Source organism: Dasypus novemcinctus, chromosome 18 (genome assembly GCF_030445035.2).
Source record: "Dasypus novemcinctus isolate mDasNov1 chromosome 18, mDasNov1.1.hap2, whole genome shotgun sequence".
NCBI classification, from domain to species: Eukaryota; Metazoa; Chordata; class Mammalia; order Cingulata; family Dasypodidae; genus Dasypus; species Dasypus novemcinctus.
The window spans coordinates 60270769-60414947 of NC_080690.1; the positions used below are offsets into that span (position 1 = coordinate 60270769).

General features: G+C 39.1%; 2 protein-coding genes across 8 annotated transcripts; both read left to right on the forward strand.

Annotated features, from left to right (window-relative positions):
* Positions 1-15068: 15068 nt before the first annotated feature.
* On the forward strand, positions 15069-24791 carry PSMC4 (proteasome 26S subunit, ATPase 4). The gene is made up of 11 exons (XM_004474023.3): positions 15069-15177; positions 16017-16115; positions 16237-16423; positions 17958-18104; positions 18187-18296; positions 18384-18477; positions 23422-23589; positions 23671-23747; positions 23897-24065; positions 24291-24346; positions 24538-24791. Exons 1-11 carry the CDS (start codon positions 15142-15144, stop codon positions 24649-24651), a joined length of 1257 nt encoding a protein of 418 aa, XP_004474080.1. The 5' UTR covers positions 15069-15141; the 3' UTR covers positions 24652-24791.
* Positions 24792-33627: 8836 nt separating this feature from the next.
* Positions 33628-100545, forward strand: LOC101415380 (zinc finger protein 546). 7 transcript variants are annotated; one of them, XM_023583348.3, is made up of 8 exons: positions 33628-34082; positions 34426-34504; positions 35593-35676; positions 46984-47069; positions 48417-48543; positions 49616-49711; positions 84739-86667; positions 98597-100545. In XM_023583348.3, the coding sequence occupies exons 1-8, from the start codon at positions 33993-33995 to the stop codon at positions 98626-98628; spliced, it is 2523 nt and encodes an 840-aa protein (XP_023439116.2). In that variant the 5' UTR covers positions 33628-33992; the 3' UTR covers positions 98629-100545. The 7 variants fall into 7 exon arrangements, with proteins under 7 accessions (XP_023439116.2, XP_058136227.1, XP_058136229.1 ...); XM_071209259.1 differs by having other exon boundaries at positions 34035-34119; XM_058280244.2 differs by lacking the exon at positions 98597-100545 and having other exon boundaries at positions 84739-91142.
* The last annotated feature ends 43634 nt before the right edge of the window (positions 100546-144179 follow it).

A 144179-nucleotide genomic window follows, 5' to 3' on the forward strand; every position in this document is an offset into this window, starting at 1 on the left:
TAACTCTAAATGCTTACATTAAAAAAGAAGAAAGACTTAAAATCAGAAATATAATAGTAAAGAAAAAGAATAGCAAGCTAAACCCAAATCAAGCAGAAGGAAGGAAATAACAAAGATTAGAGTGGAGATAAATGAAATAGAAAGCAAACAAAAGCAATAGAGAATCAACAAAACTAAACTTGGTTCTTTGAAAATATCAACAAAATCAACAAACCTTTAGCTAGACTGATAAAGAAAAAAAGAGAGAGGATACACATAATGAAAATCAGAAATGGAAAGGGGGACATTACAACCAACCCTTTGGAAAAAAAAGGACTATAAGTGTATACTATGGACAACTATATGCCAATAATTTAGATAATCTAAATGAATGGTCAAATTCTTAGAAACTCACAAACTAGCTAAAGTATCTCAAGAAGGAATAGAATATCTCAACAAACCAATTACTAGTAAAAAGATTGAATCAGTAATAATAATAATTTTAAAAATCTCCCAACAAGGAAAAACCCAGGACCAGATGTTTTCATGGGGAATTCTATCAAACATTTCAAGAAGAGTTAACTACAATTCTGCTCAAACTTTTCAAAAAAAATTGAAGAGGAGGGTATACTCCCTAACTTATTGTATGAGGCCAACATCACCCTCATACCAAAGCCTGGATAAATACACCACAAGGAAAAAAAATTACATACCAATATCTCTTATGAATAGAGATGCAAAAATCCTTAACAAAACTGAATCCAATAGCATATTAAAAGAATTAGGGAAGTGGATGTGGCTCAAGCAATTAAGCATCTGTCCCTCGTTCAGTTCCTGGTGCCTCCTAAAGAAGGCAGTGAGCTGGCATGATGGGCAGGCACGGCAAGCTGACACAACCAGATGATGCAACAAGAGATACAGGAAGAAAAACATGAGGGATACAACAAAGGAGGGAGCGGACATTCCCACTACCTCCTAGAGGATCAGTTAGCGCAATGGGCAGACGTGGGGAGCTGTCGTGACAAAATGATGCAAGAAGAGACAAGAGGAAAAACAAAACGAGTGACAACAAAGCGGGAAACGGAGGTGACTTAAGTGATTAGGTGCCTCCCTCCCACAGTGGAGGTCTCGGGTTTGGTTCCTGGTGCCCCCTAAAGAAACAAAGACTGAGCGGACATAGTAAATGCAAACAAGGACGGGCTGAGAAGAAATAAACAAAACAAACCTTTAAACAAACAAACAAAAAAGAATTAGACACCATGATCAAATGCGGTTTATCCTTGGCATGCAAGGTTGGTTCACATAAGAAAATAAATTAATGTAATACATCACATTAACAGAATGAAAGGGAAAAAACACTTGATTGTCTCACTGGACACAGAAAAGGCATTTGACAAAATACAACACCCTTTTCTGATTAAAAACACTTAAAACACTAGGAATAGAAAGAAACTTCTTCAACATGATAAAGGGCATTCATGAAAAGCCCATGGCTAAATCCTACGTAATGGTAAAAGACGTTCCCTGTAAAGTCAGGAACAAGACAGGATGCCCACAATCACCACTGTTATTCTACGTTGTAGTGTAAGTTCTTGCCGGAGCAATTAGGCAAGAAAAAAAAGTCATCCAAATTGGAAAGGAAGAAGTAAAACTTTACCAATTTTGCAGATGACATAGTTCTATATACAGAAAATCCTGAAAAAATCCACAACACAGTTCCTAGAGCTAATGAATAAATTCAGCAAAGTGGCCAGGTACAAGATCAACACCCCAAAATCAGTAGTGTTTCTATACACAAGAAAAGAACAATCAGAAAGAAACCAAGAAAAAAAATTCCATTCACAATGACAATGAAAAAAATCAAATATCTAGGCATAAATCTAACTAAGGATATAAAGGCATTGTACACAGAAAACTACAGAACATTGCTAAGAAAACTCAAAGAAAACCTAAACAAGTGAAAGGATATTCTGTGTTCATAGATTGGAAGACTAAATATTGTTGATGTCAATACTATCCAAAGCAATTTATAGATTTAGTGCAATCCCAGTCAATATTTCAACCAACCTGCAGAAATGGAAAAGCCAATCATCAAATTTATATGGAAGGGTAAGGGACCCCGAATAGCTAAAGTCATCTTGAAAATGAAGAATGAAGCTGGAAGATTCACAGTTCCTGATCTTAAAATTAAAACTTACTACAAATCCACAGTAACCAAACAGGATGGTACTGGCACAAGGACAGGCATATAGACCAATGGAATAGAATTGAGAGCTCAAAAATCAACCCTCACATTTATGGCTCACTGATTTCTGACAAGGTGGCAAAGACCACTCAATTGGGAAAGAATATTCTCTTCAACAAAGGTGCTGGGAAAACTGGATCTCCATTTGCAAAAAAGGAGGACCCCTACCTCATACCATATACAAAAATCAATTCAAAATGGATCAAAGACCTGAACATAAGTGCTAAAATTATCAAATTCCTGGAAGAAAATGTAGGGAAGCATCTTCAGGACCTTGTGTTAGGCAATAGTTTCTTAGACTTTACACCCAAAGCACAAACAACAAAAGGAAAAATAAATAGGACCTCATCCAAATAAAAAACTTTTGTTCCTTCAGGGATTTTATCATGAAAGTAAAACAACAACCTACACAATAGGAGAAAATATTTGGAAACCACATATCCATTAAAGGATTAATATCCAGTATATATATAAAGAAATCCTTCAACTTAACCACAAAAGGACAAACAACCCAACTGAAGATAGAATAGACATCTCTCTAAAAAAGATATGCAAATAGCCAGAAAGCCCTGAAAAGATGTTCAACATCATTAGCCATCAGGGAAATGCACAGGAAAACTACAACGTGATACCATTTCACACCCATTAGAATGACTGTTACTTTTAAAAATGAAAATAAGAAGTGTTGGAGAGGATGCAGAGAAATAGGAACACGCATTCACTGCAAAATGGCGCAGCCACTGTGGAAGGCAGTTTGGCAGTTCTTCGGAAAGCTAATAGAGAACTACATATTACATGGCAATTCCACTACTGAGTATATACCCAAAAGAATTAAAAGCAGGGGCTTGAGCAAGTATTTGCACACTTATGTTCATAGTGGCAATATTCATAATCGCCAAAAGACAGAAGCAACCCAAATGTCCATCAACCAATGCATGGATAAATAAAATGTGGTATACACATACAATGGAATATTATTCAGCCATAAAAAGGAATGAAGTCCTGGTACATGTGACAACAGGGATGAACCTTGAAGACATCATGTTGAGTGAAGTAAGCCAGACACAAAAGGACGAAAACTGTATGATCTCACCGATTTGAAACAATTAGAATATGCAAACTCACAGAGTCAGAATCTAGAAAATAGGTTACCTAGGGATGGGGTGGGGATAGGGAATGGGAAGTTGAGGCTTAACATGTACATAGTTCTGCAAATGAATGTAGCTCAGTGGTTTGAGCATCTGCTTTCCATGAACAAGGTCCTGGGTTCAATCCCCAGTACTTCCTTAAAAAAATCCCAAAACATACAGGGTTCCTCTTTGGAATGATGGAAATGTTTTGGTAACGGATGGTGGTGATGGTAGCACAACATAGTGGAAGGAGTTAACTGCATTGAAATATATATGCCTGAATATGATTAAAAGGGGAAATGTTAGATTGTTTATATGGTAACAGAATGAAAAATTTTTTTAAAAAAATCCATGGAACTACACTACATAAACAGTGACCCCTAAGTTAAAACATAGACTTTAATTAATAGTACAAATATAAAATTGTGCTATCATATTGTAACAAATATTCCAGACCCATACAAGGTGTTGGTGGTGGGGTGGTAAATGGGCATCCTGTATTTTATGCATGATTGTTCTATAAACCCACAGCTTCTTTAATAAGAATAAAAGAATGTCCCCTGTCATTTCAGAATTATTTTGAAAGCCTGTCCCATGCAATTTATTTGCTAAATCTGGCACCTCTCCCCAGACCCATTATTTCTTTAGGGCTTTGCAAAATGAGGATTTCTAATTTATCATTCTTTCTACACTTATTAGCTAAAATACTACCATACAGAAACATTCCCTCATTCATTCCTTGGTTACCCTGAGTTACAGTTCACCCAGGAAATGCAACTTAAATTCCTCCATTTTAAACATATTTGAAGTATTTTGATTAATTGCAGTTTCGTCTTAAAGTATCAGGAGCTTCTTCAATTTATGGTATGACATGATGTTTCAGGCCCTTTTTGTATATTTCCTGCCCAGATCAAGAATCAGCTATTTCTCAAAGGACTCTGATTCCTATTATTACAAATTATTAGAGCCTGCAGTTTGGATACTAGGGGAGGAATTATTTATTTACTTTTTTTAAGGTTTGTAAAGCATTTGCATGGTTCTGAAGACAAAATTATAAAATAAAGTATATTTGCAGAGGTTTCATTCCCATTCCCCTGCCCTTTGCACATTGTTTCCAACCTTCCCAATAAGTAGCCAGTTTTATGGGGTTTTTTATTAATCTTTCCATCGTTTCCATCATTTTTTAAAAAAAATATATACACGCACATACATACACATATATATTTACATTTCTCTTTCTTTTTACTCAAACCTAGCATATAATACACACTGCCCTTCACTTTGCCTTTTTTTTTTTATCACTTTATCATGGAGATCACTCCATAACAATATATAGAGATCTTCTCCATTCCTTTTTAGAGCTACACAGAACTCCAGTATATACTTTAGTCTATTCATTCAGCCCACTACTGATGGATATTTTAGTTGTTTCAATATTTTCTATTTTAATAAGTGCTATCACAGATAGCCTTGTACACACATTATTTTGTATTTCTGCCAGTGTATCTTTGTGATAGAATTTTAGAAATGAGAGTTCTGGGTCAAAGGGCATCTGCTGTTGTTTAGAAGTGAGATTGCTGGGTGAAAGGGCATATGAAATTTTGCAATAAATTGCCAAATTCTCCTCCATGGACTTGTATAATTTTCATTCCCACCAGCAATAGAAGGAGTGCCAAGTTTCCCACAACCTTGAAGACAAAGTATGCTTCCAACGTGATAGGTGAGAAATGGTACTTTAATGTAAATTTATTTTGCATTTCTAGTATTATAAATGATGTTAGTTGTCTGCTCATTTGTTTAAGGGTTCTTGTTTTCTGTGAATTATCTCTTTTGCCTTTTTTACTTTGCTTACTGTTTTTGGTAATGTGAGTAAATTTTTAAAAAATTGTATGTAGTCAAATTTATTAATCTTTTTCCTTTATTGCTTCTATATTTTGAATCATAGTCAGCAATATTTTGACCACTCCCAAGTTATAAAGGAATTCATCCATGTTTTCTTTTAGTACTTGGTTTCATTTGAAAAAATTTAGATCTCTGATCAGTTTAAAATTTATCCTAGTGTATGGTGAGAGGAATGGATCTACTTTTATCTTTTTCTATATACCTAGTCACTTATCCCAATATTACTTATTTTAAAAATCCTTTCCTCCAATAGTTTGAGGTGCAACCTTTATAGTATACCAAATGCCTATTTGGGAATTAGATGTGGCTCAAGCAGTAGGGCACCCACCTCCCACATGGGAGGTCTCGAGTGTGGTTCCTGGTGCCTCCTAAAGAAAACAAACAAAGAGCAGACAAGGAGCAAAAACAATGAGCAAATAATGAGCAAAACAACCACAAACAGATGATGGAGCCAACTCAGGGGAGCCAAGGTGATTTAGTGGTTGAGTGACAGCCTCCCACATACAAGGTCCTGGGTTCAATCCCTGATTAAAAAAAAAAATACCTATATGTACTTGGGTCTATTTCTAGATTTTTTTTAATCCTGTCATGTTGCTCATGTGATTCACTGTTTTAATTATAGAGGTTTATAATCAGTTTTCCCAGCTATTCTTGCTAGTTTATTCTTTTTTTCCTCTTTTTATTATCTTTTTTAAAAAAGATACATAGAGTACACAAAATGGTACATTACAAAATATAATAGGTTCCCATATACCCCACTCCCCACACCCCCTGCTCCTCCCACATCAACAACTTCTTTCATTAGTGTGGTACCTTCATTGCATTTGATGAGTACATTTTGGAGCATTGCTATACAGCATGGATTATAGTTTATGTTGTAGTTTGCACTTCTCCCAGTCCATTCAGTGGGTTATGGCAGGACATATAATGTCCTACATCTGTCCCTGCAATATCATTCAGGACAATGCCAAGTCTCGAAAATGCCCCAATATCACACCTCTTTTCCCTACCTTCAGCAACTCCCATGGTCACTGTCTCCACATCAATGATATAATTTCTTCCATTGCTAGAGTCACAGTAATTCTGTAGTAGAATACTAGTAGGTCCACTCTAATCTGTATTTTATTCCTCCATCCTGAGGACCCTGGGATGGTGATGTCCACTCCACCTCTAAATCAAGAGGGAGCTTAGATCCCACATGACTGATGGATGAAATTCTCCTGCTTGCAGCTGTAGACTCTCTCAGGTCCCTGGTGTGGTGTTTGACCATCCTCACCTCCCTGTTAGCTGACCTGGGTAAGTCCAATGAATGAGAGAGTAGGTGTTGCAACTCTGCTGAGGTTCAGAGCCCAGTTGGCACGTAGGCAGTCCAGAGATTCAAGTCTCCTGAGCACACACCAACCCTAGCACCAACCACAGGTTCAGTAAAAGTGACAGAAGAGGCATGCATAGAGAAGTCACATCTGAGTCCAACTCCATTACACTCAGGAGCACAAATTCCAAAGTAGGCTCCATTGGCAAGGCACTGAACTCCAGAGCCATCTGTCATGACCGTAGGGCCTGGGTGTCTCTGTAGCCCTCAGGAGCACCACTACCTGGGGTTGTATCTACTTTTACTGTCTCTGCTGAGATGTATATAAGCGCGACCCCTCCAAGGACCTCCTGACTCATTTTGAAGTCTCTTAGCCATAAACTTATTTGTCTTTACCATTTCCCCCTTTTATTCAAGGTCTTTTTCTAATTGTATCACCAGCTGGTGCTTGGTAGTAATCCCTTGGTGCCAGGGAGGCTCTTCCCTGGGAGTCATGTACCATGCTGGGGGGAAGGTAATGCATTTACATGCTGACTTTGGCTTAGAGAGTGGCCACATTTGAGTGACAGGGAGGCTCTCAGGAGGTAGATCTTAGGCACACTGCAGCTCTAGGCCTAGTTGAAATTGGTTACCAAATATTTTCTTCCATTGGGTAAGCTGTCTTTTCACTCTCTTGATAAACTCCTTTGAGGTGCAAAAGGCTTTATTTTGAGGTGTCCCTTTATCTATTTTTTCTTTTGCTGCTCATGCTTTGGGTGTGAAGTTCATGAAGTGATTTCCTATTACAAGATCCTGCAGATGCTTCCCTACATTGTCTTCCAAAGTCTTTATGGTCTTGGCTCTTATATTTAGATCTTTGATCCATCTTGAGTTGATTTTTGTATTCGGTGTAAAAAAGAAAGTTTTATAAGTAACTTTTCTAGTTTTAGGTAAAAACCTAATGGCATTCTTATTAGAATTGCATTACATTTATAAATTTAACTTTGAGAGAATTGGCATTGTTATTATGTGAGACTTTTATCCAAAAACGTTACCCTTTCATTCATGCACATCTACTTTTGTGTCTCTTAGGAGTATTTCATAGTTTTCCTCCTACTGATTTTGCACATTTCTTTTAAGCTTATGCCTACACATTTTATTATTATTTTTATTCTTGTAAGTAGTGCCTGTCCTTCCATGATTTCTTCTAACTGGATACTGTTATTTATATAAAGGCTTGCTTTCTGTGCTACTTAGCTGATTATCTTATTTGAAGTTGTTTTTCCGTCAAAAAATAATCATATCATCAGCAAATAGAGATAGAGTCCAATTCATATGCCTCTAATTGGTGTTTGCTAATACCTCTGACATAAAGTTAACAGAGCATCCTTATCAGGAAACTGGCCCCTCCCCCTGCATCAGGAGATTGGCTCCACCAACTCCATTTCCCCAATCTCTTCCACGTCAGCATGTAAACATGGGTCTCTTTAAAAACAAAACCAACAAACAAAAAAGCCCTAACACTCAACCTCCTCTAACTGCGGCGCTCTCGCTCCCCTTTCCATGAGAACCAAGCTTCCTGAAGGAGCTCACTCACTGCCCTGTACGTTCTGCAATGTTCTTTTTACGCACTTCAACCCCCTGCAGTCTAGCTTTCACCCCACCAATTCACTGAGTTCACGTCAGCCACAAGGCTGCCAATAACCTGCTTCAGATGAAAGCCAGAGGATATCTTCCTGTTCTTGTGTGATCTCTCATAAACCTCTACTTTTTAGATTATTTTAAAGGGAGCTTTAGAGTACATAAAAGTTACTTCGAAAATACAGGGGTTTCCCATATACCCCACCCCCTCCCTCTCTCACATTTCCCCCTGGCCTCTTTTTTGCCTTGCTCCCTTCCTTTGGTTTCCTGACAGCACATCCGTATGTGCACATACATGTACACACATACACACACACACATGCACCTGGTCTCCCTCCAACCCCCCTGGCTGCAACTTTTTCAAGCTGCCTTTCCCTCTGTCATTTCTCACTCTCAGGCCGCTGTCACTGCTGCCTCTTCTTACACACTACACTCTTCCTAAGCCATTTCAAACCCTTTCCTGGCTCCATATCCCACTGTAAGGTGAGCATGCCATACGCTGGCCCTAAATGACCTCCTGCTCGTTACTTTCCTCGCGGTGATCGGAGCCCCCACAGAAGTCCCCGGCACCCACTGTTGACCGGCGCACAATGGCTGTGATGGAGGCAGCCAGCCCGCTGGCGCGAGGCCAAGGTAAACCACAGTGATAAGGACCTGGAACGGTAATTCCTGACAACCCGGAAACAAGTTCAGAGGGAAAAGCCACCTGATATTGTACCTGATAAGGATCTGGGCAGAGACGGTCTCTTTGGAAATGTGAGAAACAGGCACAGTTCTCCTCTGAGCTGCAGATGGTGGTGTGTCGAACTGCCTACTTGTCACCTACCGCGTGTCTCAAAAGCACGTTAAGTCCTGCATGTCCCAAACCACATCATTCCCCCCACGCTAGCCCCCCCCCACACACCACACCGAGGTTCCTTTCACATTCTGAATCTCAGAGACTCATCCCACAACTGGCATCTGTTCTCCAAGCCAGAAACCTAGGAGTAATCCTCGGCACCTCCTTCTCCCTGGTCTATTTTATTTTTTAAGTGCATGTACAGTCCAGGCCATGTGTCTGGATCGGTGTAACTCCCACCACACTCAGATTCAGAACCTCCATGCCTTCCTTTTGTAGACACATCCTCCGCCACCCCTTGGCAACCCCTGCTCTATTACGGACACTGACGTACAGGTACTCTCCTTACAGCACCTAGCAGGGGTGCAGCTTATACACGTGCACTGCTTTGGTGATGGCCTTACTCTCCCCTGCCAGAATACAAGCCCCGTGACAGCACAGACCTTGCATTTTGGCTTCCTTTTTGTATCCCCAGAGCCTAGTGCATTTCCAAGCAGAGAGTGACCCATAAATATCTGTGAGAAAAGAAAGAATGAAGCTATTGATCGCAATCAGAGAAAAAACGAAATCAATTTGTTAATTGCAGAGGACATGATTAGTATAATATCAAAGTTAAGAAACATGGAGACAGAGATGCACTAAAGAATATTCCAGAAAGGTAGCTAAAATCAGTGAGGAGAAAAGCTATACAGGATGACAGGAGTGTAGCATTGATGAAAAAGGGATGATGAGACTCACTGAAGAAAGTAACATGAAAACTGCTTTCCCCTCCTACTTACCAATTAAAGACATCTGGACACATTCATATATATTAAAGCAAAGAACAATTTCACACAGATAACCTTATTTTGAACACTGGTAACAACTCACAGATCCTTTACTTGGTGAACAGATACACTATAGTATATTCATACAATGGAGTAATATTCAATGCATTTATTTTGTTTTAGAAAATACAGTGTTTTTTCTAGAAATATGCTACATAGGCTGACATTTAATGGGATTATTGATAAATATTCAATATTTTTCTGTTTTAATGTCTTAACATTGTAAATTTCAATAGCTATAACCCACACAAACAAAAGCTCTTTGGGGGTCCTTGATAATTTTTAAGCATGCAAAATGTTCCTGAGACCAAAGAGTTAGAATTACTGATTTATTATACTATTATTATAGAGTTATTTGTTTAATGTTATACAAGAGGCACCTATTTCCCTGTCTAGCACATACAATGTGTGCCTTGGATCATGTTTGTAAAATACAGAACATATTTTATACAATAGGTCCCTGTCAAAAAGCTTAAAACATAGTAACATAGATAAACATTTGACATAGAATAGTAAAGAATATGGGCTTTGGGGTTGCATTCTAATCCTAATTTTTGCCACTTTGGCAAGTTACATTTAAAGCTCAATTTCCTTACCTCTAAAGACTAGTACTATTATCACACCTAAAAAAAGAGTTTTGTCTTAATATCATCAAATAGGCAATCAATTTCTCCATTTGTCTCAGAACTGTTTTAAAATATTCTATGCATTTTTAAAAAAGAGTTAAATACCAGTTAATAAATGCAAATGGAGTGATGGAATTAGAAAAACCACCTTTTGGCAAATATCTTTGTAAGAACTGATTCAGGCAAGAAACATCAATGAATGTTAAATCTAGTGGGTGAAAACTCTGATGAGAAATAAGATATTCTTATAGTTCCAAAGTGACTCTCCACAATATATTTCTTAATTACCAAAGGAAAAAGTAACTTTACAGTGGTGAAACCTGGCAGGATACCACTTTAACCAAATGATCAAAGATAACATCATCAATAATGGGACAAACAGACCTCATTTTTCTCCTGGTAGGATGCACTGATGTCACTTCTATGGCATTCTTGCCAAAAATACAGAACCTGAATCTAACCACAAGGAAACATTATTTAAACACCCAAATCGAATGGCATTTTACAAAATAATTGATCTGGATTTATCAAAGAGGTCAAAGCCAAGAAACGAGAAAAAACCCACAAAACTTTGAGAAACTGTTCCAGATTGAGACATGGCATTTAAAAATGCAACCTATGGTCCTGGATTGGCTACTGAACCAGGAAAAAGGAAAAAAAGAAAAAAAGTTTTCCTTTAGCCATAAATGACATCATCAGAACAACTGGTAAAATTTGAATAAAATGTGTAGATTATATTATAGTTTTTTATCAGTTTTAATTTCCTGATTTTAACTATACTGTGGTTATATAAGAAAAAGTCCGTGTTTTTTCGTTTTTGTTTTTTTTAGGAAATACATTACTTCCCAACATATGCAGGGGTAAAGGGGCATTATGTCTGTAAACTGCTCTTGAACAGTTCAGAAATAAATAAAAAATAATATGTATATAGGTATGTAACATGTATGTGTATACACACATTTATCAACATACACAGAAAGAGAATGATAAATAAAATTTTTTAAAATGTTAACATTCTGTAACTGTGAAGTTTCCAAATAAAAAGGTTTTTCCCTTGAAGGATTTATTATATTTTATTGCTTTGTCATCTATTTTTTTCTTCTACAACTTACATATTTTGTGAGCATGATGCCTATCATTGCATATTCTATACCTCTTAAAAAAATGGTATTGTACTCTAGAAACAGATGGACACCTCCAAGTTTAACCAATCTGTTATGGTTAAGCATTTAAATTTGATTATCCTTGGGTTTAACCCATACTCATCCTTTACCTCCTATTCCTACTGCCTTCCAAATGGTTCAGACCCCTCCCTGCACCTCCACCCTGGGACTAAATAAAGCTCAGCATTCCTGGGAACTCTAATAGCCATACTGGGGACAGGGTGAGTCTAGAGCAGGGGTCATAAACTGGTCATCTGTTCAGTGGCATAAAGTCCACAGGTATGTTTCATTTGGCTCACTTGGCGTTTTTTTGTTTGTTTGTTTGCATTTATTACCAACATTTTAAAATGGAAATTTGGATTTGTTGAGTCAACTCTCCGTTGTGTGTGGCACCACTCCTGGGCAAGCTGCACTTTTTTTGCTCTGGGTGGCTCTCCTTACGGGGCGCACTCCTTGCACGTGAGGCTCCCCTATGCGGGGGACACCCCTGTGTGGCAGGGCACTCCTTGTGCACATTAGCACTGCGCATGGGCCAGCTCCACATGGGTCAAGGAGGCTGGGGGTTTGAACTGCAGACCTCCCACGTGGTAGGCGGCCGCCCTAACCACTGGGCCAAGTCTGCTTCCCTCTGGCTTTTCTTGAAACATTTGACATGGCAACACGGGGCCCACATTCCGGCATGGCTTTCCTGGCTGGGGCTGAGTGTCAGCTGCCCCCTCTGATGACGACGATGCCCTCCACCAGCCCAGCTGTGTGTTCCTGCCTCCTGGCTCCTGCATGCACTTAGCCTCACTGAGGGCCTGCGGAGGCAGATCTGGAAACACTCTCACTCAGAAGAGCTGCTTGGGACTTTTTAGAAGGTAGTGCTGTTGATAGGAATAAAGCCCTGGGTTTGAACCAGGAGAGATGGATTTTAACTTCTGAGAGGCAACTGGGCCGCTTCTTGTGCATCTGTCAAGCTAAATGGGCAGTTCTTAACTGGGGGTGGGTGGGAGGGTCATACTGATATGATGCAGATAAAAGTGGATCTAGCTTGAAAAAAACTCAGTGATTCAATATCCTCATCCTTCTTCAGAATGACTCTCCTAACATGTTTCAGATCATCAGCAGATCCAAAATAATGATCATGTGACATTAAGAGCCCAGGATCTGGATTTGAATGCCAGCTCAACCTTTTACTTGCTGTGTGATCTTGGGCAAGTGACTTCACCTCTCTGCATCTGGTTCCTCATGTAGGACCTGAGAAAGTAGGGAGTAAGACAACAGTTTCCACTTCAAAGGGCTCTGGAGATTAAATCAGAAGAGATGTATAAAATGCTTAAGATTCCCTGTGTAAATATTGGTTACTTTTATTCTCCACACCCTAAGGTGGTGGTGAGGATCAAATGAAGTAAGTGCTTAGTAAAGAATGGGAAACATACTGTTTGCAAAATGGTTATTTATTTTGTGACTATTACCCACAAAAACTCAAAAGGAATACATTGATTTGTCATTGCCAAAGGGAGTAGAGAGAATTTGGTGATGACTGGACAGGGTTTGGTGAAATAAAAGCAAAGTTCTCAGAAAGGTTTGAGTTTGGAGCCTGGATACTGGCAGGACAGAGAATGAAGGCAAGAAGATGGTGGATTCTATTTAAAGGGGCAGTCTGGAATGTCTTTTGGGTGTTAAGAGGAGACCGTGAAGACAGAATTGAGTTCCATGCAAAAGAAAAAGAAAGGATTTATCATTTTCCTTTTTTGTGAAAATAAAAATACCAAGTCCTTCAACAAGGGAGCAGGAGCCAGGTTTGATTCATCTCTGGGTCCCCCAACATAGGGCTGCCACTGAGCAAGAGCCACTAATTCTCTTTGTGCCTTAGTGGAAGTTACTTCCCCTGCCTGAGCCTCATTTTCCTCAACTGTACTATCCTGAAAAGCAAACCTATCTCCAAGGTTATTGAAAGAATTCAGAAATCATGGCTTGGAAACTGCCTGGACAAAAATGCCCAGGGTCTGGTGTGACAACCCACAACCCATCCACCAAAATGGAAAAAAGTGAAAAAAGACAATTCTGAGTGTTAGTGAGGATGTGGGACACCTGGAACTCTCATGCACAACTGATGGGAGTGTACATTAGTACAACCACTTCAGAAAACTGTTGGGCAGTGTCTGTCAAAGCTAAACACATACTTGTCCTATGGTGAGCAATTCCACTCGAGTCTATTCTCAAAAGAAGTGAACACAGATGTTTACCAAAAGAAAGGCACTAGAATTTTCAGAGCACCACTATGCCACCCACTGGTACTATCCAGTTTGAGGTATATTCACACTATGGAAAATCTTACAGAAATAAAAATGAAAGGATTATTGCTACACGCAGGAATGAATCTCAGGAACATAATGTTAAACAAAAGAAGCCAAACTCACAGCACACACTGTATGGGTTGATATATAGAGACTCAAAAACAGAGGAAAAGTAATTCATACTTATCAGAAGTCAAGTAAGTGGTAACTTTGGGGGAGGGGGCGGTTGGCAAAAGGCAGAAAGGGAGCATGAGCGGGGCTTCCGGGGGCTGCTGAGGTTTTGGTTTCTTGTTCTGGCTGCTGATTATATGCGTATGTTCACTTTGTGTAAATTCGTCGAGTTGTACAGAAACGATGCATTTGTCTGTATTTAGACGTCAATGAAGAGTACTTAAAAGTGTAGCTGAAGTGATGGGCAGCAACGTATCGCTGGGGCCAGAGCACAGGCTTTGGGGTCAGTCACATCTGGGCTCCAATCCGTGTTTTACCCTTCAGCTCCCTACGACCGTGGTTTATGACTCTGAACCTGTTTGCTTGTCTGTAAAATAGTTCATAAATACCGGTTGCAATTCAGTGAAATGATGCATGGAAGGCTTCATTTAAGTGCAGGGCACGGCACAAGCCTGCCGAGTCTCCCGTGTGACACTCACACCTCCTGGGGCACTCCTGTCCCGCTCCCGCTTTCTTCAGCCCTGCCGCGTGGATTCTGCTTGGCTCGCTGCTAAAGGTGACGCGGGATCAGGGGTGTTCACCCCGGGACCGAGCGGGGGCACAATCCTCCGGCGCATCCCACGTGCGGACGTTCTAAAAGATTCCCTCTCCGGACCCCGGCCTGAAGCATCTCCTGCCCCGCTCCTAAAAGAGACCGAAGAAGCCACAAGCCACCAGACTTCCCCTGCCACAACTGACAATTTCTCCAGTAAAAGAGCAAGGGGGCAGCGCCGCCTACGGGCGAGAAAGCCAGCGTTACCCGCTGCTGCGCGGGAGGGTGACACCGCAGCGACCGCGCGCGGGCCACGGAGAGTGCAGCGGTGTCTGCCCGGGCGGAGCCCAGGAGGAGGTCTTTCCTCGCCTCCGCGCTACCCCGCCCACGCAACCAGCGCGCACCACTGTCGTGAACTACATTTCCCAGAACCCACCAGGCAGAGACTTCCGGTGGCGTCAGCGGAAACGGTGACTAGATCTGGCCGGGCCACACGGAGAGCGGTTTGGTCACTATGGAGGAGATAGGCATCCTGGTGGAAAAGGCTCAGGTCCGGTGGGGACTTTTAGGCTAGGCCTGATTCTCGGGGAGAGGGCGACGCCAGGTCTGAGTGGCGAGTTGCGTGACTTCGAGGGTCCCAGCCCGGGTCTGGATGATTTCAGAGGCCTCAGCGGAGAGCTTTGCGCGGTTGGAGATCTCTCTGGGGGGCCCAGGGAGAGCGATCGGGCTCAGAAAGTGGGGTTGGAGGAACCCCTGACATTAGGGGTTCTCTGGGGACTAAATGATTTCGAGGCCTGAATGGGAGCGCTTAGTGACATCCAGGGGCAAGGCGGGACTGTGGGTGGGTGAGATGTGTGGAGCTGGGCTGTGGGGCCGAATGATGTATGGGACATAGTTGGGAACAAAGTAATGTCTGTGCCTTGGCCTAGTGGTGTTTGAGGTCTCCCTGGGGGCTGGACGACATCAAGAGCTTGATGCGAATTAGGGTTCTCTGACATGAGGGATGATTTGGGGGAAACTGGGTAATGCTTGGATTGTTTGACGGTTTGGTGACATTAACAGCCTACATGTTAGAAACCTGTTGGGGGGACTAGGTGGCATTGGGGTCTGGTTATGCGTTGGGTGACAGTGGGAATAGGTTATGAGTGGCATTCAATATCAAAGGATCTGTTTGGGGAGGCACTTGATGTCAGGGGTCTCTTTGGGGCTGGGTGACATCAGGAGCCTTTGTAGGGGGCTGAGAGGTTTCAGGGGTCTATTTGGAGGGGCCGAATGATGTCAGGAGCTTGTTAAGGGCTGAGTGACTTCATGATGAAGTGGGGAGAAGGCTTTAGATGTTTTTATGAGGGGACCCTCTTCTTCCAAACTGAGTTTTACTCCTTGGTCTAGGATGAAATCCCAGCACTGTCTGTGTCGCGGCCCCAGACTGGCCTGTCCTTCCTGGGGCCTGAGCCTGAGGATCTTGAAGATCTATACAGCCGCTATAAGGTACATTCATACCCAACCCAGACCTGCAAAGGGCCCAGCATTCCACCCTGTCCTCAGTTTGTACCATTCCCTGGCTCAACAAGGCCTGGAACTGTCCCCACCTTTCCCTTTCTGCTCACAGAAGCTGCAGCAGGAGCTGGAGTTCCTAGAGGTGCAGGAGGAGTACATCAAAGATGAGCAAAAGAACCTGAAGAAGGAATTTCTCCATGCCCAGGAGGAGGTCAAGCGAATCCAGAGCATCCCACTGGTCATCGGGCAGTTTCTGGAGGCTGTGGATCAGAATACAGCTATCGTGGGCTCTACCACAGGTGGGTGGGTGGGTACCACCTCATTTGCCCATTCAACACTGTTCATTCAACACCTGTCTCTTGCCATGTGCTGGGAACAGTGGTAGGGACTTTCAACAGCAAACAAGGGAGGACAATGTAATGGTGTTCTTCAGAGTATTTTGACTGATCCAGAAGTAGAAATATATTTTATATTGTGACTCAGTATAGCTGTGTTTCGGTGCATGTATACATATGTACATGTAAAGCTAAAACAAAAGTTGCATCAAAGGATATTTAGCATTACTACATGTGTCATATTTTGATGATTTCCATTCTGTTCTAGTCTGTTTCATTTTAAACAAAAGTCTTGTAGTGACCCTCTAAATTGATTTCAAGACTGCTACTGGCTTAGGACCTGCAATTTGAAAACACTGGTGGAGGGCTAAGAGATTGGGCTATAGAATGAGACAGACATGGCAACTTATTGGTTGTGGGTTTTGGGTCTCACTTTCTTCGTGAGGTGATGATTACACTGGCCTCCTAGGGTTGTCCAAAGGATTAAATGAAATTGTGCATGTGAAGCACTTTAGCATGGGCCTGAGACTTGGTAAGAACTCAGTATGTGGTAGCTGCTGTTATTAAGATAGATTCAGGGCCTGCCCTCATAATGGTCTTTGGGTCTGCTATCTTTCTTTTCCTGCCACTGTCCTCTGGACTAAGCCATGTTATTGTAAAGGTTTTGGGAGAAGATATATGACTGTGCCTGGAATTGGACTGATGTGCTGTGGGGAAATGCAGGGAAGGAGATACCATGTATTTAACCTGTGGGACTTAGGGGGACAGTGGGGCTATCCTTGAGATGGCAACATGTTAAGACATGTTAAGACAGTCTGGGACATTCAGAAAGAGATGTCCAGAAGGCTAGTCTGAAAGTCAGGAGAGAGATTGAGGCCAGATAGAGATGTGTTCCCGTCAGTATAAATGTAGAAGATGGATTAGAGGTGAGACTGGAGGCTAGAGACCAGGGAGGAGTCTGGTGCAGGGACCCCAGTAGGAGAGGATGGGGCTAAACCAGAGTAGGTCATGAGGAGAGGAGGGAATGGGATGGAGAGAAATTCAGGAGGCAGGGTGGAAGGTTATAGTGACTGAAGGACTGTGGACGGATCGCGGGAGAGGGCCAGGATGAGAGGCTCACGGCCTTGACTTGGGACTAGGGGATGGTGGGGTCTGTCTGAGACAGATCCAGGAGAAGAGCAGCACAATTTAGGGGAAGATGCTGAGATCACTTTGTGACACAGTGAAAAGTACCCAGGGGACATCCAGAGGAAGCATTCAAGAGGTTGCTGGACACCTGGAGCTGGAGCTCAAGAGTCACATAGACAAGGCAGTCATGAGTGTAAATTTGAGAGAAGGACCAGAGGAGGCAAGACTGGAGGCCAAGAGGGGGCCAGTCAGGGCCTGAGTGAGGTATTGGTGGCATGAAGGATGTGACTGTGAGGTAGAGGGGGTGGGGGTGGTTTTGAGGGTCTGGCACCTCTCATCGCCCCTTTCCTGCCCTGGCTCCTTCCCAAAGGCTCCAACTACTATGTACGCATCCTGAGCACCATTGACCGGGAGCTGCTCAAGCCCAATGCCTCGGTCGCCCTCCACAAGCACAGCAACGCCCTGGTGGATGTGCTGCCTCCCGAGGCTGACAGCAGCATCATGATGCTCACCTCAGGTGAGGGGGTAGCCTGGGCCCAGGGTGGCCCAAGGAGACCTTGCGGGCCAGGCTGGGAGCCCCAGCTCTGCTCTCTCCTTAGACCAGAAGCCAGATGTGATGTATGCGGACATTGGGGGGATGGACATCCAGAAGCAGGAGGTGCGTGAAGCCGTGGAGCTCCCGCTTACACACTTTGAGCTCTACAAGCAGGTGAGGAGCCTGGTGAGGTCCACTGGATCTGAGGTTGGTGAGGGAATTCCCTGGCTTATCCTTCTTGCTCCAACCTCTGGGTTTCAGATTGGCATCGATCCTCCTCGAGGTGTCCTCATGTATGGCCCACCTGGCTGCGGGAAGACCATGTTGGCAAAGGCTGTGGCACATCACACAACAGGTGCACCCCCTCACCCCCACCCCAAGCTCTGACCTCTTGGCTCTTTGACATTACTTCCTGCTCTCATCCTCCTCAGGGAGTGATGTGGCACAGTGATAAAGAACACGGGTCCTGGGCTTAAACTCCAGTTGTGCCACTTACTGACTGTGCAGCCCCGGGGGGACTACTACGCCTTCTGCCTCAGGTCTCTTATTTAATTAAAAAACTCACTTCTTGGGGTGACTGTGAGAAACAAGTGAAAAACACAGTATTTTTCCTATGGTAGGTTGTGACCCACTGGTAATTTTGAATTCAAATTTGTAGGTTGCAACCAGCATTTAAAAGAATGAAATAAGAATGGAATATGTCAGAGTAGATCCTACATAGTAAGAGTTCATATTATGTGAGACCTGTGTGCTTGTGGTTGTTTATAGGTTTATGTCTTACTGTAGGTTCCTGACAAAAATATATGAAAGTCACTGTTATACTTTGTAAAGCCTTCATACAGGGAGGGCTTGACAAAAACACTTAATATCTGTGACCCAGGGAGCAGTAAAAATCAGTGGTTAGCTATGTGTTTTCTGGGCCAGACTGCTTGGATTTAAATTGGCTCCCTTGCCTACTACTTATGTGATCCTGGGTAAGTACCTAGCTTCCCTGTGACTCAGTTTCCTTGACGATAAGATGGAGACAATTATAGTACCTATTTTTATGAATGATCAAGAGGATGAAATCAATGTAAGATATCTAGAACCATGCTTGGCATTTGGTAAGTGGGCAGTGTTAGCCATTGTCATTGTTCATTACCTTAATTCATTGAACTTTTACAGCTTGAGGGGATATATGTTGAAAGGTTTGTTAATTTGTAAAGATGGGAAGTATTTGTGTGTATTGTAATTGCTGTCAGGAAGGAGCCAGTTGGCTAGAAAAGTTGAAGACATAGGTAAGAGGGGATGTAACTGATGTGAAGAGATCCCTGGGGAGGGGGCGGAAATGGCATTTAGAACTCAGTTGGAAGGAAAGGAGGGTAAAGGAAAAGGGCATGTGAAGATACAGGTACTGTCCACAAGGAGGACAGGAAACAGAGTTTTCGCTTGATGGTTTGTCTCTGTGATGGTGACATAAGTGAAGTCATCTCCTAACAGTAATGTAGGGTCAAGAGAGGTGAAGTGCTTAAGCACAGCGGAAAAGGTTCACAATAGCTGCTGTGGACAATGGAAAGAGAGAGACAGGACAATTCCCAGGCAGCATTGAGGTTAGAGAGAGAAATTTGTGATGGTGCCGTTTCATCTTGTTTTCTGTTTGTTCTCCATGGTGTATAGCAGCCCTTGTAGTTTACTTATTGCTTACTTAATACTTAATCATTTCATTACTGAAGCCCCCAATGAGATAGGTGCCTTTATTATCTCTAATTTACATGTAAGAAAACAGGCACAATGGTGACTAAATAACCTTGCCCAGGTCACCAGCAGATTCCATCCCAAGCCCTTAACCACTCTGTTTATTCCTTGGCCCCCGTGAGACCCAGGGGCACGGTTTTGCTTAGTGTTTGAGCCAAAAAACCAATGCAAGGACTCTTTGGAAGTTCTTGGCTTGACCACTTTAAGAAAGAAATAATGAAGCCATAAAACTTTGTGTTATGGCTTCATTATCCAGGCTTCATTATACTAGTCACTTTTTTAAAAAATTTAGTTTTTTAACTTTTTATTTTGAAATAAAAAGAAATGTTTTCTAAATGTAATTTTAGAAGAAATTATTTCAGAGTTCCTTCACCTGGCTTCCCCTAATGGTATACTCTTACATAGTCAAATAGTACAGTGAGAAAAACCTTATTTGAATTTCACCAGTTTTTCCATTAGTGTCTTTTTTTTAGGGGATTGAACCCAGGACCTCCTACATGGGAGGCAGGCACTCAACCACTGAGTTACATCTGCTCCCCAATGAGAGTTGTTTTTTTGTTTGTTTTTTTAAGGAGCTACTGAAGATCAAACTCGGGACCTCATATATGGGACGCAGGCGTTCAACATTTGAGCTACATCTGCTCCCCTACTATCCTTTTTCTGTCCCAGGATCCAACCTAAGACCCCACATTGCCTTTAGTTGTCTTGTTTCCTTAGTTTTCTTCAATCCATGATAATTCTTCCATTTTCCCTCGTTTTTGATGACTGACATTTTTGAAGAGTACTGGTGAAGTATTTTGTAGAATGTCCTTCAGGTTGAGTTTGTCTGCTATTTCCTCTCAGTTAGATTGAGGTTTGTGTTTTTTGTGGGAGTACCACAAAGCGATGTTGTACCTTCTCAGTGTACCAAGTCAGAAGGCCCCTGGTGTCAGTGTATCTTATTTCTGGTGATATTTGCCTTGATGATGTGGTAATGGTGGTGTCTGGGCTTCTCCACAGTAAAGTTACTATTTGTCCCATTGTAATTAATAAATATCTTGGGGGAGATACTTTAAGACTATGCAAATATGCAAATATCCTTTCTCTTCAAACCTTTGCCCACCAAGTCTATCATCCATCTGTATCTTGTTGCCACAGTTGTTACTGTGGTGTTTGTCCAGTCTCCCAGTCCCTTTTAGTAATTAAGTTCTGCTGCAGTATGAAGGGGAACAGTGACATCTTAAACAATAGGAATTGCACTGGGCTTTGTATGGTGAAGACAGTAGGCCTTAAGAACAGAAACTAGGAAGCTGTTACCATTACTCATGTCAACTGATCCACCATGCAAGTGGAGATAGTGGAGCAAGATAGCAAGGCCTGGTCATGTAGGATACCAGAGGGCTGTTGTAAGGACTTGGATTATTTTGAGTAAGAAGGGAGCCACAGGAGATCCTGAGCAGAGGAGGGACATGATTTGCTTTGCATTTTAAAAGGATCACTGGCTCTTGTGGGTAGAGACAGCATTTGGGGCTTGGTAGGAGGCTATTTAATGATCCAGGTAAAAGAAAGATGATGTTGGCATCGATCAGGGTGGTGGGGATGGAAGTGGTCAGAAATAGATTCTGGGTACCTTTTGGAAGTAGAGCCACCAGGGTTTGCTGATGGCTTGGATGTAATAAATGACAAAGAGGAGGATTTCAGGAATACTCCAAGGCTTTTTGTTTCTTGTTTTGTTGTCCTGTCAAATATTTGCCTTCAGTACAAACAGTAAAGCACTAAAGAGAAGGATACTAAAGAACAAGTATGGTGTGGGAGTGGGCAAGCTAGCAGTCAGAGTGGTGTATCTAAATATAAAATCTCAGACCTGGAGCTCTTCAGGTATAGGAGTGGTAAAGTGGGGTAAAGGCATGGATGTCTCAAGTTGAGGTCAGAGGCTAGAATGTTGCCTATTGAAGTCAGCAGGGTCCATAGTGTGCCTGGGCCGGAAGACTTGAATGAGTAATAGGTTCTAGAACTCAAGTGAGGTGGAAGGACCAGACTTGGACGGGAGGAGAAACACCTGGAAATTTCCCAACAGGCTGAAGAGAAAGGGCAGATGAAGGTCGAAAGATTTGGCCAAATAGTGAAAGAGGTTGGGAAAATCTCCTGTTTCCTGTTCTTTCTTTCTGTGTGAATTGGGGTGGGGTGGGGTGGGGTGGGAGGGTGGTTTGTCCTTGGTGGAGGGAGGCAAGGAGAGATGGTATAAAAGAGATTGAGCAGTGGGAAAAGTTGCTGACTTGGGTTGAGTTACCTGGTTTTGGAGGAAGATTAAGGTCATGGCTGAGATGGGGATTAATCCATTTGTTATGGTGGCAATTAGCACAGTTTACTAAGAGCAAGTAACAGCAGCAGGAGACCATTCCATAGCAGATGGGAGGAGTAGCAGAGCCCAGAAGGGGCTGAGAGGACGGGAGGACAGGAAGGTTTGGTAGGACAGGGAACTGCAGTGATTCAGTGAGAGAGACAGACAGAGGTCAGTCAGGGAATTTCAGGGATTGGGATTTCATATGGAAAAGTTTGGACACCTGTAGAGCAGTCAAGTAAATGTGTAGCCAAGGCAAAGTGATGGTGGGGTTTAGAGCAGAAAAAGTCAGAAACCACAGGTTATGATGTTGAAGGTACCCCTGGTGATTCTGGTACTAGGGAGGAGGGAGACCTTGAGCCAGATGTGAAGTCTGGATTTTCAGAAGTGAACAGGGCAGGGCTGCAGCATTGCACAACTAGTTCATGACAAAAGCCATCCCTGTTCTACATACATGGATTGTGTGTCTCCCTTCACTGTGGCAGATGGAAGGAGAGTCCTGGAGGAATGCTCAGTGCAACACAAAGCTGTATCAGATCACCCAGGAACAAATTAAACTTTAAGAAATGGGTTATAAAGGAGGAACCCAGAACAAACCTGTCTCCAAGTCCATCTCAGATTATTATCTATTATGTGAGAAGATGTGCCCCTGGTCCCTGATACTTGCATGATACTAAAAGCTGGATCCATATAGAAAATGGTAATTTGGAGCTCTTGGTGAGGCAGTATGATGCATTAGTACAAGGGTTCTTAACCTTTTTTGTTCCACAGACCCCTTTGCGAGTCAGATGAAAACCATGGACCCCTTACTAAGTCCACACTGTACTGTGTATTATTTAATAAACATATCACACCCACACCAACACATCCCACAAGAATAATGTTTTTTTGAATTTAAATTCAAGTTCATGGACTCCTTAAGAATTTCTGCATTCATAGGTGGACATTGTTTCTGTTTTCTCACTGATTTTTTCAAGTCCTGTAAAGCCAAATTAAAAAAAAAAAAAGTCATATATCCTGATTTTTAAATGTTGGGCCAAAAACAGCACATCTGTGGGCAGGGACGCAAGCAGATGACTGCTCGGCTGGTTCTGGGACATAGCCATGGGTGTGAGAGAATGACCTAACAACCTGGAGCAGTTGCCCAAAGAAAGGTGTATCTGCAGGGAAATAGCAGTTTCTGTTAAAGCAGAATGGGCCCTTTGGAGGCCCATCCACATGTAACCCTTGTCATCCTGCCATCAGCTGCATTTATCCGGGTCGTGGGCTCAGAGTTTGTACAGAAATACTTGGGTGAGGGACCCCGCATGGTCCGGGACGTGTTCCGCCTGGCCAAGGAGAATGCGCCTGCCATCATCTTCATAGACGAGATAGATGCCATCGCCACCAAGAGATTTGATGCCCAGACAGGGGGTGAGTGACATCCTACCAGGGACTGGGGTCTGGGGGGCTCGTATAGGAGGCCCTGGACTGATTGTGTTGAACACTCTCCAGCTGACAGGGAGGTTCAGAGAATCCTGCTGGAGCTGCTGAATCAAATGGATGGATTTGACCAGAATGTCAATGTCAAGGTTCAGTGTTTGGAATGGGCAAAGGGAGGTATGGCGTAGGAATCAGGAATCAGGGAAATGAGGGGGCTGGTACATGAGTTGGCAGTTGTCAGGATGGGAAGGAAGGTATAATGGGGACAGAGGTGTGAGCCAGCCTGCCCCAATGCCAGGTGATCATGGCCACAAACAGAGCAGATACCCTGGATCCTGCCCTGCTCCGGCCGGGACGCCTTGACCGTAAAATCGAATTTCCACTCCCTGACCGCCGTCAGAAGAGATTGATTTTCTCTACTATCACCAGCAAGATGAATCTCTCTGAGGAGGTTGACTTGGAAGATTGTATCCTGCTTAGAAGTGAGGGGAGGGATCAGGGTCTCATGAATGGGGATTAGATCTAGCTTCCTAAAGAGCTTCCTCTCCATGTCTGCTATCACTATGACCCAGACTGCAGGCGGGAGACCAAGGTTCAGGGAGGAGGATGGTGAAAAGACAGCCCAAATATGACTGGCTCCTGGAATTCACTCCTTTTTGTAAGGAATGGTTTCTTTAACTCATGTGCTTCAGATGTGGCCCGGCCAGATAAGATTTCAGGAGCTGATATCAATTCCATCTGTCAGGAGGTAAGTAATGGTTTCTCTCTGGATCCCTAGTGGTGGAGTATGAAGACCCTTCCTCTACTTTGAGACCACTGTGTTGCAATCCTTCCATTCCCTTTTGCCTCTGGGGGTCTTGGGCCCCACCTGAATCTTCCTGCACTATCACTACGGGTGGGAAGTGGAGCGAGTGGATTTTAACTTTCATTCCTCAACAGAGTGGAATGTTGGCTGTCCGTGAGAACCGCTACATTGTTCTGGCCAAGGACTTTGAGAAAGCGTACAAGACGGTCATCAAGAAGGATGAACAGGAGCATGAGTTTTACAAGTGACCCCTCCATCTTCTTTCCCTTACTCTACCCATCACAGAGGTCTGGGACTTCCCTTTACCTCCCCTGGTACCTCTTTCCCAAAATTTGTTTCTCTTTGTTTTATTGAAGATTGCTTTATTCAATAAATGTACAAGATTGAATCTCGTTTAATTTCTTCTTAGAAGTTTAGCTTCTTTGGAGAACTTGGGCTTTGAATAGGATCTTCATGTCCCTCCTGATCTGATAGTTGAATGAGGAGGTACTTGACGTGGGTTATAGCTTGAGAGAGAAGCAAAGAATTAGAATGAAATGACCAGGATTTTGGGGAAAGGGATGGAAAAGGAACTCAAACAGCAGCCCTTGGCCACAAAATAAAGCCCCTCTGCACCTCACCATCCCCATTTCCTACAGGTAAAAGAGCATTTGAATATTCAGTGATTCCTGCCTTCCTCCTCCTCAGAGGGTGTCAGAGACAGCTCCTCAGGTCGCCCAGGACAAGGATGCTGTGGTGATGGGTTTGGATGTCGGATTCTGTGAATGTCTCTAGTTCTCCATATGGGGGTGCTGGAGCACAGATGGGTTAGTTTGCTAATTGAATGTTCTTCCTACAGTCCTCACTGACAAATCAGTGCCCACCAGAATGTGTACTTGTCTGCCTGCTGGCAGGTAATCACTAAGGTGTTCTTGGTGTTGCCTGGCATATTTTTTAAGCAATTTTATTGAGCTATATTCATAAACCATATAGTCCATCCAAAAGTGTATATTCAGTGGGTTTTGGTATAATCGTGGAGTTGTGCATACACCACAATCAATATTAGAGCAAAAACAAAACCCCGTCACCCCTTAGCAGTTACCTCTCAATTCCTCTATCCTTTCCCTGCCATACATAGCTGCTAATCTAATGCCATCTCTATACATTTATTTATATTTATAATTTATATAAATGGAGTCAAACAACATGCAGTACTTTGTGTCTCGTTTGTCTTTTGGTATATTATAATTCTCTTTTTTTTCTTGAAAATTGATGAAAAAATATTAATATATTACTATTCACTATAGTCCATAGTTTGCTTTAGGTGCCTCCTCTTAGTCAAAACTCTATTCATACTATTTCAGTCATTGCTTTTTCTTCTAAAGACACCCTTTCAGAGTTGCTGCTTTAATGAAGACTAATGAAATGATTCCCACCAAGGTCCATATTGACATGATAATTCTTAGATGAAGCTTGTTTCCTAACTTGTTCCTTTCTTCTCCCATTCCTTGGCTTTCTGGAGTAGGAATATTTGAATTGTCTCAGAAGCTGTTGAAAGTTGCAGACTTTAAAAAAAAGTTTTATTTTGAAATACTTTGAAACTTAGGGACAGTTACAAAAATAATACAGACCCCATACAGGGAAAGCCAACATATCCCCCTCCAGATATCTAGATCCACCAATTTTAACCTTTTGCCACATTTGTTTTATCATTTTATTTGTGTAACCTTATCTACCTATATATCAATCCATTTAACATGAAAGTATACATTGTGTACATCATGCTCCTTGAACAGTTAATACTGCCATGTACATTTCCTCAGAACAAGGATTTCACTAATATAATCTCCTTCAGTGCAGTTACCCAGTTCAAAAAATTTAACATTGATATAAAGCTAATAATGTATATTCCATTTTTTTGGTATGTCCCAATGTCCTCCACTTTTAACGTTTTACTTTGAAATACTTCCAAACTTACAGTTACAAAAATAGTACAAACCCCGTACAGACAGGGTACCCTATACCCCATATACTCAGATCCACCAGTTTTAACATTTTGTCACATTTCTCATATCATTCTATCTGTCTAGCTAGCCTTCCATTTTCTGAACACTTGAGTGTAGGTGGTATATACATCATGCTCCTTTAACTTCTAAAACTACCACCAGCATTTCCTAGGAACAAGAATATTCACTTATTTAGCTACCTTAAGTGCAGTTACCAAGTTCTAGAAATTTAAGATTGATATAACCCTTGCAGTCTGTACTCCAGTTTTTTCATATGTTCCAATAATGTCCTTTTCAAGCCTTTTTCTCCTTTGCTAGATCCCACTCAGGATTTAACTGTTTCTTTAGTTGCTCTCTCTTTTTTAAATTGTGGGAACATATATACAACATAAACTCAACCACTCCCAAACATATAATCAATGGGATTAATCACATTCACAATACTGCAGTACCTTTACCACAGTCCATTACTAAAACTTTCCTATCATCCCAAACAGAAACCCTACACCCATTATGCATTAACTTCTCATTCCCTCTGTTCCCAAACCTGATATTTGTACTCTTAATTTTTGTCTCTGGAAGCTTGCATATTCTGATTTTTTTGTGTGTCATTGCCATGGGGCTTAAATAGCCTAAATCTAAAACATTTTTGTTTGCTTTGATATCCTTAACTTCAATAGTATACATAAACTATGTCCCTATACCCTTTTGTCCCCCACCCTTATGTAGTACTTGTCACAAACTGTGTGTTTATATATTATGAGTACAAAATCACTGATTTATCCTTACATTTTATGCATTTGCCATTTAGACCCTGTAGGAGGTAAAAAGTGGAGATACAAACCAAAAATACAATAATACTGGCATGTAGGGAAGCGGACTTGGCCCAGTGGATAGGGTGTCTGCCTACCACCTGGGAGGTCCACGGTTCAAACCCCGGGGTCTCCTTGACCCATGTGGAGCTGGCTCATGTGCAGTGCTGATGTGGGCAAGGAGTGCCCTGCCATGCAGGGGTGTCCCCCGCATAGGGGAGCCCCACGCTCAAGGAGTGCGCCCCGTAAGGAGAGCCACCCAGTGCGAAAGAAAGTGCAGCCTGCCCAGGAATGGCACCGCATACCCGGAGAGCTGACACAGCAAGATGACGCAACAAAAAGAAACAGATACCCGTGCTGCTGACAACAACAGAAGAGGACAAAGAACACACTGCAAAATGGACACAGAGAACAGACAACTTGGGGGGAGGGACGGGGGAATAAATAAATCAATCTTTAAAAAATAATAATACTGGCATTTGTATTTAGTCATGTTGTTAACCTCACTGAAGATCTCTATTTCTTCATGTGGCTTTCATCTATTGTCTCTTGTCTTTTCCTTTCACCCTGCAGAACTCTCTAACATCTCTTTATTACCCTGAAATGTCTCCAGGAAGATAAATGTCTCTAAGCTTTACTGTCCTGGCATGTCTTTTTATATAATATTCTTAACTTGGGTGTAAATGCCTTCATGCAAAGAAAGTGGACCATTGAAAAACAGGAGATTCCAGAGAGAATTGTCTTGCAATATAAGTCACAAGATAGGTGCTGTTTTGTGCAGTCCAGGTTACAGCAAATTCCTAGCCATTAGTATTAATAAAGCTCTCTTGGATTTAATGGGCCCAAAAGTTCCTGTATTTTATTGCCCTTTGAGAGAAAATTTCAAAATTGAAAAAGAGGGAAAATGGGTAGTCCTTGGAATACAAAATGGATAAATAGTGGTGAAACTGGAGGCATCCGTGCATAGCTAGGGCAATAAATTTGTTACCGATCAGGGGAGGTTCATAGGCAAGAAATAACATGGTAGGGAAATGTAGGTTCCCTGATCAAATTGTCTTTCAAAAGGAGTCTGGAACTGGTTCAAAGATCATGTCATTTAATTTCACTGTGGATCTCTGACATAATATCACTTACATGGTATTCCAGTAAAATATCCATAACCTTTATGTAATCATGAGGAAATATCAGACAACCAAATTGAGAGGCAGTCTCTAAAATAACCAAGCTGTATTAATATGTTAATGTCATAAGAAACAAGGAAAGGTTGAGGAACTATTCCACATTATAGGAAGTGGAAGAGACATGGCAATTAAATGTAATCTAAAATCCTGGGCTTCATTCTATACCAGGAGGAAAAATAGTTGCTATAAGGGATATTCATGGAAAAGTGATGACAATGGAATGTGGACTATAGATTAGATAATATTATTGTATCAACATTATATTTCCTAAATTTGGAATAATAAGGAAAAAAATATATAAAAAGATATCCTTGGTTTTAGGAAATACACATTGAAGTATTAAAGGATAAAGGGTCATGAAGGATGCATGGTGTAGGAAAAAAATAATACATAAATATAAATATTCTTTATAAATGATAAATCGAAATGTTAAAACTAGTGAATCTTGGAAAAGGGGATACAGGAGTTCTTTGTATTATATCCTTGCAACTTTTCTGTAAGCTTGAAATCATTTTGAAATAAACAGTTAAAAATACAACTCATGAATTTTAAATAATATGCTTTAGCTGTATTGAATTCTCTGTTATACTAAGAACTGAAGAGACAAATGGCAGAGTAAAGGTTAAAAAGAGCCAAACCCTGTAGAACTTCTTCTAGGTTGGAATTTTGTCCAAATCTCAACTTTATGCCCTTTCTCAAAAAAGACTTCAGGAACTGACTTTGTACAGTCAGGACCTGCTGTCAGATCTTTGTGGAAGGGCCCAGAGATACAATGTTCAATGAGGGCTCTGGGTCTCTGAGCTTGCCCTATATGGTGCCTGATAAGGAGCCTTTCGGGAGTTCTTCCCTACTACCTGCCGCATGCTATCTGAACCATCTGTATCTTTTACCCTTCCTCCACACTGGGGAAGGTTCAAGAGCTCTTCCATTTCAGTGATGCTGATGGGAAAACTCAGGCTGCTGAATCTAGTTCTAGAGTGGGGAAACATTGATTGGGCAGCCTCTTATGCAATCATCTCTTCTGCAGATGGAGATATTCTGTTCCCTGTTCTGTGATAGATGTCTGTTGTTTTTCTCAACATGCATCTGTTCATGCTGCTCAGGTCAGAGCATCTGATGCTTTGATGAAGCTTCCTGTCCCACTCTATCCATGAAATTTTGGTGGAGATCCAGGGAAGGTGTGTTGCCTATGCTAGCAACTCAGATATTTTTAATCCTTCCTGAAATACAGAGTTTCCAGGATGGCCTCGGGAATCAGCAAGAGCCAATGAGACATCATTCTGTACAAATTAGGAAACTGTTGGGAAGAGAAAATTTCTCCCTCTTTTTCTTTCTTTCTATCCTACAAGCTGTAAAGATAAAGGGAACCTCAGGCTTTTGGGAATCACTATGTGACGCTTCAGAATAAAAGCCACAGAAAAACAACAGTAATCAAAACAGCAAAGTGCTGGCACAAGGACAGAAATATAGACCAATGGAACAGAATTGAGAGCTCAGATCTATTCTATGGACAAATCAACCCTCACATTTAGGGCCAAATGATTTTTGACAAGGGGGAAAGAATAGTCTCTTCAACAAATGGTGCTCAGAAAACTGGATTTCCATTTTCAAAAGAACAAAAGAGGACCCCTACCTCACACTTTATACAAAAAAAAAAAACAACACTCAAAATGGATCAAAGAACTAAATATAAGATCCAGGACTACCAAGGTCCTAGAAGAAAATACAGGGAAACATCTTCAGGACCTTGTGGTAGGCAATGGTTTCTTAGGCTTTACACTCAAAGCACAAGTAACAAAGGAAAAAAATAGATAAATGGGACCTCATCAAAATTTAAAACTTGTACTTTGAAGGACTTATCATGAAAGTCAAATGACAACCTACACAATGTGAGTAAATATTTGGAAACTGTATACCCAATAAAGGTTTAATATCCAGAATATATAGACATCCTTCAACTTAATCACAAAAAGACAAAGACCATATTAAAAAATGGGCAAAAGACTTGAACAGACATCTCGCCAAAGAAAACATACAGATGTCCAAAAAGCATATGAAAAGATGCTCACTGTCATTAGCCACCAGGAAAATGCAAATCAAAACCGCACTGAGATACCATTTCACACCATTAGAATGGCTACAATTAAAAAAAAACAAAATTACCACTGTTGGAGAGGATATGGAGAAACAGGAAAACTCATTTATTCCTGGTGGTAATGTAAAATGGTACAGCTGCTCTGAAAGACAATTCTGGGATTCTCAGAAAGCTAAGTATAGAATTACCAGATAAGCCAGCAATCCTACTTCTAGATATATATCCTAACAAACTGAAAGCAAGGACTTCAACAGATAGATCCTTGCACACTGATGTTCATAGTGGCATTATTCACAATTGCCGAAAGATGGGAAGCAACCTAAGTGTCCATCAACTGATGAATGGATAAACAAAATGTGGTATATACATACAATGGAATATTATTCAGCCATAAAAAGGAATGAAGTCCTGATACATGCAACAACATGGATGAACCTTTAAGACGTCATATTGAATGAAATAAGCCAGACACAAAAGGATAAATATTGTATGATCTCACTGATATGAAATAATTAGAATAAGTAAACTCATAGAGTCAGAATCTAGAACATAGGTAACCTGGGGATGGGATGGGGACAGGGAATAGAGAGTTAAGGCTTAAAATGTACAGAGTTCCTATTTGAAATGATGGAACTGTTTTGGTAAAGGATGGTGGTGATAGTAGTGCAACATTGTGAACATAATTAACAACACTGAAATATATATCTGAATGTGCTTAAAAGGGGGCATGTTAGGTTTTCTATAAGTTAATAGAATAAAATTTTTTTAAAAATCCATGAAACTGCACTATACAGTGAACCCTAAGTTAAACCATGGACTACAATTAATAGTTTAATTATAAAAAATGTGCTTTCATCAATTGTAACAATTATACCACACCAATGCAAAGTATTAATAATAGGGTGGTATATGGGAATCCTGTATTTTATTCATGACTATTCTGTAAACCCACAATTTCTCTAATAAAACACACACATACACACATATAAAGCAGAGCCAAAAACCAAGAGATACTGTAGTTGTTTTGGTCCCTGGGATCCAGCCAAACTGAAGGCAGTACTCCTCTCAAACTTTAAAAGCTATTAATTCATAATAGTTTAATTCACAATTTTCTTAAACCAGTTTGATTTTGATTTCTGTCACTTGCAACCAAGAATCCTGATACAGTTCTTCCAACGGTTCTTTCTCAGTGCTCATTCCCAAAATGTTCCTCTTCATCCAGGCAATGCCCCTGCAAACCTGTGTGGCACCTGAAGCCTGCCCAGCACAGCCTCTCTATACCATTTCCTATTGTCTTCCTCCTCATCCTCACATGCCTTCTCCATTTTCTCTTCTCCTTTTCTGAGGCTCTCTCTGGTCAGCCCCTAACTCAGGCTCTAGATCCTTTCCACCTCTAGTCTGCTGCCCTCACTCTAACATTACCCTGCATGTCTTTAACCCCCACTTGGGCTCTACGACCCAACGCTGGGCAGCACTCACAGCCAGGTGCTCTCTTCAGCCTGCCTGGGCTCTGACACCCTGTGCTGGGCAGCCTTCCTGTGTGGACACTCTCCTTACTCTGCTCAGATGCTGACACCCTGTGCTGGTCCATTCCATCACTTTGAGGCTATCATTGTCTCATCTTTGGCTCTGGCATCTTGAACTAAGCAGTCACCTGCATGAACACCATCCTCACCCTATTCACATGACAAGAGCCCGCACTGGGCCCACTTTATGTCCTTCGGACTGAATTGTTCTGAAAGGGAAGGGAAGAGGAAGAGCAAAATGTGTTATAATTTGAAATACAGCAAGTCATTCTCTGATGGACTGTGCGTGGTCTTAAACATGTCCTTGCCTTTGTGAGCCAAGCTTTTCATTTAAGAAATTAGGACTAATAAACTCTGACCTAGAATTCAGGACACTGAATTCCTACACCTGGGCTCTCTATTCTACGGCATACTGCCTTTCCCAGTGTAAAGGTACTTCCTAAGCCTGAACTCTTCAAATTTATCTGCCAAAGTCCCCTTAAGAGCAAAGAAAGTGGAAAGAATTTTTATATTTAAAAAAAATTTATTATAATTTGCATTTTTTGTCTGTGAAAAAAACACATCTGATTCAATATAGAAGGCTAAATTATTTGTCAGATAACCTGCAAATCTTTGCTCCAAATTTTTAAATAAAGTTGATGCTCCATGAAGATGCAACATACTCTATTTCACAGGTAAGAACAGGCCCATGGGTGCACACAGTCATACAGACTCACAATCTCACTGGCACTCATGGGGATCCACATTCAGATATTTCAAATCACATATACCCACCTTCATGCAGCTTTGCTTGTACACAGTGAAGCTGGAAAATGTGCTTATTAAAAATTTCTTTTCTTAAGCAGCTCGGAAAAATTTAAATACCTTCCCCAGACCTAGTTGAACTAGTTTCCTATTAATCTAACCTTAGTAGTTTATTCTTTGTTCTTAGTTCCAAGAAGGACAATAACCAGACCTTCCCAGTTCTACTCCCAGAAAAAGTCAGGAATAAGATAACATCTCAGCAAACCCACAGAATGGTGTCAGGGGAAAGGTACAGCCCAGGAAACCTGTAACTTTCCTGGGATAAAAGGCCGTGAACCAGGGCACGGAACAGGAGTTTTGCATTCAGGAGTTAACAACGAAGGATAAAGAAATTTGCCCACATCCCTGAGGAGACTTTGTCAAAATCCCAGTGTCATCACCCGCATGGCAGGAATGCATTATGCAGTCAACATTTGACCCTCAACCTCTATTCCCCCCTATAAAAACCCTGGTTTGGGGAAGATTCCGCCAGTTCCTTGCTTGTGCACTTGCAATAAATCACCTTCTCACTGAGAGCCTTAGTTCTCCTCTGTAGCGCCCGACTGGGCAGGCCTGTCTATTGGAAATAGCCGGGGTGCTCACCCTAACACCAGTCGCTCAACCATCCCAGCCACACAATGACCCACATCCCCGCACCACCACGCACACACGACTCCAGTCAGTCAGTAAAGCACAGTCACAAACTCCCGCACGGCCACTCACAGTCACAAAATCATACTTCCAGCTACTATGTGTGGTTTCCATGCAGTCGGCTGCCGCTTCAGTCACACAGCGTCTCACACCCAAAGAATTACACACGCGCAGAAATACAACCCACCTACAGCCAGCGGGGCGCAGACCGTTCCACAACCTTCACAGTGACAAGGCCTTGTATTTGAAATACACACGTCGCGCGCCTGCTGTGCACAGGGAACAGCCCAGGCGCCGGCACTACCTCAGGGGAAGAAACAGAGTTTTGCCTGGCAGACCTCGCGCCTGATTCCTCACGAAACCGACTTCTTGTCGCACTCACAGCTGCATCCGGGCGGTCCGGCGCACACAGGCGAGATTCAGATATCCCTGACACCAGGCTGGCGGAGTTGGTGGCTCAGCTTCCCACGCTCTTTCCTGGGACCCTGAGGGAAGCCCGCAGCCCCGCGCGCGCCTGCGCCTCAGCCATTAGCGCGCAGGCGAGAAGGCCTCGGCGATGGACTACATTTCCCAGAAGCCGCAGGGACGGGGTTGGTCTCAAGGCGGAGGGCTCCTTCCGGTGTTTTGGTGGTCGTGTAGACCCGGGGTGAGTTGGTGAAAGCCAGGGGAGAAGTCGGCGCCAGGTGAGACATGAGGGTGGCAGCCAAAGTGAGGAGCCCGGGGCTCAGACAGGGCGTGCCGTGCTCGTAGCCTCAGGCCTGTGCGTGGGTGCGTGAGTTGCAGAGGAGAGGGGTTGTTGGACTGCGTGTGACAGTGTGTGTGACGGAGTGTGTGTATATGTGGGAGAGAGCGCGCGACAGTGCGCCTGACAGGACCGGAGTGTGCTTGTGTGTTGGTGGGTACGACTGTGTGCCTGGAACTGATGCGTGGCTCTCTAGTGTTGTCTGACCCGCCGTTCTTGCTGCTTCCCCTGCTGCCTCCCCTCCCAGCTCTGCGGATCTGCCACAGAGGAATGTCCCCAAGGGCGAAGTGAAACTGAGCCCCAGGTTGGAGGTTCCACGCAAGAAGGTACAGACCTGGGCTTGGGATGGGACTTTCAGAGATGGAAGTATCCCCGAGACAGACTTCTGGGATGATATGGTAGGAGGGTCCCCACTTGGAGGCGCTAAGAGTGCAGCTATATTTTTCAGAACCACAGCATTCCCAGACCTCTGACCCTGGGTATCTGTTGTGAATTCAGAGACAAGTTCCAGCCTCCCTGCCACCTCTGGTTATGTGCATCACCTCCGGACAGATGTGGCCCTGGAGGGGATTTTCTTTGTCTGTACACTGAGAAAGGCCTGGGTTCTCATGATTTCCTTCTTTCCCAGTCCTGCCATTCTCCAAAATAAGGATCATGAGGATTATTATTGTTGCACATCTAGAAGTACAGATCCATGTGCGTTTGTTTATTCTTTGTTCATAAAATGAATTTTTGACTTAGTACATAGGAGCTTTTGCATTTCTTTTCCTGAAATGTCCCATGAGCTATCATAGGCCCGCCTTCCCAGTGAATGATGGGGCTGTGCAAATGGATCCTCCTCCTCACTGGTCCCAGCAGCCCTTTCCTCATTTTTCAAATCATGTATATACACTCACTTTTTATAATAGAGAAATACCTATCCTGGAGTTTAAAGTTAATACTTTGTTTTATTGTAATTAATGTTTAGGTGGAATCACACCATCAATCTCCAAATCCTCAATTAAAAAGTAAGGCAAAGTCAGAGATGGTTTGATTGGTGTCAGTGAGTGACATGGTCATTTGTTCTGTAAGGCTTTTAGAAGAGGGAATGTGCATGGAGTGGGAATCTGAGTTTGGAAATCTTTTTCAACATGGGCAGGGATTTTTCCAGGGAATCCATGAGTTGAGATTTATGTTTATAATGAGTTAGTCTTAAGGAATCAAGTGTATATGAGGTAAAGTATACTCAATGGTAAACAATAATATTAAAATTTTAAATTTCATGTGAATCTCGTTTACTAGTAGTGGGATTTGGAAGACATTTAACAAGGATTATATCCAAAACAATATTTCCATTGATTATTCATTGGAGAAATGGAGGGAGAACCAAACGTTGTTCTGTCTACTCTGCACAATTTTCTTATTCACTCTGCAGATACTGCTTACCTGACCTGTGTTCATTCAGAGAAGACTCTTGATAGTAAAAAAGTCTCATATGAAGAAGAATGTTCAAGAAGTGGTAGGCATTATTTATAATAGTCACACTGATTTCCTTATTGTTCCCACACATGTCAAACCTATTTGTTTCCAACATTTCTAAACATTTTATTTTAAATTGGATGTAGGTTTATTGTTAACTTCTGATTATGGAATCGGAATCTTTTTGCAGAAATTCAATTATTTGGTTATATTGCATAAGGGACTTATAAAGAAGAAAGTTAGAATTATCTGTTGACCCAATATCATTATTAATATTTTGAGGAGGTATACTTTAACAAAAATTTTTCATGCACTTGTGTATGTATATGTGTGTGGGGGTGGTGGTGAAAGGGATTGTTTCTACAGAATAGAATCATACTATTTTGGTCATTCTAAGGAGAGAGAAACTCTCCAACTCCTTAGAAACCTAGACAAAGGTTTCTTATACCTCTACTCATCTAGGGAGAAGAGGGAAGTGCTAATGAATCCCTTCTAGTTTGATAAACCTTCCAGGTAATTAATGTCTTTTTGGACTAAATAGATCAATTAACCATAGTAATCATGGCACAATTTATCAAAATTGCCCTTCAGTGTTACACATTGTTTTGAGAAATTTAAGGTTGCTTTCACAGGACATAGCAATACTCTCTGGTCCAGGTGTCTTTTAAGGGTCCATTATGTAAATAGCATTTTGAAGGACAGATTTATAATAGTAGAGGACAGAATATGATGATAATAGCTATAATAAAGTAATTCTTTACATATAGGATAGGAGAACAAGAATTCTTACTAAAGTTCCTCATTTAATACCTTACTAGAGTCTTTTAGCTAGTTTTCGTTGAAGAATGATATCCCTTCTTTGATAGCTGCAGGAACAAGGTGAAGATTTCTGGTTTTCTTTTGGAGAATCTGTTTTGCTAATGTGATTTAAAAGAATTGCATTTTCAAGGCTTAGCTCTAAAATATTTAAAATACTATTAAAAAGAGTGAGTCTGACCCACACAGCCTGGTCTGGTGGGTACTTGTAGTCACACCCTCACCCCCCAATAGGAAAGAAGGGGGCTGGTCTTTCCACAGCATTTTTGTGCAACAGCATACATTCACCCTGCATGGACTGGACTATTGGATGCCTATGAATCCACTCCCACCCCCAATAGGATAGGAGGGTCTGGTGTTTCCACAGCCTCTTTGGACAATAGTGGGTACTTTCAGCCAACAGAGACTGAACTGTCAGGTGCCTGTGGATCCAACTCCATGCCTTAAGAGGATAGAAGGGGGCTGGTGTTACCTCAGCTTCTCAGGCAATGGCAGTATTCTCGGCCTAAAGGGACTGAACTGTTGAGCACCCATAGAACCACCCTTACCATCCAGTAGGATAGGAGGAGGCTGGTGTTTCCTCAGCCTCTCTGGGCTACGGTGGGTGCTTTCAGCCTATAGGACTGAACTGTTGAGCATTTGCGGTTCTGTTCCCACCCCCTAAAGGGCAGAAGGGACAGTACTCCCTAAGCCTCTCCAGGCAACTTCAGGCATATTTGACCCACAGAGATTAGATTGTCGGGCACTCCAGAGGGTCCATTCCCACTCCCGGCAGGGAGAGGGTCTGGTGATACATCAGTTTACCTTAGCAACTGTGGTCACTTTGGATCCGCACAGCATAGATTGCTGACCAAAACTATAGCTCCATCCCTGCCTAAGGTAGGGGAGGAAGGGGTGTGAAGCTTCATCAGTGTCTCCGGGTGACTATAGACAGTCTTGCGCCCAACTGGGATTATTATACATGGCTGCAGCTCTGTCCCTACCCCTGACAGAGGAGAAAGGTAGGAGAAAGTTCATCACTTCCTGGGGCAGCATGGGCAACTTTAGTCTCCATAGCTTTCAGCACCAACTACATCCTTGGCTCCTACTACACAACCAGCAAGGGAGAAAAGATAAGAAATAAAATGCACCCAGAATAAATACATCTAGCAAGCCAGATGCAGAAACACCAACAAAAAATTACAATCCATACCAAGAAACAGGAAGAGATGGCCCAATTAAAGGAACAAGATAAGCCTGCAGATGACATAAAAGAGCTGAGACAACTAATCTTAGATGTTCAAACAAATCTCCTTAATAAATTCAATGAGATGACTAAAGAGATTAAGTATATTAAGAAGACATTGGATGAGCACAAAGAAGAATGTGAAAGCATACTAAGAAAAATAGCAGACCTTATGGGAATGAAAGGTGCAATAAATGAAATTAAAAATATACTGGAGGCATATAATAGTAGATTTGAGGAAGCAGAAGAAAGGATGGGTGAGCTCAAAGATAAGGCCTCTGAAAGTGAACAAACAAAAGAACAGATGAGAAAAAGAATGGAAAAAAATTGAACAGGGTCTCAGGGAACTAAATGACAGTGAGAGACATGCAAAAATACACGTCATGGGTGTCCCAGAAGGAGAAGAGAAGGGAAAAGGGGTAGAAAGAATATTTGAAGAAATAATGGTGGAAAATTTCCCAACCCTATTGAAGGACATGGATATCCATGTCCAGGAAGCACAACATACTCCCATCCGAATAAATCCAAATAGACCAACTCCAAGACACATACTAATCAGAATGTCAAATGCCAGAAACAAAGAGAATTCTGAGAACAGCAAGAGAAAAGCAATGCATAACTTATAAGGGATACCCAATAAGATTAAGTGCCAATTTCTCACCAGAAACCATGGAGGCAAGAAGGCAGTGGTATGATATATTTAAGATACTGCAGGAGAAAAACTGCCAGCCAAGAATTTTATACCCAGCAAGATTGTCCTTCAAAAATGAGGGTGAGATTAGAATATTTACAGATAAATAGAAACTGAGAGAGTTTATAACAAAAAGACCAGCTTTGCAAGAAATACTAAAGGGAGTGTTACAGCCTGAAAGAAAAGACAGGAGAGAGAGGCCTGGGAGAGAGTCTAGAAATGACAACTGTATCAGTAACAGTAACTAAAAGTGTCAAATATAAAATGGCAGACAAAATGCAAAGGTCAAAATGAATGAAATAAGAACTGCCTTTACAGTAATAGCATTGACTATTAATGGATTACACTCCCCAATCAAAAGACACAGACTGGCAGAATGGATAAGAAAATATAAGCCATCTGTATGTTGTCTGCAAGAGACTCACCTTAGACCCAAGGATACCAATAAGTTAAAAGTGAAAGGTTGGGAAAAGATATTCCATGCAAGCAGTAACAAAAAAAAAAAAAAAGTTGGGGTAGCTATACTTATATCAGGTGATACAGACTTTAAAAGCAAAACTGTTATTAGAGACAAGGAAGGACATTACATATTAATAAAAGGGATGATTCACCAGGAAGAAATAACAATCATAAATATATATGCACCTAACCAGAATTCCCCAAGATACATGAGGCAAACACTCACAAAACTGAAGGGAGAAATAGACATCTGTACAATAATAGTTGGAGACCTCAGTACACCACTATCAGCATTAGATAGACCATCTGGGCAGAAGATCAATAAAGAAACGAGCTTAAATAATATGATAAATGGACTAAACCTAATAGACATATACAGAACACTGCACCCCAAAACAGCAGGATATACATTCTTTTCAAGTGCTCATGGATCTCTCTCCAGGATAGACTGTATGTTGGGACAGAAAGCAGATCTCAATAAATTCAACAAAATTGAAATTATACAAAGCACTTTCTCTGATCATAATGGAGTAAAGCTGGAAATCAACAAGTGGCAAATAAAGGGAAAATTCACATAGATATGGGGATTAAACAACACACTCTTAAATAATCAGTGGGTCAAAGAAGAAATTTCAAGAGAAATCCGTAAATATCTCCAGATGAATGACAATGAGAGTACAACCTATCAGAACCTATGGAATGCTGTGAAGGCAGTATTGAGAGGAAAATTTATAGCCCTCAATGCTTACATTAAAAAAGAAGAAGGAGCTAAAAAACAATGACCTAACTACATAGCCGGAGGAACTCGAAAAGGAACAGCAAGCTAATCCTACAGCAAGTAGATGGAATGAAATAACAAAGATCAGAGCAGAAATAAATGGAATTGAGAACAAAAAAACAAGAGAAAAAATTAACAAAACTAGAAGTTGGTTCTTCAAGAAGATTAACAAAATTGACAAACCTGTAGCTAGCCTGACTGAGAAAAAAAGAGAGAAGATGCAAATAAATGAAAAGGGGAACCTTACTACTGACCCCACAGAAATAAAGGAAATCATAAGAGGATACTATGAACAACTGTATGCTAAAAAACTAGACAATGTAGATGAAATGGAAAAATTCCTAGGAATGTACAAACAACCTACACTGACACTAGAAGAAATAGAAGACCTCAACCAATCACAAGTAAAGAGATTGAAACAGTCATCAAACAGCTCCCCAAAATGAAAAGCCCAGGACCAGATGGTTTCACAGGTGAGTTCTACCAAGCATTCAAAGAAGATTTAATACTAATCTGACTCAAGCTTTTCCAAAAAGTTCAACAAGAAGGAACACAACCAAACACATTCTCTGAAGCCAATATCATCCTAATACCAAAGCCAGATAAAGATATTACAAAAAAAGAAAATTACAGATCATTTCTCTAATAAATACAGATGCAAAAATCCTCAGTAAAATATTTGCTAATCTAAAAGAATTATTCATCATGATCAAGTGGGTTTTATACCAGGCATGCAAGACTGGTTCAACACAAGAAAATCAATCAGCATAATACACCATATTAATAAATCAAAGAAGAAAAATCACGTGATCTTATCGATTGACACAGAAAAGGCATTTGTCAAAATACAGCATGCTTTCTTGATAAAAATACTACAAAAAAAAGGAATTGAAGGACATTTTCTCAACATGATAGAGGCCATATATGAAAAACCCACAGCTAACATTGTACTCAATGGTGAAAAACTAAAAGCTTTCCCGTTGAGATCAGGGACAAGACAAGGATGCCCACTGTCACCACTGTTGTTCAATATAGTGCTAGAGGTTCTAGCTGGAGCAGTCAGGCACAAAAAAGAAATAAAAGGCATCCAAATTGGAAAGGAAGAATTAAAACTTTCACTCTTCGCAGATGATATGATTGTATATTCAGAAAATCCTGAAAAATCTACCACAAAGCTGCTAGAGTTAATAAATGGTTTCAGTAGAATGTCAGGATACAAGATCAGTTTGCAAAAATCAGTGGTGTTTCTATACACTAATAGTGCTCAATCTGAGGAGGAAGTCAAGAAAAAAAATTCCATTTACAATAGCAACTAAAAGAATCAGATATTTAGAATAAACTTAAACAAGGATGCAAAGCACTTATATTCAGAAAACTATACTGCATTGCTAAAACAAATTTAAAAAGACCTAAGTAATTGGAAGAACATTCCATGCTCATGGATTGAAAGACTAAATATCATTAAAATGTCAATTCTACCCCAGTTGATATTCAATGCAATCCCAATAAAAATTCAACCAGCATTTTTAAGGCAAATGGAAAACACAATTATGAAATTTATCTGGAAGGGTAAGAGGCCCTGAATAGCCAGAAACATTTTAAAAAGAAAAAGTGAAGTGGGAGGACTCTTACTTCCAGACTTTAAATCATATTACCTAGCTACAGTGATAAAAACAGCATGGTATTGGCATAAAGATAGACACATAGACCAAGGGAACCAAATTGATGGTTCAGAAACATCTAAGGCCAAGTGCTTTTTGACAAGCCTGTCAAGTCCTCCCAGTTGGGGCAGAACAGTTTCTTCAACAAATGGTGTTGGGAGAACTGGATATCCATAGCCAAAAGAAAGAAAGAAGACCCCTACCTCACACCTTATACAAAAATTAACTCAAAATGGATCAAAGACCTAAATATAAAAGGAAGTACAATAAAGCTCCTAGAAGAAAATGTAGAGAAACATCTTCAAGACCTGGTCGTAGGTGGTGGATTCTTAAACCTTATACCAAAAGCACGAGCAACCAAAGAAAACATGGATAAATGGGACCTCCTTAAATGTAAACATTTCTGCAATTCAAAGGACTTCATTAAGAAGGTGAAAATGCAGCCCAGTCGACAGGAGAAAATATTTCAAAACCACTTATCCAATAAGGGTTTGATTTCCATTCTATATAAAGAGATCATAGAACTCAACAGTAAAAGAGCAAGCAATGCAATTTAAAAATGGACAAAAGATTTAAATAGACATTTCTCCAAAGAGGAAATACAAGTGGCCAAAAAGCACATGAAAAAATATTCCATATCACTAGCTATTAGGGAAATACAAATTAAAACAACAATGAGATCTCATCTAACACCACATAGAATGGCCATTATTAAAAAAACAGACAACAATAAGTGCTGGAGAGGATGTGGAGAAATAGGAACACTCCTTCACTGTTGGTGGGAGTGTAAAATGGTGCAGCCTCTGTGGAAGACAGTTTGGCGATTCCTCAAGAAGCTAAATATAGAACTGACATATGATCCAGCAATTCCTCTACTAGGAATATATCCAGAAGAACTAAAAACTATGACACGAACAGACATCTGCACACCAATGTTCATAGTGGCATTGTTCACAATTGCCAAAAGATGGAAACAACCCAAGTATCCATCCACCAATGAATGGATAAACAAAATGTGGTATATTCATATGATGGAATACTATGCTGCTGTAAGAAGAAATGAAATTGAGACATATGTGATAACATGACTGAATCTTGAAGACATTATACTAAGCGAAGTAAGCCGGAAACAAAAGGACAAATATTGCATTGTCTCATTAATATGAACTAAATACAAATAATAAACACATGGAATTAAAACCTAGAGTATAGGTTATAAGGAGATAAGAAGAGGGTTGAGAAGAACTATAGGTGCTTAATGTATGTAGAAGTTCTAATTAACTTGACTGTACAAGTGTGGAGATGGATAGAGTTGATAGTAACACATTATAGTGAGTAGTAACTGGTTTATAAATGGGATTGTGACTGAAAAAGGTAGTCTGGGGAAGTAAATGTCAATAGAAAGAAAGCCAAAGAATAATCTAGGGACTGAATAACACAGTGAACCCAGAGGCGGTTGAGAATTGTGGTTAAGGGTACAAATGCAAGAGAGTCCTTCTGTGAGTTACAGCAGATGTACATCACTATTGCAGGGTAATGGGAATATGGAGAAATATGGGAAAACTACAAATGGTGTGACCTATAGACTGTGGTTAACAGCAGTACTATTATATTCTTTCATCAGTGCCAAGCTGTACTGATAATGGAGGTGTATGGAAAAAGTGTGCCAAATGTATGCTATAGACCATGATTGGTGATAATAGTCTGATGATATTATCTCATAATCTGTAACAAATGTTCTGGAGTTGTATGGGAAATCTACACATCTGTATGATTGTTTTGCAAGTTTACAATATGTGTAACAAAAATATATCTTTTAAAAATGTATGGGTTGGGGGGAAAATACACCAAATGTAAGGTAAGGAATATAGTTGGTAGTAGTCTTTTGATGATACTCTTGCATAGTTTGTAACAAATGTTTCACACCAATGCAAAGAGTTGGTGGAGGGGTGATGTATGAGATCCCTATGTGATGTTAAATATGTTTATTTTGTAAGTTCACAATCTTTATTAAAAAATTTTTTAAGTGAAAAAAAAAGTGGGCCTGAGACTCAAATTTTGCTATGAGGAAAAAAGAAACAAGAAAATTTTACCTAATAACAATGAAGTACATTTAATATCCTTTATATTAATAATATTCTCTAACTTTTATTAAGAAATTATATGCCATTAAATGGTTTATATGTATTATCTTGGTCTTTATGACAATTCCATAAGTTAGATGCTGTTCTTATCTCTAGTTTACCAGAGAACTAACTGAAAAGTTAGTAGCTGTCAAACTGAGATTCATTTTCTGGAAGTCTGACAACAGAGTCTATGTTCTTAATGATGACATTATAACCCTTCCTGTGATTTTACGTACTTCTTTAATTTGTTTCTCTCAATCAGTAATTCATGATGTCTTTGTCCAACAATAAATGTGGGTTAATACAATTAGTAAATAATGTCTTAGTATTCTGTCATAACTGTCTGTAATTTATTTAGCCTGTTACTTACTATAGCTATTTATGTTTCTAATATTTTGTTATTATAAATTATTATATGCTAAATACTTTATGCATATATCTTAATGTGTTATTAAGTGCTATCTAGCTATTGACTAAGAAAAAATTCCTAAAAATGTAATTTTAGTCAAATATCAGACAAAGGGCTTGCTGTATGCTGGATCTTGTGATAGTAATTTAGAGAATACAAGAACTCAAAATGCATAGTTACTACCCTTAAATTACATGTAATCAAGCAAAGAATATAAAATCAGAATAGACTTGAGTAAGGTCATTAAAGCTGCTGGAGAAATTCAGGTCACTCCTTAGGAGTTCATAGGAGATGTCATTATTTCTCTAGCCATCTCTGTCAGGTTTTGGCTAAATTATTCTGAACTCAGGGGAACTCTGGAGACACATGGATTCTATGATGTATACTATATATGAGCCTTGTCCAATAGAACTTCCTATAATGATGGATATATTCTATATTTACATTCTCCAATATGGCGACTACTAGCCATACGTGGTTATTGCTCTAGTACAACTGAGGAGCTAAAATTTTAAGCTTAATTTGACCTAATTTAATAACTATATGTGACAAGTGACTATTGTATTGGACAGTGGAACTTTATACCTTACAGTTTTTACAGATGTTGGAGTCAGAATGAGACTATTGGAACAAGATGGTTCAGTAGCAGTTTGGGAGATATCACGGCTGAAAAAGCAGTTTCAGAGCAAAATTGTCAGGAGTACATCTGCGTGAAATATGTGAAAGGAGGCCTTCTTGAGACCAGTATCAATATGTTATAAGACATTACAGTACATTAATATACATAGTCATACAGAAAAAAAAATATTAGGAGCTAAAGGAAAAAAGACATTCAATAAAAGTAAAATGGCTTTGTTTATATTAGCATGAACTTTTCTCCAAGTTAAAGAAAAAACTTTTTTTTAAAAAAGCTTCCCTTTATCAAAATTAAATAAATACATATATATGCCTGTGTATTTAAAATTGTTTTTTAAAATTATGGATTATACTTAAGAAAAAAGAATATCAAAACTATATCATGCAGATCAACAGCATTAACATATGGGTATATAGCTTTCCGGGTTTTTTTCTCTGTTTCATTATCTGCCCTTCTGCCTGTCTGTCTTTCATTCATTCATTCTTTATATATGTGGGTATGTATATTTTTTACAAATGTAATGATATTGTAAAGTATGGTTTTTAACCTGATTTTTTTAAAAAAGGATTTATTTATTTATTTATTTATCTCCTCTTCTCCCCACTCCCCACCCCGGTTGTCTGTTCTCTGTGTCTATTTGCTGCATCTTCTTTGTCCACTTCTGTTGTTGTCAGCGGCACGGGAATCTGTGTTTCTTTTTGTTGTGTCATCTTGTTATGTCAGCTCTCCATGTGTGTGGTGCCATTCCTGGGCAGGCTGCACTTCCTTTCGCGCTGGGTGGCTCCTTATGGGGTGCACTCCTTGTGCGTGGGACTCCCCTACACGGGGGACACCCCTGCGTGGCACGGCACTCCTTGTGCGCATCCGCACTGTGCATGGGCCAGCTCCACGTGGGTCAAGGAGGCCCGGGGTTTGAACCACAAACCTCCCATGTGGTAGACGGACGCCCTAACTACTGGGCCAAGTCTGCCTCCTTAACCTGATTTTTATATTGACAGTTTATCCTGAATATTTCCACATCTTTTAAATGTTTTCTATAACTTAGTATGATACTTACTAGCTACTTAAATTTCCATTACATAGATGATCTGTAATTTAGTTATCCAGTCAGCTGTTCCTGGACTCAGAATGCTGAACCCTGTCATCTCTGCAGACATCTTTAAACACATTTATAATCATTTCCTTTGGACAGGGTCCCAAATTATGCTTACATGGCTAAATTCTTTTGCATACTTTTATTTCCCCTGTTTCAAGTTCGTACAAATTATAGCATCTACAGCATTTCCCTTTCTCCATAGCCATGCTCATATGGTCTATCAACAGTCTTTTTAAGATTCTGGGGCTGGCAATTGAACCGGCGCTCAACCATTGAGCCACTTTGGCTCCCCTAAGTTAGTCTTGTCATTTGTTTACTTGTTTTTTTTGGGTTTGTTTGTTTTGTTTTTAAGGAGGCACCGGGAACTGAATGTGGGACCTCCCATATGGGAAATAGGCGCTCAAATGCTTGAGCCACATCCACTCCTTATCATCAGCTTTTTAAAGCTACCAGTCTAAAAACTGGAAAGGATTTCCTTAACAAGTATCTCCTTAATTGTATTGAAATTTAATAACTTTGATGAATGATGTTATTTTTTAGTGAATTACCTATACTTAGGTTTCACTCAAGAAAATCCTGGGCTTCAGAGGCAAAAGCCAGAGTTGAAAGAGCTGGCTTTATATTTAGAGAAATGTATTCAGAACATAGCTCTGCTTCTTATTAACCCTGCATTTGGGCAAGGAACTTCACTGTGAACCTCTATTACCTCATTTGTTGTATGGAGATAACTACATTGCTGGATTAAATGTTAATGTGTTAAAGGACTCATTACAGAGACGATCCTAAAAAATATCTACTTTTGTTGTCACCTCATCACCATGGTCATGAATTCACCTCTCTATCCTTGATTTGATACTTTGGGATGTTCATTGACTTTATGCAGAAAAGCAACATAACAATCCCAATTGAGAAAGAGAGGCTGGTGAGCCCAGATGATTCTGGGGGCTGTAGCTCTGAGTGGGAAAGGGATTCATATGGGTAAGTGCAGTTTTGTTGTGAGAAAGGCTGCTTCCTGTTTTCTCCTTTATGTCTGTAGAGTCCAGGCACTTGTCCTAGTCATGAATGATATTCTGTTTTGGATGGGGTGCCCTCTTATAAGCACTAAAAGGTGGGCATGGAGGGAAGAACATCTACTTAGGACAGGATTCAACAGTTCAGTCTCAACTGCAGATTAGAAATTGGAGTGGGTCAGAGACTCCACTGTTGGAGTGCCTGATGTGGCCTCAGTACAGTAGGCCTGTACTCTGTATCTATATTTATATAGCTGGTTCCTTGTGGCATGGGGAGGATTTAGTTTTATCCAGACTCCCCTTGGCTCCCCATGTTTGTATATGGGGCCTGGTGGGGTTGGAAGTAGAAGTGAAGAAAAAATTGGGATTATATAAATGTAACTTTATTTTGGGAGTTCTGAGACACACCTGGTCTCAAAGCCTCTTGTTCCTCCCCCAGCCCTGGCCTCTCTGGACTCTGCTTTTCCAGTAGAGGAAGCTGAAAGAGGACTGTCAAGTTCTTGCAGTTCTAAAACCATGGCCCATGTAAGTTCATGTTTCTCATCCTTGAATATTATTTTTGAATTCATGTGATCATTTTATTACCCTGAGACTTCCTTCCTAAGAGAACCCTACTGCTGAGCCTGCTCCCCGGATACTCCCATCCTAGTCTAGTACCCTCCCCTCTGCCCCTCTTCTCTTACCTGTGTTCACTAGTCATCACTCACCATCTCCAGGCTTCTCTGAGGAGCATTGATGGAGCAGTAAAAGGTGATGTCCCTCGAGGGAAATATTTGAGCTTCTCTTGTCAGAGTCATGATTCCACAACATAGAGACGATGGTCCTAACAGACTAATGGTGAAGCATTCACCTTCTCCACAGACCTGAGTTTTGCAGGTTGATAAGATGAAATTTAGTGTTGAGTGTTCTACATATGATGAGTTCTTATGCCTTGAAAGGCTTGTACAACTGGATGGAGTGTGATTGGGGCCTGCATATGGGGACATCAGCGATCTAACCAGAGGGTCCCTGAGAGATGCGCAATGGAGGAAAGGTCAATTTTGTGGTTGAGGAGGTTGTGCTGTCTCCAATGGCATGACTGTCATTGTGACTCCTTCTACCTCAGCATCTTCTAGCTCAGAAACAAGGCAAGTGCTTAAGAGGGACGGTGGTGGTAGTAGGTCAGACGATCGTCCAGATTTCTGAGTGGGGGATGAAAAGAGACTCCCAGGATTGGGAATGATCTTAGACATTTTGTCTAGCCTAAATGCCTAAATATAAAAGAAGAATTAGTCTGATAGTCCCACAAGAGGGATGATTAAGCCAGCCAATAAATTAACTGAAGTCTTTGTCATTCATTACAGCAAGGAAAAATGCTTATAATATAATCTTGCATAATGATGAACCTAAGAGTCCATGAAATCACATAATGTCAGTCAATTCCTGTTTTCTGAGAGGGAGATTTTTAAGAGTACTTTCGAGGGGAGAGAATTCCTTAATTTCTCTTTTTTTAATACCTTGAAGGGAAAAGAGGATGATGGAACTCACATTTATTCAGCACTTAAAATGCAGGCACATAATAGGTAGCATGCTTGTTTATGCTATTTCATTTAACTGAGAACCTTTGATTATTTTATTCATTCCCAGACTCTTGGATAATTATGTTATCCTATGACATACAAGACATTTTGTTTGTATCAACAGTATTTTTAAAAAAGCGTATAGGCATTCTACTTCAGAAATACTGATTCCCTTAGTCTTCCCTACACGTCACAGGTTTGAACCCCACATCCTTGCTTGCTCTGTTGCCTTCTTCCTGCAAAGCAGTTTTCCATCTTGCAAATACATTTTTAAATAAAAGTTTTATTTATAGTACATGGTTTGTCATTTCAGGTATCATTGGCATTCAGGGATGTGGCCATAGACCTCTCTCAGGAGGAGTGGGAGTGCCTGGACCCCACTCAGAGGGACTTGTACAGGGATGTTATGTTGGAGAATTATAGCAACCTAGTCTCACTGGGTAAGGACATCTGCCCCAAATAATTTACGGTCTGTTTTCAGGAATATTAGCTTTCTCCACTATTGAATTTCAGAGTTCCGTTTTTTTCTAAAGACTTGGATGAGCACTGGTGGATTTGAAATGGGCACCTGCATTAGGCACCTTCACCTTCCCCGCCCTTCAGTGGCCCTCTTTCCTCCCTCTGACCTTCCCTATAATTGCCTGTAATTCCCAGATTTGAGTTTTGTGACATTTTCAAAGAAACCAGAGTCTATATGATGTGTATGCTTCAAATTTCCTGTAGTTGCTCTGTGTTCCTTTCTGGCCCACCCACAAGGACAACAGCTAATCTCAGGGTTCTCATTTTCTTTGATTATCAATAGACCCTCTTAAAATAAATAAATAAATAAATAAATAAATAAATTTTTTAAAAAAAGAACCTCTTTGGTGTATTGAGTTAACAATATTCATTTAAAACTCAAGCATCCTAGAAGGGGCATATTCTCTTTAACCTGCTTTGTGATTGAATGTTACAGTCCATGAATTCTACATTTTCCATTGAAGTAGTATCTGAAAAAGAACCTGGAAGTGTTTTAGGAAACTTAGTATTCTTCTTTTAGTAAGATAATGACAACTATAATTCTATGTACTAGATATTTTCTTAAGCCTTTTACATATATTCATTTAATCCTCACAAAAGCTCTATGAAATAATAAGATCTGCATTTTACATTTGAGAAAAGTGCAGCACATTGAGGGTAAGTAACTTTTCAAGGTTACATAGCTGGAGGTGGCAGAGAGGATTTGAACCTAGGCCATATGGCTCCAGAGTCTGTTCTCAGCCCTTCTCTATAACCTAAGAGCAGAGCAGACCTTTGCCTTCTCTTACTTGGTCTCTTTAGTCCTAAGATCATGTCAATGTCCTAATATCTTAATGTGAATGTTCTTTAATGACCATTTTCTTCTTTGCTCTGAAAGTTTTATCAAGTAACAGTTTGACTTATAGTTTATTGTAAACATAGCTAAGTCTGAACTTGAACTTATATTATTTTTAAAATTTCCATGTCACGTGGCATTTCTTTTCTCCTGAGCAGGATATTCCATTCCTAAGCCAGATGTGATTACCTTATTGGAGCAAGAAAAAGAACCCTGGATGGTAGTGAGGGAAGGGACAAGAAGTTGGTACGCAGGTAAGTGATAGCAAATCAGTCAGGAGGAAGCCACCATAGGTCTCATACTGAACTCATCACTGAATCAAGGAGCCCCTGAGATGTTTGCAAAACTCCTTTCAAAGGCCCGAGGCCTGTGGAGAAAAGGCTTGAAACCTGGGAAGACATTAAGGTCCTTTTACCATGAGCTACCAGAGGAGTTTCATCTTTACCCCCATTTGCCATGTTCCTTGTTCCTCTTCGCACTTATTTTTCTCTCATTTCAAAGAAGGGCTGTTTTCTTTCTTCCGCACTGTTTACTATCTTACCTATATTCCCAGGGCTTTTTGACATTTGGACCTGTATTCATTTCTCCATTGCCAAAAATTGTATTTTTAAATTTTTTATTGTGGTAACATATATATCATCAAATTTCACATTTGAACCACTTTCAAGTATACAATTCAGTGGTATTAATTACATTCACAGTATTGTACTACTGTCACCACCATCCATTACCAAAACTTTCCAACATCCCAAAGAGAAGCTCTGTACCCATTAAACATTAACTTCCCATTCCCTATTCTCCCACCCCTGGTAACCTACACTCTACTTTTTGTCTGTATGAATTTGCATATTCTAGTTATCATATAAGTGAAATCGTACAATATTTTTTTTGTGTGTCTGACATATTACTCAACGATCTCTTCAGGGTTCATTCAGGTAGTGACATATATCAAGATTTCATTCCTTTCTAAGGCTAAGTAATACTCCACTGTATGTTTTTACCACATTTTGTTTATCCATTCATCTGCTGATGGACATTTGGGTTGCTTCTTCCTTTGACTATTGTGAATCATGCTGCTACTTTCAATTCTTTGGGGTTGTATTAGTCCACCAAATGGGTGCCAATGCAAAGTTCCAGAAAGATTTTGGCTTTTATAAAGGGTATTTGTTTGGAGTAAAAGCTTACAGTCCCAAGGCTAGGGAAAGTCCAACTCAAGGTACCATAAGAGGTGCTTTCTCACCAAAGTCAGCTGCCATGTGTTGAAGCAAGATAGTAGGCAATCTCTTCCACTCTGAACTTCCTCTCTCAGGCTCAGCTGCACTGCTTCCTGATTTCAGCTGCAGGCTGGCATGGGGCTTGTCTTTTAGGGCTTCCTGTATCAGTTTCGGCTGTCCTGCTCTCTTCACAAGGTAATCTGTAATCTCTCAGGCAAAGTGGCTCATCCTGGGGCCTCAGCTGTTTAAGCCTTCTGATTTCTGTCACATAGTGGGATAAAAAATGAAAGAGCTCTCTCTTCCAAGTGTGCCTTTGTGAGTGAGTATTCATTTATATCAGACCCAGCATGGGGATGGGAACTCAACCTGAGTCATGCCTACTGATTTAGTTGAATCAAAAGTTCTAGGTAATCTAACCAAAGATCTCTCAACTGAATGCAGTCAAAGGGCATCACACCCAGAGGAATAGATTAGCTTACAAGCGTAATATTTCTTTTTTGGGGGGATTCATAAAATAATCTCAAGCCACAGGGATATATACTTAGAATTGGTAGAATATTGTAGTTCTCTGTTTAACTCTCTAAGTAACCATCCAACTGTTTTTCATAGTGACTGCACTTTGAATAGCATTGTAATAAAACACCAAAGACCATATTAGTGCCCTAAATATCATGAAATTTGAAAGAGCTAAGAATAAAAAAGTTCTAGTATATAAGTCATTATAAGATATACAAACATATTGACAAGCAATCTCTTCCCAGGAGGAGGGTAGAAAAGACTGCATCATAAATTTAATTTTTGCATATGACTACAGAATGTATTAATATATGTGATATTTTTCTTTTTGTGATATTTTTCTAAGTGTCAAAAGGAATTATCTGGGGAGCAGATGTGGCTCAAACAGTTGAGTGCCTGCTTCCCAAATGGTAGGTCCCAGGTTTGGTTACTGGTGCCTCCTAAAAAAAAAAAGGAATTATCAAGGGGATTAAACAATGTGAATATGGGCAAATTTTTAAACATTTCTTTGTTATATTCTATATTTTAAAAACTATTTCAGTTGCTAGAGCTTATTTTATGGCAAATAAAAACCTAAATACCTGTTCCCCCAAATAAGTTGGGCATATTTGTATGTGTGTGTTTTGGTTCTCTATTTCATTCCACTGATCTATGTGTCTTTCCCTCTGATAATACCATTCAGTCTTGAATACTATAGTAAGTCTTAAATGATACATGACTCATTCCTTCTACTTTATTCTTTTTCAAAATTGTGTTAGCTGTTCTTGTTTCTTTATCTTTTCAAGCAAATTTTAGAATAATCTTATCTATTTCTAGAGTAAATCTTGCTAGGATTTTGATAGGAATTGTATTAAAGATCTTTACAATGGTGTATTAGTCAGCCAAAGGAGTGCTCATGCGAAATACCAGAAATTGGTTGGTTTTTATAAAGGGTATTTTTGGGGGATAGGAGCTTACAGATACCAGGCTATAAAGCATAAGTTACTTCCCTCACCAGTTTATTTATGTGTTGGAGCAAGATGACTGCTGACAGCTTCGAGGGTTCAGGCTTCCTGGGTTCCTCCCTTCCAGAGTCTTGCTTCTCTCTGGATTCAAGCTTCCTTTCTTCCCAGGCTTGCTTCTTCCTGGGCTCAGGGTCCCTCTCTTCCTGGGGCTGGCTTCTCTTTCCTCTGTGAGCTTAATTCCTGGGGTCCAGCTTAAGGCTTCAGCAACAAACTCCAACATCAAAAACCCTCAACTCTGTCTTTGCCATGCCTTTTATCTGTGAGTCCTCACACACCAAGGAGTGGGGACTCCATGCCCTAATGACATGGCCCAATCAAAGCCCTAATCATAACTTAATCATGCCCAGGTACAGACCAGATTATGAACATAATCCAATATCTATTTTTGGAATTCATAACCATGTCAAACTGCTACAAATGGTGAGTCTTCCTATCAATGAACACAATATGTCTATCCATTTATTTAGGTCTTTGATTTCTTTCATCAGTGTTTTTTAGTTTTTAGCATATAAGTCCTTTATATGTGATTGTACATGGTATTATATTATTAATTTCAGTGTCCATGTGTTCATTGCTAATATATAGAAATACAACTGATTTGTGTATATTTATCTTGTATCTTGTGCCTTTGCTAAGCTCATTAATTCTAGGAGATTTTTGTGGATTCCTGGGGAGTTTCCTTGCGGACAATTATTTTATCTGCAAATAGGGGCAATTTGATTTCTTCCTTTCTAATTTGTATTCCTTTTATTTCTTTCCTTGCCTTTTGGATTGCCTAGAACTTCCAACACTATGTTGAATAAGAGTGGTGAGACCAGACATCCTTGCCTTGTTACTGTAATTAGGAGGAAAACATTGTCTTTCACCATGAAATATAATGTTAGTTGCAGGGTTTTTTAGATTTCCTTTATCAAGATGAGGAAGTTCTCATGTTTCCTATTCTTCTGAGAGTTTTAATCATGAATGTGTATTGAGTTTTTTCTACATCAATTGATATGTTCATGTGATTTTTCTTCTTCAGCCAGTTACTATGTTGATTATAGAGATTTATATTTGAATATTGAACTAACCTTGGCATCGTTGGAGTAACCACTTCTTCATGTGTATAATAAAATATATTGCTGAATTCCATTTGCTAATATTTTGTTAAGAATTTTTACATCTAAATTCATGAAGAATATTGGTTTGTAGTTTTCTTTTTTTGTACTTTGATTTTGATATCAGGACAAACTGGCTTCATAAAAGGAGTTGGGAAGTATTTCCTCCTCATCTATTTTGTGGAAGAGATTGTTTTGAATTGGTGTTAATTCTTTAAAAGTTTGGTAGAATTGTCCAGTAAAACTACCTCTGACTCAAGATTTCTTTTTGGGATTTTTTAAAGTTATGAATTAGTTATATGATGTAACTATGATAGTATAGAGCTTTATTAGGTTTCTCCAGAGAAACAACAAACAGCATATTCTATATAAATATTATGAGATTTATTATAGGAATTTTTAAAAAAGATTTATTTATTTATTTATTTCCCCTCTCCCCCTCCCCATTTGTCTGCTCTCTGTGTGTTCCTCTGTGTCCGCTTCTATTCTTGTCAGTGGCCCGGGAATCTGTGTCTCCTTTTGTTGCATCATCTTTTTTTTTTTTTTTTTTTTAAATTAAAATTATTTATTTTTACGAATTACATTAAAAAAACACGAGGTCCCAATCAACCCCACCGCCCCCACCCCCCACTCCCCCCACAGCAACACTCTCTCCCATCATCGTGAGACATCCATTGCACCCAGTAAGTACGTCTCTGAACATCACTGCACCCCGTAGTCAATGGTCCACATCATAGCCCACACTCTCCCCCGTTCCATCCAGTGGGCCCTGGGGGGGTCTACAATGTCCTGTAATTGTCCATGAAGCACTACCCAGGACAACTCCACGTCCCGAAAACGCCTCCACATCTCATCTCTTCCTCCCATTCCCCAAACCCAGCAGCCACCACGGCTACCCTTCCCACACCCATTCCACATTTTCTCTGTGGACATTGGATTGGTTGTGTCCCTTGCACATCTATGTCAAGTGGGGGCTTAGATTCCACATGGATACTGGATGCACTCCTCCTGCTTTCAGTTGTAGACACTCTAGGCTCCATGTTGTGGTGGTTGACCTTCTTCAACTCCATGTTAGCTGAGTGGGGTGAGTCCAATAAATCAAAGTGTAGGAGCTGAAGTCTGTTGAGGCTCTGGGCCTGGGTGTCTTATTATCAGTCCAGAGATTCAAATCCCCTAAATATATCTTAAACCCCAGCAGCTCTCCGTGTGTGTAGCACCTAGGCAGGATGGACTTTTGCGCTGGGTGACTCTCCTTACAGGGAGCACTCCTTGTGCGTGGGGCTCCCCTACGCGGGGGACACCCCTGCATGGGACAGCACTCCTTGCGTGCATCAGCACTGCATGTGGGCCAGTTCCACACGGGCCAAGGAGGTCCTGGCTTTGAACCAAAGAAATCCCATGTGGTAGGTTGATGCTCTATCCATTGAGCCAAGTCCGTTTCCCTTATCATTGCAATTGGCTCATATGACTGGGGACTGGCAAATCCAGATTCTGTAGGCCACCAGTTGGGAACTTTGATGAAGGTTTCAATGAATTTCCCAGGAGGGAATGTGTTCATTGGAATCTTGCCTGGGTGGGCAGTACAGAAGCAATGTCTCAGAGAGCTCCCCCTCAGGGTGGGCTTTTCAGAGCCAAACCTTGCAATTCAAACTTGCTGATCAGAAGCCTTCTCTCTCAGTCACAGGCTCCCTTTTTCTAAGGAGGAAAGAGATTTCCTTTCCCCTCTGTCAGCCTGTCCAGGTCAGTAAGGAAGTTGTTTTGAAAGTTATCTTTTTCTCTCTGCCAGCTCCCTGGTGAAGACAATGGCATAGCCCTGACCTCTGACCATCAAGGAAGTATGGGACCCATGGGACACAGACCAGATTCACCAGTCAAGCTGGATCAACAGTAGGCTTTGTTCCTTCCTCTCCCTGTTTCTGAGGAAATTGACCTCTGCAGCCCTCTCAGTCTGTGGCTGCCAGTCAGGGACCAGAGGACCCAATGCTGTCCCAAGAGTGGGGGTTGGGTGCTAGCAGCTGCAGCAACCCAAGTTACCCATGGATCTTCCCCACAGTGTCTCCTTTTCTTTGCTCCTCTCCTTTTGGGGTGCTGCCCAGCCTTCACCTGGTTTCCTGAGCCCTAGCACTATTGATCTGGACAGTTTCTGCCTGTCCTCTAGTCATTTTTCTGAAAAATAAGTGAGCCCTGTACCTCTCTAATCCTCCATCTTCCCAGAAGTCCCCCAGTTCTATCAATTTTTGCTTTGTATTTTGTAGCTCTGTTGTTTGGTACATACATATTTATGATTGCTATGTCTTCTTGGTGGATGTACCCTTTACCATAGGGGCCCCCTCTGTCTCTGGTAGTTTTCTTTGTTCTGGAGCCTGCTTTTATATATAGTTTTCATAGTTCACTAATTGAGTTCTGTGTTTTATTTATTTATTTTTAAAAAGATTTATTGATTTACTTATCCACCCCCCCTCGTTGTCTACTCTCTGTGTCTGTTCACTGTGTGTTCTTCTGTGTCTGCTTGTCTTCTCTTTAGGTGACACTGGGAACCAACCCTGGGGCCTTCCAGAATGGGAGATAAGTGCTCAGTCTCTTGTGCCACCTCAGCTCGCTGTTCTATTATGTCTCTTATTGTCTCTTTGTATCTCTTTTTTTGCATCATCTTGCTGTGCTAGCTCTTTGCTCAGGTCAGCTTGCCACATGGGCCAGCACACCTGCATGGGCCAGCATTCCTGCACATGCCAGCTCTCTGCTCGGTCCAGCTTGCCACATGAGCCAGCACTCTGCATAGGCTAGCTCTCTGCTTGGGACAGCTTGCTGAATGGGCCAGCTTGCCTTCACCAGGAGGCCCTGGGAATCGAACCCTGGACCTCTCATATGGTAGACGGGAGCCCAATTGCTTGTGCCACATCTGCTTCCCCTGGAGTCTACTTTATCTGATGTTAATATAGCCACTCCATGGGAAGCGGATTTGGCCCAACGGATAGGGCATCCGCCTACCACATGGGAGGTCCAGGGTTCAAACCCAGGGCCTTCTGACCCATGTGATGAGCTGGCCCACGTGCAGTGCTGATGTGTGCAAGGAGTGCTGTGCCATGCAGGGGTGTCCCCCACCTAGGGGAACCCCACACACAAGGAGTGCTCACTGTAAGGAGAGCTGCCCAGCGTGAAAAAAGTGCAGCCTGCCCAGGAATGGCACTGCACAGATGGAGAGCTGATGCAGCAAGATGACACAACAAAATGAGACACAGATTCCAGGTGCCGCTGACAAGAATACAAGCAGACACTGAAGAACACACAGCAAATGGACACAGAGAGTAGACAACTGGGGAGGGGGGTGGGGCAGGGAAGGGGGGAGAAATAAATAAAAAATAAATCTTAGAAAAAAAAATATATATAGCCTCTCCTGTTTTCCTTTGATTAATGTTTATATGGCATATCTTTTTCCATCCTTTCACTCTCAACATGCCTAAAAAGTTATATTTAAATATTTGAAATGAGTTTCTTGTACCTAGGGTATAATTGGGTTGTGTTTTTTAATCCAACCCTGCCAATCTCTATCTTTTAATTAGTGTATATAAATAATTTTTAAAATGTAATTATTGGTATGTTAGCCCTTAGGTCTGCCTTTTTTCCCATTTTTTCTGTTTGTTCTCTTTTTACTATCCGTATTTTCTTTTTCCTCCCTTTCCATGACTTACTTGAACATATTTTAGAATTCCGTCTTGATTTATTTGTAGTATTTTGAGTGTGTCTCTTTGTATATGTATATTTTAGTGGTTATTCATACTATTTCAGTAGATATAAATAGGTAATCACAGTCTACTGGTGTCATATTTTTAACAGTCCAAGTAAAGTATGGAAACTTTACCTCCTGGTACATCCCTTTACTTTTCTCCATTTATAATATAATTGTCTCAGATATTTCTTCTGTGACATTTAGAACAACATCAGACTATGTTGTAACTTTTGCTTCAACTCTCAAACATTATTTAGAAAACTCAAAAAGAGGAGAAAGTCTATGTATTTACTTTTACTGTGTTCTTTCTTCCTTCCTGATATTCCAAGGTTACATCTTTTTTTGTTTTGTTTCTGCTTAGAGAACTTCTTTTAGAATAGGTCTGCTAGTGTCAAATTCTTAGTTTCCCTTCATCCGAGAATGTCTTTATATTTCCCATTCATTCCTGAAAGATATATTTGCTGGGTATAGGATTCTGAGTTGACATTTCTTTCAGTACTTGAAAAATACTGTGCTACTTCCTTCTGATCCCCATGGTTTCTGATGAGGAATCTTCGGTGATTTGAATTGTTTTTCCCTATAGATGATATCCTATAAGTAAGGTGTACTTTTTCTTTGGTTGCTTTCAAGAGTTTTTCTTAGTCTTTAGTTTTCAGAAATTTAATTATTTAAACTTCCTGGAATGGATTTCTTTGGGTTTATTCTGTCTAGGGTTTGCTCAGCTTCTTGAATCTGTATGTTTATATCTCTTGGAAAATTTGGGAAATTTTTAGCCATTATTTCTTTTAGTACTTTTTTAGCCCTTTTTTCTTCCTCCTCTTCTTTTGAGACTCCAATGACATGAATATTAGATCTTTTGTTATAATCTTACAGGTACCTTAGATTCTATTTATTATTGGTTTTTTTTTTTTCAGTCTTTTTTCTCACTGCTTTTCAGATTGGGAAATTTCCCTTGTGGAGAAAACAGAGGAGCTGAGCCCATAGGAACCCAGGAAGCCTGAACCCTCACAGATGTTGGCAGTCATCTAGCTCCAACATGTGAAAATAGACTTCGCTGAGGGAAGTAACTTATGCTTATGGCCTGGTATCTGTAAGCTCCTACCCCAAATAAATACCCTTTATGAAAACCAGACAATTTCTGGTATTTTGCATCAGCACCCCTTTGGCTGACTAATACAAAGTGCCAGGCATATTCACCCTTTTCATACACATGAGTAGGCTTGCCCTCCTGGCCCAGGAAGATGTTTTCAGTCCAGATCTCAGCTTCCATGGTTCTGCCTTTGAAGTAATTTTTTCCTTCAGTCTCTCCCTTTTCTGTCCCTTTCAGTCCAGGGTGGTAGTGGTTCTGTTCCTACAGATCTCGTAAAAAACTTACTGGTTTTTCATGTAGCACACAGGGGTCCCAACCATCAGACAACAGGACTTTCCACAAGTCCTTCCTGGATAACCGCAATTCCAACCCTGACTTACACTGAAATGGCTGGCAGTTTCCAAGTTCAGTTAAATCCTCACATGGGGGCAGTATATTAGCCAAAGGGGTGCTGATACAAAATACCAGAAACCTGCTGGCTTTTATAAAGGGTATTTATTTGGGGTAGAAGCTTATGGTTAACAGGTCATAAAGCATAAGTTACTTCCCTCACCAAAGTCTATTGCCATGTGTTGAGGCAAGATGGCTACTGACTTCTGCCAAAAGTTCAGGCTTCTTGGGTTCCTCTCTTCATGGAGCTTGCTTCTCTCCAGGTTCAGGGTTCCTCTCTTCCCAGGGCTTGCTTCTTTCTGGGCTCAGAGTTCCTCTCTTCTGGGGGCTTGCTTCTCTTTCCTTAAAACCAAGCTTCTCTGTGTGCTTACTTGCTGGGGCTCCAGCTCAAGACTCCAGCATCAAAACTTCAACTTTCTTCTTATGCTATGTCTTTTATCTGTGAGTCCCCACCCACCAACGATGGGCACTTGGGAAGTGGACTTGGCCCAATGGATAGGGCGTCCCTACCACATGAGAGGTCCACGGTTCAAAGCCCGGGCCCGTGTGGAGCTGGCCCATGCACAGTGCTGATGCGTGCAAAGAGTGCCATGCCACGCAGGGGTGTCCCCCGCGTAGGGGAGCCCCGCGTGCAAGGAGTGCGCCCTGTAAGGAGAGCTGCCCAGCGCGAAAGAAAGTGTAGCCTGTCCAAGAATGGTGCCACACACACGGAGAGCTGACACAAGATGACGCGACAAAAAAAAAGAAACAAATTCCCGGTGCCACTGATAAGGATAGAAGCTGTCACAGAAGAACACACAGTGAATGGACACAGAGAACAGACAACTGGGCGGGGGGGGGGGGGGGGGAGGGTAGGGGAGAGAAATAAATAAATAAAATCTTTTTTAAAAAAAGAGTGGGGACTCAACACCCTACTGATGTGGCCCAATCAAAGCCCTAATCATACTTTAATTAAGTAAATGTGAAACTTCAGACAGACCAGTTTATAAACATAATCCAGTATCTATTTTTGAAATTCATAACTGTATCAAACTACTACAGGCAGTATTCTCTGGGGAATCATTTTCTGGAAGCTTAGAATTTTCCAAACTATCAGTTTCTCGTTTCTTAGTGCCCAGGAGTTCAGTTCTCAGCTTATCCCTTTCCTCTCGCATTTTACTATAAGCTGCGAGCAGAAGCCAGAGTGTACTTTCCACAATTAGTTTGGAAATCTCCTCAGTTAAATATCCAAGCTTGTGACTTTCAAATTCTGCTTTCCATCTGACATCAGAACACAATTTTGCCAGGTTCACTACCACTTTAAAACAAGGGTTGCCTTTTCTTCCAGTTTGCAGTCACATATTCATCTTTCTAAGGCCTCATCAGAAGTACCTTTCAGTGTCCATATTTCTACCAACAGTCTGTTAATAGCAATCTAGGCCTTTTCTATCAAGTATCTCACAATTCTTCCCACCTCTACTCATTTGCCAATTAAGAATTCTTTTTAGCATTTTTGGTATTTGCAACACATACCCTACCTTCCTGGTACCAAAATCTGTTTTGGTTTGCTAAAAGCTGCCAAAAGCAATATATCAGAAATGGATTGGATTTTTGACAATGCGGGTTTATTGGCTTGCAAGCTTACAGTTCTGAGTCTGAGAAAAGTTTCCAAATCAAGGCATCATTAGGCAATGCTTTCTCCCCAAGGACCAGATGCTGGCAATCCTGAACTCTGTCACATGGCAAGCATATGGCAACATCTGCTGGTCTCTGCCTTCTCCTCTAAGCTTCATTGCTCACTGCTTCTAGCTTCTAGCTTCATAGCTTTCTCTGTGCTTATGTGGATCTCTCTCTCTCTCCTTCTGTGGCTTTCTGTTTGTGTGCTTTTATGGGGTTCATCTTTATTCATCTCTGTACAGAACTCCAGTAAGTGACCCACCCTGGGTCATGCCCTTCTGATTTAATACAATCAGAAGGTCCCTCCTACAATAGGTTTACATACACAGGAATGGATTAGTTCTAAAAACATAATTTTCTGGGGTCCATCCAGCATCAAACCATTGAACTATATATACTTACATTTATTGAGATTTAAAATTTATTTAAATTTTCTTCAATTTTTCTCATGAATGTTTTATAGTTTAGAGAGTAGAGGTCTTCCACATCTTTCATCAGACATATATTTAGATATTTGATGTTTTTTGTGATACTGTAAATGGCCTTGTTCTTAAATTTTATTTTCTACTTTATTACCTATATATAATATAATTGATTTTTTAAAATCAATTTTATTGATACACATTCATAAAGCCTACAATCCATTCAGAGTGTACAATCAATGATATCTGGTGTAATCACATAGTGCATTCATCACTTCAATTATTATTAGAGCATTTTCATTACTCCAGTACTATTACTACTAATAAAAAAACAGACAAAAAAACACTATCCCTTAATAATCACCTCGCAATCTCTCCCCTTCCCCTTCCATACATAGCTGCTGTTCTGTTTCCATATAATTTATTTGTATTTATATTTTGTATAGAGTCAAACAATATGTAGTACCTTTTATTTAGTTTCTTTCACTTAGTATATTTTCTTATTTTTTTACCCTTATATATGCAATAGTACCTATATTCATATTTCACATAAGGTTTTGATGTACCAAATGGTCCCATGGTACATTCTTTAGCTTTCCTTCTAGTAATATACATGACCTTAGATTTTCCCTTTCAACCATTGTCACACCCCTATATTGGCACTGCTAATTACAAGCACTTCATTGTCCTTTCACCATTTCTATTCATTTCCAAAGATTTACGAACACCTTTTTACCATTTCTGCACAAATTGTACCTCAGCTCTCTCTTCTCTAATTTTATTCTATTTTCTGATGACCTATATTCTATTTATTAACTCCCTGAATTTACACAATATATTTAGTTCATAATAGCACAATCATACTGTATTTGTCCTTTCATGTGTGACTTGCTTCACTTGATATAATGTCCTCCAGGTTCACCCATGTTGTCATATGCTTCACGACTTCATTTCTTCTAACAGCTGCATTATATTCCATCATATGCATACACCACAACTTGTTTATCCAGTCATCGGTTGATGGATTCGTGGGTTGTTTCCATCTTTTGGCAATTGTGAATAATGCCACTATGAATGTTGGTGTGCAGATGTCTGTTCTCCATTCTGAATGACACTCAGTTGAGAGTGTCACTGCTCTCAATTCTTCTGCGTATATATTAATACCTAGTAGTGGTTTTGCCAGGTTATGTGGCAAATCTATATTCAGCTTCCTTAGGAACTTCCAAACAGTCCTCCACAGTGGCTTTACAGTCTACATTACTACCAACAGTGAATAAGCATTCCTGTCTCTTCACATCTTCTCCAACACTTGTAGTTTTCTGTCTGTCGTTTTTTTATTTCTGCTACCCATCGTTGTTTGCACTTGCTGTCTACTTTCTGTTTCTGTTCATTGTGTGTTCTCTGTGTCTGCTCATCTTTTTTTTTAGGAGGCACTGGGAACCAAACTGAGGACCTTTCATGTGGGAGGGAGGCACTGAATCACTTGAGCCACATCTGCATGTTGTTTGTTGTGTCTCTCGTGTTTCCTCATTGTGTCATTTTGTTGCGTCAGCTTGCCACACCAGCCCATCGCATCAGCTAGCTGTCTGCTCATCTTCTTTAGGAGGCTCTGGGAACCGAACCTGGGACCTCCCATGTGATAGGTGGGCACCCAACTGCTTGAGCCACATCTACTTCCCTGTCCTTTTTTCAAAAATATTTATTTTTCTTCCCCTCCCCTTTCCCTTCCCTCTCCCCCACCCTGCTGTTTTTGCTGTCTGTTTATCTGTTTCTCTTTTTTGTCTTTTCTTCTCGCCTTTCTCCTCTAGGATTTACCAGGATTTGATCCTGGGGACCTCTGATGTGGAGAGAGGTTCTCTGTCAGTTGCACCACCTCAGTTCCTGTTCTCTGCTGCACTTCACCTTCACTTTCCCTTGTCTCTCTTTTGTTGTGTCGTCATCTTACTGTGTGACTAACTTGCGTGGGCACTAGCTCACCAAGCAGGCACTCATCTTGCTGCGTGGGCACTGGCTCACCATGTGAGCATTCACATGGACACTGGCTGACCATATGGGGACTTACACTTGGCATACCATGCAGGCACTCAGCTTGCCATGCAGGCACTCATGTGGGCACTTGGCTCACCACATGGGCAGTCGGCTTGCCAGGTGGGTGCCCATGTGGGCTTTTGGCTTGCTGTGCAGATACCCACATGGGCACTTGGTTCACCGTGCAGACACTCAGCTCACCGCATGGGCACTTGGCTCACTGCACAGACACTCAGCTTGCCTTGCAGGCTTTGGCTCACCATGCAGGCATGCTTTCTCTTCTTTTTCACCAGGAGACCCCAGGAATCAAACCCGGGTCCCCCATATGGTGGGCAGAAGCCTTATCACTTGAGCCACATCTGTTTCCCTTCCCTGTCTTTTTAAAAGTGGCCATTCTAATAGGTGTGAAATGATATCTCATTGTAGTTTTGATTTGCATTTTCCTAATTGCTAGTGATATTGAATAGTTTTTCATTTGTTTTTTCACCATTTGTATTCTTCTTTGGACAAATGTCTATTCAAGTACTTTGCCCATTTTCTAATTAGGTCATTTGTCTTTTTGTTGTTGAATTGTAATATCTTTTTGTATATCATGGATATTAAATCCTTATCAGATATGTGATTTCAAGTATTTTCTTCCCTTGAGTCAGCTACTTTCTTGCCATTTTGACAAAGTCCTTTGAGGTGCAAAAGTTTTTTAATTTTGAGGAGGTCCCATTTATCTATTTTTTTTCTTTTATTGCTTGTGCTTTTGGTGTAAGGTCCAAGAAACCACCACCTACCATAAGATCTTTAAGATGTTTCCTTACATTTTCTTCTAGTAGTTTTATAGCCCTGGCTTTTATATTTAGATCTTTGGTCCATTTTGAGTTGACTCTAGTATAGGAAGTGAGATAAGGGTCCTCTTTCATTCTTTTGGTTGTAGATATACAGTTCTCCCAGCACCATTTGGTGAAGAGACTGTTTTGTCTTGTCAATATGGACTTGTATGGTTTGTCAAAAACCAGTTGGCCATAGAGGTGAGGGTCCATTTCTGGACTCTCAATTTTATTCCACTAATTGATGTATCTATCTTTATGCCAATACCATGCTGTTTTGACCATTTAGCTTTGTAATATGTTTCAAGGTCAGGCATTGAGAGTCCTCCCATATCACTCTTCTCTTTTAGGATGTTTGGCTATTTGGGTACCCTTTCTCTTCCAAATAAGTTTGGTAATTGCCTTTTCTGATTCTGTAAAATAGGCTGTTGGAATTTTGATTGGCATTGCATTGTATCTATAAATCAGTTTGGGTAGGATTGACATCTTCATGATATTTAGTTCTCTAATCCATGAACATGGAATATCTTTCCATTTGTTTAGGTCTTCTTTGATTTCTTATAGCAGTATTTTGTAGTTTTCTGAATACAGTTACTTTTCATCTTTGGTTAAATTGATTCCTAGGCATTTGAGTCTTTTTGTTGCTATTGTAAATGGAATTTTTCCTGATGTCCTCCTCAGATTGTTCAAAACTAGTGTACAGAAAAATTACTGATTTTTGGGTGTTGATCTTGTATCCTGCCACTTTGCTGAACTCTCTTATTAGCTCAAGTAGCTTTGTTGTAGACATTTCGGAATATTCTAAATATAGAATTATAGCATCTGTGAATAATGAGAACTTTACTTCTTTTCCTATTTGTATGCTTTTTTTTTTTCTTGTCTAATTGCCTACCTAGAATGTCTAGTGCAATATCGAGTAACAATGGTGACAGCGGGCATCCTTGTCTTGTTCCTGATCTTAAAAGGAAAGCTTTTAATATTTCCCCATTGAGTACAATGTTGGCTTTGGGTTTTTCATATATGCTCTTCATCATATTGAGGAACTTTCTTTCTATTCCTGTCTTTCAAAGTGTTTTTATCAAGAAAGGATGCTGGATTTTGTCAAATGCCTTTTCTGCATTGTTCAAGATGATCATGTTTTTTTTTTCCTTCAATGTGTGAAGTGGCTTATTACATTAATTGATTTTCTTGTGCTGAACCACCCTTGCATACCAGGAATAAATCCCACTTGGTCATGGTGTATAATTCTTCTGATAGGCTGTTGGATTCTATTTGCAAGTATTTATGCTGAGAATTTTTGCATCTATGTTCATTAGAGAGATTAGTCTGTGATTTTCTTTTCCTATATTATCTTTATCCAGCTTTGGTATTAGGGTGATGTTGGTTTCATAAAATGTGTTGGGTAATTTTCCCTCATTTTCAATTTTTTGGAAAAATTTAAATAGGACTGGTGTTAATTCTTCTCAAAATGCCTGGTAGAATTCACCTGTGAAGTCGTCTGGTCCTGAACTTTTCTTTGTTAGGAGATTTTTGATGACAAATTCAATCTCTTTAAATTTTGTTCAGTTCCTGTATTTCTGTAGATTCCATGTAGATTGTGCATTTCTAGGTGCAGCAGTTTGATATGGTTATGAATTCCAAAAATAGACACTGGATCATGTTTGTAATCTGGTCTGGACCTGGACGTGATTGAGTTATGATTGGGGATTTGATTGAGCCACATCATTAGTGCATGGAGTCCCTACCCCTTGGTGGATGGGGACTCACAGATAAAAGGCATAGCAAAGGACAGAGTAGGGGGTTTTAAATGTTGGAGTTTTAATGTTGGAGTTTGATGCAGAAGCCTTAAGCTGGAGCCCCAGGAAGTTAGCCCAGAGAGGAAAGAGAAGCAAGCCCAGGAAGAGGAGTCCTGAACCCACAGAGAAGCAAGACCCTGGAAGGGAGGAACCCAGGAAGCCTGAACCCTCGCAGACATCGGTGGCCATCTTGCTCCAACATGTGGAAATAAGCTTTACTGAGGGAAGTAACTTATGCTTTAAGGTGTGATATCTGTAAGCTCCTACCCCAAATAAATACCCTTTATAAAAACCAACGAATTTCTGGTATTTTGCATCAGCACCCCTTTGGCTGACTAATACACTAGGAATTTGACCATTTCATCTAGGCTGTCTAGTTTGGTGGAATTCAGATTTTCTCATAGAATCATTTAAAAATCAAAGATACTGGGACAACACCCATAAAGTTCTACCATAAAATCCAGCGTTTTTATGCTCAAATTCTTATTCACAAATAAAGGTAACAAGCAGTCTGATCATGTAAAATTCTCATATTATCCTCTTATGATCCTTTTTATTTCTATGGGGTCAGTTGTTTCATCCCCCCTTTCATTTCTGATTTTATTTGTTTGCATCTTCTCTCTCTTTTTTCTTTGTTAGTCTCACTAAGGGTTTGTCAATTGTATTGATCTTAAAGAACCAGCTTTGGGTTTTGTTGATTTTCTCTTTTGTTTTTTTTTGTTCTCAATTTTATTTATTTCTGTTCTAATCTTTATTATTTCTTACTCTCTCCTTGTTTGGGAATGGTTTGCTGTTCTTTTTCTAGTTCCTCCAGGTGGTTAGTTAGGTCTTTGATTTTAGCACTTTCTTAAATTTTTTTAAGGGTTTATTTATTTATTTATTTCTCTCCCCTTCTCTCCCCCACCCCAGTTGTCTGTTCTCTGTGTCTATTAGATGCGTCGTCTTCTTTGTCCACTTCTGTTGTTGTCAGTAGCACGGCAATCTGTGTTTCTTTTTGTTGCATCATCTTGCTGTGTCAGCTCTCCGTGTGTGCAGCGCCATACCTGGGCAGGCTGCACTTTGTTTTGGGCTGGGCAGCTCTCCTTACGGGGCGCACTCCTTGCGCATGGGGCTCTCCTACGCAGGGGACACCCCTGCGTGGCAGGGCACTCCTTGCGCGCATCAGCACTGCACATGGGCCAGCTCCACACGGGTCAAGGAGGCCCAGGATTTGAACTGCGGACCTCCCATGTGGTAGACGGACGCCCTAACCACTGGGCCAAGTCCGCTTCCCTTTCTTATTTTTTAATATAGGTGCTTAGGGCTATAAATTTTTCTCTCAGCACTGCCTTCTCTGTATCCCGTAAATTTTGATATAATGTGTTCTCATTTTCTTTCATCTCGATATATTTACTAATTTCTCTTACAATTTATTCTTCAAAAGAAATTGGTTTAGGATTGTGTGATTTAGCCTCCATACATTTGCAAATTTCCTCCTTTCCTGTCTATTATTATTATTATTATTATTTTAAATTTTTAATAATAAAGTTTAATTTGGCTTGTTTACAAAACACCATTCTAAATCACAAATTACATTTTCTATCTTTTTTCTTTTTTTCTCTAGTAAAATTTCTTTTTAAAAATTTTTTTAATTATCTTTTTTTAAAGTTAATAGATCACCAAAAAAATTACATTAAAAAAATAAGAGTTCCCATATACCCCACTCCCCACCCACCCACCCCCATCAATTTTTTAAATTATATTTTGTTGAAGATACATAGATTACAAAAAATGTTACATTCAAAAAATATAAGAGGTTCTCATATACCCCCCACCTCCCTTCACTCCACTCCTCCCCATCAACAACCTCTTTCATCAGTGTGGCACATTCATTGCTTTTGGTGAATACATTTTGGAGCACTGCTGCACTGCATGGATTATAGTTTACATTGTAGTTTACACTCTCCCCTAGTACATTCAGTGGGTTATGGCAGGATATATAATGTCCGGCATCTGTCCCTGAAATATCATTAGGACAACTCCAAGTCCCGAAAATGCCCCCTCATCACATCTCTTCTTCCCTCTCCATGCCCTCAGCAACTACCATGGACACTTTCTTTATATCAATGCTACAATTTCTTCCATTACTAATCACAATAATTGCATAGTAGAATATCAGTAAGTCCACTCTAATCCATATTTTATTCCTCCATCCTGTGGACCCTGGGATGGTGATATCCACTCCACCTTTATATCGAGAGGGAGCTTAGATTCCACATGGATAATGGATGCATTTCTCCTGCTTGCAGTTGTAGGCACTCTCAGTTCCCTGGTGTGGTGGTTGACCATCCTCACCTCCCTGTTAGCTGACCTGGGTAAGTCCAATGAACCATAGGGTAGGAGTTGCAACTCTGCTAAGACTTAGGGCCCAGCTGGCACAAGGACACATTATTGATTTCCAGCTTCATTCCATTATGATCTGAGTAGGTGCTTTGTATTATTTCAATCTCTTTATATTTATTCAGACCTGCTTTGTGACCCAACATATGGTCTGTCCTCAAGAAAAAGATCCATGAGTACATGAGAAGAATGTATAACCCGCTGATTTGGAATGCAACGTTTTCTATATGTCTGTTAGGTCTAGCTCGCTTATATTGTTTAGGGTCTGTTTCCTTATTGATCTTCTGTGTAATTTTCTATCTAATGATGTGAATGGTGTTTTGAAGTCTCCAGTCATTATTGTAGAGATGTCTATTCCTCCATTCAGTTTTGCCAGAATTTGCCTCATATATTTTGGGACACCCTGGTTAGGCACATAGATATTTATAGCTGTTACTTCTTCCTGGTGGAGTGTCCCTTTTATTAATATATAATTGCCTGATATTAGTATAGCTACTCCTGTTTGTTTTTGGTTACTGTTTGCATGGAATATCTTTTTCCAACTTTTTACTTACAGCTGATTAGCATCCCTGGATCTAAGGTGAGTGTATTAGTCAGCCAAAGGAGTGCTGATGCAAAAGACCAGAAATCTGTTGACTTTTATAAAGGGTATTTATTTGGGGTAGAATTTTACAGTTACCAGGCCATAAAGCATAAGTTACTTCCCTCACAAAAGTCTATTGCTACATGTTGGAGCAAGATGGCTGCCGATGTCTGCCTAGGTTCAGGTTTCCTGGGTTCCTCTCTTCCTGGGACTCATTTCTCTCCAGGCTTGGTGCCTCTGTTTTCTCCACAAGGTCGGCTATAGACTATGAGGCTCTCTAGGCTTTGCCTCTGTCCACAAGGCCAGCTGTAAACTATTAGGCAACCAGCTCTGTCTCTCTCCCCGGGGCTTGATTCTTTCCAAGCTGAGCTGTAAGCTCCTCTTGTGCTTATTCCTGGGCTCCAGCTCAAAACTCCAACATCAAAACTCCAACTAACTCCTCTGTTTTGCCCTGGAGTTTTATCTGTGAGTCCCCACCAAGGCGGGGACTGATGTGGCCCAATCAAAGCCCTAATCATAATTTAATCACAAAGGCCCCATCTACTGATGTGGCCCAATCAAAGCCCTAATCATAATTTAATCACACCCAGGTACAGACCTGTTTATAAACATAATCCAATATCTATTTTTGGAATTCATAAACCACATCAAACTGCTACAGTGAGTCTCTTTGTATATCAAAACTTTACCCAGCAACTTCGCTAAATTCACTTATTCTCATAGTTTATGGATCCTTTTCGTTTTCCACATTCACAATCATGTAATTGCAGATGACATTTTTACATTTTCCTTTGCAGACTTTACATCATTTACTTCTTTTTCTTGTCTTATTGCCCTGGCTAAGACATTCAATACAATGCTGAATAGGAGTGGTGGCATTGCACTTTTTTTTTTCTTTGCTTGTTTCTGAACTTACAGGAGAAACATTCAACATATCTTTATTAAATGTGATTCTATCTGTACTTTTTGTTTGTTTACAAATATGCTTTTTCTTTTTAAAGATTAAGGAAGTCCCCTTCTATTGTTAGTTTGCTGAGGATATTTATGATTACATGTTGAATTTTATCAAATACTTTTTCTGTGTTTATTGATGTTGATATGGTTTTCCTTCTTTATTCTCTTAATATAGCTTATTATTTTGATCAATATTCAAATGTTAAACCAATGTTGCACTCCTGGAATAAATCTCACCAGTCTAGATATTTTTTTTCTATTTTGTTGGATTTGATTTGCTGATAGTTTATTTAGATTTTCTCATGACAGATATTGCTCCATATTTTCCTTTCTTCAAAAGTCTTTGTTGTAATTTGGTGTATCAGTTGTGCCTCATAAAATGATTTTAGAATTGTTCCCTCTGCTTTCTGCTTTCTTCCATAAATATTTGGAAGATTCACCAATGAGGCAATCTGAGCATGGAGCTTTTTTTGTTGGAGTGTTTTTAATTATAGATTTCAGTTTCAACTAGGTCAGATTTGATGTTAAACTCAATAATTATACTTAATGCTCAATCTTTTGGCTATAGTACTTTGCTGGGTTTTTTTTGTCAGTTCTGTTGTTGTCCTGCCAGCTGTTGTCTCTTCCATAGCAAACTCTACAAAAATCTTATGAGGAAAATATTCCCAGAATTTTTCCGTGATCAAACTGCTTGTTACCTTTACTCTTGAATGAGAATTTGAGCATAAAAATCCCTGGATTTTATGATAGAACTTTATGGGTGTTGTTCCACTGTCTTCAATTTTTAAATGATTCTATGAGAAAATCTGAATTCCACCTGTTTTAATCCAGATAAAGTGATCAGATCTTATTATCCCTGGCTACTAACGTACGTTATTTTTAATTTAAAGCTAAGTAACTTGATTATATTTCTCTGTGTATTCAGTTTTTCCATAATTGTTTACCCCTTTACTATGAATATTCAAGACTTCTTTATTTCAGAAAAATTTTCCTGGATTATAGCTTTAAATATTTGTTCTATTATTCTGACCTTTTCTTTTCTTCTCATTTATTTTCCTTCCAGAGCTTACAACTAAATGGGCATATATTGCATCTCTTTCACCTGTCTTCATAGCTATTTTCTAATCTTTCCTTTTTTTTTAAAGACTTTATTTATTTATTCATTCATTCATTCATTCATTCATTTATTTATTTATCTCCCTCCCCCCCCCAGTTGTCTGTTCTCTGTGTCTTTTTGCTGCGTCTTCTTTGTCCGCTTCTGTTGTTGTCAGTGGCACGGGAATCTGTTTTTCTTTTTGTTGCGTCATCTTGTTATGTCAGCTCTCCTTGTGTGCGGCACCATTCCTGGGCAGGCTGCACTTTCTTTTGCGCTGGGCGGCTCTCCTTACAGGGCACATTCCTTGCACGTGAGGCTCCCCTACACGGGGGACACCCCTACGTGGGGGACACCCCTGCATGGCAGGGCACTCCTTGCGCGCATCAGCACTGCGCATGGGCTAGCTCCACACGGGTCAAGGAGGGCCGGGGTTTGAACCGCAGACCTCCCATGTGGTAGACGGATGCCCTAACCACTGAGCCAAGTCCATTTCCCCAAAATATCCTTTAATGATAGTTTTTATTTCTGTAGGATCAGTGGTAATATCTCCTTTCGCATTTCTTATTTTGTGTATTTGCATCTTCTCTCTTTTTCTCTTTGTTAGTCTAGCTAAGGTTTGTCAATTTCATTGATCTTCTCAAAGAACCAGCTCTTGGTTTTACTTTTTCTAGTGCTTTCTTATTTTCTATTTCATTTAGTTCTGCTCTGATCTTTGTTCTTTCTTTCTTTCTTCTTTCTTTGAGTTTAGTTTGTTGTTTTTTTACTAATTCCTCCAGGTGCACAGTTAGTTCTTTGATTTTAGCTCTTCCTTCTTTTTTGATGTATGAATTTATGGATATAAATTTCCCTCTCAGTACTGCTTTTGCTGCATCCCATAAGTTTGGATATGTTGTATTATCATTTTCATTAGTTTCAAGGTAGTTATTAATTTCTTTTGAGATTTCCTCCTTGACCCATGTTTTTCTAAGAGTGTGTTGTTTTAACTTCAAATCTTGGTGCCAAATCTGGGTCTCTGGCCCCTGCAGATTTCCAGCTTCATTCCACTGTGGTCAGAGAAATTATTTTGTATGATTTCAATCTTTCTGGATTCACTGAGACTTTTTCTGTGGCCTAGCATGTGGTCTATCTTGGAGAATGATCCATGTGCACTTGAAAAGAATGTATATCCTGCTGTATTTGGGTGTAATGTTCTGTATATGTCTGTTAGGTCCAGCTCCTCTAATATATTATTCAAAGTCTTTATTTCTTTATTGATTCTCTTTTGCAATATTCTGTCCATTTAATAGTGGTGTATTAAAATTAAAGTCCCCCACTACAATTGTAGAGGCATCTATTCCTTCACTTAGTTTTTCCAGTGTTTGCCTCATGTATTTGGAGGCATCCTTATTAGGAGCATAAATGTTTATGATTGTTCTTTCTTCTTGAAAGATTATCACTAGTATGTAGTGTCCATATTTGTCTCTCACAATTGTTTTGCATTTAAAGTCTATTTTGTCTGATATTAATATAGCTACTCCTGCCCTTTTTTGGTTATTGTTTGCCTGTAAGATTGTTTTCCAGCCATTCACTTTCCATCTCTTTGAATCCTTGGGTCTAAGATGTGTTTCTTGTAGACAGCATATAGATGGGTCATAGTTTCTTATCCAATCTTCCAGTCTGAGTCTCTTGACAGGTGAGTTTAATCCATTGACCTTCAGTGTTATTACTTTCAAGGAATTACTTATATTAGCCATATTTTCTTTGGATTTGTGTTTGTCATATTTTGTTTGATTTTCTTTTTCTGTTTTTGTCTTTTTAGTTGCTCTTACACTCCCCTCCAACTCTGTTTCTCCTGTTTTTCTCTTCCTGCAGAACTCCCTTTAGTATTTCTTGAAGGGGAGGATTCTTGTTGGCATACTCTCTTAGTTTCTATTTTACCTGTGAATATTTTGAACTCTCCATCATTTTTGAATGCTAATTTTGTGGGATAGAGTATTCTTGGTCATAATTTTTTTCTTTTAATACCCTGACTATGTCATACCACTGCCTTCTTGCCTCCATGGTTTCCAATGAGAAATCAGTACTTAATCTTATGGAACCTCCTTTGTATGTGATGGTTCTCTTTTCTCTTGCTGCTTTTAGTATTTTCTCTTTGTCTTGAGCATTGGATAATTTGACAAGCATATGTCTTGGCATAGGCCTGTTGGTATTTATGCTGTTTGGGGTGTGATGTGCTTCCTGGACATGTACATCCATCTCCCTCAATAGGTTTGGGAAGTTTTCAGCCATTATTTCCTCCAGTACCCCTTCTGTCCCCTTTCCCTTCTCTTCTCCTTCTGGGATGCCTATAATGCATATGTTTGCGTGTTTTGCATTGTCATTCAGGTCCCTAATTCCCTGCTGGATTTTTTCTATCCTTTTATTGATCAGTTCTACTATTTGTTTGATTTCAGATATACTGTCTTCCACATCACTAATTCTTTCCTCTGCCTCTTCAAGTCTGCTGTTACTTGCTGAGAGTGTATTTTTGATTTCTTGAATTGTGCTGTTCATCACCATCATATCCATTATCTTTTTGTGTATAATTGCAGTTTCTTCTGTATTCTCTCCAATTGTTTTCTTTGTATTCTTAATCTCTTCCTTCACTTCATCAAATTGGTTGCTAATATATGTTTTGAGAGCTTTAATTACGTGTTCAATGTTCTGCTCCTCTTCCTGGTTTTTAGTTTGTTCATTGGATTGGAGCATGTTTTTCTGATTATTGGTTTGGTTTGTTGTTTTTTGTTGCTGTCTGGTCATCATTTTATCTTGATGGGTTTAATCAGTTGCTTAGCTTCTTTGTCTAGTTTGGGGTTTAATTAGTTGTTGTTTTTGCATGCATGTTAAGTCTTCTCTTTGTCACTTTGTTCTTCTTATTCTGTTTCCTTGTTGTTGGCTATGTTCACTTGAAGAAAAATATTATGGCCAGAGAAAGCAAAAGGAGTAAGAAAGGAAAATGAATAATAGTAGTATTGATAGTAAATATTAACAGAAGAACCATGTGAGATCCAGGAGAATGGATATTAGACTCATATAAGTTGTGTAGAGTTATAACAGTAAGAAAAGTAGAGTACATATAATGAGACAGCAAAATGAATATGGGGAGGAATATAGTGTGAATTAAAAGGTCAGTGTGTTCAGGAGAGAGGGAAAGGGAAAAGAGAGGACAATAATATAAAGAGTGAATATAAGAGAGAAAACAGAACAAAGGTATTAGAAATAAAAAGTCAGAAAAATGGGGCAAACAAAGAGGTGTAATGTAAGAGAAACAATAAATGATGGAGGATAGAAAGAAGTAGAGGAAAGAGGATAGTGTTGGTGGCCAAAATTAATACACACAGAAAAGAGTAAATGGAGGATGAGGAAATACAGCAAATGTGAAACACTCCCTGCAGCACCTAATGTAAAAAGAATAAAAAGAAAGAGAAAGAAAGAAAGAGGGACAAAAGGGGGGACAGAAGGGAAGCAGGAAGTAAGCAAGAAAAAGAAAAAGAGAAAAAAGAAAGAAAAAAGGGCCTTGAGGGGATAAAGAGGAAGGAAAAACAAGACAAACCAACCAAATACTAGGGAAAGTTTCAAGCAAGGAATCCTCTTTGTAGTTAAACAAAACACTTAGGGATCTGACTTTCCCCCTTTCTCCCTTCCTCACTTCCCTCTCTCCTAGGCAGTAGGATAGCTGCCTGAGAGGTCTGGTAGGAGATTCAAGTGGGTCCTTATTGAACCAGCTCCGTACAGAAAACAATGACTCTTGATTTCCAGAGAGAGAGCACCCACACCTCACCAGGAACTCCAAGTATGCTACTGGAAGCTTGGAAAGCACCTCCTACAGTCCCTCTCCTTTAGGTGTGCTACAAAAGGGCTAGTTGATTTTCTGACTCCACCTTCTCCCAGGCCAAGTTTCCTATCCCAGGATATTTAGGTGAATTGGGCTTTCTCTGCAGATTCACCACTCCTCTCTTCCCAGACTCTCCCTAAGACAGCCTGTATGCTCCTCCAAGCACAAAAAAAAGGGAGGGGGGCACAGAAAATTGAACCCGCACTCTCTGATCCTTCTGGTGCACCCCCACACACACACACCGAATCCCTCCCATTCATGGAGTCAGTCCAAAACTGGAGGGCTAGGACAATCCCAGACCTCTGGGAGTGCTGGACTTGGGAAAGGGAAGTCCGGGATATTGCAGACTCAGAGTATGTATGTAGGTCTGTGAAAGGTGGGCTATGGGGGCTTAGGCGACATGGACCTGTGTACCACATATCTGGGGATCACAAGGTTTGGGAATGCTGCTGCACAACCTACAGTTCTCAGGGAATACTGCAGCAGCCAGCCCTAGGGGAAGGGTCCTGCTTCCTCACAGCCTCCGACCTCTGTACTTAAAACCCGCAATTCTACATTTAGCAAGCACTACCTCTGTCACTGTCTCTCCAAATCGACACCTACACACCTGCCTTGCCAGCCCCCAAAACAGCCCACTCTGGCAAGACTCCAATCCCACTCTTGGCTGCCTCTTTGCAGGAGAGACTGTGAGGTGCACTCACTCAGATGCCATCTTGCCCCCTCCTGTGTGTTTTTATAAATGGCTTCTTTTCTTAGCATCTTTTATAGCTCATCCATGTTGTAGCATGTATCAGTATTTCCTGTCATCTTATGGCTGAATAATATTCCATTTTTGTGGATATACCACATTTTGTTTATCAGTTCATCTGTTGACGGACATTTGAGTTGGTTCCACTTTTTGGCTATTATGAATAATGCTGCTATGAACATTCATGTACAAGTTTTTCTGTGAACATATGTTTTCTTTTTTTTATAGTTCTTTGAATCTTTTATTATCTTTTTTTATAAAGGTACATAGCTCACACAAAATGTTACATTAAAAAATATAAGAGGCTCCCATATACCCCACTCCCTACCTCCCACACCCAGTCTTCCCACAACAACCTCTTTCATCAGTGTGGCACATTCACTGCATTTGATGAATACATTTTGGAGCACTGCTACACGGCATGGATTTTTTTAATAGTTTACATTGTAGTTTACACTCTCTCCCAGTCTATTCAGTGGATTATGGCAGGATATATAATGTCCTGCATCTGTCCCTGCAATATCATTCAGGACAGCTCCAAGTCCCTCATATCACACCTCTTCTTCCCTCTCCCTGCCCTCAGCAACTCCTGTGGCCACTGTCTCCACATCAATGATACAGTTTCTTCCATTGCTAGAGTCACAATAATTCTGTAGTTGAATACCAGTAAATCCACTCTAGTCCATATTTTATTCCTCCATCCTGAGGTGATGTCCACTCCACCCCTAAATCAAGAGGGTCTTAGATCTCACATGGCTGATGGATGGGATTCTCCTGCTTGCAGTTGTAGACTCATTTTTCTTGGGTAGATACCTGAAGTGGAATATCTGAGTTCTATCATGTCTTAGTTTACTAGGGCTTTTGAACAAAGTACTATAATCCTGGTGGCTTAACACAACAGAATTGTATTCTCCGAAAGTTCTAGAGGCCAGAAATCCAAAATCACGATGCCATTATGTTGGTTCCTTCTGGAAACTGAGAGAGATCCATTTCATGCCTCTCTCCTAGCTTCTGGTGGCTGCGGCAATCATTGGCAGTCCTTTTAGTTTCCTGGGCTGCTCAAGCAAATACCATGCCGAGGGGTCAGCTTAAACATGGGAATTTATCTCCTCACAGTTTTGAGGTGAAGAGAAAGCCCAGATCAAATTGTCATCAGGGCAGTGTTTTCTCCTTGAAGACTGTGGCATACTTGGGCTGGCTGCTGGCAATCCTTGGTCCTTAGCTTGTCACATGGCAAGGCACATGGTGGCATCTCCTGGTCTCTCCCTTCTCTCCTGGGTTCCATTAATGCTCAACGTCTCGCTGCTCCCTCTGGTTTTCTCTCTTTCTCTCTGAATTTCATTATTCTTATAAAGGACTCCAGTAATGGGATTAAGACCCATATTCAGCTATACCTCAACTGAAGTAACCTCATCAAAAGTTCTGCCAATGGATTCACACCTACAGGAATTTATTAAGTTTAAGAACATGTTTTTCCGGGATACATATGGCTCCATATCATCATCACTCCAGCCATACCTCTATCTTCATGTTGCCTTTTCCTCTGGGTCTGGTGTCTGCCTCACCCTTATAAGGTAACTTGTCATTGAATTTATTTTTATTTTTATTTTTTTTTGATTTTGAGGATTTAATGCATTTATCCACAGGAAACCCAGTAAGCTGATGTATTTTTGCCTTTTCATGCAGTCTTGCTGTTAGGTTCTCCTTTAGTTTTCCTTAATTCAAGATTCTTCCTATAATCTGGCAACCAGATCTTAATATTCTTGTATTATTTCTTCTGTTTTGACTTTACATCTATATTTCTGAAATACATATCAGTATCAAATTATATTTTTCTTAGATTCCTTTGAGTAAACATCCATTACTTGAGAACTTAAGGTGAAGCTGTAATGCAAGGATTACAGTCAAAAATACCTGTAAGGGCCAGACAGGTATATAACCAATTAAAGCAAACCAAACGAGAATAATAAACTGCCCCTACCTGTAGAGGGCCTGCTCCCTGTAAAGTTTTTCAGATCTTCTTTCTTTCAAGAAAAGTGAGAGGTACAGATTTTATAATGTGGCATTCTCTAATTTAACATGTTGAACAGTAATCCAAATTTTTGCAAACATGATAGGCCCATCGAATCTTATTTGTGGGCCAGATTAAACCAATGTCTGTATCCTCTTCCTGTATTGCTACAGTTTTGGGTGAGTGCCACCTAGTGGTAAGAAGTATAATTAAAAGACAATAAGTAACAAAAGGCTGTTTCACAATTTATGATTTTAATGTTAAGTGGTGATTGCTGTCTTCTAATTTCTTCCTAAATTGCAGTGGTCTCAGTTGGTTTGGATCAATTTTTTTTTTATAAAGAGTGGTCCCACACTTTATTTCATCCTCATAATAACAGTGGATGCAGAAGGGCTGCTCAAGTAGTGTAGCCACAAGATTTCTGCTTAAATTCCTTCCAACAGTTTCTGGGATCCGGTTCTCTTACATTCTAGTATCTAGAACTACTCTCTAAAGCCTATGTCCTGATTTTTTTTACCTTGTCTGGAACTAATATGGGTTGGGAGTGAGGGAAAAGAAAAGAAGTGATGGACTTAATGATGCACAAGGGAGTGAAAATTAGGCCATCCCCCATCTTCCTCCAATTCCTTCCCCTCTCTTTTTGCTGTACCATTCCCAAAACCCTGAGTCAGCCACTCACTGTGCTTTCTCTTATCCCTGAAATCCGGATGCTTTTCACCCCATGACCAAGGTCTGCCAAGCCTTAGCAATGGCACCGACCACCTGATGGGGCTCCTGATTCCACTTTACCCCCATCCATTTGTGGGCAGAGTGCTCCTTTCTTGACTCTCTATCCACTAAGCTTCAAGGATGTAGAAGAATTGGCCCATCTAGAAGTTCAATGTTGACTTTTGGAGAATGGAGTCATGTCAACCTTCTTTTTAAGGGTGCCATATGTTCCCAAACACCAAAGTCTTTCCATGATGCTCTGTCCTAAGGATCTTGCTCCTAGGCTTCAGTGTCTCCAGTTGCTTGTCCAGCACACATGAAACAGAAGCCCTGTGCCACTTCTTCCCGCCAAATCTGTCAGAATGCAAGACATCTCTTAGTAGGATAGCTTGCTGACTCCAGCAGAAAAGCAGAGGTCTAGAATTGGGAGTGAAGGAAGAAGAAATGATATTCAGATATCCACAGTCTCCACATGCTCTTCTGAGAGTAACTTTTGGTGGTTTTGAGTGGAATTACATCGACTAGAGATAGATTGGGGAGAATTGAAATCCTTAATAAATCATCCTACTAATGAACAAGGTTTATATATTTCCATTTATTTGTCTATTTTAAAGACTTGCATTAAAGTTTCAAGTTTTTTTTGCATAAGATTCTTGTACCTCCTTTGTTAGATTTCTTACCAGATAAAATAGTTTAAATACTTTACTGGATTTTGCTTTCTGGTATTTTATCTAGAATTAATTTTTTTAAATGTTTATATACATGTGTAACAGTTTAATTTTCCAGTCTCAAAATCTTACTGCCTGGTTTTTGTACCAATTTAGTAATTTCATAAAATGAATTAAGATGTATCTCCCTCATTTTCCCTTTTTCTATCCCATGAAAACATTTCTAAAATTGTAATTATCTCCTCCTAAACATTTAGTAAAATCTTACCCTGTGAAATATTTTGGCTTTGCAGATTTGAAGGGTAATGTTATTAACAGCTGGCATTTCTTTAATAGTTTCCTAATAGTTTATTTAGGCTTTCTATTTTTCTTGAATCAGTTTTTAGAAATTGTACTTTTCTAGTAATTTAAACATTTAATTCAAATATATTAATGTGAAAATTTAAATCTCCTTTGATTAATTATGTTCCCCTATTTCTATATTTTTCCTTTGTAGTGCAGACTTCCTGCAGTTTTGTCTATTTTTTTTAATTATTTTTTTTTTTTAATTACATTATGAAAAATATGAGGTCCCATTCAACCCCACCACCCCCGCCCCCCACTCCCCCCACAGCAACACTCTCTCCCATCATCATGACACATCCATTGCACCTGGTAAGTTCATCTCTGAGCATCACTGCACCCCATAGTCAATGGTCCACATCATAGCCCAGACTCTCTCACGTTCCATCCAGTGGGCCCTGGGGGGATCTATAGTGTCCCGTAATTGTCCGTGAAGCACTATCCAGGACAACTCCATGTCCCGAAAACGCCTCCACATCTCATCTCTTCCTCCCGTTCCCCACACCCAGCAGCCACCATGGCTACCGTTCCCACACCTATTCCACATTTTCTCTGTGGACATTGGATTGGTTGTGTCCATTGCACATCTATGTCAAGTGAGGGCTTAGATTCCATATGGGTACTGGATGCACTCCTCCCGCTTCCAGTTGTAGACACTCTAGGCTCCATGTTGTGGTGGTTGACCTTCTTCAACTCCATGTTAGCTGAGTGGAGTAAGTCCAATAAATCAAAGTGTAGGAGCTGAAGTCTGTTGAGGCTCTGGGCCTGGGTGTCATATTATCAGTCCAGAGATTCAAATCCCCTACATATATCTTAAACCCAGCACCGACTACAATTCCAATAAAGTAGCATGCAAGTCTTGTGAAAAGAGATCCCCTCCGAGTCCAATTCCATCACGCAGAAACACCAGCTCCAAAGAAGGGCTATCTGTCATGGCAGTGAACCCCTTCTGCCATGACCATAGAACCCGTGGGTCTCTTTATCCCTCAAAAGAACCAATACCTGGGGTTGTATCTACCTTATCTGTCTCTTAGACTCTGTTCAGTTGTACATAGGGGTATTCCTTCTGACAACCTCCAGACTCTTTTTTAGAGACTCACAGCCTTATAATCTCATTTCTCCTTTCCATTTCCCCCTTACATTAGGTCAAACAGCTTCCCGAAGTCATGTTATTATATGTAGACAGGTATATTCTGCTGTTCCACATTGAATCTTTAATTCAAGGTCATTTTCTAGTTGCTTCTTCAGCTGGTATGTGGTAGTGATCCCTCGGTGCCAGGGAGGCTCATCCCCGGGTGTCATGTCCCACGCTGGGGGGAATGCATCGCATCTACACGCTGAGTTTCGCTGTGAGAGTGGCCACATTTGAGTAACATGCAGGCTGTCAGGAGGAAACCCCTAGGCACAATGCTACTCTAGGCCTTGTTCTTATTGCAGGTGTATAGGCTCAAAAGTGTAACCATTAGTATCACGAGCCCACTGTTGGGCCCTCCTTCCTTCCTGGTTCTTGCCGTTGCACCTTGTCATTGAATTTAGAGCCCATCTTAAATCCAGGATGATCTCATTTTGAAAGCCTTAACTTTATTACATCTATAAAATCCTTTGTCTAAATAATCCATTTATAAGTTCTGGGGGATAGGATGTGTATGTATCTTTCTTTGAGAGTTACAGTTCAACACACTAAATCTCAAAATAATGACTTTTATTTTCTGCTTTTCTCATCCTTATACTATTTCCCTTTAGCTTTTATAATAAGTCATGATATGCAGTTAAAATACATCTTCCAGTTTTGTTCTCCTTCAAGATTGCTTGGCTATTTTAGGTTTACATTTAATGCCTCATGTTATTACTCCCCCTTTTTCCTTGATTAGTCTCAAGGAAATTGCATCTGTTTTATTAATCATTTGACAAAACCAAATGGACTTGTGAGATATTTCTTTGCATTTTTGTTTCTATTTCATTAATTCTATTATTTTAATATTCATTTCCTTCTATGTAGAGTTCGTTATATCCTTCTTTTTCCAATTTGTTGAGGTACATTAAGAAAGGCTGAAAATTAATGAGCACCCCATGATTTGACATACAGTATTTTTATTATTGTTCATTTCAAAACATTTTCTAAATGCCATTTATTTTATTTATTTATTTATTAAGGTATATCTCATAATTTCAAAACACATAGGGATTTTCTAAATATCTTTTTGATAATGATTTCTAGTAAAATTGCATTGTGGACAGATTTCAATCTTCACAATGTGTTGAGACTTGCTTTATGGGCCAGAGTCTTAGTTTGCCAAAAGGCTGCTGATGCAAAGTACCAGAAATGTGTTGGCTTTTATAATGGGAAATTTATTAGGTTTAAAGCTTATAGTTCTGAGGCCATGAAATGTCCAAATCCAGTCGCCATCAGAGATGCTTTCTCATCAGAGTCAGCTACTGTTGATCCTGGTTGTCCTGCCACGTGAAGATCAGGCATACAGCAGGGCTCATCTCCTCAGCCTTGAGCTGCTCTGGGGGCCCAGCCCCTCAGGTCCTCTTTCTGTGCCTCTGTGCTCTACTGATTCCAGAGGCCCAACCTTTTGGGGCTTCTCTGTTTACCTGCAGCCCTCTCTCTCACATGGCAGGATCAATATAGTGGCTTCCTCTGTCTGTGAATGTGTATGTCTCTCTCTGTATCTCCATTTATATCAGACCCATAAGAGGGTGGAGACTCAAACTGAGTCACACCTTGTTGATGTAGTCCAATCAAAAGGGTCTCACACTCACAGGAATGGATTAGTTGAGAAACAAAATCTTTTCCCTTTTGGGATTCATGAAAGAACGTCAGACTGTCAGCCAGTATAAGCTAAAATTCTATAAATATTCCTGTATGATTATAAAGAATGTATATTCTTTATTGATATGCATGTATCTATTGTCAAGTTGGTTAATCATAATCAAATCTTTTTTCTTTTTATTTATCTGTTTCTATTCATTACCAAAGGGAAGTATGTTAAAATCTTACACTATGAGGATTTGTCTCATGTTTCTGTAATTTTTAGTTTATATAATTTGAGATTGTTATTGCGTATATGCATAAAAATGAGTAACACTTAACTGTTATAAAAATAGTTTCTGAACATTAAGGAAAATTATAAGCTACAAAGAACAAAAATAATTTAAAATTAATATAGTCTTATCACCAGTGATTTACAGCATACCACTATAATATTTATTGCATATCCATATATGTATTTATATGTACACACATATGTACACACATACGTCATATACATATATAATATATACTACTGATTGTTTTAGAAAGTGAGATTCTAATATACTTTATTTTCATTCATTCATTATTATTTTATGTAATAAACATTTAAGTCTATGTGTTTGCCTCTGAGCACCATAGTTAATATACACATGCACACATGCTACTGGGGTAGTATTTTTATTGTCATTTTCAAGAAGCTCTGCAGTTTCAGTTTTTATGATATCATTAACCAAATAGTAATTTAGTTAAAGCTTTTGTGTTTGCAGATGGGAGTATTTATTGATGTTCTGATATTGTCATTATTTCTAGTTTACTGCACTGCAGTCAGATATTATTTTCATTCAATATTTTAAAACATTTTTTAGTTTTTTAAAACATTTTTTCTAGTTTTTAAGACATTTTTCTAGTAACAGAAAAATTCCTTTTACCCTCATGTCTGTCACATTCAGCTCTTTAGATTTTCCACAGACTTTTTCACTATCTATATTACCACCCTCAAGTTATCCAGCATATCCTTCATAATAAAGTCCTTGGCACTCTGGTTACTGAGACCCTTTTTCCATTATATTTAGTTACTTATCTTACCCCAACATCCTCCAATTTCTTTGCTTAGAGTTTCAGAAGCCTTTCAGTTTAATATATAATTGTTACAGTGCCTGAAAAATGAGACATATTTCTGGCAGTTATAAGAATGATTGGCCTTGGCTCTAAAAGAATGCAAGGGAGAACCTGGGAAAGGGTTTGAAGAAATACAACAAATGGGCATCTGTAGGATGAATGAGAAATAGTAAAATTCAGCTGATGCTTGGTAAATAAAATACCTCAGTACCTTGGTTGGGATAGGAGAGACAACAGTGGCTGTGCACAGGAGGGAATGTAAACAGTGGTGGAGATACCTTATGCTCAAGGTAATGATAGGTGAGTGGAGAATCATGGGCTATAAAGATGATTTTTTTTTCCCATTTATACTTTTGACAGAGCAAGCTTGGATGTACATGTGTTCCTTTTGTAAAGGAAGTGATGTAGTAAAATAAGAGAGATTGAAATCAGGGAGATACATTATTCAATAACTGGCATAATTTGGAGAAATTAAGTTTTTTGTACTCAGCTGCCCTTCTCAGTGACTTATTTGTAATATTTCCTTTTATTGTCATTCTTATTACCTTTTGAAATACACTTGTTCTACAATTATTTAACATGTATTATGTGGTGGAACTTGTTATTCAGTGGCAGGAATTGAAATAGGGATTGTGCTTATACTTGTGGAATTTTAGTCATAAGAAAATACACAGGAAGACAAATGAGAAAATTAATGAATATTTAATTGAGAAAAGCCACAGAACTGGGTGCTGGGACATAGAACTAAGAACATTGACTGACTCAGATGTAGTCAGCACAGACAGCCTCTCTGAAGAAGTCACATTTAGACTGAGACCTCAAAGATGAGAAGGATCCAGCTATATTTAAAAAGAAAATACAAAAAAAAAAAAAAAAAAAAACAAAGAGGATTAGGATTCCAAAAAGGGACCAGTCTGTAAAAAGCCTTAAGATTTAAGAAAGGTTCTGGCATATTAAAGGTCCTACACAGGTTTTAATCCATGGTAATGTGTTTGGGTTTTATTCTAAGGGTAAAGAGAAATCTTTGGGAAAAGAATTAGGTACAGATTCTCAAACTTATCTGCATCAAAATAATCCAATGAAAAAGATTTAAAATACTGATGCCCAGGAGTTGCAACTATATGTTTTGATTCAGTTTGTCTGAGTTGGTGCCTAAAGAGCAATACTGGTTAGGAACTCCCAAGGTAATTCAAACCCATCCTAAATAGGAGAACTCTGACAACCTATTTCCCTAATCACCAATTATACGTTTTTTTTTTAAGATTTATTTATTTATTTATTTCCCCTACCCCCCACACCCACCCTGGTTGTCTGTTCTCTTTGTCCATTTGCTGCGTCTTCTTTGCCCACTTCTGTTGTTGTTAGTGGCATGGGAATCTGTGTTTCTTTTTGTTGCGTCATCTTATTGTGTCAGCTCTCCGTGTGTGCGGCGCCATTCCTGGGCAGGCTGCACTTTCTTTACTGCTGGGCGGCTTTCCTTATGGGGCACACTCCTTGCGCGTGGGACTCCCCTACGCAGGGGACACCCCTTTGTGGCAGGGCACTCCTTGCACGCATCAGCACTGCGCAGGGGCCGGCTCTGCATGGGTCAAGGAGGCCCTGGGTTTGAACCGTGGACCTCCCATGTGGCAGATGGATGCCCTAACCACTAGGCCAAGTCCGCCGCCCTTTTTTTTTTTTTTTTTTTTTTGAGGTACTGGGGATTGAATCCAGGATCTTGTACATGTGAAGCAGGTACTCAACCACTTCACTGTGCCCCTTTACCTTCTTTTACTGTCACATAATTATCTGAGCTCTTTTTGCCTTCTTTCAAGTTGTACTTTAATATTTTAGAGTTCTCTAAATCAGGGTCAGCAAATCATGGCCCATGGTCTAAAGAGCTCACCCTTTATTTTTATGGCTCATGAACTCAAACCGGTTTTTGCTTTTTAAAATGGTTGAGAAAAATTTTTTAAAGGGAAATATTTTATGACAAAAATGTTATGAAATTCAAATTTCAGTGTCCATAAATAGTTATTATAACACAGCCACATTCATTCATATATTGTCTACAGCTGTTTTTGTTATAACAACAGAGGTTAGTAATTGTGACAGAGATCATATGCCCTGTAAAGCCTAAAGCTTTTACTATCTCGCCATTTACAGAAAAAGTTTACTGATCCCTGCTCTAAGCCTTTCATTTCTAATGTATGTTATTTTCAGTTCTGTCCTAGTTCTCCTATAAGAAGCAACCCCATCTAAACCCCATCAATATTGTAGTATTTGTTTGCTTTCTTGATTTTTATTCTTGTTGTTGTTTTTCAGATTTGGAGTCCAGGTACGTCACCAAGAAGTTATTTCCAGAAAATGATATTTATGAAATATATTTATCTCATTGGCAGTCAATGGAAAAAAGTAAAACTAAAACTTACATTTATGAGGACACCATTTTCAGAAATGATCTGCAGTGCAAATGTGAAGTTGTGAGACGAGAGGGACAACAAGTGGGATTCATTAATCAAATGATCATCAGAAAACATGTATCTCTTCCTCTACATCAGAAAATTCATACTAGAGAGAAACCATATGAATGTAAGGAATGTAAGAAAGCCTTTAGACAACAGTCATACCTTATCCAACATTTGAGAATTCACACTGGTGAGAGGCCCTATGAATGTAAGGAATGTGGGAAAGCCTTTTGTCGTGTGGGAGACCTTAGAGTACATCAGACAATTCATGCTGGGGAGAGACCCTATGAATGTAAGGAATGTGGGAAGGCCTTTCGACTCCATTATCACCTTACTGAACATCAGAGAATCCATTCTGGTCTGAAACCCTATGAGTGTAAGGAATGTGGGAAGGCCTTTAGCCGTGTTAGAGACCTTCGAGTACATCAGACAATTCATGCTGGAGAAAGACCTTTTGGATGTAAAGAATGTGGAAAGGCCTTTCGACTTCATTATCAACTTACTGAACATCAGAGAATTCATACTGGTGAGAGGCCTTATGAATGTAAGGTTTGTGGAAAGACCTTTAGAGTGCAACGACATATTAGTCAACATCAGAAAATTCATACTGGTGTAAAACCCTATAAATGTAACGAATGTGGGAAGACATTTAGCCATGGTTCTTATCTTGTTCAACATCAGAAAATACATACTGGTGAGAAACCCTATGAATGTAAAGAATGCAATAAGTCCTTTAGCTTTCATGCAGAACTTACTCGACATCAGAGAATCCATACTGGTGAGAAACCCTATGAGTGCAAGGAATGTGGAAAAGCCTTTCGTCTTCAAACAGAACTTACTCGGCATCACAGAATTCATACTGGTGAGAAACCCTATGAGTGTAAGGAATGTGGGAAAGCCTTTATTTGTGGCTATCAGCTTACTCTACATCTGAGAACTCATACTGGTGAGATTCCCTATGGATGTAAGGAATGTGGGAAGACGTTTAGTAGCCGCTATCATCTTACTCAACATCACAGAATTCATACTGGTGAGAAACCCTATGGATGTAAAGAATGTGGGAAAGCCTTTCGTCTTCAAGCGGAACTTACTCGGCATCACAGAATTCATACTTGTGAGAAACCCTATGTGTGTAAAGAATGTGGAAAGGCCTTTATTCGTAGCAGTCAACTTATTTCACACCAGCGAATTCACACCAGTGAGAATACCTATGAATGTAAGGAATGTGGGAAGATTTTTAGTCGTCGCTATAATCTTAGTCAACATTATAAAATTCATACTGGTGAGAAACCATATAAATGTAAAGAATGTGAAAAGGCTTTTCGCTTTCAAACAGAACTTACTCAACATCACAGAATTCATACTGGCGAAAAACCCTATAAGTGTAAAGAATGTGGGAAAGCCTTTATCCGTAGCAATCATCTTACACAACATCACAGAATTCATACTGGTGAAAAACCCTATGAGTGTAAGGAATGTGGGAAAACCTTTAGTCGTCACTATCATCTTACTCAACATCACAGAATTCATACTGGTGAGAAACCCTATATATGTAAAGAATGTGGGAATGCTTACATTTGTAGTTATCAACTCACATTACATCAGAGAATTCACACTGGTGAGATTCCATATGAATGTAAGGAATGTGGAAAGACCTTTAGTCGTCGATATCACCTTACTCAACATTTTAGACTTCATACTGGTGAGAAGCCTTATGGATGTAAAGAATGTGGAAATGCCTTTCGTCTTCAAGCAGAACTTACTCGACATCACACAGTTCATACTGGTGAGAAACCCTATAAATGTAAAGAATGTGCAAAGGCCTTTAGTGTTAATTCAGAACTTACTCGTCATCACAGAATTCATACTGGTGAGAAACCCTATAAATGTAAAGAATGTGGGAAAGCCTTTATTCGTAGTGATCAACTTACTTTACATCAGAGAAATCATATTAGTGAGGAAACCCTTTGACCATAAGGATGATACAAAGCTGTTAGAAAAGATTCATACCTTTTACAACAGCCAATAATTCATAATTTAAAGTTTTAACTTATTAGGAAACATGAGAAAATGCATACTAGATTATATGTGGGAATCCTTTTGCTTTATGCTCACAAGTTACTCAACAGAAATGATTTTATACTACCTATGTTACTTTTTTTAGAGTTGGAAAAACTATAACTTCTCTCAGTTCTGGTTAAACGTCAGCTAATAAATACTGGTACAATGCATCTCAGACTGTCCAAGGTGAAGAACCTTTCCTCCACAATTTGTTGTTGACCAATATTTTTATAAAATACAATTAAAATGTATTACTAGAAAAATGAAGTAGAAAAACAGACATATAAAATGAAAGCCCCAATATTTTACTATTGGGTTTAACAGCCTAAATTAACTCTGTCAAATTGCATGAAGGTTTTTAAATGCTTGCTCTTGGTATCCGTATTTATTTAACACATTGAAGACCAGAAGTAAAAAATTTGTGGACCAGCATACACTTAACATAGCACTGTAACAGAAAATAACTGTTAATGTATCAATTGTAGGAAAGACCTTAGCCATGGCACATCCTTCACTATAATTCCATCTTTGCCTGTGTGGTATTTGTCAAAGCACTTCTGCCCCGTGTGCCTCAGTTTTAAAATGATGAAAATAGTACTTAAATAATTATATTTTTGTGAGGATTAAATGTTAATACAAAATAAAACCTTTAGAAGAGTACTTGGCACACAGCATGTGCCCAATAAATATTTTTCTTATTTTTATTAGTGATACTATTAGAAAATTCATGTGAGAGGAAGAACCAGCAGGTGTAAGGAATTTGTAAAAGCTTCCATTATCATTCATTCGTTTATTTAAATTCAGGTAATTAGTTGTGAATAAAATACAGTAAAATACAGTAAGCTTCCATTGCTACAATCAGAGCTCATTTCTAAAAATCAATGCAATAAAAAAATCTTTGAACTTAATGAATATGAGGATTATGAGTGTAAAGCCTTTGAAGAATCAGCTGTGAAGCTTTTTTTATAGTTCAAAAAGTGGGTATGTTACAGTCTGCATTTTCTGCCCATAATTCATGATAAATTAGAAACTAACAATCAAAAGACCACTGTGCCTTTGAAAAAGCTAAAAGAGTAGTACATTGATCATTGATATACCCTTTCCAGAATCAGCAGTTGTTAATTGTCATATTTGGTTTGCTTCTATATAATATTTACTTATAATTTATAGAAGATAAATTACATATATCATGACATTTCACCTCTCTGTGTATAACATGCATCTCCCAAGAATAAAGGATGCCTTCTACATAATCACTATGTAACTTCTCACCTAAGGAGATAAACAATAATTCCATAAAGTGTAATATACAGTCCAGACTTCTATATTCTTAATTGTGTGAAGGAAGCTTTCCATAAATTATTTTAAAATTCAGGAACCAAAATAGCTTCATGGATTGTATTTGGTTATGCATTATTACTCTCTTTTAATAAGAACAAGTCCCTAACTTAATTATGACATTGTCAGGATAGCTGTAGATGTCATGTTCTGGATTTTTGTTTTCTCAAAAAGTATTTTTTAATGTGCTCTTTTATCTCCATTATTTCACGTGAACTGGAAGTTAGGGTTAGAGAACCCAGTTAGATTCAGATTAAATATTTTTGAAAATACTTACTAGATGACACTTAGTATTTCATTTTATAGCCCATCATGGTGGCAATCATTGTCATGCCACTACATGTTATCTGCCCTCTGATTACTTAGTGTAGCAGAATGTATTGTCCAAAGATGGCCATGCCAATATATCCCCTTCCACATTACAATGTGATGTTGACATTCCTCTTTTGAATCTTGGAGGTAGGTCTGTGATGTGATATTAAGTGACTTCCAAGACTGTCACAAAAGGCAATACAGCTTCTGCCTGGCGCATGTGGGATATTTTCCCTTGAAACCCAGCTATCATGCTATAAACAAGCCAAGAAGTCTCATGGAAAGGCCAAGTAAAGGTGTCTTGGCTACAGCCCTAGCTGAAGTCCCAGCATCAACCACCAGATACGTAGTGAGTGAGGCTTCAGGTGATTCCAACCCCAGCCTTCCAGCCACCCCACCCGGTGCTGAGACAAGACAAGATTTCTTTCATGAACCTGTTCACATTTCATATCATGAGTAAAAACAAATACTGTCATTGTTTTAAGCCACTAAGTTTTTATACATATAATTAGAAAAGTTGTGAGCCTACAAAACAATAGTGTAACATGCAGAATTCCCATACATCACTCCTCTACCAACACCTTACATTGTTGTGGAAAATTTGTTAAAGATTATGAAAGAACATCATCAGACTATTACCACTAACTAGTCCACAGCTTACGTTTGGTATATTTTTTCCATACACCCCCTATTGTTAAAACTATGTTTTAGTATTGTATAATGTTATAGTTCATGAGAGAATACTCATATTTGCCCTGTTAACCACAGTCCATCTTCCACCTCTAAACCACTAAGTTTTGTGATAGTTTGTTATGCAGCAATAGACGACTGGAATGTTGTAATCACCAGGTTTCTCTATTGTAAAGCTAAATATTTCAGTTTAATAAGTTATCTGTGGGGTAACAATTTGGCAACTTCATTTGGAAATTTAAAATCACCAACAATATAACTGCAATAGAGTAAAGAGAAAAACTTAGTGTAAGGTACAATTTAAAGATGAACGATAATGAGATTTTTTTTTTTAAAGATTTATTTATTTCACTCCCCTTCCTCCCCCACCCCCCACCTCATCCTGGTTGTCTGTTCTCTGTGTCTATTTGCTGTGTGTTCTTTTTCCACTTCTGTTGTTGTCAGTGGCACGGGAATCTGTGTCTCTTTTTGTTGCATCATCTTGTGTGTCAGCTCTCCGTGTGGGCGGCGCCATTCCTGGGCAGGCTGCACTTTCTTTCGCGCTGGGCAGCTCTCCTTGCGGGGCGCACTCCTTGCGCATGGGGCTCCCCTACACGGGGGACACCCCTGTGTGGCATGGCACTCCTTGTGCACATCAGCACTGTGCATGGGCCAGCTCCACACGAGTCAAGGAGGCCCAGGGTTTGAACTGCGGACCTCCCATGTGGTAGACGGACGCCCTAACCACTGGGCCAAGTCCGCTTCCCTGATAATGAGATCTTGAATATCAGAATTTGTGGATGTGGCCAAACCTTTACTCAGTGAAAATTCAATATCTGTTAATGTATTCAGGAAACAAATATTAAGGACACTTTGTCTCTCCTACTTACCGTGCTATCTCTAGCACTTAATACTGTGTCTCATAGTAAGCACTTGATAAAACTATTAAAAGAGTGAATAAACATTCAACAGAAGAAATTAGGGGGAAATAATTGAAGCCAATAAAAGAAAGGAATGAGAACAATTAAAAGTGGAAATTAATGAGTTAGAAAATAAGACACTTATTCAGGCTTTGTGGGAAAAAAACATGATTTTGGTGTCTTTAAGGAATAAAGATAAAATTACAGCATTATGAATAAGAATGGAATGTAACTACAAATAGGAAGTTTTTTAAATTATAAGGCAATATCCTATAAACAAATTTATTCCCATATATTAAAAAATCTAGAGAGAATGAATTATTTCCTAGAGAAATATAATTTACCAAATTATGTATTAAACCTAAGTAGATAAATAAAGGGGTAAAATGAATATTTAGCCCCAGAACTCCCCCTTCATAACAACACTTAATATTTGATAAAATATTTTTAACGTTTTCAAGGAAGATGTAATATCTAACACAATTTCACCAACTTTTTCTACATTGATAATAACATGTATAACACAACAAATGAAGATAGCTCTTAAAGGCAAAACCATAGATGAGTCAATTTATGAAGAAAAATGCAAAAAAAATCTAAATAATCAGCATACATCATCCAAGAGTTTGAAAAAGAATTACTCTAAAGAAACTATTTACCTGGACTATCCAGGGGTAGATAGTTCTATTTTAATTAATCCAGATTAATGGAAAAGAACTGTTGAAGCCAAAGTATCTTCAAGATCCATTTTCTTAGTTTTTCTTAGCTTGAAATGGCTGAAGTATGGTTTAAATTGGATATGACAATTTCCTTAATTCTTGACAGTACAATTTTTCACATTTTAACACCTTTGAAATCAAATGTATCTTACAGTTGATGGCACTTTACAATACTTTCAGCCAGGTGGCAGGCATCAAGTAGTTTTGTGAAAAGCCTTCCTGTAAGAAGAACGCACCAGCAACCAAAATATGTAAATTTAATGACATGTAGGGGTTTGGATGTGAATATATATACTTGTAAGTGTAATTCTTTTTTTTTAAAGTATCATCTTCCCCCAACTTAGAATCATGCATTGTCACTCAAAAAGACTGTGATCTCATTGAGGCAAATCCAGGCCCATTTTAGGCAGATAAGGCAGCCATGATATAGCACTGTACATGTCATTTTCTGATAGATGGACATCATTGTCCGACATTAGCAATTATTTTTATATATGGATATAAATGGATTATTTCACCAAGGTACCATATCTTTGTAACTGGGGTCTTCTGGAGACAGTGCCTTAGCTCAATATGTCTGAAAGAATAGCTCTGGGAATAGTAGTGCTTAATGGTACTTGAAAAAAATGTTCTGTGTTCACACAGTCTTACGAAGTTTTGAATACTAAATCCTTTCCAAAAAACAATAAATGCTTAGTATCAGAAGACTTAGGTGTCCTACAATAAAGAAAATTTGCTTAACTTTGTTTATCCTAGTGTATCTTAAAATTTACTAAGGCAGTTCTGTTCATAACACCTAATGATGTCTTTGGGATGTGAACCCACACTAGAAGCACTGCCAAAAATAAGTGACCCATGGGAAGTGGATGTGGCTCAAGTGAGAGGGCTTCTGCCTACCATATGGGAGGACCTGAATTTGATCGCTGGGGCCTCCTGGTGAAAAAGAAAAAGAGAAAATGTGCCTGCATGGTGAGCCAGTGCCCTCAGGGCAAGCCAGTGCCCACATGGCAAGTCGAGTGCCCGCTCAGTGTGCCAGTGCCCATGCAAGTGAGTCATGCAGCAAGATGATGATGCAACAAAAGAGAGACGAAGGGGAGAGCCAAGGTGAAGTGCAGCAGAAACCAGGAACTGAGGTGGTGCAGCTAACACATCACAGGTCCCCAGGATTGAATCCTGGTGGATTCTAGAGGAGAAAATATAAGAAGTGAAGACCAAAAGAGAAATAGATACAGAAGATCACACAGCAAATGGACACAGACAGCAAAAACAGCAGAGTGGAGGAGGGAGAGGGGAAAGGAGGAAATTAATAAATAAATAAATCTTTTTAAAAAATAGTAAGTGACCCAGTGGATGTAATATTATGGCAGAAGATTAGCTACGTTGAGAAAGGAAATTCATGTGTATTGCTCTGCTATTTCACATCTTCCTCCAAAATCCATTATCTGCTTTCTGAATTTAGGGCTAATATTTAAAAGCCCCTTTGGCCCAGATTTTTATATGAACAAATCATAAGGTATTTAAATCATTTCCTATTGGTCGATATTTAGACTTTCATTATTTTTTCTTTATTTCAAATATATTTTAATGTCTTATCCATGATCATTGGTTTATGTGAGTTAGAACTTCTCTAATTGTGCACATCTAGAAGTAGAATTTCTTATATACACTTTCAGTTATGCTAGATATTGCTAAGTGGATATTAGGTTATATACACTATCAACTATACTAGATATTGCCAAATTTTTCTGGTAGACTCCTGTTAACTGATAAACCGAGTGCCCCTGTTGCCCCACTTTATGTATATGTTTTAATATTTTCCTAAATTTTCAGGTGAGCATCTTTTCAAACATGTTTCTTGGCCAGTCATCATTCCTTTACTTTCACTTTCCTATTCTTGGGTTTCCCCAGTGGTTTTGTTGTCTTTCCTAATTGACTTGAATGTCATTCTGGATACTTTGCTGTGTTAATTATTTTCTCCTAGATCAAATATAGCATTAGTTTTCTGTCTACTGAACTCTTGTTCTATATCTGTGAGATACTTTTAAGATTTCTATGTTATCAGTTGTATAATCTGCAAATAAAATTTTATTTTTTTATTTACTTTAATATTATAATAGAATAATCAGAATAAGTTTGAATATTAGGTGATAGCAGGTACTTTTTCTCCAAATTTAATGGAAAATTTCCCAACATTTAAGCATTTATTATAATTCTCACTCTTTGCTTGGGGATAAATTCTCTTTGTTTCCTCTAAATAATTTCCTTCAATAAATGCAGGGAAGAATGGGAGGTTCCTACTTTTTGTTTTTCATTGGGAATGATTGCTGAATTTTGTTCAAGGCCATTTTATCTGTTGCTATAGTCTTATCTTTTTCTCCTTAAATTTATTGATGCACTGATTTGTACTTAATAGACTCTTGAAGTTAACACTTCTTGTAATATACCATGATTTCAGCATATTACTGAGTCCATTTGGATTTTAATGAGAATTTTTCCATGTATGGTCATAAGTAAGGCAGTATTATAGTTTTTCTCTTTTATTGATAAGATTTTGGTGTTTTAATTTTCTGTTTTTTAAAAAACAAGTGACAACTTGTCTTTAAAATATGATTTTTTATATATTGATCTTATATTTTGTGACCTTGCTAAATTCACTTAGTTCTATAAGGGTTTAATTTTTATAAATTACTTAGAATTTTCTATAAGCACAATCATGACATTTGTGAAGACAGTTCCTGTTTAATTTTTATTTCCTGTTATTTCCTATGCTTGCCTATTTCACAGGCTAGGACATTCTCTAACAGTATTGAATAGAGACACTCAGAGTAGACATCCTTACATGTGTTTCTGATCTTAGGGGGCAAGTATTTCATCACAAAGTTTAATGTTAGCTTTATGTTTTCCATAGATCCCTTTATCAAATTGCAGAAGTTTTGTTCTGTTCCTAATTTATTAAGAGTTTTATCATGGATTATGTTAAATTTTGTCAAATACATAAAAAGCAACTGTTGACATGATCTTTTGGTTTCTCTCCTTAATGTGGTGAGTTACTTTGATTAACTTCAGAATGTCATTGCAGCTCATCATTCCTGGGTTATCCCCATGTGGTCATGATGTATTATACTTTTTATATATTGCTGAATTCAATTTTCTAATTCTCTTTTGACGATTTGAGTGTGTATCATTGATATTAGTCTATAATTTTTTTCTTGTGTATTTCTCAGGTTTCAGTATCAATGTTAAGTTCCTTCATAAAATGACATGGGAATTGATCCTTCTTTCTCTATTTTCTGAAGGAGCTATTGTAAGATTGTTGTTATTTCTTTCTTAAATCTTGGGTTAGATCACCATTAAAGCCATCTGAGCCTGCAGGGGGTTTTTTGTAGGAAGAATTTTTTATTATAGTTTCAAGGACAAAATATTATATTTATATATATCAGAAAACATTGACAAGATAAAATTAAAAAGAAAAAGTTCCAATTATAGAAAACATCAAATACTTAGGAATAAGTTAACAAAATATATGCAGGGTCATTACCAGAAAACTACACAGAACTTTACTGAATGAAAGTAGAGAAGACCTGAAAAAAATGGAAAGATGTGCCATAATCATGGATGAGAAGACCTATAATGTTTAGAATTCAATTCTCCCCAAACTGACCTATACATTTAATGTAATCTCTATCTAAATCCCAGAAAACATTTTGTAGAAGTTGCTAAGTTGTTTGTAAAATATATGTGGAAATGTAAAAGGACTTAGAATAGCCAAGACAGTACTTAGAAGACCAAACTGGGTGACTTACACCACCTGAACTCAAGATTTACATGAAACTAGAGTAATAAAGATGGTGTGGTACTGGCATCGGGATAGACAAACGGAAAAATTCCGGAATCAAGAAATAGACCTACACTTACACAGTCATTTGATTTTCCTAAAAATGCCAAGGCAGTTCAATGAGGGAATGGAAAATTCTTTCAACAAATGGTGCTGGAACAACTGTATAAACTTGTGGGGAAAATAGCCTTGATCTAAACCTCACATCATATGTAAAATTTAACATGAGGTGGGTATTAGATATAAATAATTGTTTTGAATTGAATTGAATTTTCAGGTTGGGTCTGAGTGGAGGTCAAGTGTGATACAATGGGAAACCAAGACCATAATGCATGAGAAAAAGAGTTTGTTACAGGTTCCAGAGAGTGGTACCATGAGGGGTCAACAGGAAGTATTGTCAGCTCTGGTGACTCTCAGCCAGCAGGTAGGGCAGACACAGAGCAAAGGGTACCCATGGGCTTGTGCCTTTATTATGGCCCAGGGTGGATGTTAGTATATTTCCTGGGAAAGTCAAGGACTGGTTAGTTTAAAGCAAAAACACACAAAAAGGGAAATGGACTGGGGGTCTGAGGTTGGTAGAAATGGTTAACTTATCATTTAGGGCCAGCTTTGGATTCTAGATGAGGCAAGTGGTTGGTGTGGGTGGTGTCCATAGATGTCAGTTTGAACTCTGGGGGTTCTAGGCCCCAGGGGTGGAAAACTGTTTGTTTGTTTGTTTTGTTTTTTTAAAGATTTACTTATTTCTCTCCCCCGGCCCTCCCCCCCCCCTGGTTGTCTGCTCTCTGTGTCTATTTGCTGCATGTTCTTCTTTGTCTGCTTCTGTTATCAGTGGCACAGGAATCTGTTTCTTTTTTTGTTGCGTCATCTTGTTGTGTCAGCTCTCCGTGTGTGTGGTGCCATTCCTGGGCAGGCTGCACTTTCTTTTGCGCTGGGCAGCTCTCCTTACAGGGCGCACTCCTTGCCTGTGGGGCTCTCCTACGCAGGGGACACCCCTGCGTGGCACGGCACTCCTTGCACGCATCAGCACTGCATATGGGCCAGCTCCACACGGGTCAAGGAGTCCCAGGGTTTGAACCACGGACCTCCCATGTGGTAGACGGACGCCCTAACCACTGGGCCAAGTCCACTTCCCAAAAAAACTGTTTATTAACCAGGCCAAAGGTCAGTGTTGAGGCAAGTGCCTAAGCCAAAGTAAGATGGATGCCAACTCACCCAGGACACTAACAAAAGGATGATAATGGACAACACTCATCCTCCGAAAAAAGAGTATATACAATTGCAAGCAAGACAGTTCCATTCATCGGCCCCATGGGATCTAAGCCCCATCCCAATCAGAAGCAGAGTGGGCATCACCACCCTCAAATCCTCAAGACTGAGAAATGAATAAACATAAGGTAGAATGCAACTTATGAGCTAAACTACACTTATTATTCTAGTAATGGAAGAATTTGTAATATTGATATAAAGACATTGGTCATCAGAGGTTCTGAGGGGAGGAAGAGGGAAGGATAGGTGTAACATGGGCCATTTTTGGGATATTGGGATTGTTCTGCATGATATTGCAATGATGGATACAAGCCATTATACATTTTATCAAAACCTATAAAATTGTGTGGTACAAAGTGTAAACTCTAATGTAAACTATAGACCATGGTTGGTAGCAATGCTTCAATGTTTGTTCATCAACTGTAACAAATGTACCAAACAAATGAAAGATGTTCTTAATGGGAGAAAGTGTGGGAGGAGGAGGGGTGGGGTATATGGGGATCCCCCATATTTTTGATGTAACATTTACATTTATGTAATCTAAAACTTCTTTAAAAATAAAGGGGGGATAAAAGATGGGTGCCAAGGCATCATACAAAAAATTTTAATAGTGATGACAATTGAAGTTACAACCATAAAGCTTCTAGAAGAAAATATAAGAGAGTATCATTATGACCTTAAGGTTGCCATTCATTTTTATTAAAGATTTATTTATTTATTCTCCCCCCCCCCCTTGTTATTTGCACTTGCTATTGGCTCATCTTCTTTTTAGAAGGCACCAAGAACTGAACCCAGCACCTTCCATGTGGGAGAGAAGTGCCCAATTGCTTGAGCCACCACTGCACCCTGCTTATTGTGTCTCTTGTTGTGTTTCCTTGTTGTGTCTCCTTGTTGTGTCATCTGGTTGCATCATCTTGTTGTGCCAGCTTGCTACACCAGCCCATTGTGTCAGCTCACTGTCTTGCTTGTCTTCTTTTGGAGGCATCAAAAACTGAACCCAGCACCTCCCGTGTGCTAGGCAGGCACCCAACTGCTTGAGCCATATCCTCTTCCCTTGGCATACATTTTGTAGACAGAATACAAAAAGCTCTACTTTTTTAAAAGAGAAATTGAACTTTAAATTCTTTAATTTAAAATTAAATTAAATATTTGAAGTAAACATTTTTCATCAAGAGGAAGATAGAGTAGAAGACTCCAGGAATCTGTCCCTCTACCAAAACTACTATTGAACTGGGAGGAACTGTCTGAATTAACTATTTTTGGAACTCTGGCATCTGTTGAAACACTCTGCAACATCCAGGGAAGAGCTAGAGGAAAGGGTTGATAAATTGTGGAAAATATTGGTGAATTTCATCCTTCATCAATGGCGGCCATCCCCCATCCTCCAACTGGATGGTAGGCAGCAGTGGGGACTGCAACCCAAGCTCTCAGTATAGCTTGCTGGTGCCAGGGTGGACTATAGGGACCTAGTTCTCCCAAATCCTGGGGTTGTGGTACGATTGTTTTTGATCAGCTTTTTCAGATTGTTGGGGACCAGCTCAGAGGGTAGCCATTGTCTACCTCCCACCCCCAGGCAAACTTGGCAGAGGAGTTTTATACAGGCAGTACCTACTTTTTCCCTCTTTTCTCTTTTCATTCTTCATTTGCTGAATAAAGAGAAAGGCTACTTAAAAGCAGTGGATCTCCTGGTACCCCAGCTAGCCTCCCCTCTCCCCTCATCAGCTCAGCACAGAGCTGGCTCATGTCCCTAGTGTGAATTCCTGGTCCTAGTTCCAGAGGGAGCAAGTAACCCTCTTGCAGGGGCATGTGTGTCTGGCCTAGTCTGATGGTGGCCTGAGGGACTAACCACCCCAGAACCTGCCTGCATATAGAAGGCAGCTTATGGAACTCTTCTGCAGAATACTCTGGGAGAGCAGTCAACTAGCAGTCAACTGCCGCCTAGAGCAAGGTGGTTACATAAGTGAATATCCTTGTTCTTAAGAAATTACTTGGCAGTAATAAATGTTCAAGGATCATGATGTATACAAATTACATTCAAGTGTCCAGAAAATGGAATCATAAATATACAGACATAGATACAGATAGATGGATTAGATAGATGTACAGGTAAATAGAATGATAAAGCAAATGTGGCAAAATGTTAAGATTGGCAGATCTGGGTATCAGGGAGGTGGGGTAGAGGTGTGTTCATGTTCTCTGTATGGCATTTGTATTATTTTTGTAACTGTCCTGTAAGTTTGAAAATATTTCAAAGTGAAAAATTAAAAGCAAAAGAAGTGCAACACTAAAAGCAGTTGTATTTCTGTATACTAGCAGTGAACAATACAAAAGAATATTAAGAAAACAATTTCATTTACAATAGCATTAAAAATAATAAAATAATTAAGAATAAATTTAACCAAGGAGGTGCAAGATGTGTACACTGAAAGCTATAAAACATCATTGAAGAAGGTAAAGAAGACCTAAATGTATGGAAAGACACCTGTGTTCATGGAATGGAAGCCAATATTGTTAAGATGGCAATACTCCCCAGATTGATGTTTATGTATTATACGATCATATAAAAATCTCTACAGCCTTTTTTTTTCTTTGCAGAAATGGAAAAGCTGGTCCTAAAATTCATATGAAATTGCAAGGGGTCTGTTTTATTTCCTCATTGCTAATGCAAATACCATGCAATGGGTTGGCTTAAATATCAGGAATTTATTGGCTCACAGTTTTGAGGCCAGAAGTCCAAATCAAGGCACCATCACGGCTATGCTCTCTTCCTGAAGACTGCGTCCTGGGGCTGGCTGCTGGTGAGCCTTAGTCCTGGACTGCTCTGTCACATGGCAGTGCACATGGCAGCCTCTCCTGTCTCTCCAGGTTCCAGTGACTTTCAGCTTCTGGCTGCTCCTTCTTTGGCTTTCTTCTTTCTGTGACTTTCCCTATAAGGCATTCAGTAATAGGATTAAGACTCATCTGGGCCTCACCTTATCTGAAGTAACCCCTTCAAAAAGTCCTATTTGTAAGGGTTTACACCTACAGGAATGGGTTATTTTTAAGAACATGTTTTTCTGGGGTACATATCTCCAAACCACTAAAGGACATCAAAAAGCCAAAAATATCTTTGAAAATAATGAAGTTGGAAGACTTACACTTATAGATTTCAAAATTTACTATAAAACTACAGTAATCGATAGTGGGGTACTGACATAAAGATCAACATATTGATCAATGGAAAAGAATTTAGAATCCAGAAATAAACCCATATATCTATAGTCAGTTGATTTATCCATATGCAAAATATTAAAATTGGGCTCTTCATACCATAAACAAAAATGTACTCAAAGTAGATTAAAACCATAAATATAAGAGCTAAAACTATAAAACTCTTAGAAGAAAACAGATGAGTTAATCTTTACGACCTTGGATTTGGCAGTCATTTCTTAGATAAGCACAAGCAACAAAAGAAAAATAAATTGAACTTCATTAAAATTAAAAACATTTGTGGTTCAAATGACAGCAGAGTGAAAAGGCAACCTATATTATGGGAAAATAGTTGCAAATCATATATCTGGTAAGGGTCTAGTATCCAAAATCCAAAATGTTGATCCAAAAACTCAACAACATAAAGACAAACAGCCCAATTAAAAATGGCCAAGGACTTGAGTAAAGGTTTCTCCAAAGAAGATACACTAATGGCTGACAGATGCATGAAAAGATGTGAATCAACATTAGTCATTAAAGAGATACAAATCAAAACAATAAGATACCACTCCACACTCTCTAGGATGGCAATAATGAAAAAAGGAAAGAATGTAGCAAATGTTGATGAGGATGTGGAGAAATTGAAACCATCATACACTGCTGGTGGGAATGTAAAATTTTGCAACTGCTGAAGAAAACAGCTTGATGTTTCCCCTAGAAGTTAAACATATAATTAACATAAGACTCAAAATTCCTCTCCTAGGTATTTAGTCCCAAAGAACTGAAAACAGCTGTCCACACAATTTTACACAAATGTTCATAGCAGCACTATTCACAAGAGCCAAAAGATGGAAACAACCCAAATGTCCATCTTTTGATGAATGGATGAACAAATATGGCATATCCATACAATGGAATGCTATTTAATCATAAAAAGAATGAAGCACTGATATGCTATGACATGGATGAACTTTGAAAACATTACGTTAGGTAAAAGAACTCATATACAAACGACCACATATTGTATGATTCCATTTACATGAAATGTCCAGAAAAGGCAAACACATGTAGAAAATAGATAAGGGTTTAGCTGGGGTTGGTAGTGGAAACGTAGATTACCTGTAAATTGGCATGAGAGGTCTTACTGAAGGGTGAAAATATTTAAAAACTGTTTTACAGTGATGAGTACACAATTGGGTGAACTTACTAAATATCTATGATAACCTTAAATGAATTCTTTTGTATGTAAATAATATCTCAATGATAATTAAAAAGTAAAACAGAATCCAGAAAATACCTGTATAGCGTGAAACACATTCCATCCGAAAACAATAAACTCAAATTTATAATTTAAAGGGGACTTTGTAAATCTTATTTTCTTTTTTCTTTTCCTGCCTGTAAATCTTATTTTCTGAATGAGAATTCCCTTCAGTTTTACAGAAACTTAAATGTCCGACAGGGAAGCGGACTTGGCCCAGTGGTTAGAGCGTCCGTCTACCACATGGGAGGTCCGCGGTTCAAACCCCGGGCCTCCTTGACCCGTGTGGAGCTGGCCCACGCACAGTGCTGATGTGTGCAAGGAGTGCCCTGCCACGCAGGGGTGTCCCCTGTGTAGGGGAGCCCCACGCACAAGGAGTGTGCCCCGTAAGGAGAGCTGCCCAGTGCCAAAGAAAGTGCAGCCTGCCCAGGAATGGCGCCGCACACACACACACACACACACACACACACACACACACACACACGACACACGGAGAGCTGACTCAGCAAGATGATGCAACAAAAAGAGACACAGATTCCTGGTGCCGCTGACAACAACAGAAGTGGACAAAGAGGAACACGCAGCAGATAGACACAGAGAACAGACAACTGGGGCAGGGAGTGGGAAAGGGAGAGGGAAAAAAATGTCAGCAATAAGATTTTCTGGAGATACAGAGCTGTGGAGACTCTCCTCTGTTGCTTTTGGGAGTGTGAATCGGCACAGTCACTTTGGGGAGCAATATGGCAATGACTGGTAAAGCTGAAGCTACATCCCACAATTCTTTCATAGATATATTTCCTAGAGATAGTCTCATAATTTTCAGAAGTATCCACATAGAAGAATGTTTAGAGAAGCTTTGTTTGTAGCAATGAAAAACTAGAAGCACCATAATGTCCATCAAAAGAAAAGGATAAATTATATATGCACATAATAAAATACTATACAGCAGTTAAAATGTTTGAACTAGGTCTACATTTATCAGTACAGATAAATTTTCTTTAAAATTAAGAGGAGATAAAGCAAGTTGGAGAATGATATGGTGACCTGTATTCTAATTTCTGACTTCCTGAATTTGCACATTCTGCTCTCATACAATGTTTGTCCTTTTGTGTCTCGCTTATCTCACTCAACATGATGCCTTCAAGGTTCATCCATGTTAGTAGCATGCATCAGAATTTCTTTCATTTTTATGGCCAAATAATATTACCCAGTTTGTATATACCACGTTTTGTTAATCCATTCATCTGCTGATGGACACTTGGGTTGCTTCCACTTGGACAATTGTGAATAGTGCCACTATGAACATCGATGTGCAGATATTGAGTCCCTGCTTTCAGTTCCTTGGGGTATATTCCTGGAAGTGGGATTGCCAGATCATAGGGTAGTTCTGTACTTAACTTCCTGAGGAAGCACCAAACTTTTCCACAATGGCTGCATCATTTTACATTCCCACCAATATTTGAGAGTTCCTATTTCTCCACATCCTCCCCAACATTTATTTTCTGTCTTTTAATAGTAGCCATTCTAGTGGGTATGAAATATTATCTCAGTGGGTTTTGCTTTGCATTTCCTTGATGGTTAATGACATTGAGTATCTTCTCATATGTGTTTATTGGTCACTTGTATATATTCCTTGGAGAAATGACTATTCAAATCTTTGGTCCACTTTTAATTGTTTATCTTTTTGTTGAATTGTAGTTCTTTGTATTCTGGATATGCAACTCATATATATAATTTCCAAATATTTTCTCCCATTCTGTAGCTTGCTTTTTTTTTCTTTTTAGGTACCAGGGGCTACAGATTGAACCTGGGACCTCGCATGTGGGACGTAAGTGCTCAACCACTGAGCCACATTGGCTTCCCTGGGTTGGTTTTTTGTTTGTTTTGCTTGTTGTTGTTGTTGTTGTTTTTTCAGGAGGAGCCAGGAATCGAACATGGGATCTCCCATGTAGGAGGCAGGTGCTCAACCACTTGAGCCACATCCATTCCCTGTCTTTTTACTTTTATGATGAAGTCTTTTGATGCACAAAATGTTTTAATTTTATTGAAGTCCCATTTATCTTTTTTTCTTTTATTGCTCATGATTTGGGCATAGAGTCTAATAAACCATTGCCTAATGCCAAGGTCCTGAAGATGTTTCCCCATGTCTTATTTTAGGAGATTTATAGTTTTGGTTCTTATATTTAGGTCTTTGATCCATTTTCAGTTAATGTTTGTATATAGCGTGAAGTAGGGGTCACTATTCAGGGCCCCTTACCCTACCATATAAATTGATGACTGACTTTTCTTTTTCTGTGGAGAAGGCTTTGGGATTTGTTGAATCTGTAAATCGCTTTGGATAGAACTGACTTCTTAATATTTGGTTTTCCAATCCACGAACACAGAATGTCTTTCCATTTATTTGCAATGTTTTGTAGTTTTCCACATATAAGTCCTTTCTGTGCTTAGTTACATTTATTTCTAGATATCTGATTCTTTTAGTTACTATTGTAAATGGAGTATTTTCTTGGTTTTCTCCTCAAATTCTTCATTACTACTGGTTTTTGCATGGTGAGCTCATATCCCCTTTGCTGAATTTGTTCATTAGCTCTAGTAGATTTGTTATACATTTTAAAGGATTTTCCATGTATAGGATTATGTCATCTGTATATAGAGAAAGTTTTACTTCTTTCAAATTTGGATGCTTTCATTTCTTTTTTTTTTTTTTTTTTTTTTTTTGCCTAATTATACTGGCTAGAATATCCAGTATAATGTTAAATAACAGAGGTGACATTGAGCATCCTTGTCTTGTTTCTGCTCTTAGGAATAATGGAGAAGGCTTTCAGTCTTCCACCACTAAGTATGATATTTGCTGTAGGTTTTTCATACATGCCCTTTATCATGTTAAGGATATAGTTTATGGATTGTTTGCCCTTGCAGACAAAGTAAATTTAAACCTGAAATTCAAGTGGTAGAAGACCCATCAATATCATTTTTTAAAGGAGTAATTTATTTATCCAATCCTTTTATGCAGGGGTCCAAATTTCCTCTGCTTTTAAAGTCTCCAGTAATATTGGACTAAAACTCACCCTGATACAATTTGGTCCCATCTTAACTAATATCTTCAAAGATCCTATTTACAAATGGGTTCACATCCACAGGACCTGGGATTAGGTTTTTAACATGTTTTTGTGGGGGACACAACTCAATCCATAATACTCCTTATAGTTTTCATTTCAGTTTTATCCCTGGGGTTTTTCCTTAGTTTTTGAGAGTTCCACTAAGCATTTAAAAGGGGATATTGCTATATATATATATATATATAATATATATATATATATAATTTTTCATTGTATTGTAATCAAAGGGTTTTTCTAGTTATCTAGTTTACCCACATTGTTCCTAACATGTCAACACACATTTAAAAACTCAGTTCAAGAACCAGCAAGATGGCCGTGGAGTAAGGAGCTCCTAGAATCAGCTCCTGCTACAGGGCAATTAGCAAACACTCAGAGCTCTCTGGAGCTAGCTGAAGCACCTATTTGGGGGATTCAGGAGGCCAGAAGAGCATCCTGCAATGTCTTTGAAGGAGTGAAAGAAGACTCATAAGTAGAGCGCTCCATGCCCCAGAGTCTCGTACCCATCCTCCACGTAGGCACAAGCTGCCTCGGGAGCTGTTACACGCCTGGAATTGAAAGCTCCACCTCCCAAAAACAGGGGAGGAAGAGATGGTTGGCCACCAATTTCAGCTAATAATGAGGAAATTAAGCGGGCTACAGTATAATCCTGAGAACAACTTGAGCTTGTCCAAATCAGAAAGAGGCTGGGAGCCACCATCTTAACTCTGCTCCTGGCACAAGGGGAAGTGGGGCAGACTGGAAATCCCAGTGCTGGTGGAGACCAGCTTCTTTCCATCCAGATCACATTGCAGGTCTGGCCTGGGCCCCAGCCACCTCCAGCAGGGGGCAGGCTGCAGAGACTTGCACCAGCCTCTCCGGGAAATTACCGGCCAAGCCGCAGAGGCCAGTGATCATCCTACTCTGGTGGTGCAAGCCACCCCAGGAGCTGCTCTGTGATGGGAATTGGAAGCTCCATTTCCCAGAAGCAGGGGAGGAGGAGATGGTTGACTGCCGATTTCGGCTACTGGTTGGTGGACTTGGCCGGCTAGAAGATAACCTGGGTGGGGGAGGGGAGGCGGTTCTGTGTGTGTGTGTGTGAACCATCCCAAGTCAGAAAGAGGCCAGTGGCCACCATTCTGACTCCATCCCCAGCCTGAGGGGAAGCCAGGCTGACTGAAACTCTCAGTGTCAGCAAGACCCAGTTTCTTTCACACAGACTAGCCTGCAGCCCGCCTAGGCTTCAGATCCACCTCTGGCAGCAAGGAGGCTGAGGAGCCCTGCACCAGACTATACAGGTACCTGCAGGTAACTTAGACTGGCTCAGACTGAAAATCAGAAGTCTACTAGGGCAACTGCATGGTCATCTTGGACCCATACTGCATAGATTGCTGCCCACACCTGCAGCGCCATCCCTGCCCCAGGCAGGAGAGAAAGGGATGTGAAGCTTTATCCATCTCTCTGGGCAACTACAGTCTAGGCCTGCACGTGGATTATTCCACATAGCTGTGATGCTGTCCCTACCCCTGGCAAAGGAGAAAATTGGAAGAAGCTTCATTGGTCCTTGGTGCAATGAGGGTAGCTTGAGCCTCCATAGCTTATAGAACCAACTACATCCTTGGCTCCTACTGTACAACCAGTAAGGGAGAAAGGATAGGAAGCCCTAAACTAAAGAGAAAATCTGCACCCCAAATAAATACTCTAGCAAACCAGATGCAAAGACACCAACAAAAAATTACAATCCACACCAAGAAACAGGAAGCTATGGCCCAGTTAAAGGAAAGGAATAAGATACACCTCCAGATGACATGAAGGAGTTGAGACAACTAATTATAGATGTTCCAACAAATCTCCTTAATAATTCCTTAATAAATTCAATGAGATGGCTAAAGAGATTAAGGATATTAAGAAGACATTGGAGGAGCACAAAGAAGAATTTGAAAGCATACCTAGAAAAATAGCAGATCTTATGGGAATGAAAGGGGCAATCAATGAAATTTAAAAAACATTGGAATCATATAATAGCAGATTTGAGGAGGCAGAAGAAAGGATTGGTGAGCTTGAAGAAATAGCCTCAGAAAGTGAACATACAAAACAACAGATGAAGAAAAGAATAGGAAAAACTGAACAAGGTCTCAGGGAACTAAATGACAGCAAAAGGCATACAAACATACATATCATCGGTGTCCCAGAAGGAGAAGAGAAGGAAAAGGGGGCAGAAGGAATATTTAAATAAAAAATGGTAGAAAATTTCCCAACCCTACTGAAGGACATAGATATCCCTGTCCAAGAAGCACAATGTACTCCCATCCAAAAAAATCCAAATAGACCAACTCCAAGACACATACTCATCAGAATGTCAAAGGCCAAAGACAAAGAGAGAATTCTGAGAGCAGCAAGAGAAAAGCAGTGCATAACATATAAGGGATATCCAATAAGATTAAGTGTTGATTTCTCACCAGAAACCATGGAGACAAGAAGAAGGTGGTCTGATATGTTTAAGATACTACAAGAGAAAAACTTCCAGCCAAGAATCTTATATCCAGCAAGACTGTCTTTCAAAAATGAGGGCGAAATTAGAATATTTGCAAATAAACAGAAACTGAGAATTTCTAAGCAAGAGACCAGAATTTCAGGAAATACTAAAGGATGTGCTAGAGCCTGAAAAGAAAAAGACAGAAGAGGGGGGCCTGGAAGAGAGTCTAGAAATGAAGAGTATCTCAGTAAAAGTAACTAAAAGTATCGAAAGTGAAAATAAAATATGACAGATACAACTCAAATAGTCAGGAATAAAATTAACCAGTGATGTAAAGCATTTGTATTCAGAAAACTGCAACTCAATGTTAAAACAAATTTTAAAAGCCCTAAATAACTGGAAGAACATGCCATGCTCATGTATTGGGAGACTATATATATCATTAAGATGTCAATTCTACTCAAATTGATATACAGATTTAATGCAATCCCGATAAAAATTCCACCAGCATTAAAGAAAAAATTGAAAACATGATCATTAAATTTATTTGGAAGGGTAAGGAGTCCTGAATAGCCAGAAACATCATAAAAAGGACAAGTGAAACCTCATCTCCAGACTTTAAATCATAATACCTACCTACAGTGGTTAAAACAACATGGTACTGGCCTAAAGACAGACACAATAGACCAATAGAACCAAATTTATGGTTCAGACCCTCACAGGTATGGTAAAGTGATTTTTGACTAGCCTGTCAAACTCACACAGCTCAGGCAGAACAATCCATTCAACAAATGGTGCTGAAAAATTGGACATCCATAGCTGAAAGAAGGAAAGAGGACCCCTATCTCACACCTTATCCAGAAGTTATCTCAAAATGGATTTAAAAAAACTAAAAATAAAAGCAAGAACCATAAAACTTCTAGAAGAAATTATTGAAAAATATCTTCAAGACCTGGTGGTAGTGGTGGATTCTTAAAGGAGATAAGAGAAATTTTAATTAGCTTTCCTGTAAAATTGTGGAAATGTATAGAGTGGATGGTAACACACAGTGAATAACAGCTAGTTTATAAATGGGGATGTGACTGAAAATGGTAGTCTAGTTATGTAAATGCCAATTGACAGAATGCTTGAGAATATTCTAGGAACTGGATAGCACAGTAAACCAAGAGGTGAGGTGGGTGAGAATTGTGGTTGATGGAACAGACACAAGAATGTCCTTTGTTAGCTAGAACAAATGTGTATCACTACTGCAGGGTGTTGGGAATGTGGAGAAGCATGGGAAAAGTAGAGCTGGAGTGACCTGTGGAATGTGGTTAGCATTAATAATATAATATTCTTGCATCTATGCAAAAGATGTAATGTGTTGATACTGAGGCAGTATGGAAAATGTGAACTAAACGTACACTATGGACATGGTAACAATTAGATGATATTATTTTATCTGTAGCAAATGACACACCATATTGTGATGTACTTATGGAGGGGTACTGTTTGGGAATTCTGCACATGTGCATGATTATTGTATAAGTTTACAACTTCTGTCATAAAAAGTATATTTAAAAAATAATAATAGGATGGGTTGGGGGAAAAACACATTAAATGTAAGATAGGGACTATGATTAGTAGTAAGATTTTGACAGTGTTTTTCATAGTGTGTAACAAATGTCTCATGACAATGCAAGGTGTTGGTGGAGGGTTGATGTATGGGACCCTTGAATGACGTTATGCATTTTTGCTTGGTAAGTTCACAATTTTTACTATACACTTAACTGTTTATGTATGGTCATATAAATGATATAAAGATAATAACAATTAGATTGGCTAGGGGAAAACTACTTTGTTTAATAGTAATATTTTGACAATGCTCTTTAATCATTAGTTAAAAAGATTTAAAAATAATGCAAGTTATTGGTGGTAGGGTGAGATGTTACATATGTTTGCTTGATGTTATATATGTTTGTTTTGTAAGTTCACAACTATTATACACTTATTGTTTGTGTATGTTTGTGTATGGTGATATATTTCAATAAGTTTTTAAAAAACTCAGTTTACCTAGCCAATTAATGATAAAATCCAATAAATTAATTCACAAAGGTAGCAATACATAAAATAATATGCAGAAATAATAGCATTTCTATGCACAAAATGTAATCAGTTAGAATTAACCCTATAATAGCAAGAAACAAGATTAAATAGTTAGAAAAAATAAACAAGAAATGTGCAAATATGTATAAGGACAAATTTTTAAATATTCCTGGAATTCACAAATTAGGCCTGAATAAATGAAAAGACATCTGTGGTAGACTGAATAATGGCCTCCTAAGGATGTCCACATCCTAATCCCCAGAACATAAGATGATGTAACCTCATGTGGTAAAAAGGACTTTGCAGGTGTGATTAGGTTGGGGACAGTGAGATGGGGGATTACCCTGGGTTATCTGTGTGGGCCTCCTACAAGAGAGGCAACATAGTGTAAGAGAGAAGCCCATGGAACAGAGTAGGAGCTGTAATAACTGAGGCAAGAGGCTGGAGTGATGAAGAGGCCGTGCTCCAAGGAAGGCAGACATCCTCTTAAAGCTGAAACAGCCAGGAAATGGATTCTCCCCTGAATGCTGTCAGAGGAACACAGCTATCAGACCTATTTTAGGACTTTTGATCTATATAGATGAAAGAGAATAAATATGGTTGTTTTGAGCCACTAATTTTGTGGTCATTTGTTACAGCAGAAAGAGGACATGAATACAATATCTCTTGTCTTGGCTAGGACTTTTAAACATCAAAAAGATGTCAGTTCTTCCCCAATTTTAAAAATAAATGTGATGTAACCATGATAAAATGCCACCAACTTCTTGATAAAACAACAAAAGTTGATGCTAAAATCTTATGGGGAAAAACATATAAGAATAGCAGAAAAACACTTAAAAGAAAAGCTGTTAGGATCAAATTGCCTTCTTAGACATTGAAACATACTTTTGAAGCCTTTATAATTAAAACAGGATAGTACTGATGCATGAATGGAGAAGCAGACCAATTTACCAGACTGCAAAATCCAGAAATACACTCAAGTATATATGTAAATCAAAGATAAAATTAATTCAAACAATAGATGAAGTCACCAAGCTACCAGATTATGAAATTAATATGCATAAGAAATATTATTGATAAATATCATCGAGGAGTTATTAATAAATGAATTCGTAGAGTTAATGGTATAAACAGACAATTGTCAAAAAACATATTAAAATGACCCTAGACACAGAAAAAAGAAGCTGAACTGAACACCTAATTAGAAAAATTTAAATTAAAACTACACTGAGATACCATTTCTCCCCTATCAGATTCCTGAAAATGAAAAAGTATAACCGCAAATTCTGTTAGCAAGACCGTAGAAAAATGGCATTCTCATTTATTTCCTGGTGGAAATGGAAATTGATACAACAGGTATGGAGGCTATTTGGCAATATTTAACAAAACTAAATGCATTTATCTTTTGACTCAGCAATCTCATTTCTAAGAATTTATTCTGAATATGAAAATGCATATTCATAGCAGCACTGCTTAAAATTTGCAAAATATTGGAATCAACCTAATGTCCTTACATATTAGAGTGATTTAATAAGCTAGGGTACAGCCACACAGTGGAGTAGTAGGCAGATCAGGAATATCTCTATGTGATTTGTCTGAAAGAAAGTCAGGTCTATTTGTTTCTTATTATAAAAATGTAATATACTATATAAGTTGTTTAGAACATATGTCACTAAGTTGGAAAAAAGTCAGGCACAAGAGTACCTATAGTGTGCTACATATCATGTACAACAAATTGAATAATATTGTTTCTTCTTGAACAAATGAGTAGATAAAAGGATGAATAATCAAGAAAACAAAAAGAATGGTATCCACCAGGGGTAAAAGAAATAGGATGGAAATAATGGAAGGCAGGAATGGGGTAGAAGAGATGGGAAGAGTGATACTTCTCCAAGTATACTTTTTGTATAGTTTTGACTATTGGGAACTATGTTGTTTCACATAATTTAAAAATAAATAAAATCAATAAGATAAGAGAAAAACAAAGCAGAATTGAACTGAAACTGTTAGAACTAGTAAACAAGTACAGCAAAGTTGCAGGATACAGGACTGATATATAAAAAATCAGTTGGTTTTCTATATGTTAGCAATAAATAGTCTGTATCAGTCAGCCAAAGGGGTGCTGATGCAAAATACCAGAAATCTGCAGGCTTTTTTAAAGGGTATTTATTTGGGGTAGAAGTTTACAGTTACCAGCCATAAAGCATAAGTTACTTCCCTCACCAAAGTCTTTTGCCACATGTTGGAGCAAGACGGATGCTGAGGTCTGCCAGAGTTGAGGCTTCCTGGGTTCCTCTCTTCCCGAGGCTTGTTTCTCTCTGGGATCAGCTGCTCTGCTCTCTCCACAAGGTCAGCTGTAGACTTTCAGGTGAATGCTCATCTCCCTTTCTGGGGCCTTTGCGGTGTCTAATGGAGCCTTCTCTGCTGTGTATTTACTTTCTAGGCTCCAGGATCAAAAACTCTCTCCTTCCTTCTCTGTGGTGCAGGTTCTCTGTGAGTTCCCACCCACCAAGGGGGAGGGTACCCAACATAGTACTGGTGTGGCCTAATCAAAGCCTTAATCATTATTTAATCAAGTAAAAGTGAAACCTCTGAATCCAATATAATCTAATATGCCCAGAGGAACAAACCAGTTTACAAACATAATCCAGTATCTATTTTTGGAATTCATAAGCAATATCAAACTGCTACACAATCCAAAAATGAAATTAAGAATGTATTCTCTTTCAATCACCTTAAAAATAATAAAACAGGGGGCGGACTTTGTCCAGTGGTTACGGCGTCCGTCTACCACATGGGAGGTCCTCGGTTCAAACCCCAGGCCTCCTTGACTCATGTGGAGCTGGCCCATGCACAGTGCTGATGCGTGCAAGGAGTGCCCTGCCACGCAGGGGTGTTCCCGCGTAGGGGAGCCCCACACGCAAGGAGTGTGCCCCATAAGGAGAGTCGCCCAGCGCAAAAGGAAGTGCAGCCTGCCCAGGAATGGCACCGCACACACAGAGAGCTGACACAACAAGATGACGCAGCAAAAAGAAACACAAATTCCCGTGCTGCTCACAACAACAGAAGCGGACAAAGAAGATGCAGCAAATAGACCCAGAGAACAGACAACGAGGGTGGGGGGGAGGGGGAAGGAGAGAGAAATAAATAAAAATAATAATAAAAATAAAAGTAATAAAACACTTAAAAATAAATTTACCAAAGGAAGTGCAAGCCCTGTATACTAAAAACTACAAAACATTGTTGAAAGAATTTAAAGAAGATCCAAGTAAATGGAAAGACATACATTGTCATGGATCAAAAGACTCATTATTGTTAAGATGGCCATAGTCCTCAAATAGATTTACAGATTCAATGTAAATTCTATCAAAATCCAAGTTGGCTGCACAACTATGTGATTATACCAAAATCCATTGATTGTACACTTTGGTTGAATTGTATGCTTTATCAATATGTATCAATAAAATTGATTTGTTGAAAAAAAATCCAAGCTGGCTTTTTGCATAATTTGGTAGGTTATCCTAAAATTTTTAGTTAAATGCAAGTGACCCTGAATAGCTAAAACAATCTTGTAAAAGCAGAATAAAGTTGATGGACTCACACTTCCCAATTTCAAAACTCATACAGAGTTTCAGTAATTAAGGCAGTGATAGTGGTATAAGATAGACATATAGATCAATTGAATAGAATTTTAAAATCCAAAAATAAATACTAACATTTATGGTTCATTGACTTTTCAACAAGGGTGCTAAGACAATGCAGTGAAGAAAAGAATAGTCTTTTCCAACAAATGGCACTGGGATATGTCTATATATTGTTATTTTGATGCTGTTGTAAATGGAATTTTAATTTCAATTTCAGTTTGCTTATTGCCAGCATATAGAAAAAAATTTTGTTTTGTTTGTTTGTTTATTGACCTTATATCCTTCAACCTTGTGAAAATGTTTTTTACCCCAACAGTTTTTGAGTGGATTTCTCAGGATTTTCTATATTTGAGATCGTGTCATCTCCATATAGAGATAGTTTTACCTCTTCCTTTCCAATCTGGGTCCCTTTTATTTCACTTCATTTCCTAATTGTCCTGGATAGAACATCCAAGACCCTGTTGAAATAATGTGGTGACAGCAGACATCCTTTTTTTGCTTCTGATTTTAGGAGGAAAGCATTTAGACTTTCATCATTAATATGTTAGCTGTCATTTTTTAGATGTACTTTATCAAGTTGAGGAAATTCCCTTCTGTTTCTAGATTGTTGTACATTGTATCATGAAGGTGTGTTGCATTTTTAAAATTATGGTAAGTATATATAACAAAATTTGCCATTTTAAGTGTACGATTCAGTGATATTTAGTGCATTCACAGTGTGGTACAGCCATCACCATATTTCCAAACCTTTTTCATTGCCCAAAAAACTCTGTACCCATTAAGCAATAAACTCCCATTTCCTCCTTCCCCTAGGTCCTGGTAACTTCTAATCTACTGACTTCCTCTATGAATCTGCCAATTCTAGATATTTCATATAATTGGAGCCATAAAGTATCTACCCTTTGGTGCCTGGCTTATTTAGCTTAATGTTTTCAAGATTCATCCATGCGAAATGTTTGGATATATTTATAGTGGAAACAATTAAAAACAACAGCTGGGGGGTGCTCAGTTCCTGGCCGGGGGTCTCTGTTGTGGTCCCTAGGGGAGCAGCGGCAGTCCCCTGGGTGCAATAGCAAGGACCAGGAAGGAATGAGGGTCCAACAGTGAGCCCCTGATACTAATGACTATGCTTGTGAGCCTATACACCTGAAATAAGAACAAGGCCTAGAGCAGCACTGTGCCTAAGATTTCCCTCCTGAGAGCCTCCGTGTTACTCAAATGTGGCCAGTCTCGAAGCCAAACTCAGCATGTAAATGCACTGCCTTCCCCCCAGTGTGGGACATGACACCCGGGGATGAGCCTCCCTGGTGCCGAGGAATCATTACCAAGTACCAGCTGATGACGTAACTAGAAAATGACCTTGAATAAAAGGTTCAACTTGGACCAGCAGGATATCCCTGTCTACATATAATAACAGGAGTTAAAAATGCTTTTTGACCTAAATCAAGGGGAAAATGGAAAGGACAGATGAGTTTATATGGCTATGAGTTTCTAAAAAGTAGTCTGGAGGTTATCAGAAGGATTGCCCTTATGCACACATGAGCAGAGTCTCAGAGACAGATAAAGTAGATACAACCCCAGGTATTGGTTCTTCTGAGGGCTAATAGAGACCCACAGGTTTTATGGTCATGGCAGATGGAATTCAGTGCCATGTCAGTTGGCGCTACTTTGGAGTTGCTGTTTCTGTGTGATGGAACTGGACTCAGATGTGATCCATGTTCACAAGCCTCTCCTGTTACTTTTACCGTAAATGTAGTTGTTGCTGGGGTTTAATGTATACCCAGGGGACCTGAATCTCTGGACTGACCATGTGACAGTCAGGCCCTGAGCCTCAACAGACTTGCAACTCCTACACTCTGGTTTATTGAACTTACCCCACTCAGCTAACATGGAGGTGAAGAAGGTCAACCACCACACCAGGGAGCCAAGAATGCCTACAACTGAAAGCAGGAGAATTGCATCCAGCATCCATGTGGAATCTAAGCCCCCTCTTGATGTAGATGTGGAGTGGACACAACCATTCCAAGATCCACAGGATGGAGGAATAGAGTATGGAATAGAGTGGACTTACTGATATTCTATTCATGAACTATTGTGATTAGTAATCTTAGAAAATGTGGCATTGGTGTGGAGAAAGTGGCCATGGTGGCTGCTGGGGATAGGGAGTGGGAGGAAGAGATGAGATGTGGGGGCATTTTCGGGACTTGGAGTTGTCCTGGGTGGTGCTGCAGGGACAGTTACCGGACATTGTATGTCCTCCCATGGCCCACTGGGTGGACTGTGGGAGAGTGTGGGCTATGATGTGGACCATTGACCATGAGGTGCAGTGGTGCTCAGAGATGTATTCACCAAATGCAATGAATGTCGCATGATGATGGAGGAGATAGTTGTTATGGGGGAAGGAAGTGGGGTGAGGGGGGTGGGGGGTATATGGGGACCTCATATTTTTTTAATGTAATATTTAAAAAATAAAGAGAAAAAAGAGAGAGAGAGAGAAAAGAACCCCTGCTCTAGACCTAACTTCCCTTGTATGGAAAATACAAAGGATAGATTAAGTCTAAGTGACACTATAAAGAAACAACAAAACTTAAATGGCAGACAACTCCACTGACTTCAAAAAGTGTCATGAAAAATTACAAGGAGGGAAACGGACTTTGGCCCAGTGGTTAGGGCGTCCGTCTACCACATGGGAGGTCCACGGTTCAAGCCCCGGGCCCCCTTGACCCGTGTGGAGCTGGCCCATGCGCAGTGCTGATGCGCGCAAGGAGTGCCGTGCTACACAGGGGTGTCCCCCGCGTAGGGGAGCCCCACGCGCAAGGAGTGCACCCATAAGGAGAGCCGCCCAGCGCGAAGGAGGGAGCAGCCTGCTGAGGAATGGCACCGCCCACACTTCCCGTGCCACTGACGACAACAGAAGCGGACAAAAGAAAACAAGACGCAGCAAAAAGACACAGAAAACAGACAACCAGGGGAGAGGAGGGGAATTAAATAAATAAAAGTAAATCTTTAAAAAAAAAAAGAAAAGAAAAATTACAAGGAGAAAGACTTTAGAAGGTAGTTCTCTAACTTTGGTGGGTGTCAGAATCACCTGGAAAGTTAATTAAGAACACAGACACCCAGACTCACTGAAGCAGGATAAGGCCAGAGCCCTTGTAGGTTTACCAAGTTGCACAGGTGATTCTGATAACCACCAAATATTGAAAACTACTATCCTAGACTAAAAAAAGTCGAGAGAGAGAGAACAACCAAATGCAAGGCAGAATCTGAAATGGATTCTGTCTAGGACATAAACAGCTATAAAAACAATTTGGGGGACCAATGAAGAGATCTGAATATGGATAGGGTATTATGGAATTATGGGTAATTTTCTTAATTATGGTACTATGGCTATATCAGGAGATTTTCTTTATGTTTGGGAGAAGTATGCTGACATAATTAGAGGTAAACTGTCATGTCTAAAACTTATTCTCAATGGTTCAATAATAATAATATGGAGAAATAAAACAAAAGCAAACATGGCAAATTGTTAACAATTTTGAATCTGGGTGTGAATATATGACGTTTATTTTATTATTTATTCAACTTTTTTGTATGTGTGAAATTTTCTATAAGAAAAGAGTTGGAAAGCTTTGTAAGTGAACAGTTTTAATTTGCTATCTTTTGTTAATATCTGATTTCTTTTAACTTTTGGATAAAGAACATAAATTACAGGTTTTCTGCCTTTTGAAAAATGGCAGATCATTTCAAGAACTCTCTGATTCTTCCATAGCAGTATTTTCAACAGATTCATACTCATTATATCCATAGGGTTTTTTCCAGCCCTATATTTTAAATATAATTTAATGAATGAGTTCTTAATGAAAACCCTCTCATGTTCTCTACATTCCACTAAATTTTTATCTAGAATAAACTATTCAAATTTTAACAATGGTTAAATGAGTAAGGAAAGCTTTTCTAAATGGTTTGCAATGGTAGGATATTCCTCTCACATCAATAACAGTAATGCTAACAAAAGTAAAAACAATATAAAGGATATTCTTTATGAGCATGGGCATGGGCCAAATACTCTCAAGGATTTTAAATACAAGATATTTATTCCCAGAATTGCACTATTAGGTACTATGTTATTGCCATTTATAAATGATGTACAAAGAGGATAAGTCTCTAGTGTAATGTTCAACAGGTAGTAAGGTAACATAATGACCACGATAGATGAAGTACATGGTTTAGGTAAAGTTTTGCTCACATTTGTTCCAAAGACAGCTTCTTTTAGTTTTAATTTGCTGAAGTTTAACAGGATTGAGTGGTGTCTGAAGGGTTTCCTAAATTTATGAAATTAACAACTAGTAGGGAAACGGACTTTGGCCCAGTGGTTAGGGCGTCCGTCTACCACATGGGAGGTCCGTGGTTCAAACCCCGGGCCTCCTTGACCCGTGTGGAGCTGGCCATGCGCAGTGCTGATGCGCGCAAGGAGTGCCGTGCCACGCAAGGGTGTCCCCCGCGTGGGGGAGCCCCACGCGCAAGGAGTGCACCCCGTAAGGAGAGCCGCCCAGCGTGAAAAGAAGTGCAGCCTGCCCAGGAATGGCGCCGCCCACACTTCCCGTGCCGCTGACGACAACAGAAGCGGACAAAGAAACAAGACGCAGCAAATAGACACCAAGAACAGACAACCAGGGGAGGGGGAGAAATTAAATAAATAAATAAATCTTTAAAAAAAAAAAAAAACAACTAGTAAAATAGCTCTTATCATGAGTATATTGTGACTGTTAAGTCTACCCTCTATTCCTTACATTCCAAGACTCTCTCACCAGAATGTCTTCTCTGAATCTTAAAGTGTTTACTGTGACAATGAGCCTTCCCACCTTCCTTATATTCAAAGGGTTTCCTACCACTATGAAAACTCGAATGTTGAACAAATCTTGGACCATGATGAAAGGCCTTCCCACATTCTTTTATATTCATAGGATTTCACACCAGTATGAATTCCCTCATGTTGAATAAATTGTTTGTACACAGTGAAGGCTTGCTCATAATCTTTAAATTCATATGACTTCTGACAATTATGAATTTTCTGATGTCCAGTAAATTGACCGTTCATGGTAAAGGCTTTCCTATGTTCTTTACAGTCATAGTGTTTCAGACCAGTATGAATTCTTGGACAGGCAATAAAGTCTGAACTAAGACTAAAGGCCTTCCCACATTTCTTACATTCACAGGGTCTTTCACCAGTATGAATTCTCTCATGTAGAACAAAGTTTGAAGTACAACTAAAAGTCTTTCCACATTCTTTAATTCATAGGGCTTCATACCAGTATGAATTCTCTGATGTGCAGTAAAGACTGAACTAAGTCTCAAACTTTTCCCACATTCCTTACACTCATAGGGTTTCTCACCAGTATGAATTTTCACATTGAACAAGGTTTGAGCAACAACTAAAGGCCTTCCCACATTCCTTGCACTGATATGATTTCCCAACAGTATGAATTCTTTGGTACACTCTAAGGTCTCTGTCACGAGTAAAGCACTTCCCATATTCCTTACATTCATCGGGGTTCTCACCAGTATGAATTCTATAAGGTCCAAGAAATTGGTAATTGTGACAAAAGGCCTTCCCACATTCCTTACATTCGAAGGGTTTCTCACCAGTATGAACCTTCTGTCAAGAAAGTGAAGTTGAAAAGCCTTCCCACATTCATTACATGCATAGGGTTTCTTACCAGTTGAATACTCTAATGTTGAACAAGGTTTGAGCCACAATTAAAGGACTTCCCACACTCCTTACATGCAGATGGTTTCTCACCAGCATGAATTCTGCAATGTTTAATAAGTTGATAATGATAATTAAAAGCCTTTCCATATTCCTCACATACAAAAGGTTTTTCACTAGAATGAATTTACTGATTCTGAATAAGGTCTGAACCACGATTAAAGCCTTTCCCACACCCATTACATTCTTAGGGTTTGACACCAGTATGAATGCTCAGATGCTGAACACGGTTGGAGCTACGATGCACAGAATAGAATTTATAGAGCTAACTCCTTGCTCTATTTTTAACATCTGTATCAGATGATTTTAATGCAGATTAAAGTCTGAGGATCTGTACTTAAACTAGTTTGAGGGTCTGTACTTAAAGCAGTTTGAATGGTCTCTTTTTCTCTTAAACTAAAATCCCAAAACCTTACCATGGATAACAGGACATTTCAAACTATTTTGTGCCCTTTCCCTGGTTCTTTATATGCCTCTCTACCACTCTGCCTCCTTTTAGCACCTAGAACATGATACAACGTTCTCATATCTTCATACTTTCCTCATACTCTTTCATCTCCCAAGAATCTTCTGCACTGGGATCTTTGCAAGAAAAAGTTTTCTCATTTTTCAATTCCCAGCTGTACCTGATCAGCACTATCTAAGTAAGTCCCTGACCTTTATATTCTCTATTCCAGAACCTGGAATAGAACTCTGGTTTTAGTTACAGTGAAGACGTAAGATCATAACTCTATTTTCAATTACATTTTCATTCATTCGTTTATTCTTTTCTTATTCTGTATGTTAGCTTACCCCTAAATATTCCTATGGGCAGACACAATCCTGATGGCACTCACCATTAATAAGTATTAAATAGATTACTAGAGAACAAATAAATCACTGGTGGGTAAAGGAAATTAGGCTTAGAATAAAGGTAAATATTATAAAGACAAGCCACTGGGAGAGACAGTTGTATATCATAAGAATATTTTAATTCCAAAACTTAACCCAAACCACTACAATTAATAAACATAACCTTTCCCATGTCATTTCTGTTTCAAATGGGAATAAAACACATCAAAGCCAGCTCAGTCATGTATATGTAAAAATGGGGAAAAAATCAGAGAAGTCATGTTGAAGCTTAAAAGCTTAAATCAAACCAGATCAACTGACTGCTCCAATATATCAATATTTTCTAGAGGACTAAGCAATACTCAGATACCGATAATATTCAAACTGTCTAGAACATAACTCAAAAGTATTGGCATATATAAAGGACCAGGAAAATCTCAACTCACATGGGAAAAGAAAATCAGCAGATGCCAACGTCAAGAAGACACAAATATTAGAGTTATCTGACAAAGGCTGTAAAGCCCTGATTGTGCAAATGCCTAGCAAACAATCACGAACATCATTGAAACATGGAAAAATAGAAATTCTCAGCAAAGAGGGGATATGAAGAAGAACCAAGTAAATATTAGAACTAAAACTGCAATAACTAAATTAAAATATTGCTGCATGATCTCAAGAATGAAGTAAGGGCAACAGAAATTGTACATATCTGGGTAACTAACAGGATGTTCCATTCTTTTCTTCTTGAGTTCTTTAGAACATGTTTGACAGTTGAAAGCCCAAACTATAACATAGTTTGAGTCTGATGGGGTTTTTGGTGTATGTAGATGTAATGCTACCACAGCATACATGTTAGACAACTACAGTATAAAGGAAACTATATAGTCATAAGATTTCTCCATTCCTGGATTATAATAGATGAATTAAAATTTATCTATTATAAATTCAAATACTCAAAGAAGGAAGGGAAGGGGGATACAGATAACAAAAACCAGACAGAACAAAACAAATAAAATGGCAGGCTTAAATCCAAAATATCAGTAATTATATTAACTATAAATTATCTAAAAACATACCAACTAAAATAAAGAGACTGTCAGAATACATTAAAGAACAATAATAACATGACCCATGTAGCAGTTTGATATGGTTATGAATTCCAAAAATAGATATTAGATTATGTTCATAATATGGTCTGTACCTGGATGTGATTAAGTTAAGGCTTTGATTGGGTCATGTCATTAGGGCATTGAGTCCCTGTCCCTTGGTGGGTGGGGACTCAGAGATAAAAGGCATGGCAAAGAACAGAGTTGGGGGCTTTTGATGTTGGAGTTTTGATGTTGGAGTTTGATGCTGAAGCTGGAGCCCCAGGGAGAGAGAGAGACATTCACCTGATAGTCTACAGCTGACCTTATGGAAAGAGGCAAAACCTAGAGAGCCTTATAGTCTACAGCTGACCTCGTAGAGTAAACAGAGGAACTGAGCCCAGAGAAACCCAGGAAGCTCAAACCCTCACAGATGTCAGCAGCCACCTTGCTCCAACATGTGGAAATAGACTTTGGTGAGGGAATATGTTTTATGGCCCAGTATCTGAAACTTATGCTTTATGGCTCAGTATCTGAAAGCTCCTATCCCAAATAAGTGCCCTTTATAAAAACCAACCAATTTCTGGTATTTTGCATCAGCACCCCTTTGGCTGATGAATACAACCCACCTATATGCTCTCTAAAAGAAACTCAATTCAAATATAATGATATTGGGAGGTGTAGTGGTTTGAACTGTATGTACCTCACAAACTCATGTTCTTAATGCTAATCCGTTCCTGTGGGTGTAACCCTATTGTAAGTAGGATCTTTTGATTGGGTATTTCAGTTAAGGCATGCCCCCGGGTGGGTCTTTTTTTTTTAAAGATTGTTTTTCATTTGTTTCTCTCCCCTTCCACTCCCCACTCCTCGTCCCAGTTGTCTGTTCTCTGTGTCTACTTGCTGTGTGTTGTTCTTTTTTGTCCGCTTCTGTTGTTGTCAGCGGCACAGGAATCTGTCTCTTTTTGTTGCATCATTTTGCTGCATCAGCTCTCCGTGTGTGCGGCTCCGTTCCTGGGCAGGCTGAACTTTCTCGCTGGGCGGCTCTCCTTACAGGGCGCATTCCTTGCGCGTGGGGCTCCCCTACGCGGGGGGCACCCCAGCATGGCAAAGCACTCCTTGCGCACATCAGCACTGCACATGGGCCAGCTCCACACAGGTCAAGGAGGCCCACGGTTTGAACCGAGGACCTCCCATGTGGTAGACTGACACCCTATCCACTGGGCCAAGTCTGCTTCCCCCCAGGGTAAGTCTTAATCTTCTTAAAGGAGTCCTTTATAAACAGAATGAATACAGAGAACAAGAAAGCAAGAAGCTGAAAGCAACAAAACCCAGAAGAGAAGGGAAAGACCAAGGGACACTGCCATGTGCCTTGCCATGTACCAGAGAAGGCCACGGTCACCAGCAGCTGCTCTTTGGGAAGAAAGTATCACCTGATAGTGCCTTGATTTGGACATTTTTCTCAGCCTCAAAACTGTAAGCTTATAAGCTAATAAATTCCCATCGTTAAAACCAATGCATTTCATGGTATCTGCTTTGAGCAGCTTAGCAGACTAAAACTGAAGGTTAAAAATGAAAAGATGGAAAAAGATATAACATGCAAACACTAATCAAAACAAAGCTGGAGTGATTAATTAAGGTCAAATGAACTAGAATTCAGAGAAAATAAAATTACCAGGGAGAAAGAGGGACATTATATATTGATAAAGAAGATATAAAACCCTTAATATGTATGCTCCTAACAACAGAACTTCCATATACATGGGGCAAAAACTTTTATCACTGAAAGAAAAAATACAAAAATCCATAGTTATGTTTGGGTACTTAAACTGTTCTCTCTTAGTAAAAACAGAGCTAGTAGAGAAAAAATAAACAAGGATATAAAAGCAATGAACAACAATATAAGCCAGGGGGATATAATTATCATTTCCAGAACACTATCCAAGAACAACAGATATACAATTTTTCACATGCTCATGGAATGTTCACCAAGAAAGATCATATCTTGATTATAAAATAAATCTTAAATTTAAAGGAACTGGAATCCTATAAAATATATTTTCAGACCATAATTGAATTAAACCACAAATCAATAAGAAAACAATAAAAGGAAAATCTCCAAATACTTGGAAATTAAATGACACAATTCTAAATAATCCTTCAGTTACAGAGGAAGTCCCAAGGGAAATTAAAAAATATTTTGAACTGAACAAATCCAAAATACATCGTATCAAAATTGTGGGATACAGCCAAAGAAGTGCTGAAAGTATATTTACAGCATCAAATGCAAATATTAGGAAAGAAAAAGGTCTTGAGTCAATAACCTAATCTACTAACTTAAGAAACTAGGAAAAATGCAAACTAAATTCAAAGCAAGAAAAAAGGAAAGAAATAGATATAAGAGTAGAAATCAATGAAATTTAAAACAAAAAAATAGAAAAAAAAACAATAAAAACAAGCCAGTTCTTTGAAAAGAGAAATAAAATCGATAAACCTCTAGCGAGACTTAGACAGTGGGAAAAAAAGAGAGAGAAAGAAAATACAAATTTCCACTATCAGGACTCAAAGAGGAACTATCATTACAGACCCCACAGACATTAAAATAAAGGCATAGTACAACAAGTCTATGCATATAAATTTGACATCTTCAACTAAATGAACCAATTTCTTGAAAACCATGAAACTACCAAAACTCACCCATGATGAAAGAAATAACTTGAATAGTCCTACAACTATTGAAATTGAATTCATAGTTAAACACCTTCCAAAAGAAGAAATCTCCAGGTCCAGATCGTTTCACTGGTGAATTATACCAAACACTTAAAAAAGAAATAACCACTATCTTTTTAAAAATAGAAAAGGAGATAATACTTTCCAACCCATTTTATAAAGCCATCATTACCCTGATACCGAAATCTGACAAAAGCAGTACAAAAAAAAACAAAAAACCCACAGACCACCCCTCATAAACAAAGATGCCAACACCCTCCACAAAATTAAATCAAGGAATATGTAAAAAGGATACAACACGACCAACTGGAATTTATCCCAGATTTACAACCCTGGTCTACAATTCAAAAATCAATCAATGTAACCCACTATATATTAATGGTCTAAAGAAGAAAACTCACATGATTATCTTAAACAGATGCAGAAAAAAACTGACAAAATTCAATATCTGTACATGACAAATACTCTCAGGAAACTAAGAATAGAGGGGAACTTCCTCAACTTAATAAAGGGTATTGACAAAATCCTACAGTTAATATCATACATAAAGATGAATGATGCTTTCCTCCTATGATTAGGAACAAGGCAAAAAGGTCCACTCCCCTACTCAATATTGTGCTGTAAGGCCTATTTGGTGCAACAAAGCAAGAAAAAATAAGGGCTCTGATTACAAAGGAAGAAGTAAACAAGTCTTTATCTGCAGAAAGCATATCCTGCATGAAGAAAGCCCTAAGGAATAAAGTAAAAAACTTCTAAAATGAGTTTGGCAAGGTCAACACACAAAAATTACTCATATCTTCTATATACTAGCAATATATAATTGGAAACCAATGAATACCACTTATAATAACATGAAATAAACTTAAGAAAATATGACCAGACACATATATTGAAAACTATGAAATGCCAATAAAATATATCTAAGACCTAAATAAATGGAATGACATACAAAGTTCATAGGTGGAAATCCTCTACATATAGATGCCAATTCCCCCCAAAGTGATATATAGATGTAACACAATTTCAATCAAAATCTCAACAGAATATTTTATAGAAATAGACAAACTGACTCTACAATTTATATGGAAGTGTAATGGAAGCAGAGAAGATTCAGTGACCATGTACTGAAGGCTAGGACTCAGGAATCTCTGAGAAGGAAGATTTATTATGACCGGCCATGCCCTGTGGGCTCCTGTACAAAAAGCTGAGCCCTGAATAGTGGTTTTAGGCTATTTTTATACAAGAGACACACAGGGTGGGACCAGGAGAGGTTTAGGGGTTAGTTTGAATACCAGCTTAAGTTTGAATTAACATATCGCCCACATTCCAGGTAAGCTTGAGTTAACATATCGTCCACATTCTGTCTGGATGTAACTTTGAGTACATTCTGTCTTCATTCTTTCTGAATATTTAAAGCCTATAAGGTCTATATCACTTAATTGGCTTTCTAGAAACTAGGCACACGTGGATACAGAATTAGAGACGTTTGAATTCATGCACAGGCTATAGTAGAAGTACAAACGAACTAGAATAGCTAAAACAATTTTGAAGAAGCAGAACCAAGTTGGAGGACATACTACTTGATTTTAAGACTTACTATAAAGTATAGTAATAAAGACAGTGTGATATTAGCAAAAGGAAAGTCATATAGATTGATGCAATAGAATTGGGTCCAAATATCAGACTCACTTCTGGGCAATTGGTTTTCAACAAAAGTGGCAAAAATGGGGAAAGGATAATTTTTTCAATAAATGTGCTGGAACATCTGATAAATGAACCTTGACCGTTAACTCACACATATAAAAAAGCTAACCCAAAATGGATCAGGGACCTAGATGTAAAAGCTTAAACTATACAGCTTCTACAGGGAAACAAAGGGAAATATATATTTTTTGCAATTGGAGTAACCAAAGATTTTTTTTTTTTTTTTTTTTTTTTAGTTAGGCCAGTAGTTAAATGAGAAAATGAGAGAAAAGAACAGAAATGAAAGTAACAGAATATACCCCAGGTGTAGGTGCAGGCTCTTCCAGGCAGAGAGCCCAAAGATTTTTTAGGACAAAAAAAGCATAAACCACAAAAAAAAAGTTGGTAAATTTGTACCTCATCAAAACTAAGAACTTTTGCTCTTTGAAAGTCACTGTTAAGAACATGAAAACACTAACTAGACAGTGGGAGAAAATACATCTATATGACAAAGGACTTGCTTTCAGAAAATATAAAGGACACTTACAACTCAATAAGATAGACAATCTGCTAAGAAATGAGCAAAGGATTTGAGCAGACACTTCACAAAAGAAAGTAAATGATCAATAAGTACATGAAAAAAAAGTTCATTAGTCATTAGGGAAATACAACTTAAAATCACAATGAGCTATCACTATCAACCATTAGCATGCCTAAAATAAAAAGTACTTACAATACCACATTTTGACTAGGATGGAACGTGAATACTCTGCTGTTGGGAATGTTAAATGGTACAATTGTTTGCCAGTTTCTTAAAAAGTTAAACATACACCTACCAAACGACCCAGACATTCCACTCATAGTATTTACCCAAGAGAAACAAAATCATATGTCCATAAAAAGACTTATGTACAAGCATTCATAGCAGCTTTATTGAAAATAATGAAGCTTTAGAAACCCAAGTGTCCATAAACAAGTAATTGGATAAATAAAATATGGCTTATCCGTACAATGGAATACTTTTCAGCAACAAAAAGAAACAAGTTACTTATAAAGGCAGTGATATGAATGACTCTCGCAAGCGTGTTGAATGAAAGAAGCTAGACACAACAGACTATATGCTGTACAATTCCATTTATCTATGAAACTCTAGAAAATGAAAAAACTAATTTTCAATGACAAAAAAGGCAGATTCATGGTTACGGAGACCAGCAACAGAGGGAAAGATGGACTGAAAAGCAGCACAACTAAACTATTATAGGTGATGGAAATGTTATGTATTTTCATTATGGCAATAGCTTCATGGGTTAAATACATCCTGTCACCCTCAAGGAATTGCACACTACATGAATGAGGTTATCATCTGTAAATCATACATCAGTAAAGTTCATTTAAAAAATCAGGTGGCATGCATGATCCTGTATAAAAAACACACTAATTCGGTCAACTGGAGAAACTGAATATAGTTTAGGGATTATATGAGATGAGAATTTACAGAAATGGAAAAATGCATTGGCTGAAAAAGCTGTTATAAAACAGGAGTTTCAATATGATCTCATTTTGCTCAAAAGAAAAACTGCATGTGTACAAAATAATCAATGGACAATGGTAAAATAGGAATTATTGAAGAGTGCAAATATAAGGGTTAATTTTTAAATTTATACTTGTTTCTACTAATTTTCTAAAATGCACTTATATTACTGCCATGATAATGAAGGGATGTTAAATAATCCACTCAAAAAAGAGAAGTGACCAACAACCAACATAATGATTAAAAGGAAAACAGATGCACAAACTGAATGGGAGGTTTTAACATACTTCCTTCAGCAATTTACAGAAGTAGATTTTTAAAAGAGTAAATAGACACAGAGGTATATAAAACACAAAACAAACTTGATGTGATTGACACAGACAGAGCACTGCAAATATACATTCCTTTTTCAATCACACGGAACATTTCTAAAAATTGACCATCTACTGGGCTGCAAATCTCAACATTCTTCAAAGGACTGAAATCACCTAGTATGTTCTCTGACCATAATAAAATCATGCTAAAAATCATTTAGAAATTTAAAATCATACTTGGTTGACCAAAATTACTATAATCCACACAAAAATACGATATTACGTGCTTCTCCACATGATGCTATTTTAAGTATGTATCCCTTGTGTAGTTTTCTGAACCAAATTATGAGAAAAATTTTTCAATCACACAAATTCAAAATGTTTGCCAACCTGGAACAAACATTAGCCTGGAAATGAACTCTTAAAAAAAGGCCAAAGTAATAATAATAATAATAGAGGCAGGGAAGTCTTTAAGATAAAAAGGGACTAAAGAAACCCAACAATAAATCAATTTATGAACTCTAATTGAATTCTGAATTGAAACACATACACACAAAAAAAAAAATTTAAAAAAAGAAATGGGGAAAATTTAAATATGCACTATACTTTAGATGATACTCCTAAAATAATGATTTTCTTAGGTATGAGAATAACACTGGTCACGAGGGATAATGTCCTATTTTATGAGATATATGCTGAAGTATTCAGGTATGACATGTCAGGATACTGGTATCTTACCATCACATGGTTCAGCAAAAAACATATAAAAGGCTTAATTATACAAATGAATATAGCAAATGTGGCAAAATGTTAGCAATTGGTGAGTCTAGATAATGGTTTAAACTGAAAAGCAATTATTATTCTTTTCATTTCCCCCTAGGTTTGAATATTTTCAATAGTAAAAACCTGAGATAAAGGGAAGCGGCTGTGGCTCAATCAGTTGGGCTCCCGTCTACCATATGGGAGGCCCTGAGTTCAAGTCCCAGGGCCTCCTTGTGAAGTCAGGCTGCCCGCTCGCTGCGGAGGGCCACCCACCCGGGTGCCGTGGAGTGCCGCCTGCCGCAAGTGCCGCGGAGAGCCAACTCAGCAAGGTGACACAACAAAGGGAAGGGAGATAAGCAAAAAACAAAAACACGAAAGAGTGCACAGTGAATGGACACAGAGAGCAGATAGCGTGCCAAAAGCTGCGGGTCAGGGGGATTAAAAAAAAAAAACCTGAGGTAAAGAAAAAAAAGGTACACCTGAGTGTAGTGGGTTAGATAATGCCCCCAAATTCCTGCCCACCCAGAACCTCAGAATGTGACCTTATTTGGAAATAAGGTCTTTGCCTGTGTACTTGATTAAGATGAGACCCCTGGATTAGAATGGGCCCTAATCCAAAGCTGTCCTTGATAAAAAGGAGACACAGAGACACACACAGGGGGAAGACAGCCACAGAAAATGCAGACCGAGGTTGGAGTCGCGCTGCCACAAGCCAAGGACCAGCTGGGGCGAACACAAGTTGGAAGAGGCCCTGGAGGCGGCATGACCCTGCCAACACCTTGATTTACAACTTCCAGACTCCAGAACTGTGAGAAAATATATTTCTGTCATTTTTAGCAACCCAGTTTGTGGTAATTTATTACAGCAGCCCTAGGAAACTAATATATTGAGTCAAAGAAATAATCAAGTAAATGAGAAAAAATATTGGACTGAAAATATTGAAGATATTACATGTCAAATGTGACCCATTTAAAGCAATTATTAGAAGGAAATGTACAATCCTCAATACACATGAGAAAAGAAATGCTTAAAATTAAAGACATAATCTCTGCCTTATGATGTCAGAAAAAGATCAGCAAAATAAACTCAAGGTAGAAGGTAGAAAATAAGAAAAACAGAAATTAGTAAAATAGAAATCACACGTACTATAAAAAATCAACAATGTCAAATGTGGGTTATTTCAGGCTTATGAAGTTTGTGCAAGTTACTCAAATCTGTTAAAGAAAAAAAGAAAAGGGGGCGAACAACCGACAAAAGGAATAAAGAGTAGACCTCACTTCAGGTTCCACAGACATCAAAAATATTTAGAGGATATTTTGAAAGATACTGTGTAAATAGATTTGCAATTCTAAGTGGACAATTCCTAGAGAATAGAGAGTAAAAACAGACTCAAGAAGAAAGTAAATGACTCGACAATTCAATAAGCATTAAATAAATCAAATTAGTTATCAAAAATCTTTCCTTGATAAAGACTCCAGTGAGAATTCAAAGCCAGATGGCTTCTCTGGCATGTTTAGCACACATTCAAAACAGGAAACTTTTTAAAATAACACACACTCCCCTAGAAAAAATTTTGAAATCTTACTTGATGAGGATAATTTAGCTTTGATACCAAAACCTGGCACAGACAATAAAGTAAGTAAGAATGATAGGCCATTCTCACCTATGATCTTAGATTTAAGCCATTTAAATTTTTGGCATATTTTAAAATAATGCTGGCTCAGACATTATCAGTTCATGTCCAAGATGGGTTTATTACAGAATAAAAAGTTCCTAACATTAGAAATAATCAATATAATTAATCATTTTAACAGGTTAATGGGAGGGGGATTTCATGTCAATTCAGAAAAAAAATTATTTTATGAAAGTCAACATTCACTTGTGATAAAAGTTCCTAGCAAATAAATATTAGAATGGAACTTCCTTAATGTGATAAAGAGTGTCTACCTACTACCTACAGAAATCATCATACTTATTGGTGAAAATGTCATTATTATTAGAAAATGGATGCTTAAGTATTTAGGGATGGAGTCATGATGTGTACAAACTTTCAAATGACTCAGTAAAAAAGTGTATGTAGATAATGTAAACATAGCAACAAATTAAAATAATGCTAGAGGGTATGTTTGTAGTACATTGTAGTATTCTTTAAATATTTTCTTATGATAATTTTTATGACACAAAGTTGGGGTAAGAAACACAATGAGAAACCAATTCAAACCCATCAGATTGGCAAATAAAAAGGCAATGCCAAGTGTTGAGAATGTTAAGTAATGTTAAGGATTTTCATGCAATACTGATAGAAGTATAAATTGGCACAAGTACAAAACAGTTTAAATTTTTTCTACCTTTATGCATACCCTTATGGAACAGTAATTTTACTCAGGGGGAAAACTCATGCAGAATTTTCAAAGTGGTATTGCTCATTACAGCCAGAACAGGCAAAAATTCCAAATTGCCATCGACAGTAGAATGGACAAAATTAATTATGGCAATCTCCTACAACAGAATACTGTTCAGGATTGGAAATGAAAAAGTTAGGCCTACATATAACAACATGGAAAATCTTAACATACTCTTTATTATTTTTTTGTAATTATAAGCTTATTTATTTTTTTATTTTTTTGTTATCTTTTTTTAAAGTTAATAGATCATACAAAACATTACATTAAAAACATAAGAGGTTCCCATATACTTCACTCCCCAACCCCCACCCCCATCAATTTTTTAAATTGTATTTTGTTGAAAATACATAGATCACAAAAAATGATACATTCAAAAACTGTAAGAGATTCCCATATGCCCCCTACACCGCCTCACCCCACTACATCTACAACCTCTTTCATCATTGTGGCATATTCATTGCATTTGGTGAATACATTTTGGAGCACTGCTGCACCACATGGATAATAGTTTACATTGTAGTTTACACTCTCCCCTAGTACATTCAGTGGGTTATGGCAGGATATATAATGTCCAGCATCTGTCCCTGCAATATCATTTAGGAGAACTCCAAGTCCCGAAAATGCCCCCACATCACATCTCTTCCTCCCTCTCCATGCCCTCAGCAACTACCATGGACACTTTCTCCACATTGATGCTACAATTTCTTCCATTACTAGTCACAAAATTTCCATAGTAGAATATCAGTTAAGTCCACTCTAATCCATATTTTATTCCTCCATCCTGTGGACCCTGGGATGGTGATGTCCACTCCACCTCTATACTGAGAGGGGGCTTAGATTCCACATGGATGATGGATGCACTTCTCCTGCTTGCAGCTGTAGGCACTCTCAGTTCCCTGGTGTGGTGGTTAACCATCTTCACCTCCCTGTTAGCTGACTGGGTAAGTCCAATGAACCAAAGGGTAGGAGATGCAACTCCTGGGCTCAGGGCCCACCTGGCACATGGACAGTCCAGAGATTCAAGACTCCTGAGGTTCAACCACAGGAGTGCCAACCACAGGTTCAGTAAAAGTGACAGAAGAGGCGTGTATAGAAAAGTCACATCTGAGTCCAACTCCATCACACTCAGGAACACAAATTCCAAAGTAGGACCCACTGACACAGCATTGAACTCCAGAGTCTTCTGCCATGACCATAGAAGCTGTGGGTCTCTGCCGCCCTCAGGAGAACCAGTACCTGGGGTTGTATCTACTTTGGCTGTCTCTGGGGTCCTGCTGAGGCATGTGTAAGTGCGACCCCTCTGATGACCTCCCAACTCTTTTTTGAAGACTCTTAACCAAATAAACTCATTTGTCTTTGTCATTTCCCCCTTTTATTAAAGGTCAAAAAGCAGTTTTTTAACACATGATCCTACATGTAGGCTGAGATATTCTGCTTATCTGAGTTGACCCTTTTATTCAAGGTCTCTTTCTAGTTGCATCACCAGTTAGTGATTGGTAGTAATCCCTCGGGGCCAGGGAGGTTCATCCCTGGGAGTCATATCCCATGCTGGGGGGAAGGAAGTGCATTTATATGCTGAGTTTGGCTTAGAGAGTGGCCACATTTGAGCAACATGGAGGCTCTCAGGAGGTAATTCTTAGGCACCCTGCAGCTCTAGGCCTAGTTCATATTTCAGGCGCACAGGGCTCATAAGCATAGTCATCAGTATAAAGGGCTCATTGTTGGACCATCCTTCTTTATTAATCTTTGCCATTGCACTTGGGGAATTGTTGCTGTTCCATTGGGGAGTGTGATAGAGCTCCCCTGGCTAGGAACTCAGCACTCCCTCAGTTGTCATTTTTAACTGTAACTACTATGAAAATATCTAAACATTTTTATGTACCCTGTATAGATGCCCTGGAGAACTTCCTCCTAACCATATGCCCCTCATCAATAACACCCCACACCAGTATTCCTCTCCTGCCATAGTTGAACCTCTCTGTTGTCCAAAACTTCTTCAAAAATGAAGCCTAATATACTGCCAAATTCCATTAATAGTAAAATGGACTGTAGTGATGGGTTTAAAGTTTAGATATAGAATACATACTAATTTAGAAAAATTAAATAAAGTAAAAATAAATTGGGGTATCAAGAAATGAAAAAGGGAAACAGACTTGGCCCAGTCGTTAGGGCGTCCATCTACCACATGGGGGTCCAGCAGTTCAAACCCCAGGCCTCCTAGACCCGTGTGGAGCTGGCCCATGTGCAGTGCTGATGCGCGCAAGGAGTGCCGTGCCATGCAGGGGTGTCTCCCGCGTAGGGGAGCCCCACACGCAAGGAGTGCACCCCGTAAGGAGAGCCGCCCAGCGCGAAAGAAAGTGCAGCCTGCCTGGGAATGGTGCCACACACATGGAGAGCTGACACAACAAGATGACGCAAGAGAAAGAAACACAGATTCCCATGCCGCTGACTACAACAGAAGCGGACAAAGAAACAAGATGCAGCAAACAGACACAGAGAACAGACAACTGGGGTGTGTGTGGGGGGGAGAGAAATAAATAAAAAATAAATCCTTAAAAAAAAAGAAATGAAAAAGCTGTGTTTTTGACATTTTGTCTTTCATCACTGCAGTAGGTGTTGCCCTGTATGTACAGTGGCAAGGCGATTTCTTTCATTTCTTCCTCAGGGTCTACATCCTTTCTTTTCTTTTTTTTTCTAATTGTTGTCTGTCTTCACAAAAGTTTTAGATCACAGTAATTCACATATACACTATAGGGTACTCCCACATATTCAACATCAAACACTGTCCCTTCCTCAACAATGATCTTTTTACATGTTCATATTATATTTGCTGCAGCTGATGTACAGATATTGAAACAGCTTTCAAACATGGTTCCATTTGGGTTTACATTATGGTTTATATTTTAGACTATACAATTTTCTAAAGTTTTAGGTCTATTATGTTTTACATTATGTTTTACATTTTAGCCTATAGACTTTTATACATTTTTGGTGTAATTTAACATGTCCTATATCCATCATTGTATGATCTTGTGGAACACTTCCATTGTCCCACAGTTACACTGATTCCAGCTATTCAATACCTCTCTCCCCCTCCCCTCAGGGCCCACAGTGACAATCAATCTTCATTACTTGAAGGGCCATATTCACAGATACTTGCAACAATGTTGAGGGCTTGATATACTCGACTGCCCTAACCCATTGAGAGCCACCAATTCTCTCGAGAGATACAATTCCCTCTGTTTGAGAACATCAGTCCTCCCCAAGATATGGGTATACCTTCATTCTCATTGTATGGGTATCCACCCAATGATATAACCCACATGACAAAAAGAGCACTCACACATACTCCCTAGAAACCTGCCCTGCATTAGATGCTCCCCTTTAAGCATCTTAAACAGGTAACCTTCCTTATTACATTTTCTAAAGAATTTTCTTAACATTATAGTTTCATCCACATACCTGACAATCTCCTATGTTCAAATATTCCCCCACACTCCCCCCAATTTCGTGGGCCATCTGACCCATCCTCCCATCCCTAGCCCCTCTCAAGCCCACACATCCCCACCCAAGGGTATCCCTATGCCCCATTTTATCCCTTCCCTGTACAAATACTTACCTCCAGCTTATCATAGATTTCACCCATGGAGGTGTCAGCTCGCAACCTTCCTCTCTCCCAACTTCCTTTAAGCTTATCATCCAGTCTCTAGCTCTCTGAGACAGCTTGGTGACTCAACGCCCTAATCAAAACTCAATCACGCCCAGGTACAGATCAGATTACAAACATAATCCAATATTTCTTTTTGGAATTCATAACCATATCAAACTGCTACACCACAACGTCCCCCAGAATGGCTGGATCCTTCTGCATTCCCATCAGCAGTGGATGAGTGTTCCCATTCCTCCACATCCTTGCCAACTCTTGTAGTCTTCGTTTTTTTGATAGCCACCAGTCTTATGGGAGTAAGATGGTATCTCATCATAGTTTTGATTTGCATTTCCCTAATAGTTAGTAATTTTGAGCATTTTTTCATGTGGTTTTTAGCCATTTATATTTCTTCTTTGGAGAAGTGTCTGTTCACATCTCTTGCCCGTTTTTTAAATGGGTTGTCTGTTTATTTTCGAGATATAGGAGTTCTTTATATATGCAGTATATAAGTCTCCTATCAGATATATGGTTACCAAATATTTTCTCCCATTGGGTAGGCTGTCTTTTCACTTTCTTGACAAACTCCTTTGAGGTACAAAAGGTTTTAATTTTGAGGAAGTCCCATTTATCTATTTGTTCTTTTGCTGCTTGTGTTTTGGGTGTGAAGTTCATGAAGCCATTTCCTATTCCAACGCCCTGTAGATGCTTTGTTACATTGTTTTCCAAGGTCTTTATGGTCTTGCCTCTTATATTTAGGTCTTTCAGCCATCTTGAGTTGATTTTTGTATAAGGTGTGAGAAGGCAATTCTCTTTCCTTCTTTTGCATATGGATATCCAATTGTCTAGGCACCATTTGTTAAAGAGATTGTTCTTCACCAGTTGAGTGGGTTTGGTGACCTTGTCATATCATATGACTATATATGAGGATCTATATCAAAACTCTCAATTCAGTTCCATTGGTCAGTGTGTCTATCCTTGCGCCAATACCATGTCGTTTTCACTACTGTAGCTTCGTAGTATGTTTTGAAGTCAGGTAGTATGATTCCTCCTATTTCATTTTTCTTTTTCAATATGCCGTTGGCTATTCAAGGCCTCTTTCCTTTCCAAATAAATTTCATAGTTAGTTTTTCTAGTTCAGTAAAAAATGCTGTGTTGATTTTTATTGGGATTGCATTGAATCTGTAGATCAGTTTTGAAAGGATAAATATCTTAATAATATTTAGTCTTCCTATCCATGAACAGGAAATATTCTTCCATTTATTTAGGTCTTCTTTGATTTGTTTAGTTTTCTGTGTATAAGTCTTTTACATCTTTAGTTAAATTTATTCCTATGTATTTGATTTTTTTATTTACTATTGTAATGGTATTTTTTTTCTTGATTTCCTCCTCAGATTGCTTATCATGGGTGTACAGAAATACTACTGATTTTTGCACATTGATTTTATAACTTGTGATTTTACTGAACAAATTTATATGTTCTGGAAGCTTTGTTGTAGATTTCTCAGGGCTTTCTATGTGTAGGATCATGTCATCTGCAAATAGTGAAATTTTGACTTTTTCCTTTCCAATTTGGATACCTTTTATGTTTGGTTCTTGCCTCAGTGCTCAAGCAAGTACTTATAATATAATGTTAAATAAAAGGGGTGATAGTGGGCATCCTTGTCTTGTTCCTGATTTTAGAGGGAAAGTTTTTAGGATTTCACCATTGTAAATGATGTTAGCTGTGAGTTTTTCATATATACTCTTTATCATGTTCAGAAAGTTTCCTTCTATTCTGACTTTTGCAGTGTTTTTATCAAGAAAGGGTGCTGTATTTTATCAAATGCTTTTTCTGCATCTATAGAGATGATCATGTGATTTTTTTTCCTTCAACCTGTTTATGTGGTGTATTACATTGATTGATTTTCTTATGTTGAAGCACCCTTGCATACCAGGAATGAAACCCACTTGGTCATGGTGTGTAATTAATTTAATGTGTTGTTGAATATTATTAGCAAGTATTTTGTTGAGGAATTTCACATCTAGGTTCATTAGAGAGATTAGTCTGTAATATTTCTTTCTTGTGGTGTCTTTGTTTGGCTTTGGTATTAGGGTAATGTTGGCATCATAGAATGAATTAGGCAATCTTCCTTCTATTTCAATTTTTTGGAAGAGTTTAAGCAAGATTGGTGTTAGTTCTTCCAGATTGTTTGGTAGAATTCACCTGTGAAGCCATCTGGCCCAGGGTTCTTCTTAGTTGGGAGGTTTTAATGACTGGTTCTCTTTACTTGTGATTGTTTGTTGAGATCGCAAACTTCTTTTTTTTGTCAATGTAGACTGCTTATGTATTTCTAGGAATTTGTCTATTTCCTGTAAATTTTCCTTCTTGTTGGAATATAGTTTTTTCAAAGTATCCTCTTATGATAGTCTTTATTTCTGTGGGGTCAGTGGTAATATCCCCTTCCTCATTTCTTATTTTGTGTATTTGCATCTTCACTCTTTTTTTCTTTGTTAGTTTAGCTAAGGGTTTGTCAATTTTATTGATATTCCCAAAGAACCAGCTCTTTGTTTTGCTTATTTTTTTGAGTATTTTCTAATTTCTATTTCATTTAGTTCTGCTCTGATCTTTGTTCTTTCTTTCTTTCTTCTTCCTTTGAAGTTAGTTTGTTGTTTTTTTACTAATTCCTCCAAGTGTGCACTTAGGTCTTTGATTTTAGCGCTTTCTTCTTTTTTGATGTATCAATTTATGGCTATGAATTTCCCTCTCAGTACAGCTTTTGCTGCATCCCATAAGTTTGGATATGTTGTGTTATCATTTTCATTAGTTTCAAGGTAGATATTTATTTCTTTTGAGATTTCTTCCTTGACCCACTGTTTTTCTCAGAGTGTGTTGTTTAACTTCCATATCTTGGTGCCAAATCCGGGTCTCTGGCCCTTGCAGATTTCCAGCTTCATTCCACTGTAGTCAGAGAAATTATTTTGTATTGTTTTAATCTTTCTGAATTCATTGAGACTTTCTCTGTGGCCTAGCATGTGGTCTATCTTGGAGAATGATCTATGTGCACTTGAGAAGAATATATATCCTGCTGTATTTGGGTTTAATGTTCTGTATATGTCTAGGTCAAGCTCCTCTAATATATTATTCAAAGTTTTTGTTTCTTTATTGATTCTCTTTTGAGATGTTCTGTCCAAAGGTGATAGTGGTGTACTAAAGTCCCCCACTATAATTGTCGAGGCATCTATTCCTTCACTTAGTTTTTCCAGTGTTTGCCTCATCTATTTGGAGGCACCGTTGTTAGGGGCATAAATGTTTATGATTGTTCTTTCTTCTTGAAAGATTATCCCTTCCACTAATATGTAGTGTCCATCATTGTCTCTCGCAATTGTTTTGCATTTGAAGTCTAATTTGTCCAATATTAATATAGCTACTCCTGCCCTTGTTTGGTTATTGTTTGCCTGTAAGAGTGTTTTCCAGTCATTCACTTTCAACCTCCTTAAATCCCTGGGTCTAAGATGTATTTAGACAGCATATAGAAGGGTCATATTTTCTTATCCAATCTGTGTCTCTTAACAGGTAAGTTTAATCCATTGACATTCTGTGTTATTACTTTCAAGGAATTACTAATATCAGTAATATTTTCTTTGGATTTGTGTTTGTCATATTTTGTTTGATTTTTCCCCCTTTTTGTCTTTTTAGTTGTTCTTACACTCTTCTCCAACTCTGTCTCTCCTGTTTTTTCTTTCCTCCTGCAGAACTTCCTTTAGTATTTCTTGAAGGGCAGGTTTCTTGTTGGCATACTCTCTTAGTTTCTGTTTATCTGTAAATATTTTGAACTCCCCACCATTTTTTAATGCTAGCTTTGATAGATAGAGTATTCTTGGTTGGAAATTTTTTTCTTTTAGTACCTTGACTATATCATACCACTGCCTTCTTGCCTCCATGGTTTCAGATGAGAAATCAGCACTTAATCTTATGGAGCCTCCTTTGTATGTGATGGCTCTCTTTTCTCTTGCTGCTTTTAGTATTTTCTCTTTGTCTTGAGCATTGGATAATTTGACAAGTATATGTCTTGGGGTAGGCCTGTTGGGATTTATGCTGTTTGGGGTATGTTGTGTTCCCTGAGTAGGTTTGGGAAGTTTTCAGCCATTATTTCCTCCAACACCCCTTCTGTTCCCTTTTCCTTCTCTTCTCCTTCTGGGATGTCTATAATGCATATGTTTGTGCATTTTGCATTGTCATTCAGGTCCCTAAGTCCCTGCTGGATTTTTTCTATCTTTTTCATCGATCAATTCTACTATCTGTTTGATTTCAGGTGTACTGTCTTCCACGTCACTAATTCTTTCCTCTGCCTCTTCAAGTTTGCTGTTATTTGATGAGAGTGTATTTTTTATTTCTTGAATTGTGCTGTTCATCACCATCATATCCATTATATTTTTGGGTTTGAGTACAATTTCTTCTGTATGCTCTCCAAGTGTTTTCTTAATATCCTTAATCTCTTCCTTCACTTCATTAAATTTGTCCATGATATATGTCTTTAGGGCTTTGATTAGTTGTTTGATGTTCCACTCCTCTTCCTGGTTTTTAGTATGTTCATTGGATTGGGCCATGTTTTCCTGATTATTGGTATGGTTTGTAGTTTTTTGTTGCTATCTGGTCATCATTTTATCTTGATGGGTTTATTCAGTTGATTAGCTTCTTTGTCTAGTCTGGGGGTTTAATTAGTTGTTGTTGTTGTGTGCATGTTAAGTCTTCTCTTTGACACTTTGTTCTTCTTATTCTATTTCCTTGTTGTTGGCTAAGTTCTCTTGAAGGAAAATATTAGGGCCAGAGAAAGCAAAAGGGGTAAGAAAAGAAAAAGTATGGTAGTAGTATTGATAGTAAATGTTAGGAGAAGAACCATGTGAGAACTAGGAGGATGGATATTAAACTCATGTAAGCTAAGTAGAGTTATAACAGAAAAAAAAGTGGAGTACTTATAATGAGATAGTAAACTGAATATGGGGAGGAATATAGTATGAATTAAAAGGCCAGTGTGGTCAGGAGAGAGGTAAAGAGAAAAGAAAGGACAATAATATAAAGTGAATAAAAGAGAGAAAACAGAATAGAGGTATTAGAAATAAAAAGTCAGAAAAATTGGGGGCTAAACAAAGAGAGGTGGAATGTAAGAGAATCAATAAACTATGGAAGGATAGAAAGATGTAAAGGAAAGGGGATAGCATTGGTAGCCAAAATCAGTATACACAGAAAAAAGGAAATTGAGGATGAGGAAACACAGCAAATAAGAAACACTGCCTGCAGAACCTAATATAAAAAAAGAAAACAGAAGGAAAAAAAAGGGGAGGGGGGAGCAAGAAAAAGAAAAAAGGGCTATGGGGTGATAAAGAGGAAGGAAAAACAAGAAAACAAAGGAATCCACTTTGCAATTGAATAAACTGCTTAGGAGTCTGACCTTCCTGCTTTCTCCCTTCCTCACTTCCCTTTCTCTCAGGGCAGCGGGAAGGCTGTACGAAGGGTCCCATAGGAGATTCAAATGGGTCCCTGGTGAACCAACTCACCACAGAAAATAATGACTCTTAATTTCTTGAGAGAGAGTACCCACATCTTGCCAGGAACCCTAAATGTGCTATTGGAAGCCTGCAAAGTGCTTCCTACTGTCCCTCTCCCTTAGGTGTCCTACAGGAGGGCTAGTTAATTTTCTGACTCCACCTTCTCCCAGATCAAGCTTCCTTTCCCAGGGCATTTAGGTAAATCAGGCTTTCTCAGCAGATTTGCCTCTCTCTTCCTAGGCTCTTCCCAAACCAGCTGGTATGCTCCTCCAAGCTCAAAAAAAAAAAGAAGGGGGTGGGGACCAGAAAATTGAACCTGCACTCCTCAGGCCCCTCTGCACCTCCCACCTAAACCCTCCCACTCCATGAGTTACTCTCAGATTGGAGGGCTAGGGGAATGCCTGATTTCAAGGAGTGCTGGGCTTGGGAAATGGAGGTCCAGGATAATGGGGACTTGGGGTATGTGGGTCTGTGGAATGTGGGTTACGGGGGTTCAGGGAACACAGGCTTGGGGATCAAACATTTGGGGAACACAGGGCTTGGGAATGCTGCCGCATGACCAGCAGTTTTCAGGGAATGCTGCAGCCCTCATCCCTAGGGGGAAGGGTTTTGCCTTCCCACAGCTTCTAACTTCAGCGTTAGAGACCCGCAGTTTTACCTTGAGCAAGCACTACTTTTGTCACAGTCTCTCCAGATCGATGTCCAGACACCTCCTGCTTGGTAGGTTCCTGAAACAACCTGCTCTGGCAAGATTCCATCCCCACTTGGCTGGTCCTAGCAGGAGAGATGACGAGGGTGTACTCACTCGGACACCATCTTGCTCCCAGTCCCCTTTAACATACCCTTTGGACAAAGATGCAAACACAAAAGAAAATGTAGAGAATGATTCCATTAACAAAGCTCCAAAGCAAACAAAACTAAACAACTTGAGGACACATATAGAGGTAATAAATCTATAAAGATGTGATAACTATATAAAAAAAGAACTGTGACATAAACCTTAAAATGTCAAGATGGTGATTACTACTATAAGGAAAGGAAGGGGTGTGAGGTACATAGACAGGAGCAAGGAGAGCATCTGATGGGTCTGAAAACTTAAACTGCCAAAAGATACGCAGTGGAAAGCTCAGCAAGCCAATTTGAGAATAGCAGTGGGAACTGGGAGAGAATGCTAAGGTCCAAAGAGGAAGGCACAGCCAATTTTTCCTTCCCAGGACAGAATCTCACACTGAGGAGAAGCTGCTGGGAACCGAATCCATATTGAGCAATATAAGCAAAGGAAAAAGAAGGCTGAGGTAAATGTGGGGAAGAGGGACAGAACCAGCTATCCTCAGGAGCTACTGTGCTTCTAGCACAAAAGGGAACCCACAAAAGATGAAAAAATTATAGAAATTAGAAAATGTATTGTGATCTGTATCTCCCTACGAAAAGTTCAGAAAAACTAATTCCAAATAAAAATGAGCAATAAATAGTTATAAATCAAATCCTATACAGTTATTGTAAGAAAAAATAAGCCGAAAAAATTCCTGAAATAAAAAACATGATACACTGAAGTGATATGCTCACTAAACAGATGGAAACTAAATTAATATTTCAAGATGCACAAAAAATAGTAAGAAAAGTACACGAGGTGAAAGAAAAACAGCATGAATTTTTAAAAAACACACAAAAACAAAAACAAAAACACCAAGAAAGAAAAGCAAGAAAAACAAACAGAAAAAAATTAAAGAAAAAAGAATTTTTAAAAAACCACATGAATCAGAATTAGAAAAACTCAGAAATCCCAAAGGTCAGGTAATCCCAAAGAAGGCAAGAAAGAACAAACAGAGGAACAATAAACAGGAGGGGATAAACAGAAAACAAATAGTAAAACAAAAATACAAAAACCTAAACCCTACCATTTCAATAATTAAATTCAATGTTAATGGACTAAATACTCCAAAAAAAAAAAAAAAAGCAGATATTGTCAGAATGGATAAATTAGCAAATATAACTATAAGCTATCTACAAAAAACACTTTAAATATATAGACATGGAAAGTTTGGATTTAATATAATAAAAGATAGACTATTTAAACAGTAAGCATAAGAATGATTATATTGCTATCAGTAAAAGAAGATTTCAATAAGGAACATTTCCAGAGATAAAGAGGGGCACCTCACAATGATGAAAGAGTCAATTTACTAGGAAGACATAAAAATCATAAATGTGTATTGCTTCCTAACAGAGTCTCAAAATAGATGAAGCAAAAACTTGGCAGGTTTAATGGAAAAAAATAGACAATTCCACAATAATGGCTGAGTATTTTAACATTCTTCTCTTAACAACTGATAAAACAACTAGACAGGAAAAATATCAGTAAAGACATAGATGATATAAAGAATATTATCAACCTCTTTGCCTCATTGGCACTTATAGAAAACTACACCCAATTACTGAAGAGTACACTAATTTTTGAGTGCATATGGTACATTCATGAAAATAAACCAGATGCTGGGCCATAAGACAAGTCTTAAATTTAAAAGAATTAAAATCATACAAAATATGTTCTCTGAAGACAACAGAATTAAATTAGAAAACAATGACAATAAAACATCTAGAAAACCTCCAAATCATTTGGAAATTAAGTAGCAGAGTTCTAAATAATGCAAGGGTCAAAGAAGAAATCAGAGGAAAATTAGAAAATAAGTCAAATTTAACAAAAATGAACAACATATCAAAATATGTTGGAGGAAACTAAAGCAGTACTGAGAAGGAAATATATAGTTCTAAAGGTTTATATTGGAAAAAACAAAAGCTACAAAATAAATGACATGATTTCACCTTAAGTTAGAAAAAGAAAAGCAAAGTAAACCCAAAGTAAATAAAAGGAAGGAAATAATTTGACTATGAGAATGGAAATAAATGAAATAGGAAATAAACAAACACTGACAAAGTCAAAGCAGAACTCTGAAAATGTTAATAAAAAGGATAAACTACTAGCAATATACATCAAAGGAAAAGAGAGAGGAAGAACACAAATTACTAATATCTGGAATGAAAGACAGGATATGTCTAAACTTACCACCAGCATTAAAAGTATAATAAGGAAGCATTATGAACAACTTCTGGCCAACAAATTCAATATCTTAGATAAAATGGATAAATTCCTTGAAAAACGCAACTTGTGAAAACTAACTAGCTGAAATTAAAATTTTTGAATGCCCTGTTTCTATGAAAGAAATTAAATTCTTTATCAAAATCCTTGCCACAATGAAAATTTCTGATCCAGAAGGTTTCATTGGAAAAATTCTATCTTAAGAAAGAAATAATACAATTTTACAATTGTATTCTTAGCTCCTAATAGTTTGTTTTGCTTGTTTGTTTTTGTTTTTTTAGGAGGCACCAGGAACTGAACCTGGGACCTCCTATGTGGGAGGCGGAGCTCACCTGCTTGAACCACATCCCACAAATGAGGTTTTTTTTCTGTATTTATTTTTATTTATCCCCCCTGCCCCTTATGGCTTGCTTACTGTCTGTTCTCTGTGTCCATTCGCTGTGCACTCTTCTGCTTTTTTGCTTGTCCCTCTTTTTGTTGCATCACCTTGCTGAGTCGGTTCTCTGTGGGCTTGTGGGCTGGCGGCACTCTGCAGCGCCCGGGCTGGCAGCTCTCCACAGCATGTGGGCGAGCCTGCCTTCACAAGGAGGCTCCGGACATGAACCCAGGACCTCCCATGTGGTAGACGAGAGCCCAACTGATTGAGCCACAGCCACTTCCCCACAAATGAGTTTTTTTTTTTAATTCATTTTTTAAAAATATTACATTAAAAAAATATGAGGTCCCCATTCACCCTCACCACCCCCACCCCACCACTCCCCCCACAGCAACACTCTCCCCCATCATCATGACACATCCATTGCATTTGGTGAGTACATCTCTGGGCATTGCTGCACCTCATGGTCAATGGTCCACATCATAACCCATACTCTCACACATTCCATCCAGTGGGCCATGGGAGGATCTACAATATCCGGTAATTGTCCCTGAAGCACCACGGGAACTTCAAGTCCCGAAAATGCCTCCACATCTCATCTCTTCCTCCCATTCCCCACACCCAGCAGCCACCATGGCCACTTTTTCCACACCAATGCCACATTTTCTCTATTACTAACCATAATAGTTCATGAATAGAATATCAGTAAGTCCACTCTAATCCTTACTGTATTCCTCCTTCCTGTGGGCCTTGGATTGGTTGCGTCCATTCCACATCTATGTCAAGAGGGGGCTTAGATTCCACTTGGATACTGGATGCAATCCACCTGCTTTCAGTTGTAGGCACTCTTGGCTCCATGGTGTGGTGGTTGACATTCTTCAACTCCATGTTAGCTGAGTGGGGTAAGTCCAATAAACCAGAGTGTAGGAGCTGAAGTCTGTTGAGGCTCAGGGTCTGGCTATCATATGGTCAGTCCAGAGATTCAGATCCCCTAGATATATCTTAAACCCCAGCACCAACTACTATTCCAGTAAAGTAACAGGAAAGGCTTGTGAAAACAGATCACATCTGAGTCTAGCTCCATCATGCAGAAACACCAGCTCCAAAGAAGGGTCAACTGACATGGCAGTGAACTCCATCTGCCATGACCATAAAACCTGTGGGTCTCTTTAGCCCTCAGAAGAACCAATACCTGGGGTTGTATCTACTTTATCTGACTCTGAGACTCTGCTCAGGTGTGCATAAGGGCAATCCTTCTGACAACCTCCAGACTCTATTTTAGAGACTCATAGCCATATAAACTCATTTGTCCTTTCCATTTCCCCCTTAATTTAGATCAAAAAGCATTTTTAACTCCTGTTATTATATGTAGACAGGGATATTCTGCTGGTCCGTATTGAACCTTTTATTCAAGGTCATTTTCTAGTTACATCATCAGCTGGTACTTGGTAGTGATCCCTCGGCACCAGGGAGGCTCATCCCTGGGTGTCATGTGCATTTACATGCTGAGTTTGGCTTCGAGACTGGCCACAAGAAATGAGTTTCTACGGCTGAGAAATTTCAAAGTGAGTCAGGAGGTCATTCCAGAGGTTGCACTTACACACCTCTCAAGGTGATCTCGTTGGCTGCCACCATAAACACTGCCTCAAAGAGGGGGGGCTCCTGAGGGCTCTGGAGACATCTGGACACTATAGGCAGAGCAGACAATCTCAGGAGTTTGGCACCCTGTCAGTGGGCCTTACTTCGGAATGTGTGCTCCTCAGTGTAACAGAGTTAGACTCATTTATAATTTCCCTACACATGTTTCTTCTGCCCCTTTTATTTGAACCTATAATTAGCACTATACTCATTAAATATATGTCCTAGAGACTAGGTTCTTTGGTCTGTTCATGTGCCAGTTGAGCCCTGAGTCTCAGCAGATTTATAACACCTACTCTCGAGTTCATTGGACTCACCCAAGACACCTAATACAGGGATGATGATGGACAACACCCATCCCAAAAGGCAGAGAGTGTCTGCAGCTCTAAGAGGGACAATTCCAGCCATCTGCCTCGTGGGATCTAAGCCCCCTCTCAATCAGAAGCAGAGTGAGCATCACCATCCCAAAATCCTTGAGATTGAGGAATGCACGATGGACTAAAGTAGACATTATTATTCTACCAATGGAAGAATTTGTAACATTGATAGAAAGGCTGTAGCCTCCAGAGATTCTGAGGGGAGGGAGAGGGAAGGATAGGTGTAACATGAGGGCATTTTGGGGACATTGGAATTGTTCTGCATGACAGTGCAATGACAGATACAGGCCATTGTACATTTTGTCAAAACCTATAAAATTGTGCAGTGCAAAGTGTAAACTACAACATAAACTGTAGACCATGGTTAGCAGCAATGCTGCAATATGTGTTCATCAATTGTAACAAATGTATCACACCAATGAAAAATGTTAATGGAGGAAAGGAGGTAGGGAGAGATAGAGAGGTATTTGGGAATCCTGCTATATTTTTTATGTAACATTTATGTAATCAAAAGCTTCTTTCAAAAAACAAACAAAAACAAGGCTGAGAAGTTAAATGATAACTAAATTAATGAAGTGCTATGTCATGTTTGTGGTTAGAAGACAGAATAATATTAAAATATCAAATTTCCACAAATTGATCAGGAGATTTAACACAATTTCA

What these genes read in the sequence shown, in the direction of transcription:
- PSMC4 (XM_004474023.3), top strand. Translation starts at nt 15,142, where the DNA reads ATGGAGGAGATAGGCATCCTGGTGGAAAAGGCTCAG. An exon ending in TGTGGCACATCACACAACAG is followed by an intron (nt 18,478 to 23,421) that starts GTGCACCCCCTC and finishes TCCTGCCATCAG; the next exon opens with CTGCATTTATCCGGGTCGTG. An exon ending in ATTTGATGCCCAGACAGGGG is followed by an intron (nt 23,590 to 23,670) that starts GTGAGTGACATC and finishes AACACTCTCCAG; the next exon opens with CTGACAGGGAGGTTCAGAGA.
- LOC101415380 (XM_058280244.2), top strand. Translation starts at nt 33,993, where the DNA reads ATGGACTACATTTCCCAGAAGCCGCAGGGACGGGGTTGGTCTCAAGGC. An exon ending in GGTGGTCGTGTAGACCCGGG is followed by an intron (nt 34,083 to 34,425) that starts GTGAGTTGGTGA and finishes CTCCCCTCCCAG; the next exon opens with CTCTGCGGATCTGCCACAGA. An exon ending in TAGCAACCTAGTCTCACTGG is followed by an intron (nt 48,544 to 49,615) that starts GTAAGGACATCT and finishes TCTCCTGAGCAG; the next exon opens with GATATTCCATTCCTAAGCCA.